This window comes from Triticum urartu, chromosome 6A, assembly GCF_056163025.1.
Source record: "Triticum urartu cultivar PI428250 chromosome 6A, HENAU_Tu73, whole genome shotgun sequence".
Taxonomy (NCBI): domain Eukaryota; kingdom Viridiplantae; phylum Streptophyta; class Magnoliopsida; order Poales; family Poaceae; genus Triticum; species Triticum urartu.
The window spans coordinates 248,991,840-249,136,018 of NC_141878.1; the positions used below are offsets into that span (position 1 = coordinate 248,991,840).

Here is a 144,179-nt window from a genome sequence, read left to right on the forward strand (position 1 = left end):
ATGTCTTTTCAGAAGAACTTCCAGGGATTCCCCCTGCTAGAGCTGTCGAATTCATCATCGACTTGAAACCAGGACCACTCCTATAGCCAAACGACCCTACAAGATGTCGCCGCATGAACTCATTGAGCTTAAGGAGGAAATCGACAAATCTCTTAGCAAAGGTTTCATTCGCCCTAGTTGCTCTCCTTGGGGAGCACCTTATCTCTTTGTTAAGAATAAGGATGGGATGAACCGATTAGTCCAAGACTATCGTCCTATTAACCAATCTACCATTCAGAATAAATATCCTCTTCCTCGGATCAATGATCTTTATGATCAACTGGCTGGCTCATCAGTGTTCTCCAAACTCGACTTGAGGTTGGGTTACCACCAGATCCGTGTTCGTGAAGAGGATATCCCAAAGACCGCCTTCGTGACTCGGTATGGGTCATACGAGTACACCGTCATGTCATTCGGCTTAACAAATGCTCCCTCCACCTTCTCTCGTCTGATGAACTATATATTCATGGATTACCTCGACAAGTTCGTCATGGTTTATCTGGATGATATCCTTGTATTTTCCAAGAACAAGGAAGAACATGCTGAACATCTTCGTCTTGTGCTGGAAAAGCTTCGAGAGCATCAACTCTATGCTAAGTATTCCAAGTGTGAATTCTGGCTCCTTGAAGTAACCTATCTTGGGCATGTCATCTCCAAGGATGGTATTGCCATCAACCCTGAACGAGTTTAGTCTATTCTCGATTGGACTCCTCCGAAGAATGTCAAGCAAGTCAAAAGTTTTCTCGGTCTCGCCAGCTATTGTCGTCGATTCGTCGAGAACTTCTCCAAGATTGTCAGGCCTCTGACTAATCTGTTGCATAAGGGTGTCAAGTACCAATGGACAGACAAGTGTCAGGAAAGCTTCCAGGCACTCAAAGACAAGTTGACTTCTGCCCCAGTGCTTGCTCCACCTGATACTAAGAAGGACTTCGTCATTTACTGCGACGCTTCCCATCAAGGATTAGGCTGTGTCGTAATGCAAGAGCGCAGAGTGATTTCTTATGCCTCTCATCAACTACGCCCTCACGGAGAAATCTACCCAGTTCACGACCTCGAGCTTGCTGCTATCATTCATGCACTGAAGCAGTGGCGACATTACCTTCTCGGTAATCGTTGAGAGATCTTCACCGACCACGAAAGTCTGATGTATCTATTTACTCAGCCAGATCTGAACCTCCGTCAGCAGAGATGGATGGAGACTGTTGCAGACTTTGACGTGGGTATATCCTATACCCCAGGCAAGGCTAATGTAATGGCTGATGCCTTGAGCCGCAAGTCTTACTGCAACCACCTCCAGGTTCACAAAGTTCAGCCCTTGCTTGTAGAAGAATTTAGAAAACTGAACCTTCATATTGTCCCCCCTGGAGCACTCGCTCCCCCTCCCCCAGAGTTTCAAAAGATGAATCTCCGTGTTGTTACTAAGGGTTCTCTAAATACCCTGGCTGTCGTACCAGATCTCGTAGATGGTATAAAGACTATTCAAGGTTATGACTCTGAAGTCCAGAAGATTAAACGCCATCTAGCAGAAGGAAAGCCCTCATTCTTCACTATCGCCGATGATGGCGCCTTGTACTTCAAAGGCCGCCTAGTGGTACCATGTTCGAGGAAAAAACTGGATCAGACTAAAAAGGTTATGAAAGAAGCTCATGATACGCCTTTGTCTATTCATCCCGGTAGTACAAAGATGTACCAAGACATCCGTCAGAGATTCTGGTGGTCTAATATGAAGCAAGACATTGCTCGTTATGTTGCTGAGTGTGACATTTGCCGTCGTATCAAGGCAGAACATCAAAGGCCTGCTGGAACTCTGCAACCTATCTATATTCATGAATGGAAATGGGACCATGTTGAAATGGACTTCGTCACTGGGTTTCCCAAATCGCAGAAAGGTAATGATGCTATTCTTGTCGCCATTGACCAGCTTTCTAAAGTTGCACATTTTCTAGCGGTCAAAGAAACAATCACTGCTAGTCAGCTTGCAACTCTCTACATGTCCAGAATTGTTTCACTTCACGAAATTCCACTGGTTATCAGTTCGGACCGTGGCAGCTTATTCACTTCAAGATTTTGGGGAAGTTTCCAAGAAGCTATGGGAACTCATCTGTCATTCAGTACTGCGTTTCATCCTCAGTCTCAAGGTCAAGTTGAACGTGTCAACCAAGTTCTCGAGGACATGCTTCGAGCTTGTGTAATTTCCTTCGGCAAGAAATGGGAGGAATATCTTATGTATGCCAAGTTCTCTTATAATAATAGCTATCAAGCTAGTCTGAAGATGTCCCCCTTTGAAGTGTTATATGGACGAAAGTGTCGGACCCCTCTGAACTGGTCAGAAACTGGGGAACGTCCACTCTTCGGTCCGGATATTATCCAACAGGCCGAAGAACAAGTCCGCATTATTTGTGAGAATCTCAAGACTGCTCAGTCACGTCAAAAAAGTCAGTATGACCGTCATCACAAAGACATGGTCTATCAACCTGGCGAAAAGGCTTATCTTAGAGTTACACCAATGAAGGGTGCTCACCGCTTCGAGATCAAGGGCAAGCTAGCTCCTCGCTATATCGGTCCCTTCACTATTCTCGAAAGGCGTGGAAAAGTGGCATATCAACTGGAGCTTCTGTCGAACCTTTCTCAGGTTCACGATGTGTTTCATGTGTCACAGCTCCGCCGTTGCTTCAAGGACCCAATCCGAGCAGTGGATCATGAATTGCTCGAATTGCTACAGGACCTCTCCTATAAAGAGTATCCGGTCCGCATTCTTGACCAAGCTGAATGCCGCACAAGTGAGAAGGCGATCAAATTCCTCAAAGTCTAGTGGTCGCATCACTCTGAAGATGAAGCCGCTTGGGAGCGTGAGGACCGCCTGCGTGATGAATACCCCGCACTGTTTCCTTCTACCTCCTAAATCTCGGGACGAGATTTCTTGTAGTGGAGGAGTTTTGTAATGCCCGGGTAATTAAGCTACAGTAATCCCACGCTAACGGTGCCACGTCACCCCGGTTACTGTTGATAATATCGCGTTGGATCAAAACCGTTTCAAAATTCAAATTCAAATTAATGTCAGCAATAAATTTTTTTCAAAATCTAAAACAAAAATGTTCAGGAGGTGCCATATTTTGCATAAGTAAATATGGTGTAATAAACACATTTTTATAAAATGCCTAGATAATTTAAAATGATTTAAAATAGAAAAGAAAATAAATAAAAAGAAAAGAAATTACAAAATAGATAGAAACAAACAAACAAATAAAAAGAAACCCCCCACTGGGCCTCGACCCAGCCGGCCCAGTCGGCCACCCCACTAGGCCGGCCCAACCGGCCACTCCCCCCCCCCACTCCCCATAACACCCACTCCCTCCCGGTCCAACCCTATCCACTCCCCACTATCCCCCCAAAATATCTCCCCCCCCCCCCTCTCTCCCGATTGGATCGGGATCGAGAGGAGGAGACTACTCATCGCCGCCGAACGCCGTCGCTGCCAGACTTCACTCGCCGGAGCTGCCCCGCCGGCCTGCCTCCTCTACGCACGTCGTCCCCATCCCCTCCTCGAACCCCACTCCCCAAATCCCTGCATCCCGCAGTGAGCCCCGACTCCTCCTCTCCTCCTCTGTCGCACGCCGCACCCCGCGCTCCGCGCGCGCCTACGCCCCCGCACATCGCCGCGCCCTCACCCGGGCTCTGCCTCGCTTCGCCCGCGCCTCGTTCGACCTCGCATCGCGCCGCGCGCCCCACCTTTCCCTCGTGCGCCCCGCGCCCGAGCTCCGGACGGGCTCGCGTCCGCCGCGCTCGTTGCAGTGAGCCCCGCCTCGCCTGCTGCTGCCTACTGCCTCCCTCCGCTGTAGCCTCTCTGCTCCCACGGCTGCGGCCTCACCGCGCCCCGCCTTGTGTTGCTTTTGCTGCTTCTGCTACCGCGATTGCTGCTCGTCCGCGCCGCCCTGCCCGCGGGCTGTGCCGCCGCCGTACCGCTCCAGCCAGTCCGGCCCCGACGCCCTTTCCTCCTCCGGCGACCCCGCTCGCACGCCCGCAGCCTCGCCTCCGCCGTTCGCCTCTGCTCTACCCGCGCTGCTCCACCACCGCAACGCACCGCTGCTCCGTGGCCGCTCCGGTGGCTCGCTAGAGCCCCGCCTCCCCTGGCCCTGGCCGCCGGCGCCAGCGTGCCCCATGCGCGCCCAGCGCCCCTCGTCTCGCGCCCGTTCGGGCGCCCCACCCCATTGCTCGCCCGTAACCACTAAGCCCCCCCCCCCGGGTCGCTGACGAACGGGGCCCATCCCCTGGAACGATTAAAAAAAGGAATTAGGATTAAAAATAATAAAAATAATAAATAAATAAAATATTAATTAATTAAATAATTAACTTAATAATTCTATTTAAATTAACTAATTAAGATTAATTAACCTAATAACTAGTTAACCTAATTAACTACTATTAATTAGTCAAACTATCGCTGACAGGTGGGACCCACCTGTCAGGTTGACCAGGTCAACGGTCAACTGCTGACGTCATGCTGACGTCAGCGTGCACTGTTCTGGATAATGTTGAATTTAATTAATTAAATAAATCATAAAAATGATTTAAATCTTTTAAAATTAATATAAAATAAACCGTAGCTCGGATGGGAAAACTTTGTACATGAAAGTTGCTCAGAACGACGAGACGAATCCGGATAAGCAGCCCGTTCGTCCGCCACGCATCCCTAGCATAGCGAACGCGCAACTTTCCCCCTCCGATTCATCTGTCCAAAAACGTGAAACACCGGGGATCTTTTCCCGGTTGTTTCCCCCCTTCACCGGTACCACCTCATATCGTGTTAGGGCACCCCTAGCACCGCTACTTTTCATGTCACACATCGCTATGCATCTGTTTGCTTAATATTTATTGTTTCTTCCCCCTCTTCTTTCCAATAGACTACGAGACCGACGCCGCTGCTACCCAGTACGGCTACGGTGTTGACGACCCCTCTCTCTTGCCAGAGCAACCAGGCAAGCCCCCCCCCCCCTTGATCACCAGATATCTCCTATTCTTCTCTACTGCTTGCATTAGAGTAGTGTAGCATGTTACTGCTTTCCGTTAATCCTATTCTGTTGCATAGCCTGTCATTGTTGCTACAACTGTTGATACCTTACCTGCAATCCTACATGCTTAGTATAAGTTGCTAGTACTTCATTAGTGGCCCTACATTCTAGTCCGTTTGCCATGCTATACTATCGGGTCGTGATCACTCGGGAGGTGATCACGGGTATATACATACATATATACATACTATACAGGTGGTGACTAAAGTCAGGTCGGCTCATTGAGTACCCGCAAGTGATTCGATGTTGGGGGCTGAAGGGGCAGGTGGCTCCATCCTGGTAGAGGTGGGACTGGGTTCCCGAAGGCCCCCGACTGTTACTTTGAGGCAGAGCGACAGGGTAGGTTGAGACCACCTAGGAGAGAGGTGGGCCTGGCCCTGGTCGGCGTCCGCTGTTACTTCAAAATAACACGCTTAACGAGATCTTGGTATTTGATCTGAGTCTGGCCACTAGCCTATACGCACTAACCAACTACGCGGGAACAGTTATGGGCACTCGACGCCGTGGTATCAGCCGAAGCCTTCGTGACGTCAGCGACTGAGCGGCGCGCGCCGGGTTGGACCGCGTAACGCAACTTCCTTTGTAATGGAGGTTGCTAGGTCTGCTCTCCGGCCGCCCACGCAACATCCAGGTGTGCAATGGGCGATGGGCCCAGACCCCTGCGCGCATAGGATTTTGTGACGCCCCAAGACCGGAGCTTCAGATGCCTTCCCCGGGTTCCGAGTTTCGTCGTGTGATTTGTTTGGTTCATTGCATTCATCTTTGCATCATGTCATCATGCCATCATGTCATTTCTTTCCTTAACTCAACTAAATAAATGGCATGGATATTTGATCCATTTAAATCGAGGGAATTGACATGATGATTCTCTTTATAACATATCCTCCCGATATTCGGGAGCCATATTAAATATTCCATTTTCGGAATTCACCCATGAACACACTTGCATATAATCACATGCCTTTTCTCGCTTCAAGTTTGGTCCCCAAACTTTGCTCTTTATCCTTTCTCCATTTTCCGGAGCTCCAACAAAAATCCGAACATTTTTGGACCTTCCAAACCCTCACTTCATATTCAAACCATTTGATTTTAAATCAAATGAGTTTGAATTTAAAACTTTCAAAAATGCCCACTCCATTTTTCTTGGAACATGCGCATTTTTGCGAGTTTGGGAAATTTATTTCCGTGCCCAAACTCTTTCTCTACCCTTTTCTTTTCTTCCCTTTTCTTACTCTTTTTCTGCTGTTTTTGAATAGAGTACATAGAGGGAGAGCAGAGCCCAGCCTCTTAGGCCTGCCAGGCCTGCCCTTTTGCCTTAAGGCCCAGCTGACCCCTCCTCTCTACTGGGCCGGCCCCAAGGCCACCTCCCACATAACCCTAACCGCCAGGGACCGGGCTCCCTCGATGCCATCTCTGTCCCTGCTCGATCTCTCCCTCCTTCGTTCCCGCACGCCGCCATCCCTCTCCCTGGCCCGATCCCCATCTCCCCGTTCTTCCCCTCCCCCGGCGCCGCACGCTCGCACACTTTCAGCACCATGATCGCGCCCTGTTTCTTCCTCGTCATCGGCGAGCTACGTCGTCCCTGACCACAGCAAGGTTGTCGCACCAAGTCCCTGGATCCCCCGTCCGTCGCCCTTCTCCCCTCGCGCCGGTGACCCGGAGCGCCGCGTCTCCGGCCGCTCTCCTGTAGCCAGCGCCTCCACTGTCGCTGCCCCGCGTCCTCAAGCTCCAGCACCGCGCCTCTGCTCCGCCTCCTTCACCGACGCCTCAAGCCACTGCCGGCTTCACGCAACGCTGCCAGGAACGGGTTTGCCGTCCGCCCAACTCCAGCCTCTCCTGCTGCAGTCTCGCACGCAGTCCTCGTTGACCCCTTCAAGGCTTCGATCCCCTGCCCGACGCCAAGATCGTAGCTCCATGTCCTCGTCGACGCCAAGCTCTCTTTCGGGGACCTCCTCAAGACCAGGAACGTCGTGACCGACACCAGCAAGAACCACCTCGGCCTGCAGCCCCGCACCACGCCCAAAACTGCCTTGCTGCTGCCCACCCGAGGCCTCCTTGGTCTAGTTTTCAATTTGGTTTTGACCGGCAAGTTCGTCTTCATTGAACGTCCACACGACCGCAACCGGGGCCTCGTTCTGCTACGTTTTGGACACGCCGAGTTCCTCGAAGGCACCGATGCCTAGTATGTCTCAAGACCCGAATCGACAAGTACCACAACGTCCGGAGCCGTCAGATCTGTCAAGTTCGTCTACCCTCGTGTGTACCACTACCATCGCCCTGAAGACGTTGGAGTCATCAAGTACCTCTCCAAACGAACGTGAACGACTACCATCGCAAGAACGGGACCGGCAAGTCAGAAGACCCAAGTACCACGACACCGATGACATGAACATCTACGGAAACTCGTGCTACGATAAACTTGTACCACTACCGTTGTCGAGATCGCGAGAACCTCTACCGTCGACCCTAGAGCATGCGAGAACGACTACTTCCACTACGAACGTCCCGAGAACGTCTACTTCCCCTACACCGCATCGAACTCGAACCCCTCCGATAACGCACGCTTCGAAGGTTTAACCCCGAGACGACCACCCGGGAACGAATGCTTGTGATGTATGAGATGCTCGTGCTTGCTCCGTGCTCGAATTGTCGGTGCACGTTGCCCCTCTTTTGCCTTGTCACCGTCATCGACCCGTGGGAACCAGGTAACCGGGATCACCCCACCATCTTTTGCACGCTCCCGTCACATTTTCTTTTGCACCGACGTCTCAATGAGTTGTCGGAACCGGAACGTTGCCGTGGCACCATTTCATTATCGTCGTTGTGGCACCCCTTTCGTTTCCGCCACGATGACAAACGCTTCATAATGCTCTTATCAATATTTCTTTTCATAAAAATTGCATAAACTTGCATGTCATCCGCATCATGATAACAACTTCAAGAATGTTTAAATTGTTGTTGCATTACATTACTAATGCACATGAGGATTTACCAGAATGGTTGTTTGATATTTCGGGCCTCATTTAATATGCCTAACTGTGTAGTTTACTTTTTTTCACCTCTTGCCATGTTAACCAACATTTAATTTTGTTGAGTACCTAACCAGGAGTGAACTAAATAATTGATGTGGTGTTCCGTCAATATGCAACTCGTTGCATATTGAGCTCAACTTAATTTGTAGGATTGCTTGTGCACTTTGCCATGCCATGCCTATTTAAACCGGACATGCACCATACTTGGTTGTGCATCATGCCATGTTTATGTGATGGTTGTTTATTATGTTGTTTGCTTCTTTCCGGTGTTGCTTCTTCGGGTTAGTTCCGATAATGTCGCGTTTGTGAGGATCCGTTCGACTACGTCCATTTGTCTTCTTCATGGGCTCGTTCTTCTTCCTTGCAGGATCTCGGGAAAGATGACCATACCCTCGAAATCACTTCTATCTTTGCTTGCTAGTTGCTCGCTCTTTTGCTATGCTGTGATACCTACCACTTGCTATGCCATGCCTCCCATATTGCCATGTCAAGCCTCTAACCCACCTTGTCCTAGCAAACCATTGTTTGGCAATGTTACCACTTTGCTCAGCCCCTCTTATAGCGTTGCTAGTTGCAGGTGAAGATGGAGTTTGTTCCATGTTGGAACATGATTATTGGTGGGATATCACAATATCTCTTATTTAATTAATGCATCTATATACTTGGTAAAGGGTGGAAGGCTCGGCCTTATGCCTGGTGTTTTGTTCCACTCTTGCCGCCCTAGTTTCCGTCATACCGGTGTTATGTTCCTTGATTTTGCGTTCCTTACACGGTTGGGTTATAATGGGAACCCCTTGACAGTTCGCCTTGAATAAAACTCCTCCAGCAAGGCCCAACCTTGGTTTTACCATTTGCCACCTAGCCTTTTTTCCCTTGGGTTCTGCAGACTCAAGGGTCATCTTTATTTTAACCCCCCCCCCCCGGGCCAGTGCTTCTCTAAGTGTTGGTCCAACCTGAGCGATGTCCGGCGCCCCCTGGGCAACCAGGGTCTATGCCAACCCGACGTCTGGCTCATCCGGTGTGCCCTGAGAATGAGATATGTGCAGCTCCTATCGGGATTTGTCGGCACATCTGGGTGGCTTTGCTAGTCTTGTTTTAGCATTGTCGAAATGTCTTGTAACCGGGATTCCGAGTCTGGTCGGGTCTTCCTGGGAGAAGGAATATCCTTCGTTGACCGTGAGAGCTTGTGATGGGCTAAGTTGGGACACCCCTGCAAGGTTTTGAACTTTCGAAAGCCGTGCCCACAGTTATGGGCAGATGGGAATTTGTTAATGTCTGGTTGTAGAGAACTTGACACTTAACTTAATTAAAATGCATCAACCGCGTGTGTAGCCGTGATGGTCTCTTTCCGGCGGAGTCCAGGAAGTGAACACGGTTCTTGTGTTATGCTTGGACATAAGTAGTTTCAGGATCACTTCTTGATCACTTCTAGTTCACGACCATGCTTTGCTTCTCTTCTCGCTCTCATTTGCGTAAGTTAGCCACCATATATGCTAGTTCTTGCTGCAGCTCCACCTCACTACATTTTCCTATCCATAAGCTTAAATAGTCTTGATCTCGCGGGTGTGAGGTTGTTGAGTCCTCGTGGCTCACAGTTACTTCCAAAACCAGTTGCAGGTGCCGATGATGACCGTGCAGGTGACGCAACCGAGCTCAAGGAGGAGCTCGATGAAGATCGTGTTCGTTGTGTTGTTTCGTTTTCCAGTTGATCAGTAGTGGAGCCCAGTTGGGGCGGTCGGGGACCTAGCAATAGGGGTGGTCTTTCTTTTATTTGGTTCCATAGTCGGACCTTGATTGTATTCTGGATGATGTAATGTTATATTCATGTATTGTGTGAAGTGGCGATTGTAAGCCAACTCTTTATCTCTTTCTTATTCAGTACATGGGATGTGTAAAGATTACCCCTCTTGCGACATGCCTACAATGCGGTTATGCCTCTAAGTCATGCTCCGACACGTGGGAGATATAGCCGCATCGTGGGTGTTACAAGTTGGTAATCAGAGCCTTCCCCGACTTAGGAGCCCCCTGCTTGATCGAATCGCTGGCGTTGTTGTGTCTAGAACAAAATGTTTTGAGTCTTATAGGATTATATATATCGGAGAGTAGGATTCTTTTTACTCCCCAGTCCCTTCGTCGCTCTGGTGAGGCATCCTAACGTAGAGTTTTGACTCTTCTCTTCTCAAATTTCACTAAAAAAATTTAGGATCACGCGGGTATCTTGGAATCGTTCCGATGGTTTTGTGACGAGGACATTGTTCTTGGTGCCTCCTGACATTTAGGAGTTGTGGCAGTGTCCCGGGGAGTTGATCTCCGAGGTGTTGTCGTCACAATTTTATCGTTGCAGTTCTGGAATACCTGAGTTTCGCCGACATCGAAAATCTCCTTTATGAAGTTGTTGGTGAGATAACCTCGATGCCACCCAGTACTGGGGCGGGAGTTCGGGAGTATTGCCATAACTCGTATAACGGATGCTTTTCGAAGGTTGAGATAAATGATTTCCGAAGGTTTCTTGGTTATGTGTTGAAGGATGGATACAGCTGGATGTAGGATTTGCTAGTTTTGGGTGAGATATTATGCTTCCCCTGTATCCCCAACACCTGATTGCATAACAAGAAAGTTTCGGGAGTTTATAAGTGGGAATTCAAGTAGCTCTTAGGATATCTTTCCGACAGGTGTATGATATGATATTGGGGTTCGAGGTCTAGTGGTCCGCCTATCCACGGTTGGTTTTACAGTGGTCTCGTTGCGTCTTAAAGCGTCCTTGGCTATGCTGACTCGGGGACGCTTCGTATGTCATGTGCACTGCCTTATACATGATGGTGTTGTATGATCGAGCCCGTGTGGGCCCTACCATGAAAACTTCGGATGAAATCTCTATCATATGTTTGTTCCGGCTTTATTCTGCAAGCCAATCCTTTGTTTTGTTTTTAGTTGTGGTATTCGAGTTGCTTCGAAGTCAAATGTTGATTCCATACTTTTCCTAAGCGGTGTTCTCATATTTCTATGTGAATGCTAATCCTTCTTGATCATTGAGTTTGTCATCTCAATTTCTTCTCAACCGGCGTGTTTTCTCTTCAAGTGGATCCGATCATTTTCAACATCCGCAAAGATCAACTCAAAGTTTGCTCAATGTTATTTGTCCCATCCGTTCCCAAGTTGTCTTTGTTTTACCCACCCTCCATCCCTTTGTTTCTTTAAGGACTCATATTTCTTCATCAAGTATCTATTTTACTAATGCAAAACCTCTCCATTCTTTCCCTTCAATCTTCTTATCCGGTCATTCTCACAAAGATACTAATGGAGCCTCTCGTTCACCATTCTTCATTCTTTTCTTCTCTGGTGGTTCCAACTCGAGCCTTTCAAGGTTGATCGTATTCTTTTCCTCGCTTCAAATGCTTTCTCATGCCGGTGCACCTCATAATCATTCACTTCTCGCTATTCATTTGTTCGGGAGTGCTGAAGACATCTTAGAAGACTCGTCTTTTCATTCAAGATCCGTTCAACCTATTTTGAGGTTGTTATCTCATTCAAACCATTTAATTCTACCGGCGCAATCTCTCTTTCAAATCTTTCAATGATGTTTCTTTTGAGTGGGCCCTAACCCACAGGTCTTTTCCCAGGATCTTACCTGACTCTTCTAATTTTTCCTGGTGTTATTCTCAAATTCATTTCAAAGTTTAACGTAAGAATGAATTATCATCACTCATATGTCTTTCTCCAAGATCTTTCAAATTTTTTTCATCATTGGTTCAACCTTTCAATTCGTCATCCCGGAGTATCTCAACTAGTCATGGTTGTGGTGCTCATCGTCATTCTCAGATTTTGAAGACCGAAGAAGAGTTCTTCCTCCAAAATTTGTCAATTCTCTCGAAGATTCGTGGTTCTAGCTTAATGGCTTCCTCTCATAATTGTTTTCGATTGTGAGAATTCTTTTCACCCATCCGGAGTAATTCAGAGTATTTTCAGTTTGTTTTCAGGAGCCCATCATCTTAGAATTATTCATTCCAACTTTCAGCTCTCATTATCCAAATCTTACCGGTGCATCATTCAAGTGATTTGTAATCAGCTCGTGATATCTTTGTTCTCATGTATCTAAATTCTGTCAAGTATCTTCATTCGTTCACTAATTCTTTCCATTGTTTCTTTATCTTTTCTGCGTTCATTTTCAATTCTTACGGTGGTTTGCTCACGATTCTCTTCCATGGTTATCATATTTATTTATTCGTTCTTTCAAATCCTACCGGTGGTTTGTTGAAGACCTTCCCAAGTTTGCGCTACATCTATCTTAATCCTTGCAACGAGAATAAGTAGTATGCAAAAATTCGTTGTTTGTCATCAATTTAAATTGGTGAAGGATACGCATAACATAATTCTTATTCTTGTTTCATCCAAGTGATTAATTCCTTATTCCAGAGGTTCATCAAATTCTCGGTTTCAATTGTTTCATCTTTTTATTTTCCCGGAGTTCCAAGCTCTCTCAAGTATCTCGTCGCGAAGCTCCATCTAAATCATCGCAAGACTTTAGCTTGCGTTTTCAACTTCTCTTTACTTTTGTTTGATCATCCTTTTGTTACCGGAGTTGGTCATGGAGGCTACATGGTGGTTCGTCAAGGATCCTTTTTCACTCTTCAATTGTTCTTCAAGATATCTCTCGAAGCTATGATCCGTCAAGCTGTACTTCAAGTATTCTTCATCTTGCGTTCTGAAGTACAATTCGTTCTATCTTATCTTTTGAGGTGGTGTTATGTCATTGTTGATAATTTTCCTTCGTCTTTCATGATTCACAAGTTATCAAGAATGAGATATTTTAAATCCATCAATCTCGTCATTGGAGTTATCTTGGGTTATATTTCACCTAAAGCCTTCCCTAAGGATTGTTGCTATTTATGGTGCTCATAAATGACCCAAGTTCTTCTTTTATCCTCCCGGTGAAATAGTTTCTCGTCTCCTTGTTCTTATCAATCCAATCTTTTTCCGTGAGTGGCAGGTTGTCACCTCATAATTTTGAGATGTATTCCATAAGACCATATCAAGTTTATGCTTTTCGTTGTTGATAATCCAACAACTCCATTCCAGCATTTGTTGTAAGCATGCTATCTCAAGATCTTGTTCCCCTCCGTCCATTCCATTCCATTCTTTCATTTCTTCCGGAGGCTTTGTGATGTTGCTCTCTTCACCCATCATCCCATTTTTGTCAAGTTCATGTTCAATTCCTTCCATTTACAGCCGGAGTGCTGCCCAAATTATATCAATCTTATTCCTTCTCTACCTTGTTTTAACCGGAGTGTTGTGTCCTCTGCTCAAGTTCTTTTCAGCTTATCAAGTCTTGCATCTCGTTTCTATCGGAGTGCTTGCATGTGCTTCTTGTCCATTGCAACCCTTTTCTTATGTCTTTCAACCTACAACGTTCTAGTAATGTTCCTTGTTCCTCTTTTCTAACGGAGTGTTTTCAACCCTGTTCATCATCATTGTATTCTTTCTTTCAAGTTTTTCTACCTCTCAAGGTTCTTTGGTTTCACTCGTTTGTCAAAGAAGCAACTTAGTTTTACCTCTTATCTTCCTCTTCCTTTTCCCTCCGGTGCCATCCTAGATCTCGGGACGAGATCCTCTCATAGTGGTGGAGTGTTGTGACGCCCCAAGACCGGAGCTTCAGATGCCTTCCATGGGTTCCGAGTTTCGTCGTGTGATTTGTTTGGTTCATTGCATTCATCTTTGCATCATGTCATCATGCCATCATGTCATTTCTTTTCTTAACTCAACTAAATAAATGGCATGGATCTTTGATCCATTTAAATCAAGGGAATTGACATGATGATTCTCTTTATAACATATCCTCCCGATATTAGGGAGCTATATTAAATTTTCCATTTTCGGAATCACCCATGAACACACTTGCATATAATCACATGCCTTTTCTCGCTTCAAGTTTGGTCCCCAAACTTTGCTTTTTATCCTTTCTCCATTTTCCGGAGCTCCACCAAAAATCCGAACATTTTTGGACCTTCCTAACCCTCACTTCCCATTCAAACCATTTGATTTTAAATCAAATCAGTTTGAATTTAAAACTTTCAAAAATTCCCACTCCATTTTTCTTGGAACATGCGCATTTTTGCGAGTCCGGGAAATTTATTCCCATGCCCAAACTATTTCTCTACCCTTTTCTTTTCTTCCCTTTTCTTACACTTTTTCTGCTGTTTTTGAATAGAGTAGATAGAGGGAGAGCAGAGCCCAACATCTTAGGCGTGCCAGGCCTGCTGAGGGAGTCCTGGATTAGGGGGTGTTCGGGTAGCTGGACTATACTTTCAGCCGGACTCCTGGACTATGAAGATACAAGATTGAAGACTTCGTCCCGTGTCCGGATGGGACTTTCCTTGGCGTGGAAGGCAAGATTGGCGATGCGGATATTCAAGATCTCCTACCATTGTAACCGACCCTATGTAACCCTAACCCTATCCGGTGTCTATATAAACCAGAGGGTTGTAGTCCGTAGGCAATCAACTCCATACACAACAATCATACCATAGGCTAGCTCTTAGGGTTTAGCCTCCTTGATCTCGTGGTAGATCTACTCTTGTACTACCCATATCATCAATATTAATCAAGCAGGAGTAGGGTATTACCTCCATCGAGAGGGCCCGAACCTGGGTAAAACAAAGTGTCCCCTGTCTCCTGTTACCATCCGGCCTAGACGCACAGTTCGGGACCCCCTACCCGAGATCCGCCGGTTTTGACACCGACATTGGTGCTTTCATTGAGAATTCCTCTGTGTCATCGCCTTTAGGCCCGATGGCTCCTTTGATCATCAACAATGATGCAGTCCTGGGTGAGACTTTTCTCCCCGGACAGATCTTCGTCTTCGGCGGCTTTGCACTGCGGGCCAAATCGCTTGGCCACCTTGAGCAGATCGAAAGCTACGCCCCTGGCCATCAGGTCAGGTTTGGAAGCCTAAACTACACGGCTGCCGTCCACGGGGACTTGATCTTCGACGGATACGAGCCACGGCCAAGCGCGCCGCACTGTCTCGATGGGCATGATATAGCTCTGCCACCGAACAGCGCCTTGGAGGCCGCACACGCATCGGTTCTGACCATTGATTCGGAGCCTACTACACCGATCGAGGATCAGCGGTTAGACGCTGCCTCAGGGGCTGCGATCTCAGAGGCGATTGAGCCAAATTCCAGCCCCGCACACCGCATGGCCCATGACTTCCAGGAGCCGGATTCCTCTCCGAACTCCGAGCCCCCCGCGCCCCTACCAATCGAATCCGATTGGGCGCCGATAATGGAATTCACCGCCGTGGACCTCTTTCAGCACTCGCCCTTCGGCGACATCCTGAATTCTCTAAAGTCTCTCTCTTTATCAGGAGAGCCCTGGCCGAACTACGGTCAGCGAGGATGGGATACGGACGACGAAGAAATTCAAAGCCCACCCACCACCCACTTGGTAGCCACTGTCGACAATTTAAACGACGTGCTCAACTTCGACTCCGGAGACATCGACAGCATGGATGACGATGCAGGAGATACCGACGGACCAACGCCCATAGGGCATTGGACAACCACCTCATCTCACGATGTGTACATGGTGGATAGCCCTAAAGGAAATGACAATGAGGAAAAAGGGGATGGGACGGGAGATCGACCCCCCGAAAAGCAATCAAAGCGTCGGCGTAAACGCCGACCCAAGCCCCGCCTCAACGAAAACCCAGGCATAGAGCAGGACGAGCCGGTAGACGACGGGCAGGCCTTAGAGCAACCGTCCGAACAGGGAAACACGGATAGAGAAACCAAAAATCCCTCCTCCGGTGAAAACGGCATTCCAGACAACCTCACGCCGAATAAACCTAGGGAGCAGAAGAATCTCCACGAGAGGCTCATTGCAACTGCACGCAGCCTAAAGAAGCAGAAGCGGAAGCTAAAAACAGCGGAAGACGCACTCCGGATCAGATGGAGCAAAGTAATCAATACAACAGATAAGTACGGCGACAGTCACCGCACTAAAAGCTATCCGAAAAGAAAGCTACTGCCTGAATTTGACGAAGAGGCCCTAGAGCCCTCGCATTATAAAAATGAAAAAGCCACACGCTCGGATAGACGACCCCATAAAGCGACAAGCGGCGCTGCACCTAGATCGGCATGCGACCCATTTAAGGATCCGCATCATGGCCCGGTCAGGTCCATTTATGGGCCAAGAAAGCAAGCTCTCGTAAGCAGCGCTATGAAGCCATCATCAGAATCCGGCATACCCAAATACAGGGGCGCCGCACACCCCCTATGTTTCACCGATGAGGTCCTGGACTATGAATTCCCAGAGGGATTCAAACCCGTAAACATAGAGGCATATGATGGAACAACAGACCCTGGAGTCTGGATCAAGGACTATATCCTCCACATACACATGGCTAGAGGAGATGATCTCCATGCCATAAAATATCTACCCCTCAAGCTTAAAGGGCCAGCCCGGCATTGGCTTAAAAGCCTTCCCGAAAACACAATTGGAAGCTGGGAAGAGCTCGAGGATGCTTTCCGAGCAAACTTTCAAGGGACCTATGTCCGGCCTCCGGATGCAGACGATCTTAGTCACATAACTCAACAACCCGGAGAATTAGCTCGGCGGTTCTGGAATAGATTCCTCACTAAAAAGAATCAGATAGTCGACTGTCCGGACGCTGAAGCCTTAGCAGCTTTCAGGCATAATGTCCGAGACGAATGGCTCGCCAGACACCTCGGCCAAGAAAAGCCAAGAACAATGGCCGCACTAACAAGCCTCATGACCCGCTTTTGTGCAGGGGAGGATAGCTGGTTGGCAAGGTGCAGCCCCAGCAACCCAAATACATCCGAAATCAGGGATGGAAACGGAAAATCGCGACGCAACAAGGACCATCGCTGGACTAAGGACAAAAGTCCAAAGAGCACGGCAGTCAATGCCGGATTCAAAGGCTCATGACAAAATCAGGAAAAATCGCCCCCCCCCAGGACAACAGGGACGATCCATCCAACCTAAATAAAATCCTGGACAGGATATGTCAGATACACAGTACTCCCGGGAAGCCTGCTAACCATACCCACAAAGACTGTTGGGTTTTCAAACAATCCGGCAGACTCAACGCCGAACACAAGGGGCTCGACACACCAAGTGAAGGCGAGGACGAACCCCAAAAGCAGAGCACCAGGAAACAAAAGAACTTCCCACAAGAAGTAAAAACAATGAACTCGCTTCACATAACAAAACGTGCGGCGCTCGTAAAGGTACGCACCACATGGCCCAAAGGGTCCTGCCACTGGTTGTCAAAACCGATCATCTTCGATCAGCTAGATTATTCTAGGAATATCAAGAATGTAGGTTGGACTGCCTTGATACTCGATCCAATAATTGGCGGACTCAAGTTTTCAAATGTCCTTATGGACGGCGGCAGTGGACTAAACCTGATATATCAGGATACAATCCAGCACATGGGGATAAACCCAGCAAGAATCCGCCGCAGTAAACCTCCTTTCAAGGGGTAATACCTGGTCCGGACACCCATTGTACGGGTTTCCTCCGGCTCACGGTCACATTCGGCTCTGCCGATAACCTCCGCCGCAAAAAGCTGACCTTCCATATCGTCCCGTTCTCAAGTCACTATCAAGCACTATTGGGACGAGAAGCTTTCGCTCGCTTTAACGCAATACCGCATTATGCATCTCTTACGCTTAAGATGCCCGGTCCACGAGGCATCATCTCTTTGAAGGGGAAGCACTAAAGTGCGCCTCCCCAAGCGGAGGATTGTGCGGCCGCTTTGACAGCCCCACAGCAAAATGGCCTCACCGGCCAACAAACTTCAAAATAGGTCATTTAAAGACCACGAACGCGGATAGACGAGTTCGGCGCAAAATCATCATTGATGCAGGCCTAGAAGCCATATACCCCCGCACTAGGGGCTCCACGCATATACAATAAGAGACAATAAAGCTCAAACTTATATATCTTACTTTATACTTTGCTTATTTTAAAACTTTTTCGGCACGACCCGTTTTGAACTCAGTTCCTCTCTTTTACAGATGAACGTCGTGCGGCACCCGCGATACGGCACAACGGAGACACAGGCGCAGACGTGCAGTAGGGACCCGTCCTAAAGGATTCTTTTTAGATTAAGACCCTGCGTAAACCTTTTTTACTGTCTCTTGTTGCTACACATCCCCTGGTTTTTTTCTTTCTAATATAACCAAGGAGGAGGCTGGCGTCTTGGCATATGGCCACGTCAGAATTTTTGCACGCACCTGGACACTAGGGGCTTTTTTAATAAAGAGTGTTGTTTGGCCCGCACTCATAAAGACCGAACACCTTAGGGAGTGTTCGGCGTCGCGAGTTTTGGCATTATATGCATCAGCTCCGAATCATGTCTTTGGTCAAATGTTGGGTTGCCCAGCTCCTGAGTTCGGCTACCTTACGTTCCGCTCTATCGGCTAAGGTAGCACCAGGAGAACTATTGCGATTGTGCCCCCGGTTCGGCCAGGGCGAGCACCTCAGTAGAGAAAGCCGAAAACTGACTGTCATGATATAGCGTGAGACTGGTCAGCCACTCGATGACCGATCGGAATCTATCGGATTCCTCCGCTTTAACGAAGGGCCGCTTCTCGGTCAGGCACTTACGTGCCCCGAATTCGGACAAGCGCAGTTGCCACCAAGGAGCTACCTAAAGAGTCTCATTTTCAAACTCCTATGGCTAAATGAAAGTGTTAAAGCATTATAGTCCGGTTGCCTGGCCCGCTGCGCTATCACCTCCTTTGTAGGACCAAGACGATGGGTTAAGTGTGAAAATGCGTCTTCTGCGAGCACCCCCGCACTATGTGCGTGGGGGCTGAAGCCAACGACTGCCATATTTCAGATTCTATATATATATATATATATATATATATATATACATATATATATATCTTAAAACGGCCGCATAGAAGGTGTTAATAATACTTGGAGGCACAAGTATAAAAGAAGGCCACTACAATTTATCAAAATATTACTTTATAATTACATATGCTATCATAACATAGCATCTTTCGGGCACTGCGTCTCTATTACACGAGCGCCTTCAAGAACTTCCTGAAAATAGTGATCGGAAGGTACTCGGCTTTTGTCCGAATCTCGGGACGCAACAACGGTGGTCTCCATCTCTGCCCAGTATGTTTTAACACGGGCAAGAGCCATCCGTGCGCCCTTTATGCATGCTGACCTCTTCATTGCGTTTATACGCGGCACCGCGTCAAGGAATTGCTGCACCAAGCTGAAATAACTCTTCGGCTCCGGTCTCCCAGGCCATATATGACCCATGACGTACTTCATGGCGAGTCCGAACAATCTATTCAACTCGGCCCATTGAGCCAGGCGATCGTCCACTGATAGTGGACGCTCTGGATTGTGGAACTGTGACCAGAAAAGCCTTTCCACTTTGCGATCTTCCAGATCTCGAAAGTGTTCGGTCGCATCAGCAGCACTTGCTGCCAAATCTAGATAGGTGTCCTCCACACTCCACATCCAGTCCAACGGAGCAAACTTCGGATCACAAACCTTCCTCCGCAGCATAAAGGGCTTTCCAGCCGCAATCTGTTCGGCCTGACGCAGCTCCTCTTTCGCAGCTCTCATCGTAGAGCGAGCGTCCTTGGCATCGGCAACGGCCTTCTCTAAGTCCGTCTGTCTCGCCCGGTCTTCTTTCTCAAGAAGTTGGCAACGGTCTGCAGCACTCTTTAACTTCTCGGCCATCTCGGCCATCTCTTCTCTGCTTCGGCAGTGAGCAGCCTGTTTGGCTCTCAGCTCTTCAAGGGCCTTCTTGGCAGCCGCATCGCTTTTTCTGGCTTGCTCCTTTGCTCGGGCAAGTTCTGCCCTAAGATTCTCCACGGCGGCCGTACCATCTGCGTCAAGCACACACATTGTAAGACACTGGCATGAAGCTCCTCTTACCTGATGCCACCCGAAGAATTACATACCTTGAGCCTCATCAAGCCGCTTGTTGACAAGTGCGATGTCGGCATCTGCCATGTCCAGTTGTCGCTTTAGTTCGGCAACATCATCAGTTCGGCTTGATTCGAACACCTCGCCACCTACATTCAAAGGCGACATCTTAGACCTGGGATTATGATCCTTTGTGTGCCATCATTTCTTGACAACGCGCAGAGTCTCAGGGGCTACTATCTACACATGGCGCATCTTACTTATGCGCAACTGACAAAAGTGTACATTATCTAATGTACCTCAAAACCCGTCAGTAAACTTTTGACGGCCTCATGCAATCCGCTTTCTGCGGATGAAATCCTTCCAATCACCGTGCTCATCAATGCATAGTGCTCTTCTGAGATAGAAGCTCGCCCTAGCAGAATCTTCAGCTCCTCCGGCCGAGTGCCAGACGATGCCGGACTTGTCCTATGGCCTCTTTCGAAGGCCGGACGCGGAGAGCCTTGGGGGGCCACATAGTTATCTTTCGCCCCTGCCGGATTCGGAGAAACCCTCCGCGACGACACCTCAGGGTCGCCCGCCTCGCTAGGCGGTACGGCAGGGGGAGGCGTCCCGCTCTCCATCATCTCCGGAAGAAGATCCCCCAAAGACGAGCTTTGCTGAGAATGGCTGAGGTCCGAGCTACAAGGTAAAATTTCGGTTAATCTTCTCAGATGTAAAATCAAGGATTTCTCTCATCCCTCAAAAGGAAAATCTTCTCTCCACTTACGGCTCGCTGGAGGGTTGATCCCCTTGAGGGCGTAGTCCGGCCAAGGAACTCCCTGGCGTCGGACCCTCTGGCGAGGATTTTCTCCCCCGTTTTGAGGCCATGGTTCCCGGGTCGTCAGAGGCGGCTCTCTTCTTCCCCTTAGGAGAGGAATTGTCGGTTCCTCCCTTCGGAGCAGCCTCCTTCGAGGAGGCCGTAACTTCCTTGTCCTCCCCCTCCAAAGGCATTATCTCCAGCATCCTGACTAGCACAGGATCAGGCCTGGTTTCAGGAAGGGGAGCCGAACACCTGATCAGCTTCGCCTTCGCTATCCACTCCTGTTTAAAAGGACGGCTCTTTAGGGGCAAGTTTATGACAATTATACGGATAGAAGGCCCGGGCACAAGGTTGCTTACTTGAGTATCCGGGCGATTGCAGCTTAGGTCTGCGTCCTCGGTTGAATCCGGACATATCTCTTGTGATCCGAAGAACAGTCTATACATCTCTGCGGGCGTTGCGCCCATAAAATTCTGGAGAACTCGCGGTCCCTCTGGATTAAACTCCCACAGGCGAAGGGGGCGACGTTTGCCGGGCAATATTCGGCGAATCAGCATGACCTGCGTCACCTTGACGAAACTGAGGTCTCCTTCCAAGAGATCCTTAATTCAGCCCTGTAACAGGGGCACGTCTTTGGGCAAACCCCAATCTAATCCTTTGTTGACCCATGACGCTAGCCGTGATGGGGAACCCGAGCGAAAGGCAGGAGGCGCCGCCCACTTGGCGCTCCTGGGAGCGGTGATATAGAACCATTCTCGTTGTCACAAGCCAAGCTCTTCTTGAAAGGAGCCCTCGGGCCATGGAGCATCATCATTCTTACTGATGACAGCACCTCCGCACTCTGCGTGCCGTCCCTCGATCATCTTCGGCTCCACTCCAAAAGTCTTGAGCCATAAACCAAAGTGAGGAGTAACGCGGAGGAACGCTTCGCACACAACGATGAATGAGGAAATGTGGAGGACGGAATCCGGAGCTAAGTCATGAAATTCCAGCCCGTAATAGAACAGCAGCCCCCTCATGAAGGGATCCATCGGGAAGCCTAACCCCCGAAGGAAGTGAGACATGAACACTACGCTCTCACCGGGCTGGGGATTGGGAATAGCCTGCCCTTGAGCAGGCAACCTATGCGGAATTTCGGCAGTCAAGAACTTAGCATCTCTCAGTTTTAGCACATCCTCCTCCGTGACGGAGGAGGGCATCCATCGGCCTTGAAGGTCGGAACCGGACATTGTCGAAGGTCCGAAGTGCCTGGAATCTGAAGCCTAGGGTGTTGGAACTCGAGGCGATGGGCGAACTCGTTTGAGACTGAAAAAGGGAGTAAGGCCTTGGTCTCTTTATAAAGAGGTTGAATACCAGGAGCCCTCCCCGTAACCGTTTGGGACTCGCCTTTAATCGAGAAAACATGCTAACGGGCACGATTGGGTTACCCACGTCCGTATTGATGAGAATCCCGTAAAGGGGGGCACACGATCTCTGCTTTGACAAGACGTGCCAAGGAAACTGCCTCGCTAACATGCTGAGGTGGAAAAGTAAAAACGATTCGAGTAAAGGACTTGGCCGTAGTGTGATAGCGCACTGCGGGATACGTCAGCAGATTTGATTTGTGTCAATATTATTCTCTCTATGGCAATATGTGGAAACTTATTTTTGCAGAACCGGACACTACTCTTGGTGTTTACAAATCTTCTATGAAGGACTTGGAGGAGGAACCCGCCTTGCAATGCCGAAGACAATTTGCGCGCCGGACTCGTCGTCATTGAAGCCTGGTTCAGGGGCTACTGAGGGAGTCCTGGATTAGGGGGTGTTCGGGTAGCCGGACTATACCTTCAGCCGGACTCCTGGACTATGAAGATACAAGATTGAAGACTTCGTCCCGTGTCCGGATGGGACTTTCCTTGGCATGGAAGGCAAGATTGGCGATGCGGATATTCAAGATCTCCTACCATTGTAACCGACCCTGTGTAACCCTAACCCTATCTGCTGTCTATATAAACCGGAGGGTTGTAGTCCGTAGGCAATCAACTCCATACACAACAATCATACCATAGGCTAGCTCTTAGGGTTTAGCCTCCTTGATCTCGTGGTAGATCTACTCTTGTACTACCCATATCATCAATATTAATCAAGCAGGAGTAGGGTATTACCTCCATCGAGAGGGCCCGAACCTGGGTAAAACAAAGTGTCCCCTATCTCCTGTTACCATCCAGCCTAGACGCACAGTTCGGGACCCCCTACCCGAGATCCGCCGGTTTTGACACCGACACCTGCCCTTTTGCCTTAAGGCCCAGCTGACCCCTCCTCTCTATTGGGCCGGCCCCAAGGCCACCTCCCCCGTAACCCTAGCCGCCAGGGAGCAGGCTCCCTCGATGACATCTCTCTCCCTGCTCGATCTCTCCCTCCTTCGTTCCCGCACGCCACCATCCCTCTCCCTGGCCCAATCCCCATCTCCCCGTTCTTCCCCTCCTGCAGCGCCGCACGCTCGCACACTTTCAGCACCATGACCGCGCCCTGTTTCTTCCTCATCATCGGCGAGCCACGCTGTCCCTGACCACAGCAAGGTTGCCGTGCCAAGTCCCTGGATCCCCCGTCCGTCGCCCTTCTCCCCTCGCGCCGGCGACCTGGAGCGCCGCGTCTCTGGCCGCTCTCCTGCAGCCAGCGCCTCCATCGTCGCTGCCCCACGTCCTCAAGCTCCAGCACTGCGCCTCTGCTCCGCCTCCTTCATCGACGCCTCAAGCCACCGCGGGCTTCCAGCATCGCTGCCAAGAATGGGTTTGCCGTCCGCCCAACTCCGGCCTCTCCTGCAGCAGTCTTGCACGCAGTCCTTGTTGACCTTCGAGGCTTCGATCCCCTGCCCGACGCCAAGATCGCAGCTCCATGACCCCGTGGACGCCAAGCTCTGTTTCGAGGACCTCCTCAAGACCAGGAATGCCGTGACCGAGACCGGCAAGTACCACCTCGGCCTGCAGCCCCGCACCACGCCCTAAACTGCCTTGCTGCTGCCCACCCGAGGCCTCCTTGGTCTGGTTTTCAATTTGGTTTTGACCGGCAAGTTCGTCTTCACTGAACATCCACACGACCGCAACCGGGGCCTCGTTCTGCTACGTTTTGGACACGTCGAGTTCCTCGAAGGCACAGATGCCTAGTATGTCTCAAGACCCGGATCGACAAGTACCACGACGTCCGGAGCCCTCGGATCCGTCAAGTTCGTCTACCCTCGTGTGTACCACTACCATCGCCCTGAAGACGTTGGAGTCATCAAGTACCTCTCCAAACGAACGTGAACGACTACCATCGCAAGAACGGGACCGGCAAGTCCGAAGACCCAAGTACCACAACACCGATGACATGAACATCTACGGAAACTCGTGCTACGATAAACTTGTACCACTGCCGTCGTCGAGATCGCGAGAACCTCTACCGTCGACCCTAGAGCATGCGAGAACGACTACTTCCACTGCGAACGTCCCGAGAACGTCTACTTCCCCTACACCACATCGAACTCGAACCCCCCCCCCCCGATAACGCACGCTTTGAAGGTATAGCCCCGAGGCGACCGCCTGGGAAAGAATGCTTGTGATGTGTGAGATGCTCGTGCTTGCTCCGTGCTCGAATTGTCAGTGCACGTTCCCTCTTTTGCCTTGTCACCGTCGTCGACCCGTGGGAACCCGGTAACCGGGATCACCCCACCATCTTTTGCACGCTCCTGTCACATTTTATTTTGCACCGACGTCTCAATGAGTTGTCGGAACCGGAACGTTGCTGTGGCACCGTTTCGTTATCGTCGCCGTGGCACCCCTTTCGTTTCCGCCACGATGACAAATGCTTCATAATGCTCTTATCAATATTTCTTTTCATAAAAATTGCATAAACTTGCATGTCATCCGCATCATGATAACAACTTCAAGAACATTTAAATTGTTGTTGCATTACATTACTAATGCACATGAGGATTTACCGGAATGGTTGTTTGATATTTCCGGCCTCATTTAATATGCCTAACTGTGTAGTTTACTTTTGTTTCACCTCTTGCCATGTTAACCAACATTTAATTTTGTTGAGTACCTAACCAGGAGTGAACTAAATAATTGATGTGGTGTTCCGTCAATATGCAACTCGTTGCATATTGAGCTCCACTTAATTTGTAGGATTGCTTGTGCACTTTGCCATGCCATGCCTATTTAAACCGGACATGCACCATACTTGGTTGTGCATCATGCCATGTTTATGTGATGGTTGTTTATTATGTTGTTTGCTTCTTTCCGGTGTTGCTTCTTCGGGTTAGTTCCGATAACGTCGCGTTTGTGAGGATCCGTTCGACTACGTCCATTTGTCTTCTTCATGGCCTCGTTCTTCTTCCTTGCAGGATCTCAGGCAAGATGACCATACCCTCGAAATCACTTCTATCTTTGCTTGCTAGTTGCTCGCTCTTTTGCTATGTTGTGATACCTACCACTTGCTATGTCATGCCTCCCATATTGCCATGTCAAGCCTCTAACCCACCTTGTCCTAGCAAACCATTGTTTGGCTATGTTACCACTTTGCTCAGCCCCTCTTATAGCGTTGCTAGTTGCAGGTGAAGATGGAGTTTGTTCCATGTTGGAACATGATTATTGGTGGGATATCACAGTATCTCTTATTTAATTAATGCATCTATATACTTGGTAAAGGGTGGAAGGCTCGGCCTTATGCCTGGTGTTTTGTTCCACTCTTGTCGCCCTAGTTTCCGTCATACCGGTGTTATGTTCCTTGATTTTGCGTTCCTTACGCGGTTGGGTTATAATGGGAACCCCTTGACAGTTCGCCTTGAATAAAACTCCTCCAGCAAGGCCCAACCTTGGTTTACCATTTGCCACCTAGCCTTTTTTCCCTTGGGTTCTGCAGACTCAAGGGTCATCTTTATTTTCACCCCCCCCCCGGGCCAGTGCTTCTCTAAGTGTTGGTCCAACCTGAGCGATGTCCAGCACCCCCTGGACAACCAGGGTCTATGCCAACCTGACGTCTGGATCATCCGGTGTGCCCTGAGAACGAGATATGTGCAGCTCCTATCGGGATTTGTCGGCACATCTGGGTGGCTTTGCTGGTCTTGTTTTACCATTGTCGAAATGTCTTGTAACCGGGATTCCGAGTCTGGTCGGGTCTTCCTGGGAGAAGGAATATCCTTCGTTGACCATGAGAGCTTATGATGGGCTAAGTTGGGACACCCCTGCAGGGTTTTGAACTTTCGAAAGCCGTGCCCGCGGTTATGGGCAGATGGGAATTTGTTAATGTCCAGTTGTAGAGAACTTGACACTTAACTTAATTAAAATGCATCAACCGCGTGTGTGGCCGTGATGGTCTCTTTCCGGCGGAGTCCGGGAAGTGAACTTGGTTCTTGTGTTATGCTTGGACGTAAGTAGTTTCAGGATCACTTCTAGTTCACGACCGTGCTTTGCTTCTCTTCTCGCTCTCATTTGCGTAAGTTAGCCACCATATATGCTAGTGCTTGCTGCAGCTCCACCTCACTACATGTTCCTATCCATAAGCTTAAATAGTCTTGATCTCGCGGGTGTGAGATTGTTGAGTCCTCGTGGCTCACAGTTACTTCCAAAACCAGTTGCAAGTGCCGATGATGACCGTGCAGGTGACGCAACCGAGCTCAAGGAGGAGCTCGATGAAGATCGTGTTTGTTGTGCTGTTTCGTTTTCTAGTTGATCAGTAGTGGAGCCCAGTTGGGGCGGTCGGGGACCTAGCAATAGGGGTGGTCTTTCTTTTATTTGGTTCCGTAGTCGGACCTTGATTGTATTCTGGATGATGTAATGTTATATTCATGTATTGTGTGAAGTGGCGATTGTAAGCCAACTCTTTATCTCTTTCTTATTCAGTACATGGGATGTGTAAAGATTACCCCTCTTGCGACATGCCTACAATGCGGTTATGCCTCTAAGTCGTGCTCCGACACGTGGGAGATATAGCCGCATCGTGGGTGTTACAGATTTCGACCAGCGTGCTGACCTCTCTGTTGTGCCTAGGTAGGGCTGCGACGTGTTCATCTTCCGAGGCCGGGCATGACCCAGAAAAGTGTGTCCGGACAAAGGGGGTCGAGCATGTTGGGAAATGTGGTGCACCCCTGCAGGGAAGTTAATCTATTCAAATAGCCGTGATCTTTGGTAACAGGACGACTTGGAGTTCTACCTTGACCTTTTGACAACTAGAACCGGATACTTAATAAAACTCACCCTTCCAAGTGCCAGATACAACTCGGTGATTGCTCTGTAACAGGGCGACGAGGGGAGGATCGTCGGGTAGGATTATGCTACACGATGCTACTTGGTGGACTTACCTTCTACTCTCTTCTACATGCTGCAAGATGGAGGTAGCAAGAAGCGTAGTCTTCGATAGGACTTGCTATCCCCCTCTTATTCTGGCATTCTGCAGTTTAGTCCACATATGATACCCTTATTCCATTAGATACCGATGCATACATATGTAGTGTAGCTCCTTGCTTGCGAGTACTTTGGATGAGTACTCACGGTTGCTTTGTTCCCCCTTTTCCCCCTTCCTATACCCGATTGCTGCGACCAGACAATGGAGTCCAGGAGCCAGATGCCACCGTTGACGATGACTCCTACTACACTGGAGGTGCCTACTACTACGTGCAGCCCGCTGACGACGACCAGGAGTAGTTTAGGAGCATCCCAGGCAGGAGGCCTGCGCCTCTTTCGACCTGTATCCCAGTTTGTGCTAGCCTTCTTAAGGAAAACTTGTTTACTTATGTCTGTACTCAGATATTGTTGCTTCCGCTGACTCGTCTATGATCGAGCTCTTGTATTCGAGCCCTCGAGGCCCCTGGCTTGTAATATGATGCTTGTATGACTTATTTTATTTGTAGAGTTGTGTTGTGATATCTTCTCGTGAGTCCCTGATCTTGATCGTACACGTTTGCGTGTATGATTAGTGTACGGTCAAATCGGGGGCGTCACACCATCTAGCTAATAACTATGGACCCGAAGGTCTGTGGTAAACTACTCACACATCATCGGAGAGGCTATGGTGTTGATGTAGAAGCCCTCCGTGATCGATTCCCCCTCCGACGGAGCTCCGGAAAAGGCCCCAAGATGGGATCTCTTGGGTACAGAAGGTTGCGGCGGTGGAAATAGGGTTTCGTGGTGCTCCTGGATGTTTTCGGGTATATGGATATATATAGGAGGAAGAAGTAGGTTAGTGGAGCTGCGAGGGGCCCATGAGGGTGGGGGTGCGCCCAGGGGGGCAGGCGTGCCTCCCTGCCTCGTGGCCTCCTTGCTCCTTTCTTGACGTCTACTCCAACTCCCCTGGATCACGTTTGTTCCAAAAATAACTCTCCCGAAGGTTTCATTCCGTTTGGATTCCGTTTGATATTCCTTTTCTGCGAAACACTGAAATAGGCAAAAAAACAGCAATTTGCACTGGGCCTTGAGTTAGTAGGTTAGTCCCAAAAATAATATAAAAGTGTATAATAAAGCCCATTAAACATCCAAAACAGATAATATAATAGCATGGAACAATAAAAAATTATAGATACATTGCAGATGTATCATTAGCCCATCATTAGTTACCTAACATACAATTACTTTGTAAGGATACAATAAATATGCCTGAAGATTCCTCAAAAAGAAGTACACACAAATTTTAACTCATGAAAATATAACCAAAATAATAAAATCAACAACTGGTAAAAACTGAACCTGATGAGTGATGTACACCACTGGTTTTTAGCCAAAGCCCCAAGAAAGCATTCCTAAAGAAGATACAAATCTTGAGCAACGACTTATCAATTTCCCATGAACAGAACACTAAAGATAGTATCATTATACCTGGAATACGTGGGATCATGTATGAGCATAGTGTGTGATACGTCCATTTTGCATCATGCTTTTATATCGATATTTATTGCATTATGGGCTGTTATTACACATTATGTCACAATACTTATGCCTATTCTCTCTTATTTTACAAGGTTTACATGAAGAGGGAGAATGCTGGCAGCTGGGATTCTGGGCTGGAAAAGGAGCAAATATTAGAGACCTATTCTGCACAGCTCCAAAAGTCCTGAAACTTCACAAGTTATTTCCATAATATATAAAAAATACCGAGCAAAGAAAGTTCCAGAGGGGGGCCACACCCTGGCCACGAGGGTGGGGGCGCGCCCTACCCCCCTGGGCGCGCCCCCTGCCTCATGGGCCCCCTAGTGGCCCTCTGATGCCCATCTTCTGCTATATGAGATCTTTCGTCCGAGAAAAAATAATAAGCAAGCTTTCGGGAAGAAACTCCGCCGCCACGAGGCGGAACCTTGGCGGAACCAATCTAGGGCTCCGGCAGAGCTGTTCTATCGGGGAAACTTCCCTCCGGGAGGGGGAAATCATCGCCATCATCATCACCAACGATCCTCTCATTAGGAGGGGCTCAATCTCCGTCAACATCTTCACCAGCACCATCTCATCTCAAACCCTAGTTCATCTCTTGTATCCAATCTTTGTATCCAAACCTCAGATTGGTACCTGTGGGTTGCTAGTAGTGTTGATTACTCCTTGTAGTTGATGCTAGTTGGTTTACTTGGTGGAAGATCATATGTTCAGATCCATTATGCATATTTATACCCCTCTGATTATGAACATGAATATGCTTTGTGAGTAGTTACGTTTGTTCCTGAGGACATGGGAGAAGTCTTGCTATTAGTAGTCATGTGAATTTGGTATTCGTTTGATAGTTTGATGAGATGTATGTTGTCATCCCTCTAGTGGTGTCATGTGAATGTCAACTACATGACACTTCACCATTGTTTGGGCCTATAGGGAGGCATTGGGAAGTAATAAGTAGATGATGGGTTGCTAGAGTGACAGAAGCTTAAACCCTAGTTTATGCGTTGCTTCGTAAGGGGTTGATTTGGATCCATATGTTTGTGCTATGGTTAGGTTTACCTTAATACTTCTGTTGTAGTTGTGGATGCTTGCAATGGGGGTTAATCATAAGTGGGATGCTTGTACAATTAAGGACAGTACCCAAGCACCGGTCCACCCACATATCAAATTATCAAAGTACCGAACGCGAATCATATGAGCGTGATGAAAACTAGCTTGGCGATAATTCCCATGTGTCCTCGCGAGCGCTTTCCTTCATATAAGAGTTTGTCCAGGTTTGTCCTTTGCTACAAAAAGGATTGGGCCATCTTGCTGCACCTTATTTACTTTTATTACTTGCTACTTGTTACAAATTACCTTATCAGAAAACTATCTGTTACCGATAATTTCAGTGCTTGCAGAGAATACCTTACTGAAAATCATTTCCTTCTGCTCCTCGTTGGGTTCGACACTCTTACTTATCGAAAAGCTACGATAGATCCCCTATACTTGTGGGTCATCAAGACTCTTTTCTGGCGCCGTTGCCGGGGAGTGAAGCGCCTTTGGTAGGTGGAATTTGGTAAGGAAAAATTTATATAGTGTGCTGAAATTTACTGTCACTTGTTACTATGGAACATAATCCTTTGAGGGGTTTGTTCGGGGTATCTTCACCTCATCCGGAACCACAATTAGCTACCCCTCAACCTACTGAACCTACTGAAAATGTTTACTTTGAAATTCCTTCGGGCATGATAGAGAAACTGCTAGCTAATCCTTTTGCAGGAGATGGAACATTGCATCCCGATTTACACTTAATATATGTGGATGAAGTTTATGGATTATTTAAGCTTGCAGGTATGCCCGAGGATGTTATCAAGAAGAAGGTTTTCCCTTTATCTTTGAAGGGAGATGCATTAACATGATATAGGCTATGTGATGATATGGGATCATGGGACTATAAGCGATTGAAATTGGAATTTCACCAGAAGTTCTATCCTATGCATCTTGTTCATCATGATCGTAATTATATATATAATTTTTGGCCTCGCGAAGGATAAAGCATCGCTCAAGCTTGGGGGAGGCTTAAGTCAATGTTATATTCATGCCCCAATCATGAGCTCTCAAGAGAAATGATTATTCAAAAAAATTCTGCTCGGCTTTCTCTCAGTAATCGCTCCATGCTCGATACTTCTTGTACTGTATCTTTTATGATGAAGACTATTGAATTCAAATGGGATTTATTAGAAAGAATTAAACGCAACTCTGAAGATTGGGATCTCGACAAAGGTAAGGAGTCAGGTATAACACCTAAGTTTGATTGTGTTAAATCTTTTATGGATACCAATGCATTTCGTGAATTTAGCACTAAATATGGACTTGACTCTGAGATAGTAGCTTCCTTTTGTGAATCCTTTGCTACTCATGTTGATCTCCCTAAGGAGAAGTGGTTTAAATATAATCCTCCCATTGAAGTAAAAAGTAGTTGCACCTATTAAAGTTGAAGAAAAGACTATCACTTATAATGATCCTGTTGTTCCTACTTCTTATGTTGAGAAACCACCTTTCCCTGTTAGAATAAAGGATCATGCTAAAGTTTCAAATGTAGTCAACAAAAGTAATATTAGGACACACAAACCCCCTGAGCAAGTTAAAGTTGAACCTAATATTGCTATGGTTAAAGATCTCTTGGCCGATAATATTGATGGGCATGTTATTTACTTCTGTGATGAGACGGCTAGAATTGCTAGATCTGATACTAAAAATAAACATAGGCATGTTGTAGGCATGCCTTTTATTTCTGTTAAAATAGGAGATCATTGTTATCATGGCTTATGTGATATGGGTGCTAGTGCAACTGCAACACCTCATTCCTTATACAAAGAAATTATGCATGATATTGCACCTGTTGAGATAGAAGAAATTGATGTTACAATTAATCTTGCTAAAAAAGATACTATTTCACCAATTGGGATTGTTAGAGATGTTGAAGTCTTGTGTGGGAAGGTTAAATATCCTGCTGATTTTCTTGTTCTTGGTTCCCCACAAGATAGCTTTTGTCCCATTATATTTGGTAGACCCTTCTTGAATATTGTTAATGCTAAGATAGACTGCAATGAGGATATTGTTTCTGTTTGTTTAGGGGATATGTCTCATGAGTTTAATTTTGCTAAATTTCGTAGACAACCCCATGATAAAGAATTGCCTAGTAAAGATGAAATTATTGGTCTTGCTTCTATTGTCGTGCCTCCTACTGATCCTTTAGAACAATATTTGCTAGACCATGAAAATGATATGTTCATGAATGAAAGAAGGGAAATAGATGAAGTATTCTTTAAACATGGACCTATTCTGAAACACAACTTGCCTATTGAAATCCTAGGGGATCCTCCTCCACCCAAGGGTGATCCCATGTTTGAGCTTAAACCATTACCTGATACTCTTAAATATGCTTATCTTGGTGAAAAGAAGATATATCCTGTTATTATTAGTTCTAACCTTTCAGAGAAGGAGGAAGAAAAATTATTGAAAACTCTGAAGAAGCACTGTGCTGCTATTGGATATACTCTTGATGATCTTAAGGGCATTAGTCCCACTCTATGTCAACACAAAATAAATTTGGAGAAAGACGCCAAACCAGTTATTGATCACCAACGATGGCTGAATCCTAAGATGAAAGAAGTGGTAAGAAAGGAAATATTAAAGCTCCTTGAGGCAGGTATAATTTATCCCGTTGCTGATAGTCAGTGGGTAAGTCCTGTCCATTGTGTCCCTAAGAAGGGAGGTATTACTGTCGTTCCTAATGATAAAGATGAATTGATTCCATAAAGAATTGTTACAGGTTATAGGATGGTAATTTATTTTCGCAAATTAAATAAAGCTACTAAAAAAGATCATTACCCTTTGCCTTTCATTGATCAAATGCTACAAAGATTATCCAAACATACACATTTTTGCTTTCTAGATGGTTACTCTAGCTTCTCTCAAATACCTGTGTCAGCTGATGATCAAGCAAAGACCACTTTTACTTGCCCTTTCGGTACTTTTGCTTATAGATGTATGCCTTTTGGTTTATGTAATGCACCTGCTACCTTTCAAAGATGCATGATGGCTATATTCCCTGACTTTTGTGAAAAGATTTGTGAGGTTTTCATGGACGATTTCTCCGTTTATGGATCCTCTTCTGATGATTGCTTGAGCAACCTTGATCGAGTTTTGCAGAGATGTGAAGAAACTAATCTTGTCTTGAACTGGGAGAAGTGCCATTTTATGGTTAATGAAGGTATTGTCTTGGGGCATAAAATTTCTGAAAGAGGTATTGAAGTTGATAAAGCTAAAGTTGATGCTATTGAAAAGATGTTGTGTCCCAAGGACATCAAAGGTATAAGAAGTTTCCTTGGTCATGCCGGTTTTTATAGGAGGTTCATTAAGGACTTCTCAAAAATTTCTTGGCCTCTGACTAACCTATTACAAAAAGATATTCCTTTTGTCTTTGATGATGACTGTGTAGAAGCATTCGAAGTACTTAAGAAAGCTTTGATTTCTACACCTATTGTTTAGCCACCTGATTGGAATTTACCCTTTGAAATTATGTGTGATGCTAGTGATTATGCTGTAGGGGCTGTTCTAGGACAAAGAGTTGATAAGAAGCTGAATGTTATCCAATATGCTAGTAAAACTCTAGACAGTGCCCAGAGAAATTATGCTACTACTGAAAAAGAATTTTTAGCAGTTGTATTTGCTTATGATAAGTTCAGACCTTATATTGTTGATTCTAAAGTAACTATTCACACTGGTCATGCTGCTATTAAATATCTTATGGAAAAGAAAGATGCTAAACCTAGACTTCTTAGATGGGTTCTCCTACTACAAGAATTTGATTTGCATATCATTGATAGAAAGGGAGCTGAGAACCCCATTGCAAACAACTTGTCTAGGTTAGAGAATGTTCTTGATGACCCACTACCTATTGATGATAGCTTTCCTGATGAGCAATTAAATGTCATAAATGCTTCTCGAACTGCTCCATGGTATGCTAATTATGCTAATTATATTGTTGCTAAATTCATACCACCTAGTTTCACATACCAGCAAAAGAAAAAGTTTTTCTATGATTTGAGACATTACTTTTGGGATGACCCATATCTTTATAAAGGAGTAGATGGTGTTATTAGACGTTGTGTACATGAGCATGAACAGGAACAGATCCTACGCAAGTGTCACTCCGAAGCCTATGGAGGGCACCACGCTGGAGATAGAATTGCGCATAAGGTATTGCAATCCGGTTTTTATTGGCCTACTCTCTTCAAGGATGCCCGTAAGTTTGTCTTGTCTTGTGATGAATGTCAAAGAATCGATAATATTAGTAGACGTCAAGAAATGCCTATGAATTATTCACTTGTTATTGAACCATTTGATGTTTGGGGCTTTGATTATATGGGACCTTTTCCTTCCTCTAATGGGTATACACATATTTTAGTTGCTGTTGATTACATTACTAAGTGGGTAGAAGCTATTCCAACTAGTAGTGCTGATCATAACACCTCGATTAAGATGCTTAAAGAAGTTATTTTTCTGAGGTTTGGAGTCCCTAGATATTTAATGACTGATGGTGGTTCACATTTTATTCATGGTGCCTTTCGTAAAATGCTTGTTAAGTATGATGTTAATCATAGAATTGCATCTCCTTATTACCCGCAGTCTAGTGGTCAAGTAGAATTGAGTAACAGAGAGCTCAAATTAATTTTGCAAAAGATTGTTAATAGATCTAGAAATAATTGGTCCAAGAAACTTGATGATGCATTATGGCCATATAGAATTGCATATAAAAACACTATGGGTATGTCTCCATATAAAATGGTTTATGGAAAAGCATGTCACTTACGTCTCGAACTAGAACATAAGGCATATTGGGCCATTAAAGAGCTCAATTATGATTTCAAACTTGCCGGTGAGAAGAGGTTATTTGACATTAGCTCACTTGATGAATGGAGAACCCAAGCCTATGAAAATGCCAAATTGTTTAAAGAAAAAGTTAAAAGATGGCATGACAAAAGGATACAAAAGCGTGAGTTTAATATAGGTGATTATGTGTTGCTATACAACTCTCGTTTAAGATTTTTTGCAGGCAAACTTCTCTCTAAATGGGAAGGTCCTTACGTTGTCGAGGAGGTTTATCGTTCCAGTGCTATAAAAATCAACAACTTCGAAGGCACAAATCCGAAGGTGGTGAACGGTCAAAGAATCAAACATTATATCTCAGGTAATCCCATAAATGTTGAAACTAATATTATTGAAACCGTAACCCCGGAGGAATACATAAGGGACACTTTCCGGAACATTTCAGACTCCGAAAAGGAATAGGTACGTGGTACGGTAAGTAAACCGACTCCTAAATAGTTCTAATGGCAATTTTTCTCCGTTTTGGAATATTTAAGAAAATAGGAAAATAAGAAGCAGACCGGAAAGGACATGAGGCTTCCACGAGGGTGGAGGGCGCGCCCTACCCCCTGGGTGTGCCCCCTGCCTCGTGGGCACCTCGTGTGCTCTCCTGACTCCGTTTTCTTGCACGATACTTCTTTTGGTCGGTAAAAAATCACTATATAACCTCCCGAAGGTTTTGACCACCGTATCACGCAAAAATCTCTTGTTCTTGTTTCGAGCTGTTTTCTGCCAGGGTTGTCAAGGCCAAGCATCATGTCGTCTCCCTCCTCCTCCAACAATGAGGGCAACGATGCTTGGCTAATGAAGATAGAGCTGAAGAGAGAACAACCCGGAGAGATCAACAAGGATGATGAGATCAAGAAGGCCATGGGGGATCAAGTTCCAGAAGTAGCAGAAGAAGACATCCTTCCACCTCACCACAATCTCTTTACCCCAACGGAGATTGAGGCTTTCAAGATGATTGAGTTAGCCCGTATTCAAAACAAGTATCTCACAAGTGAAAATATTCTGTTGAAGGAGCATATCATCGCACTCAAGGGCATTATACACAAATTGGAGGATCTCTTACACTCGATGTGCGACTACCCATCATCACCAACACCTTCTTCACCAACAAAGAAGAACTGAGCATCGGGTATGGGCACTCCCCTTGGCATCTGCCAAGCTTGGGGGAGTGCCCCGGTATCATATCACCATCACTTTTATCTTTAGCGTTTTTCTTAGTTCGATCCTTTTGATAATATCTTGATCTAGTAGAGTGAAGTTTTAGTATGATCTAGTTGTGAGTTTTGCTTTATGATCTTCCTAAGTAATCGAGTCCGTGAGCTATATATAATAAAGATTAGTGTTGAGTCAAGGGCTTGATTATTTTGCTATGATCTTGAGGGAATAAAATAAAAGAGAAAGAATAAAAAGAAATAAAGAGATCATATGGATCTTATGGAGAGTAATGACTTCACATATAAGAGTATGATGAATAAAAGTTGTTAAGAGTTGACAAACATAGTTTTGGTCATTGTTGCAATTAATAGGAAGTAATAAAGAAAGAGAGGTTCACATATAAATATACTATCTTGGACATCCTTTATGATTGTGAGCACTCATTAAAGTATGACATGCTAAAGAGTTGGCGTTGGACAAGGAAGACAACGTAATGGGTTATGTTTTCTTTCATCTGAGACAAATTATATTGTCATGGATCATCCAACATGTTGATCTTGCCTTTCCCTCTCATGCTAGCCAATTTCTTTGCACCAAGTAGAGATACTACTTGTGCTTCCAAATATCCCTAAACCCGTTTTTGCCATGAGAGTCCACCATACCTACCTATGGATTGAGTAAGATCCTTCAAATAAGTTGTTATCGGTGCATGCAATAAAAATTGCTCTCTAAATATGTATGACTTATTAATGTGGAGAAAATAAGCTTTATACGATCTTGTGATGTGGACGAAATAAAAGTGATGGGCTGCATAATAAAGGTCCATATCACAAGTGGCAATATAAAGTGACGTTCTTTTGCATTAGGATTTTGTGCATCCAACCATAAAAGCGCATGACAACCTCTGCTTCCCTCTGGGAAGGGCCTATTTTTTACTTTTATCTTCTACCTTACATAAGAGTCATGGTGATCTTCACCTTTCCTTTTTACATTTTATCCTTTGGCAAGCACAATGTGTTGGAAAGATCCAGATACATATAGCTAATTGGATGTGAGTCTACATGAGCTATTATTGTTGACATTACCCTTGAGGTAAAACGTTGGGAGGCAAAGCTATAAGCCCCTATCTTTCTCTGTGTCCGATTAAAACTCCATACCCATAAATATTGCGTGGGTGTTAGCAATTGTGAAAGACTAAATGATAGTTGAGTATGTGGACTTGCTGAAAAGCTCTTATATTGACTCTTTCCTATGTTATGATAAATTGCAATTGCCTCAATGACTGAGATTAGAGTTTGTTAGTTTTCAATGAAGTTTATGATTCATACTTGAAATTGTGATTGAATTGTTACTTTAGCATAAGAGATCATATGACAATATATATATATGTTGCTGCTTTAAGAATGATCATAATGCCCTCATGTTCGTATTTTATTTTTATCGACACCTCTATCTCTAAACATGTGGACATATTTTTCGATTTCGGCTTTCTCTTGAGGACAAGCGAGGTCTAAGCTTGGGGGAGTTGATACGTCCATTTTGTATCATGCTTTTATATCGATGTTTATTGCATTATGGGCTGTTATTACACATTATGTCACAATACTTATGCCTATTCTCTCTTATTTTACAAGGTTTACATAAAGAGGGAGAATGCCGGCAGTTGGGATTCTGGGCTGGAAAAGGAGCAAATATTAGAGACCTATTCTGCATAGCTCCAAAAGTCCTGAAACTTCACAAGTTATTTCCATAATATATAAAAAATATTGAGCGAAGAAAGTTCCAGAGGGGGCCACACCCTGGCCACGAGGATGGGGGCGCGCCCCCCTGCCTCATGGGCCCCCTGGTGGCCCTTCGATGCCCATCTTCTACTATGAGGTCTTTTGTCCGAGAAAAAATAATAAGCAAGCTTTCGGGAAGAAACTCCGCCGCCACGAGGTGGAACCTGGGCGGAACCAATCTAGGGCTCCGGCAGAGCTGTTCTACCGGGGAAACTTCCCTCTGGGAGGGGGAAATCATCGCCATTGTCATCACCAACGATCCTCTCATCGGGAGGGGGTCAATCTCCATCAACATCTTCACCAGCACCATCTCATCTCAAACCCTAGTTCATCTCTTGTATCCAAACCTCAGATTGGTACCTGTGGGTTGCTAGTAGTGTTGATTACTCCTTGTAGTTGATGCTAGTTGGTTTACTTGGTGGAAGATCATATGTTCGGATCCATTATGCATATTTATACCCCTCTGATTATGAACATGAATATGCTTTGTGAGTAGTTACGTTTGTTCCTGAGGACATGGGAGAAGTCTTGCTATTAGTAGTCATGTGAATTTGGTATCCGTTCGATATTTTGATGAGATGTATGTTGTCATCCCTCTAGTGGTGTCATGTGAACGTCGACTACATGACACTTCACCATTGTTTGGGCCTAGAGGGAGGCATTGGGAAGTAATAAGTAGATGATGGGTTGCTAGAGTGACAGAATCTTAAACCCTAGTTTATGTGTTGCTTCGTAAGGGGCTGATTTGGATCCATATGTTTCATGCTATGGTTAGGTTTACCTTAATACTTATGTTGTATTTGCGGATTCTTGCAATGGGGGTTAATCATAAGTGGGATGCTTGTCCAAGTAAGGACAGTACCCAAGCACCGGTCCACCCACATATCAAATTAACAAAGTACCGAACGCGAATCATATGAGCGTGATGAAAACTAGCTTGATGATAATTCCCATGTGTCCTCGCGAGCGCTTTCCTTCATATAAGAGTTTGTACAGGCTTGTCCTTTGCTACAAAACGGATTGGGCCATCTTGCTGCACCTTATTTACTTTTATTACTTGCTACTCATTACAAATTACCTTATCACAAAACTATCTGTTACCGATAATTTCAGTGCTTGTAGAGAATACCTTACTGAAAACTGCTTATCATTTCCTTCTGCTCCTCGTTGGGTTCGACACTCTTACTTATCGAAAAGCTACGGTAGATCCCCTATACTTGTGGGTCGTCAATGTGCTGCAGGGATCATCAAACAAATAGAATATTAGAAATATGAAACATAGCTATTGCTATCTGAACTTCCAATCATAAAAATCATGCATATATGTAGACAAAGAAGACGAAGGCCTTGTTGGGGTTGCAAAAAAGACTAACAAGTTACAGATTCTTATGATCAACGGAGTCATGAGCACCAACTGCTGCTGTCCTCACCCCCCCCCCCCCCGCTGAGGACCTGTAACGCCCCGAGTCCGATGCGCCGGGTGTCTTCCAGTCATTTGTTGTCTTTGCCATGTCATCATGTGCATTGTATCTTCATGTTTTTCAAAACTTGCATTCGTTCGGGTCTCCCAGCTCTGTCCATTGTCCGTTCCGAGCTCTTTCGCACTCACACGCGCCCGCGGCACGTACGAAACTTTATTTTATAAGTGGCATAAAAATGTTCTCGTAATGAGGTGAAAGTTGGCGTGCGGTCTTGTTATAGTGTAGGTAGACCGCCTGCCAAATTTCGTCGCATTCGAAGTCCGTTTGATAGCCCAATCGTCATCCGTAGCGACACCGTTGCCCGTTAAATCATCGGATGTTTTCGGCCTCCGAAAACTGTTGTCGGGCTGCCTTCTCTTCTCTCCTCTCAGCCCAAGGCCTTCTTTTCACAGCCCACTAGCCCCACCCAGGCCCAACTACCCTTCTCCTCCGCCCGGAGCTGTCCGATCATCATCGGAGGGTCCGAAAACCCTCCAAAACCCTCAAACCCTAGCCCCTACCCTATTTAAACACCTCTCCATGCCAAATCTGGCCTTCTTCCACCTTCCTCCTCAAATTCCATGCCTGCCCACTCCCCCGCCGCCACTTGTCGCCGTCCTAGTCGCCGCGCCGCCACCGAAAACCACCTGAGCCGCCGCTCCCCTCCAATCCTGCACTACCACGTCACCCTTGCCTTCCCCACTTTGTCGCGGCCCTCGGAGCCCATCTGTGGCCCGCCCCGGGCCGATCTAGGCGCGGACGGAGCCCGTGCGCGCCGCTGCCCGTCGCCCCACTCCTCCCGAGCTCCCTTGCTCGAACCTGCCTCGCCCTCGCTGGACTGGCCACCGAGACCCCGCCGCCTCGACGACCCCACGGGTCACTCCGACCTCATCGTCGGCGAGCAACCCAGGCCGGCCCTACCTCCTTCTCTCTCCTCGTCCTCCTCATTTTCTCTCTCTCTCTCTCTCTCTCCCTCTCTCAGATCCCATGCTCACCGCTATAGGGTTTAAACTTTCGAGAGTCGTGTCCGCGGTTATGTGGCAGATGGGAATTTGTTAATATCCGGTTGGAGTGAACTTGAAGTAAACTCAATTTAAAATACACCAACCACGTGTGTAACCATGACTGTCTCCTTTCTGGGAAGTTCGAGAGGAGAACACGGTTGGGTTATGTTTGAACGTAAGTAGTTCAGGACCACTTATTGATCATTACTAGTTCACGACAGTTGCGTAGTTTCTCATCTTACTCTTGTAATCGTAAGTTAGCCACCATACAATGCTTAGCCGCTTGCTGCAACCTCACCACTTATCCTTTCCATATCCATTAAGTTTTGCTAGTTTTGATACCCATGGTAATGGGATTGCTGAATCCTCGTGGCTCATAGATTACTACAACAAGAGTTGCAGGTACAGGTAATGCGATGATCTGACCTGAGAGCGATGCTTGATTGCTTTTGGAGTTCTTCTTCTTCGATCAAGGGATAGGTTCCGGGTCGGGGGAGCCTGGGCTAGCAGGGTGGATGTCGTTCTTCTTTTTTGTTTGATTTCATCCGTAGTCGGATCCTGCACTTCTATATGATGGTTGCTATGTATTGATGTATTGTTGTATGAATGTTGTAACTAGTGGCAAGTGTAAGCCTTTATCTTGTATTCTCATCTATTCAGTACATGGTATGTTGCAATGATATCCACCTTGCTATGCGCTCGAAATGCGGTTGTGCCCCAATCATGAGTTCATCATGTGATTGGGATAGAATCGCATCTTGGGCGCTATAGGACCGGTCTGCTTCACGGCCACACGAGCCGCCTCCTGTTGAGCGACGACAAGGAGGAAGAGGCGAAGGGCAGGTAGGGGTTGAGAGTTTGTGGAGGAAGAAACTGAGAGAATGAGAGATGGGGAGAGGGATCTCACGGCCTCCAACTTGAGCTCCCCGCCTTCAGCACCTCCTTCTCGTCAGTGGTCCAACCTCGGAGCCATGTTTCGCGATCCCCTTTTGTCTCCGACCTCTCACCTTTACAACAGATCCATCCCACCACTCCTCGTCCTCCCTTGTCTGACCATCGAGGTCATCCTCGAGAGCTAGCCGCGTAAGCGCGGTCGAGCGGATCTTGAGGGTGGGTGTCACGGTCAAGGAGGGCCTAGGGTTGCGACGCCATAGCAAGGGCGGGGGGAGATGGGGGCGACGGGAAGGGGTCGCTGGAGGAGAAGGGTGTGCGGAGACGACATAGGGAAGCGAAGGGGATTGGAGCAGGGTAGGATGGAGGACGATGAATGCGGCGGCTGCGAGGGTCGACCAAATCCACATCGTCCACGATCGTTGCGGTCAATAATATTTCCACAGAAGACACACGCGACGCACACGTGATAGACACCGGGAAGCTGGGCCCGTGAGGGAAGGAGGCTCACAAGTCATCCGCTGTAGCACGAAAGTGTGACGTCTAGGGAAACTAACCACGGGATTTTTGACAGCGCGGTGAAAAGACGCCAGCGAGGCAGATCGTGCGAGGGAAATCAGCCGCGCGACGCGATGCCTCGAGGTGAGCGGGTAGTGCAACGTCATTTATATGTTCCATTTTTTCACAGAAGACACACGCGACTCACACACGGGACAGACACCGGCAAGCTAGGCCCATGAGGGAAGGAGGCCCACCCGTCATCTGCTGTAGCACGAAAGTGTAATGTGTATAGAAACTAACCACGGGATTTTTGACAACGCGGTGAAAAGACGCCAGCAAGGCAGATCGTGTGAGTGAGATCGGCCGCGCGACGCGATGCCTCCAGGTGAGCGGGTAGTGTAGCATCATTTATATGTTCCACTAGATGACCCGGTTGAAGGAAATATGCCCTAGAGGCAATAATAAAGTTATTATTTATTTCGTTATATCACGATGAATGTTTATTATTCATGCTAGAATTGTATTAACCGGAAACATAATACATGTGTGAATACATAGACAAACAGAGTGTCACTAGTATGCCTCTACTTAACTAGCTCGTTAATCAAAGATGGTTATATTTCCTAACCATGAACAAAGAGTTGTTATTTGATTAATGGGATCACATCATTAGGTGAATGATTTGATTGACATGACCCATTCCATTAGCTTAGCACCCGATCGTTTAGTATGTTGCTATTGCTTTCTTCATGACTTATACATGTTCCTATGACTATGAGATTATGCAACTCCCGTTTGCCGGAGGAACACTTTGTGTGCTACCAAACGTCACAACGTAAATGGGTGATTATAAAGGTGCTCTACAGGTGTCTCCAAAGGTACATGTTAGGTTGGCGTATTTCGAGATTAGGATTTGTCACTCCGATTGTCGGAGAGGTATCTCTGGGCCCTCTCGGTAATGCACATCACATAAAGCCTTGCAAGCATTGCAACTAATGAGTTAGTTGCGAGATGATGTATTATGGAACGAGTAAAGAGACTTGCCGGTAATGAGATTGAACTAGGTATTGAGATACCGACGATCGAATCTCGGGCAAGTAACATACCGATGACAAAGGGAACAACGTATGTTGTTATGCGGTCTGACCGATAAAGATCTTCGTAGAATATGTAGGAGCCAATATGAGCATCCAGGTTCCGCTATTGGTTATTGACCGGAGACGTGTCTCGGTCATGTCTACATTGTTCTCGAACCCGTAGGGTCCGCACGCTTAAGGTTTCGATGACATTTATATTATGAGTTTATGAGTTTTGATGTACCGAAGTTAGTTCGGAGTCTCGGATGTGATCACGGACATGACGAGGAGTCTCGAAATGGTCGAGACATAAAGATTGATATATTGGACGGCTATATTCGGACACCGGAAGTGTTCCGGGTGATTTCGGAGAAAATCGGAGAGCCGGAGGGTTACCGGACCCCCCCCCTCCGGGAGAAGTAATGGGCCATATGGGCCTTAGTGGAGAGAGAGAGGGGCAGCCAAAGGTGGGCCGCGCGCCTCCTCCCCCCTGGTCCGAATTGGACTAGGAGAGGGGGGCGGCGCCCCCCTTTCCCTCTCCCTCCCCACTTCTTTCCCCCTCCTAGTAGGAGTTAGGAGGAGGACTCCTCCTTGGCGCGCCTATAGGGCCGGCCGGCCTCCTCCCCTTGCTCCTTTATATACGGGGGCAGGGGGCACCCCTAGACACATAAGTTGATCCACGTGATCATATTCTTAGCCGTGTGCGGTGCCCCCTTCCACCATAAGTCCTCGATAATATTGTAGCGGTGCTTAGGCGAAGCCCTGCGACGTTAGTGCATCAAGATCGTCACCACGCTGTCGTGCTGACGGAACTCTTCCCCGACACTTTGCTGGATCGGAGTCCGGGGATCGTCATCGAGCTGAACGTGTGCTAGAACTCGGAGGTGCCGTAGTTTCGGTGCTTGATCGGTCGGGTCGTGGAGACGTTCGACTACATCAACCAAACGCTTCCGTTGTCGATCTACAAGGGTACGTAGATCACACTCTCCCCTCTCGTTGCTATGCATCACCATGATCTTGCGTGTGCGTAGGAATTTTTTTAAAATTACTACGTTCCCCAACACCGGTTGCGCCAATGGCGCAAGAAGCCAGTTAGAATAGATGTTAGTAGTGAGTAAGTAGGGAGATGTATATGGAACCATAATGCAATGTGTATTGTAGAATGACTTAAATTGGTTTACAGATAGTAGAATGACTTAGATGGCACATTGCTCCCTGACACAGATAGCAAGAACAAACCAAGTATTCAAGCAAAGACCCAATTTCTACATATATGTTTATTATTTGAGAAAGTTCACAGCACATGATTACACAATTACTAATATAAATTAGCAATTTTCCTAAATCTCAACACAATACTACTTTGTACAGTTGAAGTTTTCCCATACATTGTATACATGGGCAAAACAATTTACTCAACATCGTATATTTGGGCGAAATTGTTCCAAAATACAAAAAATCCATACATAATTGCCAATTATATTAGTGGAAAAACAGAGGCAAACATTGCTCATTGCTCGGCTACCAAATTATTTGTCCCCGTGAAAAAATAGATGGCGAAGGGAGCAACTGGGTATGATAAAGCTATGAAGTACGGAGTATAAACCAAGTACAAAATACTATTTTGCTACTTTACCAGTTAAACTCTGCAAGTGTTTATACTCTATACTAGTAACCTAGAATAAACTAAACCACAATTAGAGTTATGATTCAATACCACACTCACCAGGGTGAAACTTTCATACTCAAATCTGTAAACTTCTTAAGTATCTATCTTTTGTTATCTATCGATTATTCCACAATTGAATAATATAAATACAAGACCCATTCTTCCTGAAGAATCTGAACTACCAATGACAATGGAGAGTGTTTACCGCAAAAAAAAGACAATGGAGAGTGTTACAAAACTACAGATAACTAATAAACAGTCTGGTAACGTAAAAACTGCCAGTATCTTGTCTCCAAATACCAATAAAGGAGCATAGTTCAACTTAATACGCCCACAGATTATACAATTGACCAATGAAACAAATAGTGAACTTGTTATATGTGAACAACTCCAGCATAGACCATGCGACGCCCCAATCCCCACCCACGACGGCCAGCCAATCGCCTTGTGCGTAAGGAACCAGCCAACCAGCAACTGGCGCAGTTCGCCCCACTTGGTGACGCGGACGCGAGCGCACGACGCGCACTGAACGGTGGCTCTACAAATGAGTGGTCCCATCGGTCATGCACTGCAACAACCAGCATGCGTGTGAAAAAAAAAACGAATGGCTGTACAGCCAACAGACAATTAAACCTATGAGCAGTAACTCAATCAAACGGCCCTAGATCAAAATGCGAGCAGGAGACCTTCTATAGCCGGGTTGCCCTCTGCACTATTCATAGCGACGTGGAGCCATCGGTTGTGCCTAGCAACCCCTTCATCCTATATTTTTGTTATTGTTGTATGATAGCTCTGCCTGACTGAACCTACATTCACGTTTTTAAAGATTATTATTCATGTATGATAGCTCTGCCTGACTGGTTTGTCCTCTCCTACTCTACAAGGGGCATGAACAATCTAAAAGAAAACATAAGCTTATAGTGAGGGAACTATTTCAGATCATACAAACAACATGAAATTTTACCAAATTACTCACCAGCGAGAAGGTCGCCACTTCATGTTGTTTAACAGCGCCTGTAAGTCACGAAGTTAACCTGCAAAACAGACAATACCAATGGCAACATCACTTCCCGAACCAAATGACAGAGCAAGTGGTGCGGGTGGTAATCTACAGGAAGTTGCGCGCAAAAAAGAAATTGCGAACAAAGAAAATAAGAAGAGACACTGCTGAGTCTGAGCAGGTGGTGAACACTGATGCGGCAGCTCTGAAGACCGTTGTCCGTGGGCACTATACCTCTGTCGAAGTTCTTGCAGTGTAACTGAATATTGCAAGCCCAGCCACACACATAAAATAAAACTATATTGGCACTGACGATGAAGGCTCACACCAGGGTAATAAGATGTTGTTGGCAATTTGGCATACAATCTGAGAACGGACACATAACAATCTTTTTTACCAGAGTGGTTTCGACAGTAACTATATTTATCTCAAGGTCCCAGCTCGCTCGTATAGGACGAGGACGACACAGACAATGGAGATCGAAGCAATGCAATCGCATGGATTATCTTCGACAAGTTCTATGCACCAAGGTAGAAATATCAATGGCAATACCATCAACCAAAGACAACACCAGATACATAACCAATCAGTACCAACACCTAATCTGTAGTCTGTACTCCGAAGTGTATGGATATATCAATCAAAAGCCATTCCTCATAGTGTGTTGTTATAAGTTCTACCAGAATTGAAAAGGGTAGATTCATGGTGAGCCTTATGTCATTTGCGCCCCAAAAGGGCCACCTTGGCAATCAAGAACCACAAGTGGTAGCATCAAAGGGGCTAAAAAAATTGGGCCAGGGCATGACTGCAAAGTTAGAAATGAGTGATAACAAGTTCCGTGTGCGGATATTTCATTAGCCGAGAATATTCAAAGCCACTTTTTTAAGAGATTATGCTCTGCCTGATCTCCACAGGCACATGCGAGCCCTAAACAAAGAACAGTACCATCTAAAATTCCATACCACCATGAGTATTGAGTAGTGTATCCAAACCAAATCCATCTAATGACACATGGCCTTTCACTGATGGAGATCTGTGAAATCCACTCATGTCTCGCACCAGCTTTACGCCCAAATCTTAGATGTTTTTCCAGAAATAGGAAAAGGGGATCGAGCAGGTTGCAGTGGCGGAGAGAAAAAGAAACAAGAAAAATTGGGGGAAAGTGATCAAGGTCGAACCTTTGAGCTCGAGAGAATGGGCGGCGATCTCGAGAATGCCGGACACCTCCTTGCCAGCCTCGGCAGGCCACGGCGGAGAAGAGAACGGTGGCCGAGCGTCCCCCGTCGCTGACCTTGGAGCAGAACCACACCGGGGCTGAGTCCTCTCCCGCCGCGCGACCGTGGAGAAGGAGGGAGCCGACCTCCTTCGCTCCACGCACTGAAGACGGCTCAGATCAGGAACCACCGCTGCGGCCGGCGGCGTGCGGGGCTGAGGCGGAAGCGGGTGGAGGCGCGCCGCTGTCAGGTACGGATGGAAGAGGGATGTGGGAGGAGGGGGAGGGGGGAGGCGACTGAGGTGGGAGAATGAGGAGGAGGCGGCGGCTAGGGTTGAGGACGCGGGCTCGGTTCCCTTTTTTCTTTCGCTGTCTTTGGCTGCCCGCCTTCGCCGCACTATTGATCTTTATATGTTCAACGTCTTCATCGTACTATTCATAGCGACGCGGAAGGCGACATGGATGGCTTGGTTCTGCCTAGCACATCTCTTGACCTTCATCGGCTGGCCGAGGAGGGATACAGGGATGCACGAGCCATCCCGGATATACTTGATACGACGTCTTTCACGTTAGTATCACTCCAAGTACTAGGTAAAGAAAGATAAAGATGTGCTCTAATATTCCTCAAAAAAAAAGAGAGATGTGCTCTAATACCTTCTCTTCCTCCCCGCCCCCACCCCAACCCACCCACCCTCAGCTGCACTACTAATCACGTCACAAGATCCCCTTTTCCTCTCTCCCACCACCACCGAACGACGTCGTCCCCCGCGCGCGCTACTTCACGCGGGACTTGGGCTCGCGAGGCCGCCGGAATCCCGCGGGCGAGGCTCTCCTCTCCCCGCCGCGTCCCCAGGTATGCCTACTCCCCTCCCTCCACTCCCGTCTCGTCCTGCCGAATGCGACCGCTGTTTGTTCCTTGCACGAAGGGGATCTGTTGATGCGTCTGTGCGGCATTCGGGGCATTCGTCGTTGTGAGTGGGTCGCGACTTGGTGGCGGAGCGGAGGGGGCTGCGGAGGGTACGTGAATGGTGGTAATGCTGCTCCCGGCGTTGACCTCGCTGCGTTGGTCAACGCCGCGAGAGTTTTAGGTGGAGTTGGATGGGAGAGAGATAGAGTTCGTCTGCCTTGGTTGGCTGATAGATTGTGCCACACCATTGTGAATGCGTGTGAGGCTGCGGACGCTCAATGGTCAAACGAGGTTGTGGTGTTTGATCAAGAAAGGGGGTTTAGACTGCGTGCTGAAAGAGACTGACACCCGAATATGGATTAGGCATTTCGCTGGTTATGGCCGAGCGTTGTGGTGGGCGAAGTGAATGTCGCCAATCTACTGACCCGTTTGGAAATTGGTGATTTTTTTGGGCTGTTGTATAAGTTTTTGTTTGACTTATTTGAAAAGAGCCATGCTTCCCTTCCCTATAACCTGCCATATTGATAGTATAGTACCTCATCCAGTACTAGACTAGTTACGTGGATTACTGGGTGGAGTTGGATTTCTTGCTTTTCAACTTTTGGTGGTAAACTGCACTGTGCTGGCTATTGAACCACACCAAACATGTTGCTGTCGGTCTGATTTGGTCACATATATATTTACATCTGGTTACTGTGACCTCCACAGCATGGATCTCCTAAAAACAAAAAAATGTCGCAAAACTACCACGGCAAACTCATATATCTATGTTGAGATCCCCCTGCCTGTTCTGAAAGTAGCACATGGAAGAACATGTAGATTTTTTTTTTTTTTGGGGGGGTGGGGGGGTGGAATTTTCTGGAAATCTGCTTGTCGAACAATCTGCTATTTGTTCTCCAGAGGTTACATGGCTTACTTCAAGGTACCTCATGGAGCCTCTCTTTGATGAAGAATTGATCTGTTTCCACATGCTGAACTGGATGTTTGCAATATCAATGGCTGACTTATTATCGAACCAGAGATTTAGCGTCCCTCTCTTTAATAAACTCGAATCGGATAGGAGGCCTTTCATCCATAGCATCCCACTCAAACACTTACATGTTGCTCTATACTTTTGCTTTTGCGGTTGATTCGGGGGACCACCTGCTGCTTCTTGCTCCTCCAAGATACCAAGTTTCCTCCAACAAAGACACAAAAGTGAGATGTTGACCTTCTATCCACCAAGGCAAGTAGCCCAATCAGCTTCGCGATAGCCCTCTACGTTCAAGTGCCCATTGGCATTGAACCATAGATCTCTTTGAGGACTATTTTAGATAGCACAAAATTTGGTGTGTTGCCGCTAAGTGCCTGCTTCTTGGATCATGCATGTAGCGACTGACTACACTCACTGCGTGGATAGGTCTCGTGTGACATATATAGATGAGAGACCTACAAGCTGGTCGTGGCTCTCTCTATCAATTGAATTCCCTAATATCCCTAAAAAACTGGATTTCTTGATTACACACATGATGATTTTGACCGGATTTCGAAGAAGAGGTGGTCGACAATGACTTTGCTGTGAATCACAGTCGCCGCAAGTGACCCGCTGTCGAAACGGCGTGGATCTGAATCTTTGGAATTGGATCCGGGCGTGGCGGGCGAAAGGTGCCGCAGCGGCACAAGCGAGCGCGGTGTACAGAAGCTCGAGCGTGTAGTGAGGCAAGATGTGAGAAATAACACTACGCGAGGAGCGTAAGGAAGCTCAAGGAAGGATTTGGAAGGTGACAGGGTAAAAACACACTTTCACCCCACCTTCCTATCTTAGGGGTATGAGCCCAGGCGGTGCAACCCTATCATGTGCCATGCATTGGCTCCCCCACTATCGCCAAGGAGGTGGTATGACGCCCCACGTCATGCGTAACCCCTCGAGTTTCGTGCTCAGGGCAGAAACACCACATTGATTACCACTCCTCCACTACTTAGTTTTTCGCGCCAAATCAACTGAAGGGGTGATCATGTGAATCTCTTGTTCCCAAGCAATTGTTTGACTGAAGACCAAAGGAGCGACGACTATTCGCTCCACTACTTAGTGGGCTCCACGCTCGTCGTGATGTGCCTCGGCTGGTCCAACCATAGTATGCCTTCACCAGGCTTTCGGCCGAGAACCGAGTTAATTGGGACTCTTATACTGCCAACAATGGGCTGCCTTTGTGGTCCAAACCACTCGCGAGAGTGAAGGGCTACTGTGGTGCACCTTCAATATGTCACTAGACGGATGTCAAACCACCCAGGCACCAAAGTACGGTGGCCTTGGTTCCGCCCTGAAAGGAGCAGGAGGATATTCCCCAGAGGGACACTAGCTGCCCTCGATTTACTCAGGAACCAAGTATTATTCGTTACCTCAAACTTGGTGATGAAGCTATGTACCTAGGGTAGGGTCATGGACCTGTTCTAACTGCCCTACCCAAGGATATCTCTAGAAGAAATCACCTTTCAATCGACTTGAAGGTGTTCCACTCGACAGACTTGAAGACGACCAAGAAGCAATCACTCGACCAAGATCCAACCACTCGACGGCCAGGAGACCTAAAATCACTCCGCACGCTAACAGTCGGTCATTAAATAGCTTTTATGGTCATCATAGCACTTTATTACCAGCGTTACCAGTAATGTCCCGTCTTAATGTACATTGAACCCTTTGTAACGTGGGCTGGACGGGGTCCTGGCGCACTCTATATAAGCCACCCCCTCCTCCGAGACAAGGGTTCGCATCTCTGTAACTCATACTCACATAATCCAGTCGACCGCCTCCGGGCTCCGAGACGTAGGGCTATTGCTTCCTCCGAGAAGGGCCCGAACTCGTAAACCTTGCGTGCTTACAACTTCTCCACAACTAAGATCTTGCCTCTCCATACTTATCCCCCTACATCACTGTCAGACTTAGAACCACGACAGTTGGCGCCCACAGTGGGGCCGGTGTTTTAGCGTTTGTTGGAGGAGTTGCGACCTTTTCCGACCCGAATCATCATGGTTTTCGGCAGAGTTTCGGTGGAGGGCCGCGAGATCCGTCTCGGCACGTTCACGTTCATCGTCGACGACTCTGCTTGGCTTCAGGAGGCTCCGCTCGACGTGGACGCACTCCCTGCTCGCGGGGCAACGCACTTTAGCGCGTGCGTCCGCGGCGTTCTCCTGCGGCAACCGTCGACCCCCTACTGGTCGGCTCCTGTGTTGTCCTCCCTCCCCGTGTCCCGCCGGCGCAAGCGCTCCGGATGGTCGAGACTTCAGCGGTGGGTGAGGCATGCGGTGGCACGTCAGTCGGCCACCCCCCAAGTCGCGGCGATCGAGCCCGACGAATCCCTCTACGGCCTGTTCGACCTGTCGACTGGCTCCGCAGAGACCGCATCCGAGTGCGACAGCAGCGATCCGGCGGCGGAGGTTCTGATGGTTGATGGACCGCCCAGTCCTCCCGGTTTTCCCCGCACCAACGGAGGCGCAGGTGGAGGCGACCCGTCGCGTCTTCATGAGGAGTATCTTCCCGAGCCTCTCATGTCGCTGCAGAGAGAAGAACTTCGCCGCCGGAACGTGGATGCACTGCACACTTCTATCGTTGGAGAAACCCCCGAGGCTCGCGCCTTGGAGGACGCGCCTGGCAAACTTGGTCGAGCGCACTCGACTAGAGAACCTCCAGCGAGCACTCGACGAGCGTGCGCGACAACGGGTTCCCGAATCCAGTCGACGTCAGCTCTTCCCGCCCCCGCAGGTATATCGAACTCCGATTTAGAATTTAGGAGCTGCGGCCCGTATAGCGGAGTCGATTCAGCCTTCCCAGTCGGAGGCTGGCAGAGGCTTGCTGCAGATCAGAGCGTTACTCCGGGCAGCAGGAGATCAAAACTCTGCTGTTTCTCAGTCGCGGAACAGGATTCACAGCAGATCCGTTGCCGCGGACACAGTCCAGTCGGCTCACAGCCCGAGATCGCCCCCGAGACGTGAGGGACGTGGAGATTGGCGTGACCAGTATGGTAACCAGGAGCAGTATGATCGCCGAGTCGATCGTGACGGTCGACGTCGAGTGCCCATGCCTCCCTCGAGGAGCGGGTCGTATGTGCCTCGCCAGCAGGATGACAGGCACCCTCATAGTGGTGGGCGAAGTATTCCAGTCGACCCAGAGGGCCAGGCTTTGACGCGAGATCCATTCTCGTCCAAGGTTTGGTCGACAGGAACAGGGCTTACCGAGAAGGTCACGACAGAGATGCACCTACCAGCAGCAGAGTACATGTTTCGGTTCCAGAGTGCTTTAGTAGAGCCATCAGGACCGCTGTGATTCCTCCCAACTTCAGGTTGGCGACTGGAGTCAGTAAGTTCACTAGCGAGTCCAAGCCCGATACTTGGCTTGAGGACTACCGAGTGGCTGTCCAGATTGGCGGCGGCAATGATGAAGTGGCAATGAAGCACCTGCCTCTCATGTTGGAGGGCTCGGCCAGAGCGTGGCTGAACCAATTAGCACCTAGCAGCATTTACACTTGGGAAGATCTCTCCCGAGTGTTTGTCACCACATTTGAAGGCATATGCAAGCGACCGGTAGGGCTAACGGAACTGCGGTCTTGCGTGCAGAAGCCAAATGAAACTTTGAGGGATTACATCCAGAGGTGGATCACGTTACACCACTCGGTGGAGAATGTGCCTGACCACTAAGCAGTTTGTGCCTTCAAGGAAGGCGTCAAGTACAGAGAACTGAATTTGAAATTCGGTCGAACCGGGGATATGTCCCTGAATCGGATGATGGAGATTGCCATCAAGTACGCTAATGGTGAAGATGAGGATCGACTCAGGAGTGGCAAGCTCAAGTCAGTCGCCCAAGAAACCGGAGGCAATTGCAATCGGAAACAGAAGCGGAAAGCCGATCCAGCGGCTCCCGGGGAGGCCTTGGTTTTAACCCAAGGAAAGTTTAAAGGGAAACCTAAAGGACCTTGGAACCCCAAAAAAGTTAAAGACCAGGACGGAAATGATGTGTTGGCCTTACCATGTCTCGTCCACACAAAGAAAGATGAAGAGGATAATTTCATTTACCCGAAACATACCACTCGACAGTGTCGACTCTTGATCCAGCAGTTCCAGGGCAAGCAGCCCAAAGGTAAGGAAAAGGAGCCGGACAAGGTCGAGGACAAAGAAGACAGTGACGACGGATACCCTCAGGTCAATTCCACTCTGATGATTTTTGCCGATGTTGAAAGCAAAAGTCGACTGAAAGTTATTACCCGAGAGGTGAATATGGTCGCTCCGGTGACACCTAGTTACCTGAAATGGTCTCAGACTGCCATAACATTCGACCAGTCGGACCACCCAACGCACATGGCCACCCCTGGGAGGCAAGCTTTGGTGGTCGACCTAGTTGTTGAAGGCATTCGACTGACCAAAGTCCTGATGGATGGTGGCAGTGGTTTGAACATATTGTATGCTGAGACGTTGAAAGGGATGGGCATTCCGATGTCCAGACTCAGTGCCAGCAACATGAGTTTCCATGGGGTCATTCCTGGGAAGAAAGCTGAATCACTTGGTCAGATTGCTCTTGATGTGGTTTTCGGTGATTCCAAGAATTACCGCAAAAAGAAGTTGACATTTGAAGTTGTAGACTTCTAGAGTGCCTACCACGCTATTTTGGGCAGGCCGGCTTATGCACGCTTCATGGCCCGACCGTGTTATGTGTATCTCAAATTGAAGATGCCTGGCCCCAAAGGTGTGATCACTATTACGGGCAATCGGAAGAAAGCGGAAGAATGTTTTTAGAAAGGTTCGAAGATCGCCGATGCTCAGATGACAGTGGTGGAGTTGCAGGAATACCAGAAGACTGCAGACCCGAGTGATTTGTTGCGAGCCAAGAAGCCCGCTACAGAGTCAGCTTTCCAGTCGACTGGCGATACGAAGACAGATCACATCCACCCGACCGACCCAAGCGCTACTCCAACTCATATCTCGACAACACTCGACTCCAAATAGAAAGAAGTGTTCATCCGTGAGAACTGGGACATTTTTGCATGGAAGCCCTCTGACATGCCGGGTGTTCCCAGGGAGCTGGCTGAGCACCGCCTAAGAGTCGACTCAAAAATAAAACCTGTCAAGGAACATCTCCGACGGTCCGCCGTCCAGAAGAGAAAGGTCATTGGCGAAGAGGTAGCTCGGCTTTTAGCGGCAGAGTTCATTCGAGAAATCTACCACTCCGAGTGGCTCGCCAATGTTGTCATGGTCCCCAAGAACAAGTCACTTCGCATGTGCATTGACTTTAAACATATCAATCGGACTTGCCCGAAAGATCATTTTCCTCTCCCCCGCATCGACCAGATAGTCGACTCGATTGCGGGATGTGAGCGACTGTCTTTTTTAGACGCCTATTCCGGGTACCATCAGATCCGTCTGTATGGGCCTGACGAGGTCAAAACAACTTTCATCACTCCATTCGGGTGCTTCTGTTATGTTATCATGCCATTCGGCCTCAAGAATGCCGGAGCCACATTCATGAGGATGATTCAGAAGTGTTTGCTCACCCAAATCAGTCGGAATGTGCAGGCGTACATGGATGATATTGTGGTCAAGTCACGGAAGGGTTCTGACCTGCTGACTGACCTTGCTGAAACCTTTGCCAACCTCAGAAGGTTTGATATCAAGCTTAATCCATCAAAATGCACATTCGGGGTTCCTGGCGATAAGTTTCTTGGTTTTCTCGTTCGAACAAGGAATCGACGCCAATCCAGAAAAAGTCGGTACTATACTCCGAATGAAAAGTCCTGTGCGAGTGCACGATGTTCAGAAGCTTACTGGTTGCTTGGCCGCCCTAAGTCGATTCATATCTCGTCTCGGTGAAAAGGCATTGCCTCTTTACCGATTGATGAAGAAGTCTGATAAGTTCGAGTGGACTCCTGAAGCTGACGCAGCATTCGCAGAGCTCAAAGCTCTGCTCTCCACCCAGCCGGTGCTTGCTGCCCAAATCAGCAAGGAGCCTTTGCTGCTTTACATTGCACCCACAGGACAAGTCGTCAGTACGGTACTTACGGTCGAGCGGGAAGAAGGGAAAACCTTCAAAGTTCAGCGCCTAGTGTATTATATTTCTGAAGTCTTGACCCCACCGAAGCAAAGATATCCTCATTATCATAAGCTCGTATATGGGATTTACATGACCACAAAGAAAGTTGCCCACTACTTCTCTGATCATTCCATTACAGTCGTCAGCGACGCTCCGTTGTCAGAGATCTTGCATAACAGGGACGCAACTGGTCGAGTGGCAAAATGGACGATTGAACTTCTTCCTCTAGATAACAAGTTTGAGGTAAAGAAAGCTATCAAGTCCCAGGCAATCGCGAATTTCGTCGCCGAGTGGATTGAACAGCAACTGCCGACTCAGGTTCACTCGGAGCATTGGACCATATTCTTTGACGGTTCCAAGATGCTAAATGGTTCCGAAGCCGGAGTGGTGTTGGTCTCCCCCAGAGAAGATAAACTCAGATATGTTCTTCAAATCCACTTTGATTTCTCTAACAACGAGGCGGAATACGAAGCACTTTTATATGGGTTGCGCATGGCCATTTCACTCGGCGTCCGTCGCCTCATGGTCTATGGCGACTCAGATTTGGTGGTCACTTAAGTGATGAAGGAATGGGACGTCAGAAGTCCAGTCATGACTGGTTATTGCAATGCAGTGAGAAAGCTGGAGAAGAAATTCGAGGGGTTAGAGCTTCATCACATACCCCGACTGAAAAATCAAGCAGCTGATGATCTGGCAAAAATAGGTTCCAAAAGAGAAGCCATTCCTAGCAATGTGTTTTTGGAACACATCCACACACCATCAGTCCAGGAGGATCCCTTCATTGAAGAGGCCCCGCAGCCAAAAAATGCCACGGATCTGACTGAAGTTGAAGTTCCAGCTGTGGTCGACCTGATTATGGAAGTCTTGGTTATCACTCCCGTCTGGACAGAACCGTACATCGCGTACATCCTAAGGAAAGAACTCCCAGAAGACGAAGAAGAGGCTCGACAGATCGTCCGTCGATTCAAGGCCTTTACAGTCATAAAGGGACAGTTATATAGAGAAAGCGCGACTGGGGTCGGCCAGAAGTGTATTACACCAGAAGAAGGTCAGATAATCCTTAACGATATCCACTCGGGACCTGTGGTCATCATGCGTCCTCTCAGACCATTGTGGCTAAAGCATATCGAGCGGGGTTCTACTAGCCAAGAGCCAATGAGATGGCCAAAGAGATAGTCGACAAATGTGAAGGATGTCAGTATTACTCCAATATGTCGCACAAGCCCGCGTTAGCCCTGAAAACCATTCCACTCGTCTGGCCCTTCGCTGTTTGGGGGCTGGACATGGTCGGACCACTGAGAACAGGCAGGAGCGGCTTCACTCATGTACTGTTAGCAGTCGACAAGTTCACCAAATGGATTGAAGCCAAGCCTATCAAGAATCTTGATGCTTGCACCGCTATCAGCTTCATCAGAGAGTTGATATTCAGATATGGAGTTCCACACAGCATCATCACGGACAATGGGTCAAACTTCGATTCCGACAAATTCAGGGCCTTTTGTGCCTCTCAGGGCACTCGGGTCGACTATGCTTCGGTCGCTCATCCCCAGTCGAATAGGCAAGCAGAAAGGGCAAACGGCCTAATTCTTAAAGGACTGAAACCTCGATTGATACGTGATCTCAAGCACGCAGCAGGTGCATGGGTCGACGAGCTTCCATCAGTCCTTTAGGGATTGAGGACAACCCCGAATCGATCGACCGGAAGAACCCCATTCTTTCTGGTCTACGGAGCCGAGGCAGTCTTACCGAGTGACCTGCTTCACAACGTTCCCCGAGTCGAGCTCTACTCTGAAGAAGAAGCAGAACAAGCCCGGCAGGACGCAGTCGACCTCCTAGAAGAAGAAAGAGAAATGGCCTTGATTCGATCGACCATCTATCAGCAAGACTTGCGTCGATTCCATGCCAGAAACGTGAAGAGCCGAGCCTTCCAAGGAGACTTAGTCCTCCGAGTGGATTAGCAGAAACCACACAAGCTCGCTCCTGCTTGGGAAGGCCCCTTCATAGTCACCAGAGTCCTCCACAATGGAGCATACCACCTCTACAATGTCAATCGCCAGATTGATGAGCCACGAGCCTGGAATGCGGAGCTACTCCGCCCCTTTTATACTTGAATTCTCACTCGAATGAGATGTAATAAGAAAAACTCCTGTAGTTTATTTATCAAAGACAAAAGCGTTATAATTTTCCCAATGATTATTATTGTTTTTCTTTGCGTAAGAAATCCCCCAGTGGGTGGCTTAGCTGCGGATCCGCTTCGCCTAAGCTTGTAAAAATAGTTTCCTACCGAGTGGCGAGTCAGCCTCCCACTCGGGGGCTTAGCTGCGAATCCGTTTCGCCTAAGTATTTAAAAAAAAAAATCCTACCGAGTGGAGAGCAATCCTCCCACTCGGGGGCTTAGCTGTAGTCCAGTACTCACCTAAGTCCTCTTACTTAGAGACTTAGCTGCAGTCCGGCACTCGCCTAAGTTTGAAAAAATCCTACCGAGTGGAGAGCAATTCTCTCACTCGGGGGCTTAGCTGCAGTCCAGTACTCGCTTAAGTTCTCTCAATGAAGACTTAGCTGCAGTCTGGCACTCGCATAAGTTTGAAAAATCCTACCTAGTGGAGAGCAATCCTCCCACTCGGGGGCTTAGCTGCAGTCCAGTACTCGCCTAAATTCTCACTTAGAGACTTAGCTGCAGTCCGGCACTCGCCTAAGTTTGAAAAAATCCTACCGAGTGGAGAGCAATCCTCCCACTCGGGGGCTTAGCTGCAGTCCAGTACTCGCCTAAGTTCTCTCACTGAAGACTTAGCTGCAGTCCGGCACTCGCATAAGTTTAAAAAAATCCTACCTAGTGGAGAGCAATCCTCCCACTTGGGGGCTTAGCTGCAGTCCAGTACTCGCCTAAATTCTCTCACTTAGAGACTTAGCTGCAGTCCGGCACTCGCCTAAGTTTGAAAAAATCCTACCGAGTGGAGAGCAATTCTCCCACTCGGGGGCTTAGCTGCAGTCGAGTACTCGCCTAAGTTCTCTCACTTAGAGACTTAGCTGCAGTCCGGCACTCGCCTAAGTTTGAAAAAATCCTACCGGGTGGAGAGCAATCCTCCCACTCGGGGGCTTAGCTGCAGTCCAGTACTCGCCTAAGTTCTCTCACTTAGAGACTTAGCTGCAGTCCGGCACTCGCCTAAGTTTGAAAAAATCCTACCTAGTGGAGAGCAATCCTCCCACTCGAGGGCTTAGCTGCAGTCCAGTACTCACCTAAGTTCTCTCACTTAGAGACTTAGCTGCAGTCCGGCACTCGCCTAAGTTTGAAAAAATCCTACCGAGTGGAGAGCAATCCTCCCACTCGGGGGCTTAGCTGCAGTCCAGTACTCGCCTAAGTTCTCTCACTTAGAGACTTAGCTGCAGTCCGGCACTCGCCTAAGTTTGAAAAAATCCTACCGAGTGGAGGGCAATCCTCCCACTCGGGGGCTTAGCTGCAGTCCAGAACTCGCCTAAGTACGAAACACATCCCAATTCTCGAGGACGACAAGGGTCAGGTCGACTGCCACCTTCTCTTGGGGAGCTTCGCCATAAATACAATGCGCGATTCATCCCGCTCTACAGAAACAAAGTGCGGGTCGACTGCCACCTTCTCCTGGAGAGCTTCGCCATAAATATAATGTGCGCTCCGTCCACTCTGCAGTAACGGGGTGTGGGTCGAGCGCCGTCTTCCCCTGGGGAGCTTAGCCACAAATACAAGACATGGGTCAACTGCTTCCCTCTCCTTCGGAGCTGCGCTGCGAATACAAAGGTTGTCTCGAATGAAGAATGGGTTCACTCAGCAGGAGATTCATAAAGATATTCAACGATAAACCAAGTTCAGGTAAATTCTAAAGGTTCCAGATCACAGATCGAAGAACTTGGGCATGCAGCCCGAAAAAGTTTAACGGTTACAAAAACCACTCGGCATTCCGAGGCAAATTTAAGGTGGGACATAAGAGTTTGTTCACTCTGCGGGAGGAGGGCTGGCAGGCTCGACGAACTCATCCAGGTCGACGCCGTCGGCTATCCGAGTGGCTGCAGCGATGGAAGTCTCCATAAAGGTTCGGAAGTCATGCTTCTGGGTGTTGGCGACCTTGATTGCTGCCAGTTTGTCCTGTCGCACCTCCTTGCAGTGGACACGAACCAAAGACAGCCACGTTAGCGCCACACCGAGCAGCAGACTTCTTCCACTCCTGCACTCGGTCGGAGATTTCATTTAGTCGAGTCATCAGGGACTCAATATCATTTTGGAGCACAGCCTCTGGCCAAAGTGCCTGGTCAATCCGCGACATGGCAACCTTCAGTCGAGCCAAGTAGTCCACGGCACTGTCGATGCGAGATTTCAGACGGAGCAGATTCATGGCAGTTTCATCTTTCACGGGAGAGTTGATTGGATCCAAACCTGGTTCGATCCGCCCAGTCTCCTCTTCAAAGTTCTGGCAAAACTCTGCATTCATGATCCAAGGATAAGTCAATTTTTGTACACTGAGTCGACACAAAAAAAAATCAGTCGGAACAGAATGTGCACCTTCAAGCTTGATGAACAACTTTTTGGCAAGACTTCTCAGATAGCTCTCCAGATCATCCCTCCTGCGAGCAATGCCTTCCATTTTCTCGCCCTGGACGAAATTCGCCTTCTTCCAGCGCGAGCACTCCTTGCTGGAGTCATTCAGAGCGGTCTTCAGCCTGGTATTCTTTTCTTCCAACTGGCCGACCGAAGCCAGCTTCTGTTCGGCCAGAGCGGTCTTGTCGTCAGCCTCCTTACGAGCAGCGGCCAAATCCCGATCCTTCTTCGCCAGAGCTTCTCTCAGTTTTTCCGCAAAGAAATGATGATTGATTCAGAAATAGTAGAAGGGTACTCAAGCCTAAAACTGACCAGTCGACAAACTCGTCTTACCTGCGGCGTCGTCTCTGACCTTTTGCAGCTCTGTCCTGGCCAGCTCCAAGTCAAGGTTCAGTTGAATCTGCTGCTTCTCCAAGTCAGCAAAGCGAGCCCCAAAAAAGGCAGAAAGAGAGAAAGTAGAACTTAGACTACAGTTGACTGCCAGTAGTCCACCGTAGTCTCGGGGAATACACCCAGTGGGTGCACTTTGCGTGCCCCCACCGGTTTTGATCCCACTCGACCGGCCCGCCGAAGTTGAGTCCAACTACCAGTTTGGTTTATATATTCGGCAAAATACAAAGACTACAGTCGACTGCCAGCAGTCCACCGTAGTCTCGGGGACTACACCCAGTGGGTGCACTCAGCATGCCCCCACTAGTCCAAAAAATTCAATCGACACACCTATTGGGTGTACAGATGAAAAGATTTTCGGAAAGAATCTTCAGATAGCATATCCTAACAGAACAAGCGGCGACCAACTAACCTGAACATTGCTCTGGAGAGCCGAGCTGGCATCATAGGTGGCTTGGCTGGTGTCCCGCACCGTCTTCATCTTCTCCATCATAATGCCCGCCTGGCGTATGGCTTCCCTAGCAGCATTCACCTCGTCCTCCGGGACATGATGGGTTGCAAAAAGTGAAGGCGGGTCGACAGGGGCCCGAGCAGTAGACGAAGAAGGCAAGGCACTCGACAGTGGCTCGGCGAAGGTAACAGAACCCCGATTGACGTCGCCAGTGTCCTGAACGACTGGCTCCGCCCTCGGCGTCGACTGTAGCGCCTCACTTACAGGAGCTCGCCTATTCTTCCTCGTCAAAGGCCTCTCGGACTCTTCATCATCATCAGGGAGGTCAATAATGTTGGGAGCTGTGCAAAGTTCAATTGCCAAAATCACGTCACCCAATGAGGCACATTGCAGTTGACTCGACCGAATAAAGATAGTATGGCAGAAATCGTATCCGGATTAGAAGTGACCGCATCCTCCATCACCTCATCATCATCCCTGTAAGCTGAGGTCCCGGAAGTGGCAGCGCTGACAATTCCAAAGTTCGTCCAGTTAAAACAAGAAAGACAAATAGCGCGGAGCGTCGAGTGAATACAAAGAGAGACACTCACGCGGAGGCAACGGGGATATCAATCTTGATCTTCGGCAACGCCTTCCGAGTCCTCGGCCCTGCAACTTTGGGGTGCTTTGGCGCCTTCTCAGTCGGGGTTGGTGAAGAGATCCGAGGACGCTTCAAAGACTGACCAGCCTGAGTAGTTGCCTTGTCGCGGGCACTCGGCCGTTCTTGGTCGAGCTTGGATCGCCTCTCCCTGCGAGGGGGCGACTCGACTTCTTCTCCATCACTTGAGTCGTCGCTTCCTCCATCCCCTTCACCATCGCAAGTCCACTCGCCACTGTCGCCGCCACTCGCCTCGCCTTCCAGTACTTGCTCTTGCTCCCCGTTGGGCATTGAATACATTTCAATAATGGCCTGAAAGGAAGCAGGGAGAACAAAGTCAGTCGACACAATATAGGCAGCTGCGCGAGTAAATTCAGATTACAAGGAAAAACTCAGAATCAGACCTGCTCTGGTGCATGAGACTGGTCGAAAGGGGGAACTCTCCTGGCTCCCCTGGGATTGTCCTTGTTCCCGGTAATGCCTGACAGCCACTTCTCCAGTGTGTCGTCGTCGACCTCCTTCGGGTGGATCCGAGTGGAGTCTTCAAGACCCGAATACATCCACATCGGATGGTCTCGAGCTTGAAGAGGCTGGATGCGCCGCTGAAGGAAGACCTCCAAGAGATCCATACCAGTGACCCCGTCACGAATAAGCTGGACCACTTGATCGACCAACAGCTTCACGTGCGCCTTCTCCTCCGGGAGCACCTTCAAGGGGGAGGGTTTCTCCACTCGGTCCATGGTAAAGGGAGGGAGGCCAGTCGATTGCCCTGGCGTCGACTGGTCTTTACAGTAAAACCAGGTGCCATCCGCGAACTGAGTCAGGGAGAATCATGGCCGGAAAGGAGCTTTTCCCTCTCGTCTGGATGCCAAGACCCCCACACATCTGGATCACTTGGGTCCTCTCATCACTCGGGTTAGCCTTTTTCACTGTCTGGGAGCGACAAGTGAAAATATGCTTGAAAAGCCCCCAGTGAGGCCGGCAACCCAGGAAATTCTCACACAAAGAAATGAAAGCGGCGACATAAACAATCGAGTTGGGGGTAAAATGGTGGAGTTGTGCCCCAAAGAAGTTCAGAAACCCTCGAAAGAAAGGGTGAGGATGCAAGGAAAATCCACGGTCGACGTGGGTGGCAAGAAGAACACGCTCACCCTCCCGAGGTTGCGGCTCAGATTCCTTCCCCGGAAGCCGCGCCGAGTCATAGGGGATCAGCCCCCCTTCGGCCAGGTCGTCGAGGTCTTCTTGGGTGATCCTCGAGTGGATCCAGTCGCCCTGGATCCAGCCCTTCGGCAGGCCGGTCCGCGAGGAAGATCCGCCCCGGCTGGCCGCCTTCCCCTTCGACCTCGCCGTCGCCTTCTTTGCCCGCTCCAGAGCCGCTGTCTTCTCCTTCCCCATTGTCGCCGGCGAGACGCGTACGGAGCGGTGATGCTGGGGCGAGAGCGAGCGCAGCGGAGGGGCGTGAAGAGGAGAAGAGGAAATGGGAACGCACTGTTCGGGAGACTCTGGTCCAAAGCCTTATATGAGGCCGCTTCCGAGTGGCTGACGGGTAGGCCCAGGTGACTCTGTCAAATCCCGTAACGATCGCGCGCGCGGTACGTGGCGAAAAAGGCGGCGCGGGGATTGAGGCGTCTCCGCTCTATCCCATCCGATTACTGCGGCCTTCCCCGTCCCGCGCGCTTCCCAAAATTCGGATCCCACGAAATCTGCGGGCAGCAAACAAACTTGTCAGACTAAAAGATCTCCTCCGCACCGTCACTCGGAGCCTTACAAGTAAAGAAACTCACTCAACGAAGAATTAAGAATGGATCAAGGCGACTGAAAAGGAAGTTGCTGTCATCACTCAGGTCCATTGATCCGGAGCAAGATATGCTCACGGCATGAAAAACGAGTCGGAGAGGTCCTCAACTCCTTCCCCACTCAAACCTCGATCCATTCGGGGGCTAATGATGAAGCTATGTACCTAGGGTAGGGTCATGGACCTGTCCTAACTGCCCTACCCAAGGACATCTCTAGAAGAAATCACTTTTCAATCGACTTGAAGGTGTTCCACTCGACAGACTCGAAGACACTCGACCAAGAAGCAATCACTCGACCAAGATCCAACCACTCGACGGCCAGGAGACCTAAAGTCACTCCGCACGCTAACGGTCGGTCATTAAATAGCTTTTATGGTCATCATAGCACTTTATTACCAGCATTACCAGTAACGCCCCGTCTTAATGTACATTGAACCCTTTGTAACGTGGGCTGGCCGGGGTCCTGGCGCACTCTATATAAGCCACCCCCCTCCTCCGAGACAAGGGTTCGCATCTCTGTAACTCATACTCACATAATCCAGTCGACCGCCTCCGGGCTCTGAGACGTAGGGCTATTACTTCCTCCGAGAAGGGCCCGAACTCGTAAACCTTGCGTGCTTACAACTTCTCCACAGCTAAGATCTTGCCTCTCCATACTTACCCCCCTACATCACTGTCAGACTTAGAACCACGACACTTGGTTCATGGCATGTCCTTAGCCGGGTCACGAGCCAGTTTCCATCCACTGGAGATAATTGGGTACCATCAAAACTTACCCGTTATTAGCTCATCTGTCACTACCAACCTCGTGGTGAATATTTCTCAACTCCTTGTCCTTTTTCTTCCATGAGTTTAACGAGTCGCTCGCAATCTAGATGCAAGCTCCAATATGTCGCACTCAGACTCAGACGGGAACCGCAAGGACAAACATGAATTTGCTCGTGAAGGACTTGAGAGCTACTGACGAGGATACGACACTCGGATATGGCCAGCAAGGCCGGAAGCCAGCCCAACAACCTTGACATGGGTCGACATGGTGACTCGAGCCCACCTTCTAGACGGGACGCCTCCATCAACTTGGGGGACAAGGCAACCATCCACCGCACCTAGTGAGCCATGGACGAGTGCGACCTCGACATGAGCCAACATGGTGACTCGGGCCTACCTTCTAGACGGGACGCCGACATCAACCTGAGGGACAAGGCAACCATCCACCACACCCAGTGAGCCATGGACGAGTGCGACCCAGCAGCACATACTGACTTGTAAATCGCCCCGAGCCATGTAACCCTAACTGAGCAAGGTACATAAGGTAGTTAGGGGCCTCTCGGTTGGGAGGATTCCAACTGGAACATTCTTCACATCATTGAGGTCCAGGGTTCCTCACCTAACCCTCCATCTCCCACCTTCGTCGCCTCTGGTGGCTCACCTTGTAGCCAAGAGCTCTTACCGAGATCCCTTTGATCTCCGGCAGTGTCGGAATCGGGGCTCCGGGGACCCAAGAGGTTCAAACTCTGGGGTGTACTCGTTCCTACTGCCCTACTCCTTCCTGCTTCTAACCACGGCGAGGCTGCGGCGAGAGCGAGCTAGCGGGGGCAGGCCGGAGACACAACAGTTACCCATGTTCGGGCCACCTTGCGGTATAAAACCCTACTCCTGCTTGGTTTGTGGATTGCTATGGTGGAGACAAGAGTACAATGCTGGAGAGCCAGAATGGTCGATCTTCTCTACAACGGCACCTTGCCTTCCTTTATACATGCCTTGGTCCTCTTCCCCGAAAACATTGGCGGGAAGGGTTGCCACACAACGACAATTTGAAGGGGGACAGGGGTGCAGTCTATCCTGACAAAAGGGGGGTCTTCGTCTGCAAAGCCACCACCCGTGAGGTCGTGACGCGCCGGTGGGTTCGGTGATGACCTCCGTCCTGGCGTGTCCGTCGTCTTGTTCTTCTTGCATCGATCAGGCAACCTTTGGGGTTTGCTTTGGGAATCGGTGGGCTGGCCTTGCCCCTTTAGCACCAAAGTGGAAATCCTCTTCATCTGTGCCTACTGGCACGGCTTCTGGCGTCGCTCGCCATTGTGCACGTCACCCACGTGAAGGCATGTGGCCGCGCAACAGGTTGAGCAGCTCTTGACCTGCTTGCCCCCGCGAGGGAGCCTCAGGAGACCGCCTCGCAAGGGGGCCTTGCGAGGGGTCTTGCTCGTAGCACTTGCTGGTGGGCCAGGGGTTGAATCCTTGTCGTGCGCCGCGCCTGGGTACCCCCAGTCCTCTGGGCCCATAGTAGCCCCCGGGCCCGCGGCATGCACGTCTTCGCCCTCTGGGAGGGGGGAGGGGGGCCGAAGCGGTGTGGGCCCTAACCGCCTGCGGGCCAGGCACGACGTGTGGCGCTCAATGGTGCGGGGGACGCCCCCACTCCTCCCACGATGCCTTGGCAACCGCCTAGGCTGACATAAAGCCTGCCCGCGCGCGGCGCGGAGCGGAGCCATCATTGCCTTCCTTGTTCTCGTCCGCCTTCTGAAGGCGAGAGGACGCGAACTGCCTCTCCGTCGAATGCTATATAAAGGCAAGGGGGAAGGACCTCTGCGACGATGGTGAGAGGGATAGGCCGCGCTCCCGCAGCTGCTGCAGCGCCCAAGGTGCCGCCATGGGGGCGCAGACGCTCTCCTGTGGCCGCCGACATTGGCCCCAGCGGGCGCGGGGGGCGAGGTGGTTGAGGCGGCGCGACCGCCATGCCTTCCCAGGTACGGAGCCATTCTGCCGATGTGGCCCGCGAGTTCATCGTGGGCATGCATCACCAACCTTGCACCTGGCTCCGGCTCCCAGACTCCTTCACGGAGGAAATGGCGGACCGCATGCTGCTGGGCTTGTGGGTGCAGCCGGACGGCTGCTGCAACAGCCCCTCCTGGGTGGCGACGGAGTTCACCCCCACGGGCTTCATGTTCTTGAAGCAGGGGGTGGAAGTCGTTCGCCATCGCACGCTGCCTGAAAAAGGGGCACGTCCCCCACTTCAAGTATGACTGGGCCGCCACGCTTTGCATGAAGATCTTCGGGGTCACCGACTCCCGCTTGAAGTGCTGCATGGAGAGCAAGGATAGCGACTACTCCGGCATAGGTGACAGCGACGCGTCCTTCTCCGTCGGGAGCGGGAGCAGCGACGGCTCCTGCCGCGTCAAGAGCGAGGATGAAGACTCCGATTAGGCGCGGACGGCGCCCGAGCCGGAGCCTCAAGGATGGTCGCGCCTCGTCTCAGGCTTCCCTCTTTATTTTGCCCTGTTTTGCACTTAGATCGACGTAGGCCCCACGGGGGGTGTGTAAGAACAATGGCTCTCTCACTTTAGGTTTAATGCTTTTGCGATTCGAATCCTGTGTTTCCCCCTAAAGCTTCCTCACGAGGCTTGCTCCTTTTTTTCTTGCTCGCCCAAATGCTCTACATTGTCAATACCCAGCCTCGGGCGGGCCTTAGCCGCGCTGGTATGTCAGGTCACGATGCCTGGAACAAGGCCAGGAGGTGAGGGGCGCCAGGAGCTAGTGAGGGCTCCAGAGACGCGACGCTATGGGAACCCTCCTTTTTCATGTGCAAGCGGCTCGCGTGAAAAAGAGGCGACAGGCTCCGCCAAGGTCGCGAGAAGAGGGAATTCTAGGGATGATAGTTGCACCTCATGAGGTGGTTAGACTTAGCTTTGCGAAGGGTAGTGCCGACGGAGCCACGACCCGTGAACGCGGCCGCTCGAGGTGCACTCCTCGAGGCTTTGTCTCCCTGGGGCTTTGCAAGTTGTCGCTTTTTGGTGCACGGGGTGCTGCTTGCGTGATCCTCGAACAATCGACACTTGAGGTGGCTGCATGTTGACAAATTTTGGGGTATGGGGAGCGACGCGCACTCGCCAACTCACTCATGGTTGTTCTGTGAGGAGACAAGGCACCAAGGACCTTGGTGAGGTGGCGTGTGCAGGGGCAGGCCCACAAGCCAGAGCTCGATCTCTTGGATTTATCTACGCTGCAGAGACGGACCCAAGCACAGACGCCGGGCCAGTAGCACCCGCTTGTGAGATGGTCAGGAGGGTAGTCGCGAGCGCGTGGCGCTCTCAAGGTGGCACCGCATAATTAAGATTCGTCACACAACCAGAAAGTGATGCTGCTACGGGGACGGACCCTAGCCAGCTTGAGGATGATCCAGCCCGTGGGGAGCCCTCAATTTGATCAACCAAAAAATCACCTGGCGACATGTCGCTGTAGGAGCGTCGAGCTGCTTGACGAAGTGTGCCACGGGGGTCCGTTGCTCAGAGGCCGGGAGGCTCCCAACGCCCAGGGGGCTCGCGAGGGCCAGAAGGCTCGCGAGGTTCTAACGTGAGCCGCGCCAGCCTTTAGAAGGTGGCGCTGGCGTTCATCAGACCGAAGGGCATGCGGGTGTAGTTGGTGGTGAGGCCCGTGCTCCGGCCAACGCGCGACGACCAGAAGAGGTCTTGAGAGCAAGCCCTGTTGAGGCTTGCAAGGTTGATGCATATGCGTGCCTTGCCGCCCTTCTCGGGGACGATGACCGGGTTGACGGGCCGCTCGAGGCGGCGCTCCCCACGGATGGCTCGAGCTTCCTGTAGCTTGGAGATTTTCCGGGCGATGAACTCTTGCTTCTCTAGCGCTTGGCGTCGTATTCCTTGCTTGGCGGGGCACGCGTTGGGGCACCCCGCTAGGTGGTGCTCGATCACCTCCCTCGGCACACCGGACTAGTCTGATGCCTTCCTGATGAAAACACCCGAGCCTGCCTGAAGGGAGGTGTCGAGTGCGCCTTCCTATTTGGGAGGGAAGCAGGCGCCGACTGTGAGGGCAGGGCCTGGGCCATTGCCGTCAGCCGATGCCTTGCGGCGGGCTTGAGAGAGCAGCTGCTTCTTCCTTGCGGGAGCGGCCTCAGGAGGCCCGACCGACGGCATCCTCGCCATCCAAGTGTGGCCGTGGCGGCCCTGTAGGCGTGCTTGAGGGAGCAGACCGCGTCCTTCTCGTCGCATGCGATGGCGATGACGTCGCTGCAGCCAGACATCTTGAGGACGTTGTAGCCGTGGTGGGTCGCCGCCATAAATTTGGCGAGTGCCGGATACCCCAGGATTGCGTTGTACGACAGACCAATGCGCCATGTCGAAGTCGATGAGCTCGGTGTGGTAGTTATGGCGGGTGTCGAAGGTCACTGGGAGGCGCACTTGCCCTAGAGGAATGATTGACCCATCGGTCACCCCGGAGAAGGGACGGGTCGGGGCCAACTGGTCGTAGGGCACTTGGAGCGTTTCAAAGGTCTCGATGGAGATCACATTGAGGTCGGCGTCTCCGTTGATGAGGGTCTTGGTGACCGTGACGTTGCCGATGATGGGGGTGCACAACATGGAGAGCGCGCCGGCAGCGGCCGTGCACCTGAGGTGGTCCTTGGAGTCGAAGGTGATGGCATACTGCGACCACTTGAGGGGCCGCGCGGTCTCAGGGCTCGGGAGTGCGGCGTTCACCTCGCGAGAGAACTGTTTGAAGACGTGGTTGGACGCGAGGGCCTAAGCTCCACCAAGGATGCAGACTACCGCGCGAGGCCCCCAGCCCCCTCGTCATGCTGGTTGATGTTACTTCTGGGTGGCGGCGATAGTGGCGAAAGGGTAGCATTGGCCTGAGGGTGCGCCTCACGAGGCTGATCGCGCCAGGCCTAGCGCTGGTTGCCGTCGCGGCTATCCCATTGGCCGCCGCTACGGCCTCCCCCACGGCCGGGGCCGCGATCATTGCGATCCCCACGACGGCCCAAGCGCTCGTCGCGGAGTGACTTGAGCTCCTGGCAGTCTTCAGTGTTGTGGGTGCGCACATTGTGGTAGACGCAGAACGGGCGGTTGTCCTTCTGGGCTCGTCGCAGTCGCGGCCGCGCTTCTGCTCAGGCCCCGTTGCTAACACGGCAGGCCCTTGCGCTTCACCTCCTTGCCCTTGGTCTTGTTGTCGTCGAGCGCGATGTCGGGGCCGTTGTGGATGAAGAGGCGACCTTCGGCCAGATCGTTGTTGATGGCGAGCTTCTTGCGCATCTTGACGTCCATGACGTCGGTGAAGAACGCCAGGATGATGACCTCATCAGAAGCGCGCGGAATCTTCTAGCGCACCTGGCTGAAGCGCTGGATATATTTGCGGAGGGTCTCGCCAGGGCGCTGCCGCACACGCCGCAGGTCGTTGGCGGTAAGGGGGCGGTCATGCGTGCCCTTGAAGTTAGCGATGAACTGGTCACAGAGCTCGCTCCATGAAGAGATCGACTCATCGGGCAGGTTCATGAGCCGGGGGCGCGTGCCGTCCTTGAGGGCCATGGGGAATTAGTTTGCCATGACCTTGTCGTCGCCGTTCGCAGCCTCGATACCCAACGCGTAGAGCTGGAGAAACTCCGTGGGGTCTGGGACGCCGTCGTAACGTGGGGGCAGCTCTGGCTTGAACTTAACGGGCAGACCACCCGGCGCAGCTCGTGGGTGAAAGCCCGGTAGCCCACGCTGTTTGATGGAACGCCGCGCACGAGGGCTGCGCGGTTCTGGCGCCCGGCCGCTGCGGCTTCTTGGACGATCCGGTCTTGGCGTTGACGCTGTTGCTCGAGGAACACATGCGCATTAGGTGGCGCATGGTGGACGATTTGGCAACTGTCCTCATTTCGGGCCGGCGGGGGCGCTCCGCAGGTGGCTTGCGTGGACGCGCGTCGCGTCGGGGTTCGGTGAGGTCGCTGCGCAGGGTAGGTGGCGGAGGCGCACTGTGGGCCACGTCCCCAGCGCGAGATGGCGGAGGGCGGAGCGAGTGAGAGGGCCCCGGCGGCGTTGACGAGCTCGGTGATGCGGCCAAGCCAGGCGTCTTAGCCGGCGTCGCCCGGGCGGTAACGTAGCAGCTCGCGCGCCATGAGCAGCATGGCCTGCGTGTTCGTCGGCCGTGGGAGGAAGAGGCCGTATCGATGCGGCCATCAGGTTGCACGGAGGGGTGCATGGAGGAGTCTTGCTGCTCGTGGGCAGCGGGGTCGGTGGCGGCAGCTGCTGCGGCTCCAGCAGGGTGTCGGCGGCTGTCGTGGCCCACAAGCGTCGTCTTGGCGATGCGCCTTGCCCGGCGCTCAGCGCGCTCGCGGCGAGCTTCAGCCATGAAGCTTGGTGAAGGAGGAGGCGAAACGAAGCGGGAGAACGGCGGCGCACCCCTACCTAGTGCACCAAATGTCGAAATCGGGGCTCCTGGGACCCAAGAGGTTCGGACTCTGGGGTGCACTCGTTCCTACCGCCCTACTCCTTCCTGCTTCTAACCACGGTGATGCTACGGCGAGAGGGAGCTAGCGGGGGCAGGCCGGAGACACAACAGTTACCCAGGTTCGGGCCACCTTGCGGTGTAAAACCCTACTCATGCTTGGTTTGTGGATTGCTATGGTGGAGGAGACAAGAGTACAAGGGTTGGAGAGCTAGAATGGTCGATCTCCTCTACAACGGCACTCTGCCTTCCTTTATACATGCCTTGGTCCTCTTCCCCGAAAACATTGCCTGGAAGGGTTGCCACACAACGGCAATTTGAAGGAGGACAAGGGCGCAGTCTATCCCGACAAAAGGGGGGTCTTCGTCTGCAAAGCCACCGCTCGTGACGCGCCGGTGGGCTCGGTGATGACCTCCGTCCTGGTGCGTCCGTCGTCTTGGTCTTTTTGCACCGATCAGGCAACCTTTGGGGATTGCTTTGGGAACCGGCGGGCCGGCCTTGCTTCCTTAGCACCAAAGGGGAAATCCTCTTCATCCGCGCCTGCTGGCACAACTTCTGGCGTCACTCGTCGTTGTGCGCGTCACCCACATGAAGGCACGCGGCCGCGCGACAGGCTGAGCAGCACTTGACCTGCTTGCCCCCACGAGGGGGCGTCGGGAGGCTGCCTCAGGAGACCGCCTCGCGTGGGGCCTCGTGAGGGGTCTTGCTCGTACCACTTGCTGGTGGGCCAGTGGTTGAACCCTTGGTGTGCGCCACGCTCTGGGCCGAAGGCAGGCGGCCCTGGATATCCCTAGTCCCACGGGCCCGACAGGTAGACACACAGTGCAATACATCTTAGCATCAGGAGTAGGGTTTTACCTCTCTATGGGGGGCCCAAACCTAGGTAGGTCGCTGTTTGTTCTGTGTAGCCATCCCTATTTGCCACTCATACGCCCCTTCGAACAAATTAGCTATCCATCCCAAAACATCGACAATGTCCTTTAACTTGGACCAACTTGTAGGTAGGTTCTTCAAAAGATGTGAGTAGCTAAAAGGAAATGAATTGTACCAAAGTTACCTCTTGCAGGAAACATGATACACTACGTTATCGCAAATAAAAAATTCTACCATGAACGCCCAAGAATATGCCGCGGTTGTAGGTAACGGGATTAGCAGTAGACGCGTAGTCACCTAGTGGAAGGAGAGCTGTTGAATCGTGTCTCCTCCTTGTGGATCCCTTGAGCGATCATACAAGCGTCGCAACAGCAACGCCTCCAAGGAGCCCATAAGTATGGTGTGCTTGCAACTCCGAACAACAGTTGAGGTGGAGGCTCTCTAGGGTAGCGGCCCCTAGCAGGATATGCCAACTCCCAAACATACGTAAAGATCATATCAAATGAACCTACACAATGTTGTGTACTTGGAATCCATTGCTAGGTTAATTCTTAACCTCAAGTAGCACAACCATGCATTTTTGGATCTGATCACTCGATGACCCTAGAGATCTCTCTCTCACCGAAGAGAGGGGCAAATCCCATATCGACCGGCCATGGCTCGAAGTATGCTTCATGATAAACAAGAAAGCAAACTTTATAACTAATCAGTTATAAAGTAGTGTTTGGCAACTCCTAAGCAAGTCACTACACATCTCAAGTACATATGACCGTCTCACATCTAAGGACATAACATACACATTGTAAGAGGTAATTAACATTCACGCTATGTCTCAAGTTGGGTTTATCCAACCCCACATAACATTTCACATTGTTGGTCCGACATCTCCATGTCCATGAAGTGTGAAACATGGTCATCAACCAATACATGTGCTAGTCGAATATTCATGTGTTCTCAAATTAAGTCCCACTAGGGACTACTTTAGAATAACCATTCAAGTATAGAGTTTCACAAACAAGTCACATACTTGCCAATCAACACAAATGATATTATTCAAGGAACGTTTAATAATTCATGGATTCAATGAAATATGATCATTGCTATGATTGCCTCTAGGGTATATTTCTAACACCTCTTTCCGATGAAGTTGAAAAGTAAAAAGGACCTCCCGATCGATAGTTGGAAATGAGAGATAAGTTGGCAAAGAACCTTGTCTGCGCACCTACACATTCGCAACAAGGCTATATGTGGATCTTGGTAAGGTCAGTGGAACAAAATCAAGGATTAAGTGGACCAAGATATCGAAAAGATTGGTAAATATCCACAATGAACTCGATGTAATGCAATTTGATCACAAATGTAAGAATGATTGGCTTATCGAAGACTAAGCTCTTGTTACACAAACACAAAAAAATACGCTAGCTTGATTTCATGATACGGCAAAGATTTACAAACTTGCATGCTTGATGTATCTCTATATTATATATACCTGGCACAAATATCTCTTTTGCTCTTAATCTTTTTGCTTATAAGCTTTGTATTTTATTGTTTTAACTTTACTTGCATTTGTCACTTCCTTTGAGACTTGACCAAAAATGCAAGACAAACTATCGCAAGATATTAAGTATCTCTTTTGGTTATATATCACAAGATGTATCTCTATATTAGGTATACCTGGCACATATATCTCTTTTGCTCTTCCTCTTTTTGCTTATTTAAGTTCTGTATCTTTATTGTTTGAACTTTACTTCCTTTTGCCACTTCTTTTGAGACTTGACCAAAAATGCAAGACAAACTATCACAAGATATTGCACGGATTAACTATGAGGCACCAAATAGTGTGCAAGATGTCACTACGATGCTCAAGGCCACGAGGCCCAGCAATACTCAAATAGCTAGTCTCGATGGGCTCAAATTTGTCGTGAAGGGGTCGAATGACTTTTAAAGGTAATGTCAAGGGAAGAGTAAGCTTATGTTGGAATGGATACCTCAAGTCAGCACCCTTGACAAAATCAAAATGACCTGCCTCGCTTCACGTGAAGTTGTCAAAAGAGGATGAAATGGTCACCGTTGTATGTGGTGTAAGTTGATGTGGTAGGGGTACCCAATGGGTAAATGTGAATTAGGAGGCTTGGAGCTTTCCTATCCCTCCCGCCTTTGGTTGGGAGGCCTGGAGCTCCCTCTCCGTCCTGCCTTTGCTTCATCTGGGTGAGTCACTACTCCTCAGAGAAGTAGACCTTGCTGCTGGATAGGATCGGCTGCTCCAACTTGGTTTACGACTCACAATGATCATAAGCAGTCTTGAGCTGGCTTGTCACCTATTCAATTGAGAGCTTCGTTGTATCGAGTATAGTCTCGATTGACGGCGCAATCTACACATACCTCCAAGGGATGACACACAAAAACTTCTCGACAACCCTATGTTCATCGATGGGATTGCCATGGATGGTCAATGAACTAATGAAGCCCTCCATATAAAGAGAAAAATACATTGTATGCTAGAGGCGACGAATCGTAATCGCCGGGTTCGCGAACCCCTTCTCTAACTACGATTCGCGAATCGTAGATGTGTATCCCCCATCAAATCTGATTTGGTAGATGAAGCGAATCCTGAATCGTGAACCGAGCGAATTGCGAATCAGGTAACTGTGAGCTGAACAAGGGAGGTTGAGCTTGTATTGTTGTTGTGAGGTCTAAATATAGTACATAGACAAGTCGATTGCTAGCAATCGACCCATATATGCAAAAGGCATCTGCTAGTACATGTAATAGGCAAATTGACTACACTGTGTACCTGCATATACTGTCTTACTGACTAAGAAAGTTCTAGCTGACCTGTGCTAATGTGCCAATAAAACAAAAGGCACAAGGATTACAGCTAACACTAAGCGAAAACTAGGATCACTTATATCGTGGTAAATACTGCCCATACTGTATATACACTGCTAGCTAAATGCAGCAACTCTTGCTGCATAAGTAGGGTGTGTATAACCAATGAAGTTTAAATAATAGAAGCTGTGTTATTGGTATCTGCTCTTTCTTTTTTACTGGCCAAATACAAGAATCAACACTCTATCTCTTTTTAGCTTATGCACACTAAGAGTCAACACTCGTCTAATTCAATCTATTTGTTGTACCTTTTCGTTTGCAGACTGGTTGATCTGTATGATGACATTCGTAAAATGATACTGTATTTTAACATATATTTGAGATGGATGATCTGCCAGATGGTGAAGGGCAATCTGATATACACTCTACTGACGCAAATTGGCTGTCCTCACATGAAGAGCATAAGTTCCAATCCGTTTCCTTGGCTAAGCAGGACCACAATTCGGATTTGGCAGATTCTTCTCTTAACTGTATGAAAGGTGACCATTCATTTTGCGCTTCTCAGGAATTATGGTCTACTGGATCTCTATCGAGTCCAATACCCAATGGATTTTACTCAATTATACCGGTAAGTGGATCTTATTCGAGGTACCAATTTGTTAGCACTCTCTCTGTACTTCTTTATTTATTTTATATTATCATTCTGAACTTTGTAGGATAAGAAACTGAAGGAGTGTTTTGACGCCATTCCTTCTCCTGATGATCTATATTCCCTTGGAATAGAGGGCTTCAAGGCTGAGATAATTCTTGTGGACTTAGAGAAGGATAAAAAGCTATCTGCGATAAGGCAGCTATGTGTAGCTCTGGTAAAAGGATTGAGTTCTAACCCAGCCGCAATGATAAAAAAGCTTGCAGGTTTGGTAAGTTCTCTCTGAGATCCTTTATGCAATGGGGGACAATGATGCCATCTTCTTTTCTTCTTTAGAAAAACTGTTTGCTGCAATTTCTCTATGATCAATTGCTGTGTAAATAAATCACAAAAACTCTTCCTTGTTCTGCAACCATTTTAACTGACCTATTTATTCCTTGAAGTGTTTCGTGGATTCTAGTTGCTGCTTGATGTATAAAATAACTCATTTCTGAAGTATAGATTGTTTTTTCTTGTTTTTCCGAGCCTGTACAGATATGGATCTAATTACACATTTTAAAAGGCTGCCTTTAGTTACATTTCTTCCGGCCTGTACTGATGTGAAACTATTTACGTATTTCCGTGCGAGCATAACTTTTAATGATAATTGCAGGTTTGTGACTTCTATAAGCGACCAAATCCACAGCTCAGCCCTGCAAGAACTTCTTCTGAAGAAAATTTTCATTTCATGGAAAGCAAGGGAATTCAATTGTTGGGGCAGATAAGACATGGATCTTGTCGGCCCAGAGCAATTTTATTTAAAGTCCTTGCTGACTCTGTTGGTATAGATTCTAAGCTGTTGGTGGTAAGTTCTATTACCTTCTCGTTAGTGCGTCTGCACTTTGAAATAGGATTCTTCCCACTCGTGAAATTCCTGAACCCTACATTACTATGTTATTTAATATGTGCAGGGCATTTCAGATGAAGAATCTCATGAACACGATGACTCACCCAAACATATGTCTGTTGTTGTTATGCTGAAGTCCATGGAGTTTCTCGTTGATCTAATGCGTTTTCCAGGACAACTAATTCCATTCTCATCCAATGCTATAATCACATCCCATATATCTGCTGCTGGAGAGAGTGACTCTGCTGACTATGATTCTTGTGATTCTCCTCTTGAACCGAATAGTCCTTTGTGCTCTCAACGGTATGCTTGTGTATTCCCTTTTTGATATACCTGTTTCTGGTTCTGGTTATGTTTGGTCCCTTGCAGGGATCTTATTATTGCATTAGCAACATATGATAGTATGATACTGCTCTGTTTGACTTCAGCTTTGGGCATAGAAATACCTGTGCAAACTTAAAATCATTGTCTTGTTTGCCAGGAACAATCTATATTTCTAAACATCAATCTGTAGTCTTAGAACTATATAATTGTAGCCTTCTAGTGCCTTGATATTGTTCCTGATAAGCACTATTGCCAATTTATGTCACTTTTCAGGCAAGAGCAAGATGAAAACAATAGGTCATTTAAAGTTCCGTCCCTAAGAGACATCATGCACCGAACTTCAAACTCTATGGAGGGCAAATTGAGATGGTAAGCCTCAAATAAATATAACAATTTTCTTCCATCCTTCTACATTCTCTTTCATCCTTGCTCTGTTTTTTCAGTGTTCACGTTTCAGAATTACCTTTTTATTTTTCCATTTCATGGTTTACAAGTTCATCACATAGTGAACCAAATGTTGCCAATGCCTTATGTGGACGCCGTGGGAGGAAAGCTAATGAACATCAAAGAACTGCCAGTTCAAGGTTCTTAGTTTTACCCTTTTCTGTTTACACAGTAGCTATTGTCACCAATCTGGTAAATTTGTTCATTACATGGTTCAATCTGGTAAATTTGTTCATTACATGGTTCTTTTAGTCTGGCGTGAGATCTCTTTTGCCGTAGTAATCTTCTGCACTGTCAAAGTTCTGTATCTTACTATTTTCTACCTCTAATATGCATGATAGCTGCTCAGACTCGTTCACCATCAGAACTTAGTTCTACACATGATGGCGGAGGGTCACACTTCTGTAGAATGTTAGCAACTAAAGGCTATGGTTTGTGCGTGCAGAGATTAGCAGTTGTTTGTTACAGAGATAATCATGTTCTATCTATCTAGCACTTCTAAGGGCCTATCTGAACTTTAGAAATTCGAGAACGTAGGAATAGGAATATCACAGGATTGATAGGATCTTCAAAAACATGGGATTATCTGCAGTGATGAGTTTTTTTTTAATATTTCACTGTTTTGACTATAAACTTAGGAAAGATGAAAATGTTATAAATTATATGAAGAATTAGATCAAATTATCTAGATATTTATCTTCTTTTAATTTCCTTTTATTTATACCAGTTTTATGTTTTCCATTTCTGCTTATGATTACTGGTTTCGAAATTTATTTTCCTCATTATTTTTTGATTTTCCAAAGTTTATTGAATTTTTACTAAATTGTTCATATTTTTCCTTGATTATTAAGATTTAGACTTAGTTTATTGGCACTAAACTATGTTGTACTGAACTTTCCTTATAAATTCTGGGCGGTAAGTAGCCATGAAAGCAGGAAAAAAGATGGTTAGCCAAATAGAAAAAAATAGCAAAAGCTGGATTATCATAATCCATCTCAATGCCAAATGCAGCCTTACCATGGTGGTTTAGGAGTGCAGGTCACCTTGTCGCCGAAAAAGACGAGGTCTGAGCGACCTCCTAAAGCCCAAATATCTGGTAGAAGCAATATCCTAATGGCTCTCAAAAGACAAATATGCCCATGAATTTTGCCTTCAAAATTATCTTTTCAAGGGCACTTGTGTCTTTTTAGGGTGCGCTTGGAACTTTGGATACAAAGTAATTTTACAGTTTTTGAGGAATACCGTGGTTTCTAAAAAAAACCATGGTTTTAAATACTTTGAGGTGTTTGGATGAAAAAAATACTGTAGTTTAATAAATCATGGTATCTTACCTCTTTTTTCAAAACAGACCTCTTTTTTCAAAACAGAACCGAGAGAAAAGGGCAGCGCCTTCGACTCCTCGTCATTAACTGTAATGCAATTTATCTTCTCATTATTAGCCGTTTCAGGCTAGGTGCTTAACCTTTTTTTAATTTTGTTGGTCTCTCACAAGCCATCTTCTTCTCGACGCTGTCGCCAGGGATTCCTTCGTCTGTTGGTCACCATGCCGCAAGGGGTAGCATGTAGTTTGTTTTTCTGTAGACGACCCCATCGGTTGAGCCAGCGGTGCAAGTCACTCTCCGGCAATCTTGCATGCTTCTATTGAGTCGTTGACTGACGATAACTCTCCTCCGAGTAGCGGACGTCTAAAACAAAGCTCGCCCATGGAGTAGATTAATTTGTCGTTGGAGAACACTCAGTACGCACAGCAGGCTAAATGGTAGCTAGCCGATCGATTCTACTCCCTCCGTTACCAAATATAAGTCTTTCTACAAATTCCAATAAGTGACTACATACGGAGCAAAATGAGTAAATCTACACTCTAAAATATGTCTACATACATCCGATGGTTTTTGTTAAGAGGAGCAACTTGTCTTATATTGCAGAGCCCAAGGCGTAAATATACAATACAATGGACTTGGAGTACAAGGAAGGAAATCTAGGCTAATAGACACCTAGACCAATACATAATGTTGCAGTGTTGCAGTAATGGCTCTGACCCTTCTGAAGGCACCACCCCTACCCTATGTAACATGCCATGTGGGCAGTCAACACAAGTCAGAGTAACTCTTCATGGGTCCAAGCAAGCCACCCTGGCCAACAAAATTCCAAGCAAGGCTTCATGGTCAACTAGTCAAATGAAGATCCCCAAAAGTCAAAATGGGTAGTTTAGGGGTTCTCCCCTAATGGGCTACAACCCACCTCCAACCCCAACTAGTGGCATATGGGACCAAAGGAGGGAAAAGTACCTAGTAGCCTTGGTCATTTGTCAAGGACCCCTAGGCTATACAAGGCCCTCCATAGGCATGTAAATCACTCACTCAAGAAGGGGGTCACTCTCCCCTACTAGCTCTCTTAAGAGTTAGGAAGGCCGAGATCTGGAGTCCAAGGGACCAGGTGCGGACTAGTTGGGAGTCGTGGCGACACAAGTATTCCGTGCAGCGGGCACCACTCTTGACGACCCTTCCATAGGATGTTGGTCATGCTCCCATGAGGCGACAAAACCTATTTAAAAACATCATTGAGTCGAGTGTACGACGACCTTCACTATAAGGCCGCCGTACGCACCCCTGCCTACTCGTTCCCAACCACGCTGCTAACGATACCCTTAGTAGAAAGTTGATTCTTGAGCGTCCGCAAGTAGTCCTTAACACCCCCTCTCTCAAATGCAAAGCGTACACAAAGCATTTCATTTGAAAAAGTGTAAGACTAAGATAAATAGCGAAATCCCAAAATCCACGTTCATAGTAGCATGGAGTTTTTAGAAACATGTTGAGTCAAGCCAAAAAGGGATAGAAGAAGCATGTTGCAAAGATCATAGCAATAGAAACCGGTGGCGCAAGAAGCTCGGGGGCAAGAAAGGGGTGTAGATCAACAGCAATGCAAAAGGAGGCTACATAAGTCGTACAAAGACAACCACACCGAGAAAGGCCGCAAAAATTGTACAGAAAGGGCCAATGCTAGAAAAGAAGGCTGACATATAAATCTATGGTGGACACACATGGCATAAAAATAGTGTGTAGGGTTTTATAATTCCAATAATTATACTAGAACTCCAAATATGCATATGAGGTATATCTGAATCATTCCCTATAATTTGAGGAAGTCATGTCATCGTCCACTCTTTTTTATTTTTATTTTGAAAATCAATTTAAATATTCCTTCCTTAAAATCTAAATGTGCAAGCAAAAGATTATGAGATGCATATGCTTCTAGTAACACCCCAAATTCATTTTGGGGTGTTCGTTGCGCCATTGTGCGTTTCTTTAGGGGATTGGACTCCACCTCGACGTGTTCTTGGACGCCAGATTTGCAGATGACGAAGGGTAGTTGCGGGTGGCGAGGTTGACATAGAACATGACGTAGTCAGTGATCTTGAAGTGTATCGAGAGGGTGGTAGTTATGGCGGGTAGGGTTGAGAGGGAATTGGCGGAGGGTACCTAGGTGATCGACGGCACAATGGCGAGGGCCCGTGCACCGCGGAAGGGGAGCCGGGTGGGGAGATCACGGTGTCGTTGAGGCCAGCTACTTGAGATCCTGAAGGATCGGTAGCAACAAAGGTCGACGAGGAGCTAGGGCTGAGGGCCGTGGTAGTGTCAGCCATGGCGAAAGAGAGGGAAAGCTTCTCGGTCTGATTACCAAGAAGAATGTTGTATTACTCACATGATGATTACATACACTGTACATGACGCTATATATACTAGCCATGGAGCAATGACATGATAAGGTGTGTACAACACGCCTATCTATGTGTAGGCGTGGGCTTCGTGCGCGATGACGAACTATGCGCAGGAATCGATCGAGCCGGTAGAGCTGCGGACATGGAGGAGGATGACGTCGCCCAACATATTGATCCCTCCACTTTGAGACTTGGTGTAGTCTGACCCCTCAGGATAAAGCAATAACATGACACGGCATGGCATATCATGGCGTGAAACTGAGTTAACGCTACATGTAACTAACTCAGCACCATTATCCTCTCACTCTGATGGTGAGCTCCGCATGGCCCCAACCGCATCATACTGCCCTGCCTCTGACATATTAGTTGCTTAAAAATCAGCCTTTGTTGTGGTCAGCTTTTAGATGAAAAGCAGCAATCTGGAAATGGCTAATTTGAGTTAATTGTCCCATATTTATATCTCTTTGAGGGTTTTGTTTCTGCTTGCTTTATCTTCCCGTCCTATATTATTTATATCAATTCTTCTCTGCTATATATAGAATCTGTAACTGCTTTAAAGATTCAGAATGGATTTAGATTAAAATGTATTTATTTGTTCCTGTAGTCCAGACCATCCATTGTCCAGAGCACATGGGCGCTCAAACTTGGGTGACAGACAGTACGGAGATGGTGTAGCTGTATCAAGGTACCTCAGTAAGTTTCTATTTTATTAATTTGTTAAGTCTTAATCATCAAATAAGAAGATAGTTAAATAGCTCATTGCCATGATTTAAAGGAAATGCCTGAACAATGAAGGTAGCAACATTTTTTATTGTTCAAATAGGCCAAGTTATTTGAATATGATAAATAGAACCAAAGAATTCTCGAGTGTCATGTTTTTGTTTTATTTTATAGTTTCAAAACTCGGCAAACAGCTCCTTGAGCGTCACTTGTTGTTTTTAATTACATTGGCACCATATTTAAGAGGAAAATAATCCTTATTTTCCACCCATCTCTGTCGCCGGTATCGTTATCCTTGAGATCGTCGGTGGTCGCCACATCTCCTGCTACAACCCCGCCAGGTGTCATCAAGGGTGACGCCGAGCGCCTTCAGCGTACAGTAGTTCTGTTTGATCCATGCTTCCTCCCAAAGCTGGTTCTCACTGCTAACTGGGTGGATCTGACTTCTCTAATTGATTCTTTGTTTAACCTTTAAGATTGACTTTCAATCGGCATATTGCCTTGTATTTTTGGGTTTAATAGTGGGAATTGGTGCTGACTGGTTTCTTGGACTTCCTCCCTTCTTATTTTGAGAATAAGTTCCTGGATTTTTTTCAGCATGTTAAGGTTGTACGTGCAATCAAGTTGTACTTGGTTCATTGGGGTCGTGCTTTAGGGCATAAAAGATTATATATATGACAAATTTTATCTACAAGCAGTGGTAGTTACCACCACTTCAGTTTTGTATGTTGTATGTAGTATCTATCAAATCGGAGAGTATGTACGTGTAGTATGTAGTATATAAGAATGTTTAGGTAGTATATATACTACTTTTTAGGTAGTATGCATCGTATTTTGAGTATGCTCTTTTTTACGTACAAATGTATACGTATTTCACAAATATAATAAAAATCTTGGGTCAACTTACAATTTTTTCATGTAATTCAGTTTGAAATATCTTATATATAATATATGAACATATTTATAATGATAAAGTAGTATATATAATACCATATGGTAGTATATGACATATGTGGGGTAACTACCACTGGGTGGTAGGATGGATTTTCCCTATATATATATTCTATGCTTTGTTAATCTGTACTTAACTTTGGAAGCCAGCTCATATTTACAAGCTATTAGTGATTAACAATATTGCAGTTAACATTGTTGCTAATGCTGCAGTATTATCTTCTCTTTGGCCTAATTAATTGTGTCTTACTTGATGTTAGGTCAGATGGTGCATCAACGTCAAGTGCGCGGAGAGGACGTCCAAAAAGTATGAGTACATCCCCTGAAATTGGTGATGACTTTGCGAGGTTTGTAAAAAGGACTTCACTTGCTAAATAAGAAGATTTGCGCCAAGTTTAGTGATAACCTTGATATTTATATTTTCCTCAAATGATCAAATTGACTAAAATACTTGGTTAACTTCTAAATAGGCAGTATTATATTTTTTTCATTTTTGGACAACAATAAAATATGAGAAAAGGAAGCAAACTAGGTACATGATTACTCGGGTTCACTTTATTGATGGCCATGTCGTGTATAGTACACATTCTACCTTATGCTCCATTCCTGCCATTACTCTTTCCTACCTTGTGCGTGCAGTGAAGCTGTGTGGTTTGAATTTTCATGAATTACTCTCCTAGCGTCTTTTAGTTCCAACTAGGCATGTAACCACTTTATATTTCAAGTAATTATCTTGGTGTTGGTTACGTATTTTCTCTCAATAGTTTTCGGAGGCATTTCGTAGTCGGACCTTTCGCAGTTCGTACTGTGGCAGATAGTAGCCGCACAAATCTTTCTGACGAGCTCTCATTTGGTGCTGGACGGAGTTCGGGATTTTCACGCCTTGTTTGTGCTACAAGGCGACCATCCATGACTCAATTGACTGTTGCAGTTGGAAGCTTACATGGAAGTCCTGGGTTACCTCGGAAGTGAAATTCTTCTTCTGGGTTGCCACCATAAACTGTTGTTGGACCATCATTGCCTTGCTCACCAAAACCTACTGCACAACCCATCATGCATGTTAAGCGGCCAAATATTAGAGAGAATACATCACCTCCTTGTGGATTGGCTTCTCTAGGGTCATCTAGTGCGCAGTTCCCTCCTGGATCCATGCCCCTAGTTGTGTTCTCGTGTCGATTCAGCTGGTGAGTATATCTCGTTTGTTGTGTTACTCCCTCCGTTCCAGAATATATGGTGTATTGTTTCCGTGCAAGTCAACCATTTGAAAGTTTGACCAAGATTATAGAACAAAATAGAAACACCTGCAATACCTAATAGATAAAATATGAAACTACCTTTCATGATCGATCAAATGATATAAATTTCATATTGTGAATATTGATATATTTTTCTGAAAACTTGGTCAAACTTGTACTCGTTTGACTTTTGAAAAAACAAATACACCTTATAGAGGGACAGAGGGAGTACTTCCTTACTGAGCAAGGCACTTTTGCTTAGTTCTCTTGTCCTGGTGCTCACACCTACAATGGTGTTGCTTAGCGCAAGCATCGTCACCTTCTTGAGACGGCTCATGTGGATAATTGTCACTTCTCTTCCCTTCACTTTTGGGGTGAGGTTGCTTCCAGATCAACCTATCGTCCGAATTCAGACTTCCTTTGGTTTGCAGGGTGGCACTTCCCTTGAGTGTCTTTGTTGGTCGTTCTACTGACTACTTTGCACTTCGGTTGTTCGGTTGTGTTTGCTATTTCCTTTTGGCACCTCGTGAATGCAACAAACTGACTGTTGACTTTGTCATCTAGGTTACAGTGATGAGCACAAGGGCTCCCGGTGTTGGGATTCTATTGGTTGTCGGATGTAGATTTCTCGGGATGTGTCTTTCGATGAGTCCCATCCTTTATCTACGTCGATCCTCTCCTTTGGCCTCTGTGGAGGATATTTCCTTCTTGACTTTTCTTGAAACACCTATCACTCTAGTTTCCCCACAGTAGCCTAGTTTGGGGGTCGAAGGTCCATTCCCTGAGCTGGGGTCGGGGTCGATCGACCTAGATTGAGGGCCAGGAATGATGTGGGGTCAAGCTGGGCCAGTTGTTGGATCGCAACCACAATCGATGAATGTTTATCCTAAACAGTGTGCAAAGTTCACGTTGATTTACCAGGCAATCCACCGCATTGTACGCCGCTCCACTGGTTTCCTCAAGTCCGTTGTCCGCAACTCCGCCTTCGAGCCATCAAACTATATACTACGGTATACATCTCCCCCATCTTGCCATTGATGGATACGTCGTGAGCCAGCAAGGTCTCATTACGCAACTGCCCTACTACGTTTGGTTGTAGTTGCCGCCGCCGTTTGAGAATCTCCCACAACACCTGCTGATGTAGGGAAAAACCCTAGTTCATGATCTTTTCACACTTGGAGGTGAGGAAAGGATCAAATCAAGAGAAGAACACAAGATGAACATTCAGTTGACAAAGATCGAATCACTCATGTGCTAAATCCACATACACACGAGGGATACAAAGGTCCAAATCCAACACAAGAAGTTTAAGAGGAACTAGTTCATCCCAATCATTAGAGGAATTGAGGGCTTGATATCCAAGAGGATCTTCCCTAGAAGGGGTCTTGAATCCACTAGGGGATCTTCTCACATGGAGGCCTTGATCTCCATGGGAGAGGGTAGTGAATGAGCAAAGCTCTATCTCAAATCTGAGCTAATCCTTTGTTGACCCTAGTTTGTCCAAGTGAAGGGGTATCTCTATACCTACTAATAAAAGAAATTAGTATTCTTAGTCCGTTTTGCTATTTTATAGAAAACCCCCTAATGTTTTCTGACATTAAACCCGCAGTACATATCAAATGTTTTTTAAAATACTCATATTGTTAGAGTACGTAATGGGCCTAATGGCCTAGGCTGGCGATATAGCCCGTTAGTCCTAGGGTTAATTAGAGATAAGGGTCGCTTGCTTAGGGGTCAAGTAAGCCTTGCTTGGGACTCAAGTAAACCTCTCTATATAAAGAGAGGAGATGTATCAATCTAATCAAGCAAGAATTAAGAAGGAAATCCCTTCCATCTTGCCCGGCCGTGGGCAAAAGGCCCCCGGCCGGCCCTCTCGCGCCCTCCTTCTAGCAGCGCCATAACAATTTGAAAAGGGAGGAGAAGGTGGGGAAAGCTAGATCCACCTGCAACACTTCGAATCCATGGATCAAAATCAACAAAACAACATCATAACCAACAAATCACAAAAGTTTTGGTGGGGCTATTTTTGTGGGGATTTTCGAAATTGGGCAAAAACACACAAAATTGGGGCTAGAAAATAGAGAGAAGTACTCTTAAGGTGTGAATCAACCTTGCTCTGATATCAAGATGATGTAGGGCAAAACCCTAGTTCATGATGTTTTCACACTTGGAGGCGGGGAAAGAGGCAAATCAAGAGAAGAACACAAGATGAACACTCAATTGACAAAGATCCAATCACACATGTGCTAAATCCATATACACACAAAGAGGGATACAAAGGTCCAAATCCAACACAAGAAGGTAAAGAGGAACTAGTTCACCCCAATCCTTAGAGGAATTGAGGGCTTGATATCCAAGAGGATCTTCCCTAGAAGGGGTCTTGATCCACTAGGGGATCTTCTTACATGGAGGCCTTGATCTCCATGGGAGAGGGTAGTGGATGAGCAAAGCTCTATCTCAAATCTGAGCTAATCCTTTGCTGACCCTAGTTCGTCCAAGTGAAGGGGTATATATAGTCTAGGGAGAGAGAGGGGGATACATGGGTGTAAACCTGAGTGGCTGCGCACAGTCAGGCATCGGACGTCCGGTGGCTCGCGTGGATCCGAACGTCCGGAGGGCGTCGGACTTTCGACGGTTTGGCTCTGTTGGGTCGGTGTCGTATGTCCGGTGAGCATCGGTCGTCTGGAGGCTCGGTCGTCCGGAGGCTCGGTCGTCCGGTAGGCGTCAGATTTCTGGTGAGGGGCCTTCCAAGAACCACCACTCTCATATCGACCACCTTGGCTGCTGCTGCCACCACTGTACCCTCGGCCTCCATCTCTTCTGGGTGCAGTGCAGAAACGACTGATATGCCCTGTTTGACCACAATGATAGCACTCCCTGAAACCTTTGTCTTCAAGATCAACAAGGCCCGCCCCCATGCTATTCAACTTGACATCATTGGGCATGAGCTCAAGCTTGAACACCTGATCCACGTGGGGCACAACAATGGTGCCACTTGCAGGAGGTAACTCCTCGGCAGCTTTCACAGTCATGAGCTGCTCAAGTTTCTCTACAGCAGAAGTAAGTTCAGCCTCCATGATCGCCTCCCCTTTCTCCAATCAGCAGCACCAGAAGCAAAACAGCAGCAACTCTCAGTAGCAGCAGACACAGCAGCAGCACCTTGCCGCCTCCAGAACCACAGCCCCTACCGGACAGTCTGGTCGTACGAGAGTGCCTTCCAGATCGACGAGCAGACCACCGGATAGTCTGGTCCCAATCTGTTCTTCAATCAGCACACACGTAGCAGCAACCACCTCCACACGCAGCTCCTCTCCGCCTCCAGCACCACCTCTTCTCCTACCTGCGCAGCAGCACCAAGCTCAGCAGCAGCAGAATCAGCAACTGAGGCACCAGCAGCCAACTTCACCGCCCCTCTTCCAAAGCTCAGCCGCTTCTCCCGGTCCCACTCGCTCACCCAGCAGCAGCACCTCCGCCTCATGCGCGTGCGCAGCTCGCAGGCAGCCGCTTGTCTCCACCACGCAGCTCGCTGCCAATTTCCCCACCGGACCTCGCCGCCTCGAGGGCGACTCTACCGCCATCGCCTTCCTCCCTCAACCTCGCTCTCCAATACCATTTAGTTGAGAGAGGAAAGCACCTGGTGGCTGCTCGATCTCGTGTGAAGTGGCGCCCATGATGAGACAACGTCTCCTCTTCTAGGTTAGTGAATGGGCTTGGGCCTTTTGGGCCAGACTGGAACATGGGCCCACATACGACATATTTACTTCTCCAATAGTAGTTTGTGTCTTGCGTGTAACTCACCTTTTTTCTTTGATGCATGTTTGGTCAAAATGAGAAATAAGAGATATTGGGAAAATAAATGTAATAGCATCGAGAAATAATCGCAATATCCACAATATTGTGATATGAATAAGAGATAATAGCTTGCTACTTGAGTGAAATTGCATTGGAGCACACAGCGACCACACCCACCGGATCTGCCCCATTCATTTGCCTCAGGATTCACACCATTATATTAGACAGTCTGTATTAGGAGATTATGAACCATGTATGTCACATAATATAGGCTTGTATTCGATATCCTTTTCGGACTGACGTTGTCAGTGAGCACAGACCTCAACCACCAGCGCCCAAAAACCTAATCAATGCACCCACGCCGCACCTTCTCTTCACAAAGCCATCTTCCCCTGGACGCCCATTCTCCCCTACCATCAACTGACACTGCTCATGTTCTTCTCTCCACTTTTCTGTTTCCTCTTTTCACTCCTGGTCTTCTCCTTCGGCGATGTGGGAAAAAAAGCTAGGAGGAACAAGGAAGACTATGTCGCCGACGGGGAGCAATGTTGAGGAAGAATGAGGTAGCCGTCCGAGCTTGCTGCGTCCCGTGCGGACACAGCCAATGACACGATGTCCGCCCTAGCCGCTGACACCAAGTCCCGCGACCAGCGAGAAATGCAATCGCCGTTCTAGCTTGTCGTGTCCTGCGTGACAGCGGCCAGCGACACCGCGTCTTCCCAGGTCGCCAGCACCATGGCCTTCGTTCCTGCTGCCAGCGGTACTACTCAATGGTCGCCGTCGAGCTCGGCATGGCACCGCGTCTTTCCAGGTCGCCGGCACCATGGCCTTCATTCCTGCAGCCACCAGATGCTTGTACGTCATCCACGTCTCGGTTGTCCCCGTTGACGTCGAGCTCGGCATGGACGTGCTCCGCCTCAGCAACCGTGCCTGCAGCCAGCGGTACTGCATCGAGGTCGTGGGCTTCATGCTTGTGGCCTGCGTCCTTGACCTGAGCTTTGCGCGTGGTCGACGTCCCTTGACCTGTTCCCACTTGATGGCCACGAACTTTTACTCCAACCCATCTCAGCCTGAGCTTCCTCGCATGGGACATGACAGAGTTGTGGGGCCGAAATAAATGTGATTCATTGTTCTTACTATGTTGTATATTTCTCGTATTGGTTGGAGGGAAAAGTAAACTGCATTAACTGTATTCATCCCAAGACAATAATGGACGTGCAGATTTCAGAGGGGTGCAGACCCGAGTGCTCCACGTCCCCTCCGCTGCTTGAGTCTATATTTTAAAAATTATGGCTCTTACTTTGAAGGAGGAGAGAGATTGTGAAAACTCTGAGTACAGGGTTTACCTATTATTAATTTTTGTTTGTTATATTATGCTTTTTAAAGTTCACGACAACCATACAAATGGAAAATATATTAAGAGTTCTTGTAAAAAAGGCCCGCCTTATTGTCTTTGCCCCGGGTGCCCAATATGTCAGGACTGGCACTGGCTCCCTGGTGATGTTTGACGGTGTTACACCGACTTTGTCACCGACATGTGTATTCACATTTGTGGTCTTTGTCTTTGGGGCGTCCTCTGTAGCAAGATCCCTTGTCCGCTGTGCCATGTTGCCTATGTGGAGTCTTCACCACCGGTTCTTGTCCCGGGTGCTGATCCAGCAGCTGTGAGGCTTCCAATGTTGCTGATGATGCTACAGTTGCTGCCTATGATTAGAAGGTGTCTGACTACCAGGTGGCTCTACTCTTATCATGATGAGCTGACGCCTACACTATACTTAGTGGTTTGATGATGATGCATGGTCTGTGGCTGTCCTCTGTGCTGGTGTCGTGCCTCAGTTTTATTCTGATGTTGTGGGTTTCTCTACGGCCTTCAAGATGTTGCTCTACTCTTATCATGACGAGCTGACGCCTATACTATACTTAGTGGTTTGATGATGATGCATGGTCTGTGGCTGTCCTCTGTGCTGGTGTCTTGCCTCAGTTTTATTCTGAGGCTGTGGGTTTCTCTACGGTCTTCAAGATGTGGGTCACCTTTGTCAGCTTTATCAGCCCTTGGGTGATGCTTACATAGCGGGATAATACATGAAAAGTGTATGCAACTAATAAAAACATCTAAGGCAGAGAAGACCAGTTAGGAGAGGAAGAGGGAAAAAGAGGAGGAGAATGACATGGTTGGTGTGTAGATTCTTAGTCAGGCATGCAAAGCAACAGTTGGACCTATTTGAATGACTGATAAAAGTCTAGTTTTAGGTTGATATATTTGGTTCGTGCCCAAATCCACAATACCGTCTTTTGACCATGAGCAACAATTTGGTTCTCAATGGATGATTGCCAAATTTTAGGCACGCCTATGCTTCCTTTGTTCATGCTATGTCTAGTGTATTACCTTGCCAATATGACCACACCAAACCTTTGTTAGCCAACTTTTTAGTAGGGTTTGCTTGTGCTGTGTAGTTTTGAAGTTCCTGAACTTATTTGCACTCTTGCAAATTTAAGGATTTCTACGCAACTTCATCTTTTCAGATTTTTGATCTCTGGGTTGACATAGTATATTGTTTTGCTTGTCTTCAGGGCAGTTAAAGAAATGAGTGAAAGCATGAGGAAAAATCGCCATTCAAGGGTACATAATGATGGTAGTCCAGGACATTCAAATGATTCACAGAGAAAAGTATGCTTTTGTTCTTTTAATTGTTGACATATCTTTTACTAAAATTTCAGTGATCTCAGCACAATCTGCTTCTTTTCAAGAAAATGTTCTCTTTTTACTCAGTAAATACACTTGATAGTTTGTCGGAGTGGCTCTAAATTACTAAGTTTGGTGGTTGACAATTGCAATTGGTTCCTTGTTATATATAGGAGGAATCAGTAGGTGACCTCAACGATGATGAGGTGTCAGTAAGAGAACCAAATGTTCAGGAGGGTTCAAGAAGGCACATTATTACTCAGAAGGCATTGTCATTACCTTCATCACCGCATCGGTTAGGTAACCATGGTTCTAATCTTAGAGAGCCAGCTGACTTCCTTACAGCAGAAGATCTGATGTCCACTTGGAATAAAGCATTGCAATCTTCACCATTTCTGAACAAGCCATTATTGCCTTTTGAAGAATGGCATATTGGGTTCTCAGAGATTGCTGTTGGCACTCGTGTTGGAATAGGCAAGTACTATGTCTCAACCATCGGGCTATATTCGAGTAATTTTTATGAACTTGCTAGACAAACGGGATGTTTTGAATGTAATAGATGTTCTTGAAACTGAATTTCTCTAGAGACGTTTCTATTATTTAAAGCTAATGCTCATGTTTATCCTTTTAGGTTTTTTTGGGGAAGTTTTCCGTGGCATCTGGAATGGAACAGATGTAGCTATAAAAGTATTTCTGGAGCAAGATTTAACAATGGAGAACATGGAAGATTTCTGCAATGAGATCTCCATACTTAGGTTTTCATATAGCTTTGCTGCAATTTCTGTTATTCTAGCAGTTCTGTTCTCTTATTATTTCCTTTTTCTTATTTTCAGCCGTCTCCGACATCCCAATGGTATTTCCTGTACAATCACTATATAGCAGTTTCAATTTGTTTGTTTGCAGTTTTGGTTTCATTTTCTGTGCTGATCTTACTGGTCTGACTGTTTGAAAGTGTTATTTTCTATTCATGCAAGACCTGATGTAATTCAAGGTCTTCTGACAATGATTATGTTGTGCTGGACTGCAGTCATATTGTTCCTTGGTGCATGTATGAAGCCTCCTCACTTATCCCTAGTCACTGAATATATGGAAATGGGTTCCTTGTACTATTTGATTCACACAAGTGGCCAGAAAAGTAAGATCAGTTGGCGAAGGAGGCTAAAAATGCTCCGTGATATCTGTAGGTGAGCAGATACACTTGTTTATCGCTAGCATTTGATTTTCTGGAGTACCTGATACATCTCCTTTTAGTTGTGTAAAATCTTCATCTGATTATTTGTTTGTACAAGGGGTCTTATGTGTATGCACCGTTTGAAGATAGTTCATCGTGATCTAAAGAGTGCGAATTGCCTTGTTAACAAGCACTGGACAGTCAAGTTATGTGATTTTGGGCTCTCTCGGTTATTGTCGAATTCTGCAATGAGTGACAACTCATCTGCAGGCACTCCAGAGTGGATGGCTCCTGAGCTTATTCGTAACGAACCATTTACAGAAAAGTGTGATATCTTTAGCCTCGGAGTTATCATGTGGGAGCTTTGCACTCTGAGTAGGCCCTGGGCAGGAAAGCCGCCAGTTCAGGTAACCAACATACTTTGTACATCCCTTGCACCTCGTCACCAGATGTAAATCAACTCACACAAAGTGTTGTGTAATTTTAGGTTGTTTACTCTGTTGCGAACGAAGGGGCAAGATTGGAAATACCAGATGGACCTCTGGGTAGCTTGATAGCAGGTATATTTAAGTTTATTTATGAAAAAAGGCTTTTGCCCTGCTTTATTATATATAAAGCAACGATCAACAACAACCCGGTACAAACGCATGCCAGCACAACACACGCACACACCCAAGGCAGGATACATAGGCGCTGAGCGCAACAACACTACCCCTAGCACTACAAGAGCAACCGGGGGCTTCAACCGCGAACACGCCACCGCGAAGAGATGAAGCCGCATACGACGAACCGTGGGCTCCAAGGCGGTGCCTTCAGGAAGGTTACAACACCGGATTTTGCACTTGTAGTCGACCAACATTTGGCTACAGCAATTCTTCTTTATAAATGGACAAAAGCCATTTCCTTAAAAGCTATAGAAGAGACAGATTAAACCTCATAGGGCTCGTCCCATACTTCCAGCTCTAGAATATACTGGTAATTAGTATGTGCAGAAGCACATTAAATATGTATGAAGGGTACAATAAATGGCAGCCCAGTGCATGTAGCTCCCGCTTGCGCAGGGTACGGGCAAGGGTCCGACCACTTTGGGTCTATTGTACGCAGCCTTTCCCTACATTTCTGCAAGAGGCTGTTTCCAGGACTTGAACCCATGACCTCATGGTCACCTCATGGTCACAAGGCAGCAGCTTTACCACTGTGCCAAGACTCCGTATGAAGGGTACAATACAACTTAAAATTGGTAATCTTCTAAAAGCAAAAAATATGATATGGAGAAATAAAGGCATATACAAACAAAGATCTAGTACTCATACTTGAAACTACTACATGATACGTGCGAAGATCAAGAGAGGAGCAGCATTTGGAGAAAGCTACAGGCTGCAGGCGGCAGATTCTCTGTTGATGGGTCCCAGGTTCATCCATAGCCTTAAGATATATTGTGTATGTCACTTGCGAATCCCTGTATTTCAGATGCATGTCAGGCCCTCCTATGCTCTCTGAATCTCATGTACCTGTTCATTGTCCGACAACAGCCATAGACCTTCAGATCCTCATCGCGTGGCTGGAGTGTAGTCATAAAGCGGTACGCAGAGTCACTTAAGCCGTCGTCTGAGCAACGTCCGATCTCCATCTGCCGGCTATGATCAAATAACTGTAGCATGCGCACTTGCTGTACCTGTTCATGTCGCTGTCGGGCTGCTTTTACCTTCAGTGAACTTTTCCTCTTTATAAAGACCTCAGATCCCATCGGGAGAGGCATCAAATGTAAACTGGGTTGTAACCCTAGCCGCCACTGGAGTGGTTGGCCTACTTTCCTCTTCTTGTAAGAACCCTAGCGAGTTTCCTCTGAAATCAAGCAAGAATTCCTCTGAAATTCCATGTGTTTGTGTTCGTCAGTTAGTTAGATCTTAATAATTGGTAATCAGAGCATATGGTTCTCGGCGGCGTAGTGGATTTGGGGGAGTTTAGGAGCTTGCTCCGTTCCCAGATCCCGGTGGCGGCACGGCAACGGGTGGCACAGGCGGCGGTAGATTGCTCGAGTGTAGGCCTGGCTTGGGTAGTGGTTGCTTCAGAACTTCTCTGCAGCGGTAAAATCCCACCCACCCATCCTCTCCAGTGCACTGTTGGCGGTGGGCGCAGGCGGCGGTGTTCGGCGGTGGAAGAAACAGGAAGCGCAGGTCCGGTTGCCACTTGTGGTTGTAAAATCCCTCCCTCGCCCTCCCTGTTTGTGTTCTTTATTCTGTTCGGTGTGAAAGCTTCCTGCTTTCATAAACCCTGACAGAATCATGGCTCTCAACTCTAACTCCGCGGACACGGATCTCCTCGAGCTCAAGTCCCTCCAGTTAGATGTGCAAACACTCCAACAACAGCGAGCTGCAGATCGCCAAGAATTCATCGAGTTCACCCACTCGGTCAATCAAAATTTTGCTGTTTTGCAAAGCAGTTTTTCCAAAGTTTAGTCGAGTTTGGATGGTTTCTTCTCAAACCAACCGAATCTGGGCAAACGCCTACTGACTGAAGGCCCTCCAGGCACTCCTGAAAACCTACCAGTCCACAAAGATGCGGGGATTTCACCTGGACAAGGCAGCATCAACCGCACCTAAAGTCCATGGCCTGGTGACCACTGTAGTGCCTGATCCCACCACCAAGGAAAATCCAGCCGAGCTGGCTGCCAGACACCCATACAGTTGTGCATGGGTCATTTCTGATAGCCTCCTCACAGAATTTTGAAACCCACTTAGCATTTAGTGTTCTCGGACATAGAAGGGCATGTGTGCACCAAATACTGCTTCTTAATTGTAAATGACTTCTCATTTGCAATCTGAGAAGCTGCTATATACAAGGGGCATTGCTCATCTATGCAATGTGCTATCACCCTATCACTACAGTTTCTATGGTAGACAAAGTTTCTGTTTTGAGCAATGTGCAGGGTTAACTGGTACACATTTATGAAGCAAAGATGCTTCACAAATTGCTCCTCTGGATGAGCTCTGTCCTCATCAAACCATATCCTCTTCTTCATCTTCTTTGCTCTGCTTTTTCTACCATTGGGCAACACATATGCCAATGCCTCAGCACCATCATCATCTTCCACACCAAGGTCTTGTGGTTTCTTGTCCTCATCAGATGATGGAATCCAGTCCTCCTCAAACATGTGTTCTATACTCCCATGTGAATTGCTTGTTGGGCCTTTTCGTTGTCTCTTGGCCGTTTTCTTCTTTTGTACATCTTGCCCTAGCTCATCCTCTTGTTTCTCTTCCTCCAATTCCTCCTCCTCTTCCTCCTCTACATCCTCTTCTTCACCTTGTGGCACATACAACTCATCATCCACCTCTAAGTCACACATTTTGTCAACATCTGTGTCCCCTTCAAAATGAAGTTCTGGGTCATTCCTCTGTCTTCTTATCTCCACAAGCTTAGCTATGATATCACCATATTCTATCAGATCATCATCAACACTGTCCTCTTCATTGTCCATCACTGCAGCTTTCCTTTTCAAACAAGTCTCCTTCAGTCTTTCTTTCTTGTTCTTCCTAAACATTTAAATTTCCAGAGCCAACAACACTACCTCCTGCTAGATCCTGCGATCATGCCATTCCCCTGACCCCATATGCTAAAATCATCAACCAAAGAGCTAACAGACTTCCACACCACCAAAAAGATGCCCTGGAAGAATTATCAACAACATGATGCTGAGACACATCATCCAACACAGTTCCAGTCCTTATTCATCTCCTGCTATATTAGTCAAAAAGAAGGATGCGACTTGAAGACTTCGCAATGACTACAGGAAGCTGAATGCTATGACAATCAAGAATAAATATCCTATTCCTGTCATTGAAGATCTCCTAGATGAACTGCATGGGGCAAAATATTTTTCCAAAATAGATCTCAAGAGTGGGTATCACCAAATTAGAATGAAGCCTGAGGACATTGAGAAAACAGCTTTCTCCACTCACATGGGCCACTATGAGTATATTGTCACGCCCTTTGAGTTGACAAATGCACCTGCCACTTTCCAATCCCTCATGAACTATTTATTTGCCAAGTATCACAGAAAATTTGTGGTTGTGTTCTTTGATGTTATTCTGATTTTTAGTGAAACTTTGGAAGGGCATAAAGAGCACCTCAGAGAAGTATTCAGAGTGCTGAGAGAAAACCATCTCTCTGTAACTTAGCCAAGTGCACTTTTGGACAAACTAGTGTGGAATACCTTGGCCACATCATCACTGCTGAAGGTGTAGCAACAGACCCTGCTAAGATTGAGGCCGTCACTAACTGGCCTGCTCCTACCAACATCACTGAACAAAGGGGATTTTTAGGGCTTGCAGGCTACTACAGGAGGTTTATACAGGGTTATGGAGTTGTGGGCAGGCGTCTCTTTGATGCTCTAAAAAAGGGCAACTTTCACTGGTCTACCACTCAAGAACAAGCATTCCAGGACCTTAAATTTAGACTAACAGATGCCCCTGTCTTGGCCCTCCCTAACTTTTCCAAGCCTTTCATCTTGGAACCAGATGCTAGTGGCTATGGTTTAGGTGCTGTCCTCATGTAGGAAGGAAGGCCCATTGCTTATATGAGCAAATCTCTTGTCCCTAAAGCCCAGACCATGAGCACTTATGACAAGGAAACTATGGCAATTATGGAAGCTTTAAAAGAATGGAAACATTATTTTGCCAGCTCTTCCCTGATCATCAGAACAGATCAACAGAGTCTCAAATAAATCCATGAGCAGAAACTTACACAAGGCATCCAACACAAGTTACTGGTCAAACTCCTGGGCTACAACTACACAATTGAGTACAAGGGAAGAGAAAACAGAGCAGCTGATGCACTCTCTAGAGTGAGACACTGCTTGAGCTCTTTAGCTGCTAGTTCTATTGTTCCCTTGTGGATCACTGAAGTTGTCAAATCTTATTCCATGGACCCCAAGTACAAGGCCATCATTACTGAGCTGGCACTTGATCCCCATGCTCATCCTAATTACACATTCCAACATGGCATCCTCAGATTTAAGAACGAAATTGTGATTGGCAACAACACTTCCCTCAGACAGGATTTAATCTAGACATTCCATAAGTCTGAACTTGGAGGACACTCTGGAGAAAGAGCAACTTACCAGAGAATACACTTGCTATGTCACTGGTCTGGCCTGCAACAAGATGTGATTGCATATGTTAAAGCATGCCCTGTTTGCCAGCTCAATAAATCTGAAAATACCACATATTCTGGCCTTTTACAGCCCTTGCCAATTCCTGACTTTGCCTGGTGCCACATAAGCATGGACTTTGTGGAAGGTCTGCCAATGTTTGAAAACAAAAACCTTATACTGGTGGTTGTTGACAGGTTCACTAAATATGCCCATTTCCTCTCTATGAAGCACCCTATCACTGTTCAATCTGTTGCCAGACGAGTAAATTGCAGGAAACCACCACTTTGAAGGCTAGGTTTGCAAAAAACACTACGTTACATTTCTTTTTGCAGAAAACACCACATCTTGTGTAATCTTTTTGCAAAAACCATTGATCGGCGGATCTTGCTCTGTAAAGTGAGATTATGACAGATGGGTCCCATTTTTCGCTAACATGGCATAACATTTTACCAAAGACAGCGCTAGACGGGTAAAAAAGCGAAAACACCCGCAAGTTTTTCCCCTGTGCTGCCCATGCCCTTGCCTTGTCCTGCCATCACAGTCAGCCGCCAGAGGAGAGAAGCCCCCCATCCCGCGCGCCGTCGCACGTAGCAGCCCGCCAGAGCTCCAACCCTCGACCTCGTCTGCCCTCTTCTCTCTCTCTCTCTCTCAACCGTCCTCCCAGTGCCGCCATCTCCCTCCTCCGGGCGAGGGTTGCCAGGGAGAAGACAAAGCCGGCGAACTGCATGCCGGCTGCTGCCTTCCTCGGCCTCAATGGCGTTGGTCACCACCATGCGCCAGCCGCCGCCGTGCTCACCTCCCAGCCCTGCAGCGCTCCCGCCTCTGCCTGGCCGCACCCACCGCAATGCCAGCCGCGTCACCGCCGCCCTGCTCCGCCGGCGCTCGCCGCCGCTCTGCCAGCCGCGCCGCTGCCGCCCTGCTCCGCCAGTGCCCGCTGCCGCCCTGCTCTGCCCGCCGCCGCCGCGCTCCGAGGAGGGAGATGGAGAGAGGAGGCTGCGCTCCGCGGCCACCGAGGATGGAGGAGAGAGGAAGATGCGGTGTCTCAGGCGAGGGAGTGGCTGCCCGGCCTCCTATGTGTCGGTGCCGGGCGGAGGATCTGGCGGGAGAGATGGGGATTGAAGGGAGTGGGCTAATTGCATGTTTTCTTTTTGATTCAGGGGTTTCTGTGTAAAAACTAATGGCTAGTTTGTAAATTCAGAATAGAAGTGATCTGGCACGAAATGTTACGCCATGTAGGCAAAAAAGGGCCCCAACTGTCATAAGCGTGCTCAATGGAGCCAAATCCGCAGATCAGTGTTATTTGCAAAAAGATTACTGAAGACATGGTGTTTTCTGCAAAAAAACTGTATTGTAGTGTTTTTCGCAAACCTAACCTTCAAACTGGTTGTTTTCTGCAATTTACTCGTTGCCAGACAGTTTTCAGACCACATATTCAAACTCCATGGCCTCCCCAGTGTTATTGTAACTGACAGGGACAATTTTCACCAGTAACCCGTGGCAGAAACTTTTCAAATCACTGGGCATCAAGCTTCACATGAGTACTTCATACCACCCCCAGTCTGATGGGCAGACAGAAAGGGTTAACCAATGCTTGGAAAATTACCTCGGTGCATGGCTTTCCAACAGCCTACTAAGTGGCACTCCTGGCTGGCACTAGCTGAATGGCGGTACAACACCACTTTCCACACCTCTCTGAAAATGACTCCTTTTCAGGCTCTATATGGTTTCCCACCCCCCATGGTTGCTGAATCCAGTCTGCCTGATTTTCTGTGTGAGGACTCACCTGACTTGCTGCTCAACAAGGACCTAGCTCACCAAGTGATCAAGCAAAATTTGCAGAAAGCACAAGAAAGAATGAAACACTTCGTTTACAAAAAGAGAATAGAAAGGATCTTCCAGGAAGGTGATATGGTGTATCTCAAGATCCAACCATACAGACATACCTCTCTCAGTATCCATAGACATTTGAAACTACACTCCCAAGTACTATGGACCTTTCAGAATTCTCAAAAGAATGGGTAATCATGCTTATCAGTTCTGCCTGAAGGGTGCAAGCTTCATAACACATTCCATGTGAGTCAGCTCAAGCAACACATTGGTACACATGTCATTCCCACCCCCACCCGCCATTGGGAACAAGGGCAGATACAACTCCAACCTGAAGCTATCCTGGACAGAAAATTAATTCCTCGTCCTGAAGGTGATATCTCTATTCCTGTGGTCAGATGGTTGGTGAAATGGCTCAATTTACCTGTAGAAGAAGCTAGCTGGGAGGATTCTGCATTTATCCAGAAAATCTTCCCAGATTTCCAGCCTTCAGAACAAGTCTGATCTTCACAGGGGGGGGGGGGGGGGGGGGGGGGGGTATTGTCAGGCCCTCTGCTCTCTGAATCTCCTGTACCTGTTCATCGTCCGACAACAGCCGTAGACCGTCATATCCTCATCGCGTGGCTGGAGTGTAGTCCGAAGCGGTACACAGTTACTTAAACCGTCATCTGAGCATCGTCCGATCTCCATCCGTGGGCTATGATCAAATCACTGTAGCACACGCACTTACTGTACGTGTTCATGTCGCTGTCAGACTGCTTTTACCTTCAGTAAACTTTTCCTCTTTATAAAGACCTCAGATCCCATCGGGAGAGGCATCGAATGTAAACTGGGTTGTAACCCTAGCCGCCACTGGAGTGGTTGGCCTACTTTCCTCATCTTGTAAGAACCCTAGCGAGTTTCCTCTGAAATCAAGCAAGAATTCCTCTGAAATTCCATGTGTTTGTTTTTGTCAGTTAGTTAGAGCCTGACAATACATAGGATCCAACTGTTCCAGTTGCTCCCAACCGTGAACCGTCGGATTGAAATTCCAGTGGCTGTTATTGGTCCATATTGGTGCACTACGTAGGATTGTAGATATAGTTATACTTGTCCCGCGGTGGAATCCTAGTTAAACAAAATAGTTGCTGTGCTATTATTCAAATGGTATGTGTTGGCAACCTGCATACATCTATTTCCAAATCTGCTTATTTTTGAAATATATCCAAACATACAAAATTCAGTGATACCTAAGCTCCGGTCAAGAACTTGATGTTGACCGTGTGAAACATGTTGCAATTTTGTTCGGTAGATTGCTGGACAGAACCGGAGAAGCGACCAAGCTGCCAGGAGATCCTGACCCGTTTGCTTGATTGCGAGTACACCTTATGTTGAGCTATTTTAGCGCTAGTATGTATAGCGGCTAGAGGCAACACATTGGTTCGGTTTATACATCATTTCTTTTCCCCTCTTTCACCATTTTGACATCTTTGAGATGTAAATTATCAAACTGCAGTATAATAATAAGAACTTCTCATAGCATCCTGAATATTACACCATTGTCCTGGATTAAGCAATTTCCATTATAGTCGTGTATTTCTTTGTTCATGTGATGGAAATGCTTATGGGATGTACCATTTGTCTAATATAAGTTTGACATAGCTATTATGTATTGTTACAGTTTAAATTTATTTGGGTGGGGAACTGGGAGAACTAGATGATACCCCGCGCGCTGCAGCGGGACTTATGCTTCTCAATTGATGCAAAGTGAATTGAAATATCATGTGATAATTGAAGTGCTTGCTGACACCATATGCCTTCTAAATTAATTGAAGAAATTTGAAGATCATATTGCTCTTGAATTTTTGTTAGTGAAAAACCATGAAGAACAAAATCATACCCTTAGTTGCGCCATTCCATTGCACAATAGTACAATATGTGCACAAAGATCCATTACAATGGATTATTACCCGACAACCCAGAGTATACAGTATTCTTTGCGAGAATGGGTTCTTCCTGCTTAATCTGCAACAGAAAAAGGCAGCTATTGAAAATTTGAAATCTGACTGAATATGAAAAGAATGAACCGATGGAGGATAGCAAGATTTAATTATACATGTCAGATTAGAACGCTGCAAGCTAGATTCAAATTAACAATGGAAAGGAGAGCTCATTACTACAGGACCATATTTTTCAGAATTTAGAATAACAAAATTGTAATTCTTATACCACTAATTTTTCCATAATAATCGAATAAGAGTAAAACAACAAATACATGTAAAGTTGAGACTTCTATAAAAGATCCTAGGAATATTGATTTGATATAGTTAAACCGAACATGTTATGGCCGGTTTAGCTAGGCCCACTGGGCAATCTTAGCCCACAAGTTATCTTAGGTTAATTCTTATACAAGTTATCTTAGGTTAATTCTTCTGCAAGTTATCTAGGTTATAAATATAGGTTGTAAGACTCTTTTTGGAATTAAGCAATAAGAAGATTATCTCTATTGCCCGGCTCCCAGAGGAGCCGGAACCCTAGCCGCCCCCTGCCTCTTGCGCTGCCGCCGCCATCCTCCTCTCCCGCAACGGCGCCCAGCCGCCGGCGCGGCCGCTCATCGCCACGCCCAGCCCCCTCCTTCCCCTACTGCCTACGGCCAAGACCGGGCAGAACCCTAGCTCCTAACACCTTGGTATCAGGTACCCGAGTTTCGACCATGTCTTCACCGCCTCCAAACCCGCCACCACCGCAGCCGCCGCTGCCCAACGCCTTCCCTACCGCCGCTGCCACCAATTCCACCAACATCGCCGCTGCCTCGCCGGGCACCACGGCCTCCCTATCGGCGCCAATCTCCCCCGCACCCGGCATCACGTCGGGCCAGGGCCAGCCACAAACCCCCCTCCAGCAACCACCGCCGTCGCCTCCCCCAGCGCCGCCGCAGTTCACACCGGAGGCCATGGCCGGCGTGCTCAACGACCTGGTCGTCGCGGTCCAGGGCATCCGTCTCTACTTGGCGGGCCCGTACGGGCCGCCTCCACCGCTTCATCCGGCCGCGTCCGCGAGCCAGCAGGCGCTGCCATGGTACTCAGTACCGGCGGCCACCACCGGCGGCTACCCGGCGCATTCCCCACCGGCGGCTTCGACGCCGCCTTGGCCGTAGTGGCCGACGCCGTTCGCAGCGCCAACCGCGCCGCCCGCCACCACCCAGGGACCGCAGTGGCCGACCCGGGCCCCGCCGCCCGCGCCGTCCCTCACCGCGCCATTCCTCCCGGCGGCAACGGTGCAGGTTCCACCACCGCCCCCGCCCAACCCTAGCCTGGGCCGGTCCTCGCCGAGCGGCCTTCCGATCCAGGAGGTCCGTTTCCCTTCGTCACCGTCGCCCAGTGCACGCCCTCGCCCGCCTTCGCCGGCGTGCAGTACCCTCCGTACAACTACTCGCCATCGGCTTACGCGTCCTCCCCGACACCCCCTCTCCGCCGGGGCACCCTGCCCTTCTCACAAGCTTCCACGTTGCACCTCGGCGACACCGACGAGACCGACGCCGACATGGACGACATCATTGCGGCAGGCTCAGTCGCGGCCGCCGCGTTCCCCGGGTTCGCTACCTAGGACGACACAGTGGACCTCAACGACGTCATGGACGGCGAGCTCGAGTACGGCGAGGAGGAGCTGGAGGAGCACGAGGAGGAGGAGGAGCCGACGACTGTTCCGGCAAGGAGGCGCAAGAAGAAGGGGGCGGCCAGGACCGGCGAGCCGCGCATCAAGTGGACGTCCAAGGAACAGGAATGCCTCGCAGAAGCGTGGAAAGTCGTCTGCCTCGACCCGACCACTGGCACGCACCAGAGCATCGAGACGTAATGGGAGCGCATCAAGGCCGAGTTCGACGAGTGCAAGCTCGTCGACCCCTACTTTAAAGGCGTCTACATGCAGCACGGGTCGAAGGCAATGGCGAACCATTGGGGGCTCATCTAGGCGGCGTGCAACAAATTGCATGGGATAGTCGAGGAGATCGCGGCTCGTCTGGAGAGCGGCGCCAACGTTGAGGATCAGGTATGGCATGCCGGTCTCCCGCTTCTCTTCGCCATGTGCGCCTGCCAACTGTTTGTTCCTCGGTGCAGCTGCTGCGCATGTTCGCCTTGTATCACCTGGGCAGCAACGACCAAGATTTCAAGTACCTCCACGTCTACAAGCGGATCGACAACTGCGAGAAGTGGGCGAAAGTCCGGCGCACCCTCGACAAGGCCAAGGAGACCTACAACCCGGATGCGCCGACGGCGGGCGCGTCAGAAGGGCGGCCGAACGACAACAAAGTGGCCAAGAAGGGAAAACACGCTGATGCAGCGACCGCGTGAGTGCAGGAGTCCATCGAACACTGCCTCGCCGACGCACAGGCCCGGGCCGCCCTGCGTGAAGAGAAGACCAAGGCGCGATGGTCGGCGTTGATGACGAACAGCGCCGTCAAGCTCGAGCTGCTCTGGACCAACGTCGTCGCGAAGAAGAGGAACACCGACTTGGCTTTTCTGATGGGCGGGGCGGACATGCTCCAGAGCAACGACAAATAGCTCAAGGCGTGGTACATGGCGGAGCGCGGCCTAATCCTGAACCAGCTGACGACGACGGCGCCGCCAACTTTCGCGCCCACGCCGACGCCAAGCCCGAGTGTTGATGCCTCCACGACACCCAGCAGCACCGAACCCGCGCCGACGCCGCCCAGCACAGAAGTAGCTCTGACACTGCCTAGCCCGCGCACGCCGACTACACCGACACCGGAGGCCGACCCCGCCGAGTGATGCGTTGCGCACGCGTCCAGACTTGTGGCGCTCTTTTTTTTGTACGCCGGACTATTTATCCGATCGCTGAACTGTGTCCTATGATCGCCGGACTTGTGGCGTCTTTTGAGTGGGAACGACCAAGTTCGAAATTGCCGCGTCCTGGGGCCGGCGCCTGGGGGTGTGACTGCGAGCTAGGTCGCCCCTAGGGGCCAATCTAGCGCCGGTTCGCTCCCAAGCCGCTCTTTTTAGGCGTCCTGGGGGGAGGGGGGGGGGGGGGGGGACGGCTGGAGATGCTCTTACCCTATCAATTGTATGTTGGAGGCGCCTGGGAAGCCGGCAGCCGGACCCAGAAGACCTCGTCGTTGTGAGGAACACCTCCACGCCGCTTACCCTATCATTTGTATGTTGGGGATCAATTCAGTGATAAAATCCACAAACAAAATCGTTAGTCACAAAACACCCATTCAGGTTGACCACACCTAAATACGCTGCCTCTGTCCATGCATCATAAGTTCATAACAGGTCTGCTATTATAATTTGGGTGAAGATGCTCTTACCCTATCAATTGTATGTTGGAGGCGCCTGGGAAGCCGGCAGCCGGACCCAGAAGACCTCGTCGTTGTGAGGAACACCTCCACGCCGCTTACCCTATCATTTGTATGTTGGGGATCAATTCAGTGATAAAATCCACAAACAAAATCGTTAGTCACAAAACACCCATTCAGGTTGACCACACCTAAATACGCTGCCTCTGTCCATGCATCATAAGTTCATAACAGGTCTGCTATTATAATTTGGGTGAAGGGCACGACAACAGTGGGTTCATGATAGCTTAGTGATTGCGGCATGGCTAACATGCGGAAGGTAGAGACAGGCAGACAACGGGAAGAGGAAGGAAGAGGGTGAAGAAAAGAGCAGTCGGCCAAATGCAAATTCTGAGTGGTAGATCAAGGACGAAATGGTAGATCCACGAAAATCAATGACCTGCGGCAACATGCACGGGACGGCAAAAGGAGGTGAGAGCGGAGGCCGGGTGCGCGGCAAGGCAGCCGGCAGTGTGCTCGGGGGAGTAATAATTTATTTTAGAGGAAATCGCTAGACGATGGACTCTTCAGTTACACAGACGATATAATAGAAAGCGGCGCTTGCTTCAGTAACCATGCAAGGGCTACTCTAAGCGTGTAGCAGGAGAGAGAGGAAATGCAAGAATTCCAAAGGTTTGGGAGTGGATATAAATTGGACACGGGAGAGAGAAAATAAATAAGGAGAGGACGGAATCACCGGTGAAACCAGCGAGTTCTCTACCTTTCCCATTTTTACTCCACATGGGCCACGCGGGAAGGTAAACAGGCAAGCAAATGGGCAAAGTGTGGGCTGGATGATTACGTGTGTGGTTTGTCTAAAAAAAGGTCTGTAGTTAGCCCGTGGTGGGACCTCCTACTTGTAACTGAACGCTAATGTGTCAGTAGTGGGTCCCTTCTATAAGCCTGTACCAAATACTGATGTGGCTTGGCTGGTGATGTGGATAGCTTGCAGGTTTAGATAAATAGAATAATGGAGATAAATCTCTTAGATATATAGGATTTGGCAGTTGTTGAGTATAATGTTTATTTAGAAAACATAGTATAGCGTATGATTCATTCCACCTTATCTTGTACTTCAAAATGATCATGTACTCCTATATATATACTAACGAGGCTCAAGCAAATAAAAAACGATTCCATCAATCCTTCTCTATTTCTTCTAACATGGTATTAGTCTAACCGATCTAATCCTAGCCGTCTCCCGCCGTGATATGGCCTCAAATGCCGCTGCTAAAAATATTATTAGCAAGTTGAACCAGAGAAATACTGAAAAATATATAGTTCCTGCCAGACGCTATGAGAAAAAGAGACAAGCTACTAATGTACATTGCAGCAAGGCACATATTTTCGTTGGACATATTCCAGTTCAACTTGATGCGGCCGTTGACAGACAATCGACGCCGCTATAATTTTTGTCCGACGTTTCACGGTACAAATTCAACAACTCCAAATATCAGGAAAAAGGAACAGCAGGCTTACGACCATATAGAAGGAAACCAGCTTGAACTACACGTACACCCTTCAGTTGAGGAAGTGTGTGGGCGATTCGACCAGAATCAGCAGAAAATTAGACGATAGCCCGTCCAATCAACTCGCCAGGAATACAAACCCTAGATCGGTTGTCAACTCGTAGCCGCTGAAGCCATACAGGCGTTTTTCGGTTTTCTATTTCCCAAGACCAAACTAACCGAAACCCATAGCAGCCGAAGCCATACATGCGTTTTCCGTTTTTCTATTTCCCAAGACCAAACTAACCGATACAAGGGCAGCACCCAGGCCTTAATATGGCCAAGCAGATACGACTTGGCCTAGACTCCTAAACAAAAACGTCAGCTAAGCTGACTACCCAGACACGGCGCAACATAATACTAGTCCAACTCTCTCCTATCTCAAATATAATCACTAATTAACTAATTTAACTTGATGCGACCGTGGACAGACAATCGACACCGCTATAAGTTTTTTCTGATGTTTCACAATATAAATTCAACAACTCCAAATATCAGGAAAAAAGAATAGCAAGCTTACGACCATATAGAAGCAAACCAGCTTGAACTACACGCACACCCTTCAGTTGAGGAAGTGCGTGGGCAATTCGACCAGAATCAGCAGAAAATTAGACGATAGCCCGTCCAATCAACTCGCCAGGAATACAAACCCTAGATCGGTTGTCAACTCGTAGCCGTCGAAGCCGTTTTCTGTTTTTCTACTATTTCCCAAGACCAAACTGACCGATGCAAGGGCAGTGCCCAGGCCTTAATATGGCCAACCAGATACGACTTGGCCTAGGCTCCTAAACAAAAACGTCAGCTAAGCTGACTAACCAGACACGGCGCAACATAGTACTAGTCCAACTCTCTCTCCTATCTCAAATATAATCACTAATTAACAGTATGTACGACCGCCTCCACACGGCGTTGGTCGCTCGGGCGCCAGCGCTGACGCCGTCGTCCAGACGTCATTATACATCGGTCGCCGTCGCCGGCTTCAGCTTGGACCCCACTATCACCCTGTCTCCACCGGGTGACGTCCACGACTTCACGTGCGATCAGATTGATCACACAGTCATGCCGTGATCCGTCCCGCCCACGCCGTGCGATCGATAGGACCCGTCGGTTGCGCGCGTCTTTGCAGGTTCTGTGAAGATTGTTCCAAGTTCAACGTGCCCCTCTATCGATCGAGTATCGGGTTACCGCTGCGTCGCCCCATCGGACCGCAGCGCCGCCCCATGGTTCTTCCTGCGACTACATTGACCCGTGCGCTGTCGCTGCATCACCTCTTTGGGCTGTAGTGCCATGGCCCGCGGTCTATCACTGCCTCGGTAACGTTTGTTTCAGGTTGTCTCTGTGGTTGCACCAACCCTCGCGCTGCCACTATGTCGCCTCATCGGGGCGTAGCGAGCCTAGCACGTGGCCCCTGCCGCCTGTGGCTCTCCCCGCGGCTGCATCGACCTGCCTGCCGCCGCTGCATTGCTCCTTCGGGCCGTAGCGCCGCGGCCCACTGTCCCAGCCGCCGCCCCGAGGTCTTCTCGCTGTCGCTCCGACCCGCATGCTGCAGTTGCGTTGCCCCTTTGGGTCGTAGCGCCGCCACCTGTGGTCCACACCGCCATACCCGCGCGTAGACTTCACGTAGTATGAGCCACACCACCTTCCTTGGCGCGGGAACGCCATCGTCCACGCCAGTCTTTGTCATGCTATCGGGTTCTTCACCTACTTTGAGTACTGCCGCCGCGCTACTTACCTAGCCGTCGCCGTCAGGCCGCCGCCGCCGCTCTTCTTCGACCGCCGCCGCTACCCCCGTAGCCGCCACCACCCGTCCAGCCCCTTCATCTTCGTCCAGCACCAGCTCGTCGCCAGTGTCGCCGTCATCTTCCCCGATCACTTTGTCTATTCTGACCACCGTTGGTGACATCAGCCCCACGCCGATTGGCGCCACAACCATCGTCGAGTCTCCTTCTCCGCTAGCTCCTCTGACTGCTCTACATGGCGTTCAGCTCGTGCAAGTCCCTCGTCTACGCATGCCCGGTGCTGGCAACACCGATGAGTGCCTTCGTCCACGGCGTGTCCCTGGGCCTGGCAAGCCTGGTGCGGCGATTCGTCAACTTTGTCTTCGTCTGTCTACGCATGCTTAGTGCTGGCAACACCGATGTGTGCCTTCGTCCACGATGTGTCCCCGAGGCTTAGCAAACCCGGCGCGACGCCTCGTCAACACGTCTTCTTCTCGGCGCATCACTACTTCGCCACCACTGCGCCCATGGCTAACTCGGTGCCTCCTTGCGCCCGCAGCTTCACGGGGATTTTCTCGACACCGGCAACCCTGACTCAACATCAACCACGACATATTTCGCACGGCTACCTCGACCACGACTACATCACCCTACGTTCTCGGCTACCTTGACAAACAGCACAAAGGGCTACCGTCTTGCTTGAGCAACCTCGTCGGTTTCTACTCCAACCACGACTTTTGCGATGCATCAGTCGTTATGACGCTCGCCGGGGGGGGGGGGGGGGATGTCTTCAGTCTCACCTTCTGCATCACTACCATTGTGACTGCAGTGGATGTTGACTATAATGTTTATTTAGGAAACATAATACTCCACCCGTCCAAAAAAACTTGTCCCTCAAATGGATCTATGTAGCAGCAAGTTAGTGCTAGATACATCTATTTGAGAAACAAGTTTGGGACAAACTTTTCCGGACGGAGGGAGTATAACGTAGGATTTATTTCACCTTGCCTTATAGTCCAAGATGATTATGTACTCATATATATATACCCACGAGGCTCAAACAATAAACAACTATTTCACCAAGCCTTCTTTATTTTCTCTAACAACAGCAACTGCCGAAATGTTGCGAGGTTATGTTTGTTTCCGTAAAGAACATTCAGATAAGATGCGGATGTGCAGCTACTTGGCTCGCTTGGCCGTTGGGGCATTAGACACATGCTGTCTGTCTATGCTGATGGTGTGGTGCAGGGGATCACGATCTCTTTTCATCCGTTTCGATCTCATTCGTTTTTTAGGTGTTCCCAATCTCCGTACTTTTTTTTTTCGAGAATCCCCCGATCTCTGTACTGAGTCCGTCTTACTACTTCATCGCTATTTCATCGCTATGGGCCACGTCTAAGGGCATGTACAATGGTTGATAAGACAGTCTTATCTTAAGTCTTGCATGTAATTTAGAGATGACAAAAATGTATGTCTACAATGGGTTATATCTTAGTTTTATTTTTAATAACTAGCAATTCCTTAAAACATGGTGTGACAAATTGTGCTAAGAGATCCATCTCTTGTCTTATCTTAAATAAGAGAAGACAAGCCTTTTCTTACGAGTTCTCTCTCCTTCACCTCATCATTTATCCTACGTGGCACTCTTAAGATAGCACCATTGTACATGCCCTAAGCCCAAATTAGCGCTTCCTTAGGCGGGTAGGAGACCTGCGTCTTGGGTGCGACTAGTCAGCGCCTTTGGCGCCGTGCGCCGGCTAATCAGCGCTCAACACGCGACTGGGCCGGCCCAAAACAGGCCACCGCTCGGTCGCCTCGCTATGCTCATATGGATCGGTCGTTTGTTATAAAAAAGAGATCGATCGTTCGGGAGCCTTCCAAGGGTCATCTAGGATGGGTTGAGAGCGCGCCACCGCCGTCTTGTCGCGCTCTGGGCGCTCTCACTTTTTTTGCACGTGTTTTTGGCTTTTAGATTATTATTTTCTTGTTTTTTTTGTTTTCTGGTTTTTCTTAGGTTTTTGATTTTTTTATTCTTTTGCGTGAAAATACATGGAACAGATTTGCTTTCGTGAGAGGCACGGTCGTGCCTATCATAACACGGTCATGCCTCTTGAAACTAAATGTATTTTTTTCTTCTGCGAGAGGCATGATTTATTTTTAGTGGAAGCACGAATTTGCTTCCGCCGGAGGTACAATCGTGCCTATTTCAGAAAGGAAAAAAAGGTGCTATTTTTTCGTTCACATTTTTCGTCAAAACCTATCAACATGGGATCTAGTTTTGAAGATCTTGACGCGCGGAATCCACCGGTGAAAATGTTTCGAGATTTGGACACACTGTTTAAAATATAAACCATTTTAAATATACGGATCTACGAAAAACAAAAAACTCCAAGTGCGCCACATGTCGCAACCTGAGAAGGTGGAAGTGACCTTTGCAAATAGTGCTCCTCAATTACCGATTTCGGTCATTGTCTGTCGCTAAAAGAAAAATGATTAATGATTGTTGTGCTCCTTTTCCTTTTCGCTAAGTAGTTTAATTTCGAAAATTCATGTACCATAAAAAGGAATCATGTTTTTTTCTCTCAAAAATTCACAAAAAAAATCGTGAATTCAAAAATGTTCATGGATTCTGAAATAAGGCTCAGGAATTTGAAAGAAAGTCCATCTAATTTGGAAAAGCTTCAATGAATTTCTAAAAATTCATTGAACTTGAAAAAAGTTCATCGATTTTGAAAAAAAATCATTGATTTTGATAACAGTTAATCAAATTTTGGAAAAAGTTCATGGATTTTAGAAAAATTATCAAAATAAAAATGTTCATGGATTTTGAAAAAATTCAGCAAATTTGAAAAAAATTCATCGAATTTGAAAAAGTTTGTGAATTGAATAAAATAATCACCAATTTGGAGAAAAAATTCATCGATTTGAAGAAAATGTTCATGAATTTGAAAAGAAAAGTAAAAGCAGGAAGAACAAAAAAGGAAAAAAGAAAAACAGAAGATAGGAAAAGGGAAAAGGTGAGAAGAAAGAAGATAAGAAGGAAAAGGAGGTTAGTTATTATACGAGGCAAGGTGGCGTGGTGGTTACAGGCGCTGGAGTTCGCCTGTTCGAATCATCGTGGGCGCCCAATTTTTGCGTTTCAAGAAAACAGAAAAAAGAGGGAGATGGGCCGGCTCTGCGGGAGATGGTGTGTGCGCGCCTGTTTGCAAAGTGTATATTAACTGGCGCTGAAGTGATTGTCTCAAAAAAAAAATAGCACTGAAGTGATCGTCTCAAAAAAAAAAAACTGGCACTGAAGTGCCAAATAGGGAGCCTCCACTATGTCCGAAATCACTAATTAAGGAGTACTCGTTGCAAAGAACACTCCACTTTTTCAGGTCGCGACAAGTGACTTAAATGTAGCATGTCACTTGTCGCAACCTGGAAGTTTTTCTTTTTTTCATAGATCCGTTTATTCAAAACGTTTTATCTTTTAAACCGTGTGTCCAAACCTCGAACCGTTTTCATTATTGGATTCCTCGCGTCGAGATTTTCAAAACTAGATCCCATGTTAATAGGTTTTGACGAACTTTAAAAAAAATGGACAAAAAAAACCGAAACCGGGAGCACGGTTTTTTTTCCCTTTCCAAAAGAGGCACGCCCGTGCCTCTCGCGAAAATCACGCTCGTGCCTTTCGTGGAAGCAAAACCGTGACTCTCGTGGAAGGAAAGAAAAACAGAAAACACGTTTTTTTCCGTTTCTGAGAGGCACGACTGTGACTCTCGCGAAAGCAAAACCGTAACTCTCGCGAAAGAAAAAAAACAAAAAACACGTATTTTTTTCCTTTACTGAGAGGCACGGCCGTGACTCTCGCGAAAGCATAACCATGCCTCTCGTGGAAGCAAAACCGTGACTCTCGTGAAAGAAAAAAAAAAACAGAAAACACGTTTTGTTTTTCCCTTTTTCGAGAGGCACGGCCGTGACTCTCGCGAAAGCACAACCGTGCCTCTCGCGGAAGCAAAACCGTGACTCTCGCGAAAGAAAAAAAACAAAAAACGTGTTTTTTCCCGTTTCCGAAAGGCACGGTCATAACTCTCGCTAAAGCACAACTGTGCCTCTCGCGGAAAAAACCGTTACTTTCGTGAAAGAAAAAAAAGGAAATGCGTTTTTTTCGCGTAAATTTTTTTTTTCAAAATTTTTTTTTTGATCGAAAAGCTAAGGAAGACCGGGAGAAAATCAAAACGTCGGAAAAAACCGTTTAGAAAGCCGAAAACGTGTGCGGAAAAATAAAAAAAGATAAAATTCGAAGGAAGCGTCCAGAGTGCGACACGTGGCGAATGACTGAGAGCGCGCCAAGTGCCGTTGATCGTTGCGAGGCTCCTGAAGGAGCGCTCATTAACTAGTTGCTCTCCACTATGCCTCGCTTGACGTGAGACTATGACGCCTTGCTTCGGGCAGTTGCCAGATTGAGCTGCCCAGCGGACCACATACCTTCAAAGCATTTTTTCTTCACATTTTTGCATTTGTTTTTTGTTTGTTGTTTTACTTTTACTTGTATTTCGACATATTCTGAACGAGAATTCTAACTTCCGAACGACAGGAGTTTCGCAATAGATCTAAACGTGTCGGTCACACTATGATCGTAGATTTTCCTCCTGCTTTTTTGAACATTTTTTCACTTGGAGAGTCTCGATCGCTATTTTTCCTCCGAATTTTTTGGGTCTGATACAATGGCTATTTTTCCTCCGGAATTTTTTGGGTCTGATACATTGGTATCTACTCAGCCGTCTGCGACGTACATCAGGTAGGATCTTTATCGAGGTGGAGGAAAGAGAATAGCCAGAATTAGGCTCTGCAGAATTAAAGACCGTCTAATCCCTTCAAAATCACCACTTAACGACGGCATTTCTCCCGTTGTATAAGGGGAGCAATAGGAATCAGATTACTGATACAATGCATCCCATTAGACTAGTAGTACACTGTTGGTGTTGGAAGTATTTCGTAGAGGCAATAATATTGTATTATTATATTTCTATTTTCACAATTAAGAGTTTATATTTCATGCTATAACTGATATGATTCTGAAATATGCAATTCAGTGGAAAACTCATATGCATGTGTGAAATGTTAAACAGTATAATATAGGTTTCCAGTCTTGCCTCTAAGACCGGCTACATCTGCTAGAAACCAGAGCCTAAGCTATGAACCGATCTATGAGCGGACAAGCTCGACTGCTTTCCTGACTTGACTCGATAACTGCTTTCGCTCCCCCAATCCCAGAGCAGCATGGTTACATCGTTCTGCGGGCAAGCTTCAACTTCAAAGTCACCTGTTGGTGATCATGTTTTCTGGATCTTAGGATATCGTTAAGTGTAATGATAGTCCTGAAATAACATTGAGAGTATAACGTTAGAAGAAAGATCATATTGAATCGATCAAATCTTGTTTGTTATACTTTGTGATAATACCATCTGAAATCAATTGTTATAACGCGGAGTGTTAGCTTGTGTTTTAGTTCCTCAGACCATGAGAGTATCGTAGTCACTTCCTACGGTATGGTGGACTTTGGGGTTGCTCAAACGTCATCCGTAACTAGGTGATCATAACGACAACTTACGGGTTCATTGGAAAGTTTCACAAGGGACCGGATAGTTCGAGAGTGAGATTTGCTCCTCCGACGACGGAGAGATATTCTTAGGGCCCTCTTGGTGTGACGGCTACATAGGTGACTATGTCACGGGGATGCCGGAATACTTCAGCGAGAAAGAAGAACAAAACCGGCACCGAGATCAACGGCATGGTGAGCATGTGTATGACTCATGACGATACCGATGCATCCCGGGTTTTGTAAAGTATCGCAAAGCAAAGGGAATATCACATAATAACCAAAGGTTCACTCGAATTTCATTCGTGTAATCATAGGTGATAGAGGCAAAGGTGTCCTATCTTTCGATGAGATGGTAGCTATCGTTTTGGTGGAACTCGACTTTGAAAATCCGACTACGAATGCGTGAAGAGGTCGTGGCTTAGTAGTCGCTAAACCAACTCCGAGAGGTTGTTGACCATGCGGGAACACGATCAACTTGACCGTGAGGGTCTATTTCCTGCAGGGAAATGAAGAACAAGCAAGAAACTGAGATTACAATCTGGATATTGCGTATATAAGAGGAAAGTTTTATTAATCAAAGTGGGGTTTCGAAACGTCTTGGCCTGGTCGTTGGACACAAACAAAGTACGTGCGTTGCACAATGGCGAACTTTAATGATGTAGGATGGAACTCTAATGGTCGATCTTTTCACACTTGGAGGGGGGAAAAGAGAGCAAATCAAAGAGGAACACAAGAAGAACTCTCAAATAGACAAGATCCAATCACACAGGCTAAATCCACATACATATAAGGAGATACAAAGATCTAAAGCCAACACAAGAGGATACAAAGGGTAACTAGTTCATCCTAATCCTTGAATGAGAGAGGTTTTGAATCCTAGGGGGATCTTCCCATTAAGGGGTCTTGAATCCACTTAGGGGATCTTCTCACACGAAGGTCTTGAACTCCATGGGAGTGGTAAGTGGATGAGCAAAGCTCGATCTGAATGAGCTCTAACCTTTGCTAACCCTAACTAGGAGGAGGTATGGGTCCTTATATAGTAGTCCACAAGGTAGGGGGGAGGAGAGGGGTACATGGGCCTCTGGCCCGGTTAGGCACGCGCAGGTGCTAGATGTCCGGGGCTTCGGGATGGGCCAGATTGTCGGCGTCCTGAGAACGAGGGTCCTCAGAGTTGCCTGCCTGCGGCCCATGGCGTGGCTCCTCTAGCGGCCCTGTACGGCCGTGTACGGCCCATCTTCACCAGCAAACACTCAAGACCCTCGCGAGGGGCCAACCCTCGCGAGGCGGACGGCACTAGACCTCCTTGGGGGCGGCCTCACTAGGCTGGCTCGCGAGGGGTAGAGAGATCAAGGCGAGGGGCACCTCGCGAGGTTCCTGTGACGCAAGCCATGACGACCAAGGCCAGGCGGGCACCAGGCGGGCGCCAGCGCACGCAGTGTCCTTATTTCCTCTTTGGTCCTAAAGGGGCAGGCGCAGGAGAGGAGTCCCAAAGCATCAGGCAAAGGTTTCCATATTGGTGCTACAAGACCAAGACCAGCAGGGCGGCAGGACGGAGGTCACCGTGGAGCCCAGGACGGCGTCACCATCAGAGCCTTTGGCAGGCGAAGACTACCTTTTGTCAGGATAACTTGTACTAGTTGTCACCCTTCAAATTTGGCCGTTGTTGGATCCCTTCCCACCTACATTTGGAAAGAGGATCAGAGCCTCTATAAATAGGACTAGCCACCACAGTAGGAACTGAACTGATCTGGGATCGGATCCATTCCATCCTCAACCACACAAGCTCATCGAGCCCAAGACCACCTCTTCTCAGGAGGCTGTTCTTCCCTTGTACTTGTTCATCCTCAGCCCAAGAGGCAATCCACCGCACCACATTGGAGTAGGATATTACACCACACCGGTGGCCCGAACCAGTATAAACCCTGTGTCCTTTGTTCGTCGAGTTCGATGTGCCGAGCCTTGGGATGGGGAGTGGATGAGCTAGGGAAGGGAGAGATCTTTGTGCGCACCCAACCTAGAGGGTTTTGCCGAAACCCGAAATCCAACATTTGGCGCGCCAGGTAGGGGTGCGCTGAAGCTTTCCTTCCGTCGATCCACGTTCCGTGACTCCACCACGTCCATGTCAGACGCTCGCCGAGAGCCGTGCCGCTCTGGCCGCTCGCGTCGCCCGTTGGCGGACCTCCCCGCCGTTCTCCATCACATGTTGCCAACGCCGCTATCGGCCCGGCAACAAACGAGCAGCAAGCATCATCACTGCACCCCTCCGTGCGGCGGGACGGCTGCACCGCCACCGCGTCGCTGACTCCGGCCGGCTCATCGTCTCACGCTCGTTGAGCGCCCATCGATGCGCAGGCCGCATTGCTCATGGTGCGCGAGCTCCTGCGTTACCGCCCGGTCGACGACCTTTACGAGGACTGGCTGGACCACATCGCCGAGCTCGTCAGCGCCGCTAGGGGCTCTCCTGCACCATCCCTCTCGCTGCCTTGCCCGCCTCCGGCCACGGGAGACGTAGCTCACGGGGCACCTCCGCCGCCCCTGCATCAAGATGGCGCCCTCGGTCCGAGACGCGTGGCACATGGAGCACCCCCGCCTCCTCCGTACCAAGAAGGCGTCCTCTCCCCGAGACGCACGGTCCCGCGGCGCGATCCGCCATGCCGCGTGCCCACGCATGAAGAACGAAGCTGCCAAGAAGTTCCCCGACCGCAGGAAAATGCTCCTGCACTCCCCGCACCACCATGTCAAGACCGTGCACCGCCTGAAGTGGCGGTGCGTGGGTACCAAGACTAGGCTCCTCCACCACGACGGGATCCGGTGACCACAACAGGCTACCGAGCCTTCACTCCCGAGCTGTGCACCGTCGTTTGGCCAAGCAAGTTCAAGCCGGATCTGCCTCCGCGCTACGACGACACCCCCGACCCCGCGGAGTTCCTACAGCTCTATGAGTTGAGCATCGAGGTGGCCAACGGCGACGAAAAAGTCATGGCGAACTGGTTTCCCATGGCTCTCAAGGATGGCGCTCGCCCGTGGCTCCTGAACCTGCCCGCGGGATCAATGCCCTCTTGGGGTGAGATGCGCGACCGCTTCATCGCCAACTTCCAAGGCACTCGCGACCGCCCTCTGGCCGCGGGTGACCTGCGCCGCATCAAGCAACAGCCGGGAGAGACCCTGCAAAAATACATCCAGCGCTTTAACAATGTTCGCCTCAAGATCCCCGTGACGGACGAGGCCATCATCTCAGCTTTTTCCGATGGCGTCCGTGACGTCAAGATGAAGGAGGAGCTCACCATCCACGAGGAGCTGTGCACGGCTCTGGAGATGTTCAACATGGCGGCCAAGTGTGCAAGAGCTGAGGAAGGGCGTCTCTCCCTCCTCGAGCTCCCTGCTGCCGACCCAAAAGAGAAGAAATCCAAGGTCAAGGGCGTAAAGCACAAGGGAGTAGCCGTGCTCGCGGCAGAGCCGGACACGAAGCGCGACCGGGACCATCCCGAGTCATCCAAAAGCAGCCATCCGTTCTGCGCCTTCCACAACGTACACAACCACAACACCAACGATTGTCAAGTGCTCAGGGCCATCCGAGATGGACGCTTCGGTCGACGCCCCGAGCGCAATGACCGGGACTATGGCCGAGGAGGACGACGAAGTGGAGGACGCTGGGGCGACCGCGGCCCCCGCCAGGAGTGGCGCGACCGGCCTCGTGAGGACCACTGGCAGGAGCAGCCTCGTGAGGGCGCCTGACGCGACTAGCCTCGCGAGGACCATCCTCAGGGCAATCCTGGCCTCCCTCCACTGCGGCCAGCACCAAGAAGGAATGACGACCATCATCATGACGAGGGGGCTGGGGGCTTCTAGGAGCCACGCGCTATCGCCTGCATCTTGGGCGGTGCTCAGGCCCCAGCTTCCCAGCGCATCTTCAAGCAGTTTGCTTGTGAGGTGAACGCGGCCCTCCCCAGGCTCGAGGCCACGCGCCCGCTCAGGTGGTCCAAGTACGCCATCCCCTTCAGCTCGGCGGACCAGCTCAAATGCGCGGCGACCGCCGGCGTCCTCCCGATGCTCTGTTCACCCGTTATCAACAATGTCCAAGTCACCAAGACCCTCATCGATGGCGGCGCGGGGCTCAGTGTCCTGTCCGTTGAGACGTTCGACAGCCTTCAAGTGTCCTACGATCAGCTAAAACCTACCAAGCTTTTCTCAGGAGTGACTGACGGCTCCACCACCCCTATAGGGCAGGTCCGCCTCCCTGTCACCTTCGGCAAACGCGACAACTACCGCACCGAGCTCATCGACTTCGACGTCGCTCACATCCGCCTGCCATACAATGCCATCCTTGGGTACCCAGCATTAGCCAAGTTTATGGCAGTGACCTACCGTGGCTACAACGTCCTCAAGATGCCAGGAAGCGGCGGAATTATCACAGTCCCCTGTGAAGAAAGAGATGCGGTGTGCTCCCTGGAGCGCACCTTCCAAGCCGCAGCAATCGAAGACCCCGACAGCGAGGGCGTCCAGTACCCTCCTGAGGCCGTCCCCAAGAAGAAGAAGCAACTACTCCGCACAGGGCCTCAGGAGAGCGGCGTCTTCAGCGGCGCCGCCTCAGGATCGGCGCCCACACCTGGGACGCCTCCCTCCCTCGCATAGGAAGGCGCGCCCAGCGCCCTCCTCGGGCGAGGCTCGGGGGCTCTCTTCTGGAGGGCCTCAGACCTAGGCAACATCACGAGGGAGGCGCCCGGGCACCACGTGGAGGCGTGCTTCGCTGCACGCTTCCCTCAAGAGAGCGCTGAGCGAGAAGCTCCTGGTGCTCAGGAGTTCATCATTAAGGCTATCCAGGAGCTTCAAGAAGCAAGGACCATGTGCGGCGACCGCCGCCCACCACCCGACACAGCTCCCCATCCTGGCGAGGATGGCGGGCTGCGCGTCTGCATCGACATTCCAAGGCTCAACAGGGCCGCATCTCAGGAGCGCTTCTGGCCTTCGCGCGTTGGACGGTGCGAGGGTCCACCTCACAGCTATGTTCGCATGCCATTTGTCTTGCCGAACACGGTTGTCGCCTACCAGCGTCATCTCCGGAGCATCTTGGCGGCTCAGGAGGCCAGACATCACGCAGTCCGGGCGGAGATGGCGATTGTCCTCAAGGAACCACCCGAGCCCCCAAAGCCTGGGCTCAGGGTTCTGGCGGCTCGTGAGGAGCGACCCTCCAGCGCGCATAATCAGCTACTCCAACACTCCTTCAACAATGGAACTAGGTGACATTTTCTGGTTTATTCAGCTGGGAGCGCCCCTCGGGCTGCATCATTCCCAGGTCGCATGGGCTTGCCCCTGCGGCATGTATCTTCCTGTATCTTTAGCTTACTATACTGGGCAGGCCGCTCGGGTCCGTCCCAGTGGCATGTGTTGTTCTCGCATTTATCTAAGCTAGCTGGTTCCCATGCATGAGTTATTTATAGTCATCACTTGCTTGATTGTCACTCGCCGCGGCCGCCCGCGTCGCCGATCGTCCCCTTGCTCATCCCGCACGGGGGCTACTCATGCTGGCACGACGCTTGTGCTCGGGTCCGTCCCTGCAATGCTGACAAATCTGAGCGGTCGAGCTCTGGCTCGCGGCACGCCCGCGCACGTCACCTCACCAGGCCCTCAGTGCCTTGATCTTCTCGTGGAAGGCCAGTGGCAGGCCGGCAAGCGTGGTTGCAATTTGTACCCCTCTTCGCGCTAACCTACAGGAACCTCCCGAGGGCACCAGCAGGCGGTACCGCGGGCTCCCTCTTTTCCCATGCAATTCGCTTGCACATTAAGGTGGGGGGGGGTTTCCTGAGCATCGCGACTCAGAAGCTCTTACTGGCTCTCCAGCCCTCACCCCCTGGCCTTGACCATGGCATCGCGACCTGGCATACCAGCGGCGGTTGAGCTCGCTCCAGAGTCGGGACCCGAGGACGTAGAGCACACGGAAGAGCGTGGGAAAGAGGGGAGGCTCGCACGGGCCTAACCTGGATACGTTATGGCTGTCGACGCACGAGTCTGGTGCTGCACAAGGAATCAACTCTGGACTGCCAAGATAAGTTTCACACCCGGGTCGGCCAAGCGCTACGGCATAAGATTCCCACCTGTTGCAACCTTGTTACGGCGCCGCCGCCTCCCTTTCCTACCTTTAGGTAGCTGCTTGCACGCTAAAGGGGACCTCTTGAGAATTGCGCCTCAGGAGCTCTTACTAGACCTCGGGCTGCTCACCTCCTGACCTTGACCACGACATCGTGACCTGGCATACCAGCGACGACTGCAGCCTGCCTGGGGACCAGGACCTGTCGGCATAGAGCACCAAGCTACCGCGAAGTTGGAAAGGGGAGACCGAGCCGAAGCAGGACATGTATTCGTAAATCTTCATAATAAGGATGATATCAACAAAAGGCATTACAAACCCTTTACACGCCCCCACGGGGTTCGTCTCAATTCCTTGTAGGGAACAAAAGAAGAAGGTTTCTAGGAGCCCTATCTACACGCGCCAAGCCGCTGGCGTCATCATCAACAGTGGGCCACGGGAGGCCGGCGCCAACCCCATCCAGATCAGCGACAACGACGACCGGACGCTGCGGCCGAGCTCGGGGCATGGTGAGAGCTCGGGGGCACGAAGCTGCCGTCGCTCGTCTCCGAAGTCTCATAGGTCTCGGGAGAATCGCTGGACCCCCAAGCGTCCCCACTGCCGTTGGAGGAACCACCGGCGAGGCCAGCGGCAGGCCTGGCCCCTGCTGCTACGCCATCCCGACGACCCCCTCCAGGGCAGCACTCCAGGCGACGGCCTTCCTCGTCGAAGACCTTGAAGAGCATCGTGGAGGCGCCGTCGTATTCGAAGTGGATGGCGAGGGCGCCCTCCGTGCGGCAAACTCGGCGACCTCACCCCAGCCGCGGGTCATGAAGATCTTGCCCGGGGAGACGACCTCGACCTCCGCCCCTGTCGTCGGGGCATCACACTCGGCATGTTGCAGCCATAATTTGAGGGGAACCCTCGGCGGAACTTCGGCGGAGAAGAACCGCGGGAAGCGAATCCAAGTGCACGGAGGCATCGCCGCCCACATCACGAGTTCGCGCGAGGAGCCCTCGGCGTGGGTTCCTGGGGCGACGGCGCACGCCACCACAGTGCGGCGACCGCGGCCGCGACGTGGACGGCTGATACGTCTCCAACGTATCTATAATTTTTGATTGTTCCATGCTATTATATTATCTGTTTTGGATGTTAATGGGCTTATTTATACACTTTTATATTATTTTTGGGACTAACCTACTAACCCAAGGCCCAGTGCAAATTGCTGTTTTTTTGCTTATTTCAGTGTTTCGCAGAAAAAGAATATCAAACGGAATCAAACGGAATGAAACCTTCGGGAGAGTTATTTTTGGAACAAACGTGATCTAGGGGACTTGGAGTATACGTCAAGAAAGAAACGAGGAGGCCACGAGGCAGGGAGGCGCACCTGCCCCCTGGGCGCGCCCCCACCCTCGTGGGCCCCTCGCAGCTCCACCGACCTACTTCTTCCTCCTATATATATATCCATACACCCCGAAAACATCCAGGAGCACCACGAAACCCTATTTCCACCGCCGCAACCTTCTGAAGCCAAGAGATCCCGTCTTGGGGCCTTTTCCGGAGCTCCACCGGAGGGGGAATCGATCACGGAGGGCTTCTACATCAACACCATAGCCTCTCTGATGATGTGTGAGTAGTTTACCATAGACCTTCGGGTCCATAGTTATTAGCTAGATGGCTTCTTCTCTCTATTTGGATCTCAATACAATGTTCTCCTCGATCTTCTTGGAGATCTATTTGATGTAACTCTTTTTGCGGTGTGTTTGTCGAGATCCGATGAATTGTGGGTTCATGATCAAGTTTATCTATGAACAATATTTGATTCTTCTATGAAATCTTTTAAGTATGATTGGTTATCTTTGCAAGTCTCTTTGAATTATCAGTTTGGTTTGGCCTACTAGATTGATCTTTCTTGCAATGGGAGAAGTGCTTAGCTTTGGGTTCAATCTTGCGGTGTCTTTTCCCAGTGACAGCAGGGTAGCAAGGCACGTATTGTATTGTTGCCACCGAGGATAAAAAGATGGGGTTTATATCATATTGCTTGAGTTTATCCCTCTACATCATGTCATCTTGCCTAATGCGTTACTCTGTTCTTATGAACTTAATAATCTAGATGCATGCTTGATAGCGGTCGATGTGTGGAGTAATAGTAGTAGATGCAGAATCGTTTCGGTCTACTTGTCGCGGACGTGATGCCTATATACATGATCATGCCTAGATATTCTCATAATTATGCACTTTTCTATCAATTTCTCTACAGTAATTTGTTCACCCATCGTAATACTTATGCTATCTTGAGAGACGCCACTAGTGAAACCTACGGCCCCGGGTCTATCATTTATCATATAAGTTTCCAATCTATTTTATTTCACAATCTTCATTTTCCTATCTATATTATAAAAATACCAAAAATATTTATCTTATTATTATTATCTCTATCAGATCTCACTCTCGTAAGTGACCGTGAAGGGATTGACAACCCCTTTATCGCGTTGGTTGCGAGGTTCTTATTTGTTTGTGTAGGTACGAGGGACTTGCGTGTAGTATCCTACTGGATTGATAACTTGGTTCTCAAAAACCGAGGGAAATACTTACGCTACTTTGCTGCATCACCCTTTCCTCTTCAAGGGAAAACCAACGCAGTGCTCAAGAGGTAGCAAGAAGGATTTCTGGCGCCGTTGCCGGGGAGATCTACGCACAAGTCAAGACATACCAAGTACCCATCACAAACTCTTATCCCTCACATTACATTATTTGCCATTTGCCTCTCGTTTTCCTCTGCCCCACTTCACCCTTGCCGTTTTATTCGTCCTCTTTTTTCATTTGCCTTTTTGTGTTTGCCTCTTATTGCCACTATGTCTGAAATTGGGGAGGTTATCGTTGATAAGGATAGTGGTAATAACATGGAAAAATTTGATGCTTTTGTTGATCCTCCTGAAGAACCTACTATTTTACACACTAAAAAGTTTCGGATTGGTAGTGGTAATATTATTGGAAAATGAGTCGTTCAAGATTTCTTTACTTGTGCCGGTACTTTACCTATTATGGGAGGGTCTATTCTCCATAGAACTAGTAGTTTTGCGGATGCTATATCTTTGCTCATAGTTGAACTTGAAAGACAATTTATTCATATGCACCCTTGCATCCAAAGGATTTTTCTAGAATTTTCTAATATTGAGCACTCTTCTGTTAAGCGAGCAACTACTATCTTCTTAGCTCATGAGTTTAGATTTATAATGAAAGAAGCCAATGAAATTTTTGCGCATTATATGGTGGACGCCGGCCGTCCTCCCATAGAAGCAATCCTTTTTATCAAGAAGACATAATGCACTTACGATCCTTGGATCATGTTGCTTTTAATGAAAACCTTAGAAAAAGAAGGTTGCTACCGATGTTCTTGTTGACAGTATTTGAACTTAATGATAATTTTGCCATCCAAAATAATGGGTTGGGTTTTCCCCTTGAACAAAGGCTCATGACTTTTTGCCAAAAGAATGCTTATAATGATGAATTGGTTGTGCAATATGAGGGGCCAAAGGAGGAACCAATACCTCCCGAGCTTGTTCTTGGGGACTTTTGTCCCATTAAATCTAGCTCTTTTGATTACTTTTTCTTGCCACAAAGAAAGCTTGCTGCTGAACGTAGGGAGTATGAGATGAGTTTTCGCGATCTACCTTATCATTATCATGGTAATACCTAGATCTATTCTTGCTTTTATGCCTAGCTAGGGGCGTTAAACGATAGCGCTTGTTGGGAGGCAACCCAATTTTATTTTTGTTTCTTGATTTTTGGTTCTATTTAGTAATAAATAATTCATCTAGCCTCTATTTAGGTGTGGTTTTATGCTTTTAATTAGTGTTTGTGCCAAGTAGAACCTTTGGGAAGACTTGGGGGTAGTTTTTGCGATCTTGCTGTAAAAAACAGAAACTTTAGCGCTCACGAGATTTGCTGCCATTTTTTTACTAGAGAGGGCGATTAGGTTGATTATTTTTGCATATGATTAATAGATAAATTCCTCACATCCAACAATTTATTTCAGAATTTGTGGGGTTACATAAGTATTCGAAACCTACATATTACTACAGACTGTTCTGTTTTTGACAGATTCTGTTTTTCGTGTGTTGTTTGCTTATTTTAATGCATCTATGGCTAGTATCGGAGGTTATGAACCATAGAGAAGTTGGAATATAGTAGGTTTAACACCAATATAAATAAAGAATGAGTTCATTACAATACCTTATGTGGTGGTTTGTTTTCTTATACTAATGGAGCTCATGAGATTTTCTGTTGAGTTTTGTGTTGTGAAGTTTTCAAGTTTTGGGTAAAGATTTGATGGATTATGGAATAAGGAGTGGCAAGAGCCTAAGCTTGGGGATGCCCCGGAAGGCATCCCCTCTTTCATCTTCTTCCATTGGTAACTTTACTTGAGGCTATATTTTTATTCACCACATGATATGTGTTTTGATTGGAGCGTCTTGTATGATTTGAGTCTTTGCTTTTTAGTTTACCACAATCATCCTTGCTGTACACACCTTTTGGGAGAGACACACATGAATTGGAATTTATTAGAATACTCTATGTGCTTCACTTATATCTTTTGAGGTAGATAATTTTGCTCTAGTGCTTCACTTATATCTTTTAGAGCATGATGGTGGTTTTATTTTATAGAAATTATTGATCTCTCATGGTTCACTTATATCATTTTGAGAGTCCTTTAGAACAGCATGGTATTTTGCTTTGGTTATGAAATTAGTCCTAATATGATAGGCATCCAAGATGGGTCTAATAAAAACTATCATAAAAAGTGCATTGAATACTATGAGAAGTTTGATACTTGATAATTGTTTGGAGATATGAGGATGGTGATATTAGAGTGTGCTAGTTGAGTAGTTGTGAATTTGAGAAATACTTGTGTTGAAGATTGCAAGTCCCGTAGCATGCACGTATGGTAACCGTTGTGTAACAAATTTGAAACATGAGGTGTTATGTGATTGTCTTCCTTATGAGTGGCAGTCGGGGACGAGCGATGGTCTTTTCCTACCAATCTATCCCCCTAGGAGCATGCGTGTAATGCTTGGTTTTTAATGACTTGTAGATTTTTGCAATAAGTATGTGAGTTCTTTATGACTAATGTTGAGTCCATGGATTGTACGCACTCTCACCTTTCCATCATTGCTAGCCTCTTCGGTACCGTGCATTGCCCTTTCTCACCTTGAGAGTTAGTGCAAACTTCGCCGGTGCATCCAAACCCCGTGATATGATACACTCTATCACACATAAACCTCCATATATCTTCCTCAAAACAGCCACCATACCTACCTATTGTGGCATTTCCATAGCCATTCCGAGATATATTGCCATGCAACTTTCCACCGTTTCATTCATGACACTCTTCATCGTTGTCATATTTCCTTGCATGATTATGTAGTTGACATCGTATTTGTGGCAAAGCCACCATGCATAATTTATCATACATGCCACTCTTGATTCATTGCCCTTCCCGGTACACCATCGGAGGCATTCATATAGAGTCATATTTTGTTCTAGTATCGAGTTGTAATCATTGAGTTGTAAATAAATAGAAATGTGATGATCATCATTAATAGAGCATTGTCCCAAATAAAAAAAGAGAAAGGCCAAATAAAAAAATTAAAAAAGAGCCCCCCAAAAAAGGAAGAAATAAAAAGGGACAATGCTACTATCCTCTTTTTCCACACTTGTGCTTCAAAGTAGCACCATGATCTTTATGATAGAGAGTCTCTTGTTTTGTCACTTTCATATACTAGTGGGAATTTTTCATTATAGAACTTGGCTTGTATAATCTAACAATGGGCTTCCTCAAATGCCCTAGGTCTTCATGAGCAAGCAAGTTGGATGCACGCCCACTTAGTTTCTTTTGTTGAGCTTTCATACATTTATAGCTCTAGTGTATCCATTGCATGGCAATCCTACTCCTTGCATTGACATCGATTGATGGGCATCTCCCTAGCCCGTTGATTAGGCTCGTCGATGTGAGACTTTCTCCTTTTTTGTATTCTTCACATAACCCCCATCATTATATTCTATTCCACCCATAGTTCTATATCCATGGCTCACACTCATGTATTGCGTGAAAGTTGAAAAAAGTTTGAGTTTACTAAAGTATGAAACAATTGCTTGGCTTGTCATCGGGGTTGTGCATGATGAGAGCATTCTTGTGTGACGAAAATGGAGCATGACCAAACAATATGATTTTGTAGGGATGAACTTTCTTTTTCCATGTTAGTTTGAGAAGACATGCTTGCTTAGTTAGTATGCTTGAAGTATTATTATTTTTATGTCAATATTAAATTTTTGTCTTGAATCTTTCAGATCTGAACATTCATTCCACAATGAAGAAAATTACATTGAGAATTATGCTAGGTAGCATTCCACATCACAAATTCTGTTTTTATCATTTACCTACTCGAGGATGAGCAAGAATTAAGCTTGGGGATGCTTGATATGTCTCCAACGTATCTATAATTTTTGATTGTCCCATGCTATTATATTATCTATTTTTGATGTTAATGGGCTTATTTATACACTTTTATATTATTTTTGGGACTAACCTACTAACCCAAGGCCCAGTGCAAATTGCTGTTTTTTTGCCTATTTCAGTGTTTCGCAGAAAAGGAATATCAAACAGAATGAAACCTCCGGGAGAGTTATTTTTGGAACAAACATGATCCAGGGGACTAGGAGTATACGTCAGGAAAGAAATGAGGCGGCCACAAGGCACGGAGGCGCGCTTGCCCCCTGGGCGCGCCCCCACCCTCGTGGGCCCCTTGCAGCTCCACCGACCTACTTGTTCCTCCTATATATATCCATACACCCCGAAAACATCCAGGAGCACCACGAAACCCTATTTCCACCGCTGCAACCTTTTGTACCCAAGAGATCCCATCTTGGGGCCTTTTCCGGAGCTCTACCGGAGGGGGAATCGATCACGGAGGGCTTCTACATCAACACCATAGCCTCTCCGATGATGTGTGAGTAGTTTACCATAGACCTTTGGGTCCATAGTTATTAGCTAGATGGCTTCTTCTCTCTCTTTGGATCTCAATACAATGTTCTCCTCGATCTTCTCGGAGATCTATTTGATGTAACTCTTTTTGCGGTGTGTTTGTCGAGATTCAATGAATTGTGGGTTTATGATCAAGTTTATCTATGAACAATATTTGATTCTTCTCTGAAATCTTTTATGTATGTTTGGTTATCTTTGCAAGTCTCTTTGAATTATCAGTTTGGTTTGGCCTACTAGATTGATCTTTCTTGCAATGGGAGAAGTGCTTAGCTTTGGGATCAATCTTGCGGTGTCCTTTCCCAGTGACAGCAGGGGAAGCAAGGCACGTATTGTATTGTTGCCATCGAGGATAAAAAGACGGGGTTTATATCATATTGCTTGAGTTCACCCCTCTACATCATGTCATCTTGCCTAATACGTTACTCTGTTCTTAGGAACTTAATACTCTAGTTGCATGCTGGATAGCGGTCGATGTGTGGAGTAATAGTAGTAGATGCAGAATCGTTTCGGTCTACTTGTCGCGGACGTGATGCCTATATACATGATCATGCCTAGATATTCTCATAATTATGCACTTTTCTATCAATTGCTCGACAGTAATTTGTTCACCCACCGTAATACTTATGCTATCTTGAGAGAAGCCACTAGTGAAACGTATGGCCCCCGGGTCTATCTTTTATCATATAAGTTTCCCATCTATTTTATTTTGCAATCTTTATTTTCCTATCTATATTATATAAATACCAAAAATATTTATCTTATTATTATTATTATCTCTATCAGATCTCACTCTCGTAAGTGACCGTGAAGGGATTGACAACCCCTTTATCGCGTTGGTTGCAAGGTTCTTATTTGTTTGTGTAGGTACGAGGGACTTGCGTGTAGTCTCCTACTGGATTGATACCTTGGTTCTCAAAAACTGAGGGAAATACTTACGCTACTTTGCTGCATCACCCTTTCCTCTTCAAGGAAAAACCAACACAATGCTTAAGAGGTAGCAACGGTGCTGGTCGCCGCCTCTGCCTCCGGAGCCCCCGGCCTGGGCATACAAGGGCAGCGGATACCCCGGGGGAGGCAGCTCACACCAAGGCCTCGACACCTCCGGCCTCATGACTACATCGCGGCGGCGGGCCAGCCTCTTCTTCGGCGGAAGCAGCCCTGGCTCGTCACAAGGGCCTTTTCCCTTCTCCGCGGTTGAGAACCTCCGAATCGACGCTATGGGTGTCGCTGCGAGCGATGAAGCGAGGGAGAAGAAGTGAGCAGAGAAGGAAGAGATGGGCGACGGGGGCTCTGCCCCTCCTCATTTATAGCAGGAGAAGGCCAACCGGCGACCCCCATGATCATAGGTAATGATGGTTTTCTCTGCATGCATCAGGGACTCATCAAGACGGGTAGATGCCGAGGCAGCGTGGGGAAGCGGAGACGCCCATGTCCCATCAGTAACCACGCGTCAACTGAGGCCACTCGTTGTGGGGGCCCGCGACGCTCAGCACTTGCCCCTTGGCTTCGCCTCGAAGCCAAGTCCGAGCGCGCCTTGTGTTGGGTTTCGTAGTAATTTCAAAAAATTTCCTACGCACACGCAAGATCATGATGATGCATAGCAACGAGAGGGGAGAGTGTTGTCTACGTACCCTTGTAGACCGCAACGGAAGCGTTGACGCAACGTAGAGGAAGTAGTCGTACGTCTTCCGATCCGACCGATCCAAGCACCGTTACTCCGGCACCTCCGAGTTCTTGGCACACGTACAGCTCGATGATGCTCCCCGGGCTCCGATCCAGCAAAGCTTCAGGGATGAGTTTCGTCAGCACAACGGCGTGGTGACGATGATGATGTTCTACCGACGCAGGGCTTCGCCTAAGCACTACTACGATATGACCGAGGTGGAATATGGTGGAAGGGGGCACCGCACACGGCTAAGGAACGATCACGAAGATCAACTTGTGTGTTCTAGGGTGCCCCTGCCTCCGTATATAAAGGATCCAAGGGGGGGGTGCGGCCGGCCTAGAGGAGGCGCGCAGGAGGAGTCCTACTCCTACCGGGAGTAGGACTTCCCTCCCGTTCCTTGTCCAACTAGGAGAGGTGGAGGGAGAGAAGGAAAGGGGGGGGGGGCGCCGCCCCTCCCTCCTTGTCCAATTCGGACTAGGGGGAGAGGGGGCGCGCGGCCTGCCCTGGCAGCCCCTTCCTCTTCTCCACATTAGGCCCATAAGGCCCATTAACCCCCCGGGGGGTTCCGGTAACCCCCCGGTGCTCCGGTTTTATCCGAAACTTCCCTGGAACCCTTCCGGTGTCCGAATATAGTCATCCAATATATCAATCTTTATGTCTCGACCATTTCGAGACTCCTCGTCATGTCCGTGATCACATCCGGGACTTCGAACTAACTTCGGTACATCAAAATGCATAAACTCATAATAACTGTCATCGTAACGTTAAGCGTGCGGACCCTACGGTTCGAGAACAATGTAGACATGACTGAGACAAATCTCCGGTCAATAACCAATAGCGGGACCTGGATGCCCATATTGGTCCTACATATTCTACGAAGATCTTTATCGGTCAGACCGCATAACAACATACGTTGTTCCCTTTGTCATCAGTATGTTACTTGCCCGAGATTCGATCGTCGGTATCCAATATCTAGTTCAATCTCGTTACCGGCAAGTCTCTTTACTCGTTCCGTAATACATCATCTCACAACTAACTTATTAGTTGTAATGCTTGCAAGGCTTATGTGATGTGCATTACCGAGAGGGCCCAGAGATACCTCTCCGACAATCGGAGTGACAAAACCTAATCTCGAAATACGCCAACCCAACATGTACCTTTGGAGACACCTGTAGTACTCCTTTATAATCACCCAGTTACGTTGTGACGTTTGGTAGCACCCAAAGTGTTCCTCCGGTAAACGGGAGTTGCATAATCTCATAGTTATAGGAACATGTATAAGTCATGAAGAAAGCAATAGCAGCATACTAAACGATTGGGTGCTAAGCTAATGGAATGGGTCATGTCAATCAGATCATTCACTTAATGATGTGATCCCGTTAATCAAATAACAACTCCTTGTTTATGGTTAGGAAACATAACCATCTTTGATTAATGAGCTAGTCAAGTAGAGGCATACTAGTGACACTTTGTTTGTCTATGTATTCACACATGTATTATGTTTCCGGTTAATACAATTCTAGCATGAATAATAAACATTTATCATGATATAAGGAAATAAATAATAACTTTATTATTGCCTCTAGGAAATATTTCCTTCAGTCTCCCACTTGCACTAGAGTCAATAATCTAGATTACACAGTAATGATTCTAACACCCATGGAGCCTTGGTGCTGATCATGTTTTGCTCGTGGAAGAGGCTTAGTCAACGGGTCTGCTACATTCAGATCCGTATGTATCTTGCAAATCTCTATGTCTCCCACCTGGACTAGATCCCGAATGGAATTGAAGCATCTTTTGATGTGCTTGGTTCTCTTGTGAAATTTGGATTCCTTTGCCAAGGCAATTGCACCAGTATTATCACAAAAGATTTTCATTGGACCCGATGCACTAGGTATGACACCTAGATCGGATATGAACTCCTTCATCCAGACTCCTTCATTTGCTGCTTCCGAAGCAGCTATCTACTCCGCTTCACATGTAGATCTCGCTACAATGCTTTGTTTAGAACTGCACCAACTGACAGCTCCACCGTTTAATGTAAACATGTATCCGGTTTGCGATTTAGAATCGTCCGGATCAGTGTCAAAGCTTGCATCATCGTAACCTTTTACGATGAGCTCTTTGTCACCTCCATATACGAGAAACATATCCTTAGTCCTTTTCAGGTACTTCAGGATGTTCTTGACCGCTGTCTAGTGATCCACTCCTGGATTACTTTGGTACCTCCCTGCTAGACTTATAGCAAGGCACACATCAGGTCTGGTACACAACATTGCATACATGATAGAGCCTATGGCTGAAGCATAGGGAACATCTTTCATATTCTCTCTATCTTCTACAGTGGTCGGGCATTGAGTCTTACTCAACTTCACACCTTGTAACACAGGCAAGAACCCTTTCTTTGCTTGATCCATTTTGAACTTCTTCAAAACTTTGTCAAGGTATGTGCTTTGTGAAAGTCCAATTAAGCGTCTTGATCTATCTCTGTAGATCTTAATGCCTAATATGTAAGCAGCTTCACCGAGGTCTTTCATTGAAAAACTCTTATTCAAGTATCCCTTTATGCTATCCAGAAATTCTACATCATTTCCAATTAGTAATATGTCATCCACATATAATATCAGAAATGCTACAGAGCTCCCACTCACTTTCTTGTAAATACAGGCTTCTCCAAAAGTCTGTATAAAACCAAATGCTTTGATCACACTATCAAAACGTTTATTCCAACTCCGAGAGGCTTGCACCAGTCCATAAATGGATCGCTGGAGCTTGCACACTTTGTTAGCTCCCTTTGGATCGACAAAACCTTTTGGTTGCATCATATACAACTCTTCTTCCAGAAATCCATTCAGGAATGCAGTTTTGACATCCATCTGCCAAATTTCATAATCATAAAATGCGGCAATTGCTAACATGATTCGGACAGACTTAAGCATCGCTACGGGTGAGAAGGTCTCATCGTAGTCAATCCCTTGAACTTGCCAAAAACCTTTTGCGACAAGTCGAGCTTTGTAGACAGTAATATTACCGTCAGCGTCAGTCTTCTTCTTGAAGATCCATTTATTCTCAATTGCTTGCCGATCATCGGGCAAGTCAACCAAAGTCCATACTTTGTTCTCATACATGGATCCCATCTCAGATTTCATGGCTTCAAGCCACTTTGTGGAATCTGGGCTCACCATTGCTTCTTCATAGTTCGTAGGTTCATCATGATCTAGCAGCATGACTTCCAGAATGGGATTACCGTACCACTCTGGCGCGGATCTTACTCTGGTTGATCTACGAGGTTCAGTAGTATCTTGTTCTGAAGTTTCATGATCATTATCATTAGCTTCCTCACTAACTGGTGTAGGTGTCACAGAAACAGTTTTCTGTGATGTACTACTTTCCAATAAGGGAGCAGGTACAGTTACCTCGTCAAGTTCTACTTTCCTCCCACTCACTTATTTCGAGAGAAACTCCTTCTCCAGAAAGTTTCCGAATTTAGCAACAAAAGTCTTGCCTTCAGATCTGTGATAGAAGGTGTATCCAATAGTCTCGTTTGGATATCCTATGAAGACACATTTCTCCGATTTGGGTTCGAGCTTATCAGGTTGAAGCTTTTTCACATAAGCATTGCAGCCCCAAACTTTCAGAAACGACAACTTTGGTTTCTTGCCAAACCATAGTTCATAAGGCGTCGTCTCAACGGATTTTGATGGTGCCCTATTTAACGTGAATGCGGCCGTCTCTAGAGCGTATCCCCAAAACGATAGCGGTAAATCAGTAAGAGACATCATAGATCGCACCATATCCAGTAAAGTATGATTACGACGTTCGGACACACCATTATGCTGTGGTGTTCCGGGTGGCGCGAGTTGCGAAACTATTCCACAATTTTTCAAATGTACACCAAACTCGTAACTCAAATATTCTCCTCCACGATCAGATCGTAGAAACTTTATTTTCTTGTTACGATGATTTTCAACTTCACTCTGAAATTCCTTGAACTTTTCAAACGTTTCAGACTTATGTTTCATTAAGTAGATATACCCATATCTGCTTAAATCATCTGTGAAGGTGAGAAAATAACGATATCCGCCACGAGCCTCAATATTCATCGGACCACATACATCTGTATGTATGATTTCCAACAAATTTGTTGCTCTCTCCATAGTACCGGAGAACGGCGTTTTAGTCATCTTGCCCATGAGGCACGGTTCACAAGTACCAAGTGATTCATAATCAAGTGGTTCCAAAAGTCCATCAGTATGGAGTTTCTTCATGCGCTTTACACCGATATGACCTAAACGGCAGTGCCACAAATAAGTTGCACTATCATTATCAACTCTACATCTTTTGGCTTCAACATTTTGAATATGTGTATTACTACTATCGAGATTTAACAAGAATAGACCACTCTTCAAGGGTGCATGACCATAAAAGATATTACTCATATAAATAGAACAACCATTATTCTCCGATTTAAATGAATAACCGTCTCGCATCAAACATGATCCAGATATAATGTTCGTGCTCAACGCTGGCACCAAATAACAATTATTCAGGTCTAATATTAATCCCGAAGGTAGATGTAGAGGTAGCGTGCCGACTGCGATCACATCGACTTTGGAACCGTTTCCCACGCGCATCGTCACCTCGTCCTTAGCCAATCTTCGCTTAATCCGTAGTCCCTGTTTCGAGTTGCAAATATTAGCAACAGAACCAGTATCAAATACCCAGGTGCTACTGCGAGCATTAGTAAGGTACATATCAATAACATGTATATCACATATACCTTTGTTCACCTTGCCATCCTTCTTATCCGCCAAATACTTGGGGCAGTTCCGCTTCCAGTGACCAGTCTGCTTGCAATAGAAGCACTCAGTTTCAGGCTTAGGTCCAGGTTTGGGTTTCTTCTCTTGAGTAGCAACTTGCTTGCCGTTCTTTTTGAAGTTCCCCTTCTTCTTCCCTTTTCCCTTTTTCTTGAAACTAGTGGTCTTGTTGACCATCAACACTTGATGCTCCTTCTTGATTTCTACCTCCGCAACTTTCAGCATTGCGAAGAGCTCGGGAATAGTCTTATTCATCCCTTGCATATTATAGTTCATCACGAAGCTCTTGTAGCTTGGTGGCAGTGATTGGAGAATTCTGTCAATGACGCAGTCATCTGGAAGATTAACTCCCAACTGAATCAAGTGATTATTATACCCAGACATTTTGAGTATATGCTCACTGACAGAACTGTTCTCCTCCATCTTGCAGCTATAGAACTTATTGGAGACTTCGTATCTCTCAATCCGGGCATTTGCTTGAAATATTAACTTCAACTCCTGGAACATCTCATATGCTCCATGACGTTCAAAACGTCGTTGAAGTCCCGATTCTAAGCCGTAAAGCATGGCACACTGAACTATTGAGTAGTCATCAGCTTTGCTCTGCCAGACGTTCATAACATCCGGCGTTGCTCCTGCAGCAGGCCTGGCACCCAGCGGTGTTTCCAGGACGTAATTCTTCTGTGCAGCAATGAGGATAATCCTCAAGTTACGGACCCAGTCCGTGTAATTGCTACCATCATCTTTCAACTTTGCTTTCTCAAGGAACGCATTAAAATTCAATGGAACAACAGCACGAGCCATCTATCTACAATCAAACATAAACAAGCAAGATACTAATCAGGTACTAAGTTTCATGATAAATTTAAGTTCAGTTAATTTACTTAAAGAACTCCCACTTAGATAGACATCCCTCTAATCCTCTAAGTGATTACGTGATCCAAATCAACTAAACCATGTCCGATCATCACGTGAGATGGAGTAGTTTCATTGGTGAACATCTTTATGTTGATCATATCTACTATATGATTCACGCTCGACCTTTCGGTCTCCGTGTTCCGAGGCCATATCTGTCCTTTTGGCGCCAATTTGTCCTTTTGGCTGTCGGTTTGCGGATGGTATGCCGAAGTGAAGAGTAGCTTGATTCTGAGGTTGGCGCATAGTGTCTTCCAAAAGTAGCTAAGGAACTTGACGTCGCCGTTCGACACAATAGCCTTGGGCACTCCATGCAATCTCTTCCCTATAAAAGAGATTTGCAACATGTGAGGCATCGTCTATCTTGTTGCAAGGAATGAAATGTGGCATCTTAGAGAAACGGTCCACAACAACAACTACCAAATCTTTACCGTTTTGAGTTCGTGGCAAACCAAGCACAAAATCCATACTGATGTCTTCCCATGGGTGATATGGAATATGAAGTCACATATAGAGACCATGGGATTGAGTGGTAGACTTAGCTTTGCGACATGTAGAACATCGATTGGTGTAGCGTGAAACACCACGAAACATCTTGGGCTAAAGGTAGTTCTTGGAGAGCGTGGCAAATGTCTTGTCTCATCCGAAGTGTCCCATAAGTCCTCCATCGTGAGCCTCTTGCAGAAGCAACAAATGAAGAGAAGACTCGGGGATACAAAGCTTGTTAGAGCACATTAGATAATCATCCTTGATACAATATCTCTCCCAATATGTATGCATTAAGCATTTGGCATAAGGAATAGCAAATGAAGCATCATGTGCATACAAGGATTTAATGTGCTCAAATCCTATGACATTATGTAACATCCCAAAATTCTAAATTTTGGGATGTTATACTAAATAAATAATCATGATTGTTTGTTTGATTGTTGTGTGATTGATTGTGTGAAATTGAGTGGAAATTGAAATTTTTTGGAAGTTGAATGAGAGGGAATTAAAGGACTTGCCCAAACTTTCATTTTTTGCATTTGGGTTCCATGAATTCAATTTCAAATTCAAAATAAACCCTAGAGTTAAGGTGACATGACTTCTTCCAATAAAGAAATAAAAAGGGGTTTTGAAAAGAATTGAATTCCATTTGAAAATATTTCAAACTCAGAAACTTTATGCCACTCAGGGATTTTCATGAGAGAAGATAATAGGACTTCTTCAAAATATATGAAATAGAGTGGGGAGTAAATGAGGACCAGTTTGAAAATATGGGAAAGCTCTTTCAACTTTCTCCATAGGAAGCTATTCAATTTTTTTTCATTTGAATCCCTATTCAATTTTGAGTTTGAATCTTTTCAAAATCCTCTCATAAAAGAAATAAAAAGTGAAGGAACATGACCCTTAAAAATTCAGAGAAAGATTTGAAAAGTATTTGAAGAAATAAAACAAAAAATATTTCCAAAAGATTTGAAAATTAAATTCAAATCCAATTTGGAGATATTGCAAAAAAATATATTATTTGGCTTTGAAAATTAGTTCATGTTTTTCTATGGAAAATTCTAAGAATTTTGATATATATATATTATGACTATTACTTTTTCTGTTTATATTTTTATCTCTTTTCTTTTGTTTCTCTGTGTTTTTTAAAGGGCCATTTGCATTTCTATCCCTAACTCGAACCACCTATTCAGATTTGCCCCTAATTTTGAAGCCTGATCAAATTTGCCCCTTTGCCATTAGGTGTCCTTATAGAAATGTTCTTATGCGTCGTTATCGTCCAGTCAAAGGGCTTTCTCCGTCTAAAAAAATAGCAAAAAAATTCACAATTTTGTCGGATCAAAGATACTCAGGTGCGCAAGGTGCATGCAAATTTTCGTGCTATTTAGACATACCAGGAGGTCGTGGAAAAGAAAAACAATAAATATATACGCATGTGAATAGTAAATTCAAAAAATAGCAAGAAAATTCAAAAAAAAACATTTTTGGCATCCAAGATGCTTGGGTGGGCAAGGTGCGTGCAAAATTTTGTTATCAAATGACATGCGAGGAGCTCTAGCAATTTTTTTTCAAAATAGTGTATTTTTTCAAAGTTTTTTTCGAGCCAATTTTTTTCCCCCACGAGCTCCTACAATGTCCGAACACATCAAAATTTTGCACACACCTTGCGCACCCGAGCATCTTGGATGCAAAAAATCATATTTTTTGAATTTTCTTGCTATTTTTTGAATTTACTATTCACAGGCGTACAGATTTATTGTTTTCCTTTGCCACGAGCTCGTGGTATGTCTAAATAGCACGAAAATCCGCATCCACCTTGTGCACCTGAGTATCTTTGATCCAACAAAATTTCATATTTTTCTGATTTTTTGCTATATTTTTCAGATGGTCAAAGCCCTTTGACCGGACGGTGACGGTGCAGAAGGGCATTTCTATAAGGGCGCCTAACGACGGAGGGGAAAATTTGAGAAGGCTTCGATATTAGGGGCAAATCTGAGTATTGGGTTCAAGTTAGGGATAAAAATGTAAAAGGCCCTTTTTTAAAAGATGCAGGAGCGCCAGGCCAGGCGCCAACCAACCAGCCTAGCTGCGCTTCAGGCCCATTACCTCTTTCCCCGCGAAACCTCTTCATGTCGGCCAACTGCCCTCCCTCTCTCCTCTCGCGGTCGCTGCCAGGTGGGCCAGGCGCCATCTTCTTCCTCCCCACGACACTATAAATGCTGCACGCGCACGAGTTCTTCCCTACCCAATCCAAATCCTCGCGGGATTTGCTCAGATCTTTGCCCCTCTCGCAAGCCCGCCTCCCTATAAATAACGCCCTCGCTCCCCTCGTCTGTTTTTTCTCAAAATCATGGTCTATTGATCCCGTTCACCCTGGTTCGATCTCGCCGGAGTTCACCGCCACCCGAAGCTTTCACTGGATGATTCTCCAGCGACCGGATGTTCCCGAGCACCCACGTCCCTTTGTTTCTCTCTCCCCCGAAGTGCTGCATCCTCTGACCCCTTTTATCACATAGACCAGCATGGAGAAGTGCTTCCCGACGATACCCACATCTCGCCGGCACCGCCCGTACACCAACCACTCATTGTCGTCACCGCATGAGGCACCCAACGCCGCATACGCCACCATCGCCATCACCGAGACACATTGGACCCCGTCTTCCTCTTCCCCGTGGCCCGGAGACCCCACGAATCTCCATTCGGATCAAGCAGTGCCACCACGTCGACATCTTTGTCAACTCCGACGCCGACCACTGCCACTGTAAGCCGCCTGAACTTCCCCACTGTTAGATTGCGTTTAGATGGCTAGGATTAGACCGTTCTGTTTTTTTCCTAATCAAAATGATATGCATTAGTTATCGGTCGTCCACTGTTTTAACTCCATGGCAAACAGGTTTTAGCCAATAGTATTGCGCCACGTGTCTCAGGAGCTCGGTGTAAAAAAAAAGTTCCTACCGATTAGTCCTTGGATTTTACAGAACAGTCCTTGAATTTCAAAACTATCCAGCTTTTTAACAATAGCTCCAATTGAAGTGATTCTTTTTGCAAACTACTCCTTCTGAGACCATCTTTCAAGTAAGAAGTAAATTTCAAAATTAGGTCAAGTATATCTTATTCAAATTCAAATCTAGTTCAAACCTTCGCCCGATCGTAATTATTGAACCGGAGCTTCGTTTTTATGAAAACCAATGCCAAATTCTTCATCTAGATACCATCTATCGAGTGAACCTATCAAATTAAGTTGTTTTAGTTTTCAAATTTGAATTTGTTCAGATTCAAATCAAATCTCTCTTTGATAATGACTTCCAACTTATAACGTTGTTTTAATTAATTCCTTTTGCCATGTTGAAACCCTAGGCACAACCTATCATTGAGAACTATCATCACACTATTTTCACCTCATTAAGATCTGACCTTATTTTGTAGATTGATTTGGTTCTTTTTGAGTTTCATAAATCTTTTATTTAGTTTCTTTCTGAATCTTTGAGTGATTGCTTATGTATGATTATAATTGTTTATGATAGATTGATTGGAGTGCGACGAGTGGAATTATCAGGATTTTGAGTGCAACAATTCTTCAGCAATAAACACCAGGCAAGTTCACTTTGACCATGTTTTTCATACCTAGATTTTACTTGTCTGTAGTGTCACCTTTACAACAATTCCTCCAGTAGTGATATTGATTCTTGTAGTTGAGTAGAAGCATGAGGTAGGAATCCACCTCCCTGTTATCAAGCCTCGGACATTACTTACTTTAATGGTATGGTATAGTACATGGGGGTTGGTATGAGTGCTCGGGAGTGGTGTGAGAAGGAGGACTCTGCGTCAATGACGACAACTTCAGGATGGAAAATTTCAAGACCTGCATTCTTCATGGCCCGCATCTTCAAGACCTGAAGACTTCAAGGCTCGAGTAATGGATTCAATACACACTACTGGGTGGAGGATGGTTTGATGGGAACCTTGGAGCAACTAGTAGATGACCCGGGATGCATGGATAAGCGCCATGACATCTTGTGGAAAGCTTCACCTAGACACAAAGAGATGGAAGGATACTTCATGCCTGGAAGCTTACCTGTGCATCCACAAGTCATTACGGTCTCTAGCTTGGTTGATCATCGCAGTGACTCTGACTAGTTCATTGCTAGAAGATGTAGACGAAAGGTAGGTTTGGATGGGTATTGGCAGTTGTTAGGGAAAACCTTTGAAAGACCATGTTTCGGTCATCTTGTTCTCAAACACTTTGAAGGGCTAGAACATAAAAGAGGGATCGAATCTTGTGGGCAAAGTGCACAACACTCTGCAGAGTTAAAACCTAATCGATTAGCCATGTCCCCGGCTACGGACAATTTGAGCCTCTGGACTTGGATCTATCTCAGAACTCTCAACACCGGACTGATAATTAATCATGGGCAACTTATGATTATTTGGGATATGAGACATAGGTTAGCGAAACCATGTCATAGTAGATAACTCCATAGTGAAGGTTCCTTGATTACTCCTTTGTTGTACGGAAAATGAAACCAACTTTTACGCAAAAAAAACTCAAACACAGAGCCCAAAAAGCCATATTGCATATAGAATAGTTTTATCATCCGCTTTTCTTATTGTGATCTTACCGGTACATTCAATGTACTAACCTATACGGCTGCAATGTCTCGTGTTGCAGATATTGCTACGATGAGTAAGAGTATGGTATAGGGTTACGGTCTACGCTCCACTTGTTGTTGGCATTGATGGGATTTTGAAAGCACAAGTGCTCCCTAGGTGGTTTTGATAATTGATGACAACATATCTCTTGTTGGACTAACATTTCGATCTAGCATGTTTCAGATAAGTTCAACAATGGAGTGGCATGGACTAAAGGTTGTGGGAACTCCTTCAAGATGCTAAGGACAAAGGATTGGCTAAAGCTTAAAGCTCAAGACTCTTCATTTTATATTTTAGTGATCCAAGATTACATTGAGTCTTTAGGAAAAGCCAATACTATCAAGGAGGGATGAGGTGTTGCTTAATGAGCCTCTTGCTTCATGTGCTTAGTGATATGCTCCAAAACCCTCAACTACTTTCCCATATCCACATATGACCTAAACCCTAAGCCAAACTCGGTCCTACCGATTCTTCCTATCCGGCACCACCGAGTTTCACTTGTCATAAGCCACTGCCAAACCCTAGAAATTTGGTTCTACCGATATGGATCTCGGTCTCACCGAGATGGGCTTGCAAACTCTCTGTTACCTATTGCAATATTCTCGGTCCCACCGAGATATGCAATCGGTCCCACCGAGATTGCAATGTAAATTCAGTGTTTCCTCTTTGTAACTTTTCGGTCTAACCGAAAGAGCAAATCGGTCCCACCGAGTTTTCCTGACCAACTCTCTGGTTAGCTAATTACCAAATTCGGTCTCACCGAGTTTGTGTAATCGGTCTCACCGAGATTACGTTATGCCCAAACCCTAACCATATCGGTCCTACCGAGTTGCATGTCAGTCCCACCGAAAATCTCTAACGGCCACTAGGTTTACATTTTCGGTCCGACCGAGTTTGTTGATTCGGTCCCACCGAGATTGGAAAACTGTGTGTAACGGTTGGATTTTGTGTGGAGGCTATATATACCCCTCCACCTCCTCTTCACTCGTGGAGAGAGCCATCAGAACACATACACCATTCCAACTCATATGTTCTGAGAGAGAACCACCTACTCATGTGTTGAGACCAAGATATTCCATTCCTACCATATGAATCTTGATCTCTAGCCTTCCCAAGTTGCTTTCCACTCAAATCTTCTTTCCACCAAATCCAAATCCTATGAGAGAGAGTTGAGTGTTGGGGAGACTATCATTTGAAGCACAAGAGCAAGGAGTTCATTACCTACACACCATTTGTTACTTCTTGGAGAGTGGTGTCTCCTAGATTGGCTAGGTGTCACTTGGGAGCCTCCGACAAGATTGTGGAGTTGAACCAAGGAGTTTGTAAGGGCAAGGAGATCGCCTACTTCGTGAAGATCTACCGCTAGTGAGGCAAGTCCTGTGTGGGCGATGGCCATGGTGGGATAGACAAGGTTGCTTCTTCGTGGACCCTTTGTGGGTGGTTGCTTCTTCGTGGACCCTTCGTGGGTGGAGCCCTGTGTGGACTCACGCAACCATTACCCTTTGTGGGTGGAGCCCTGTGTGGACTCTCGCAACCGTTACCCTTTGTGGGTTGAAGTCTCCATCAACGTGGATGTAGGATAGCACCACCTATCCGAACCACGGGAAAAACATCCGTGTCTCAAATTGCGTTTGATCTCTCCAAACCCTTCCCTTTACATTCTTGCAAGTTGCATGCTTTACATTCCGCTGCTTATATACCCTTTGCATGCTTGCTTGATATGTATTGTGCGTGTTGAAATTGTGCCTAAACTCCACTTAAACCAAAAAGCTTAAAAATTGCAACTTTAGCATTAAGTGTCTAATCACCCCCCCTCTAGACACATCTACTTCTAGATCCTACAAGTGGTATCAGAGCATTGGTCTCTATTGCCTTGGTTTAATCACCATTGGAGGAAGATGGATGTGTCTACTCTAGGGAGTCTTAGACATAGAGTGCCTATTCTTGATGGAGAGTATTTTCATGAGTGGAAAAATGAGATGCTTGTAATCTTCAATCAATATCATTTGAACAAGTATATTGCTAGCCCTTGTGCACCTCATATTGATCCTTTGCATCCTACCCTAGATGAAGATATTGACATGATTCGCAATCTTAGAACTATTGAGCTCATCATTAGTGGATTGCCCAAAAACTTGATTGCTAGTTTGCCTACTCAAAGTTGTGCCTATACTATATGGAAATTTCTTGAGGAACGATTTCCCGATCATTCCTTGAAAACTTTGGATGAAATTTTCCATAAATCTATTGCCTTGAGTAAGATGAATTCTAGTGATCCTAGTTTTCGTAAATGTCTATTTGAACTTACCAATCTTAAGCATGCTAAAGGAGATGTTGGAATCATTAGTGATATCATATTCGAAGCTATAAGAATTCATAAAAGTGACCACTTTGATGATCATTTATCTAATGAATTACCCTATCTAGGAAATGATGAGTCACAAGATCATGATGAACATGGATACTATGATGATGATGATGATGATAGTGACTTCGATCTTGATGATGCAATGAGACACTTTGGTCTTATGGCAAATCTTCGGGGATATGAATCAGGAGGAAAGGAATGGGTTCTTGATAGTGGATGTACTGATCATATGACCGGAGATGAAGAGATGTTTCGTGAGCTTGCTGAAAATGACGGCCCTCGAAAATATGTCACCTTTGGTGATAATTCAAAGGGTAAAGTGGTTGGCCTTGGTAAGGTGGCCATCTCACATGATAGTTCCATTCAAAATGTCATGCTCGTTGAATCTCTTGGCTACAACTTACTTTCAGTATCTAGACTTGCTGATTTCGGTTTGAATGTCCTATTTACTGAGGTAGATTGCCAAGTATTTCGTCGAGACAATCATAAAATGGTCTTTACGGGTATGCGTAGAGGTGATCTTTACATTGTCGATTTCTCTAAAAAGGCACAACCTAAAACTTGCTTTGTTGCTAAATCCTCAAAAGGTTGGTTGTGGCATAGACGACTAGGTCACGTTGGCATGAGAAACCTTGACAAGCTTATTAAAGGAAATCATATCCTTGGAGTCAACGATGTCATATTTGATAAGGATTGACTTTGCAGTGCGTGTCAAGCAGGTAAACAGGTTGGAGGAAGACATCCCGTGAAGAACATCATGACCACAAGGAGGCCACTCGAGCTACTCCACATGGATCTTTTTGGTCCCAACGCCTACAAGAGTCTCGGTGGAAATTCCTTTGGTCTAGTTATAGTTGATGATTTTTCAAGATTTACGTGGGTGTTCTTTCTTAATGACAAGTCGCAGGTCCAGAAGATCTTCAGAAACTTCGCTAGGAAGGCCCAAAATCAGTTTGATGTGAAGATCAAGAAGGTTCGGAGTGACAACGGAACGGAGTTCAAGAACGCAAATGTGGACACCTTTCTTGACGAAGAAGGGATTTCACACGAGTTCTCGGCTACGTACACACCTCAAAAAATGGAGTTGTTGAGAGGAAGAACCGGACGCTCATCGAAATGGCAAGAACGATGCTTGATGAATACAAGACACCAAAGCACTTTTGGGCAGAAGCGGTTGAGACAGCTTGTCACGCAACAAATCGCTTATATCTTCACAAGCTACTCGGCAAGACGGCATACGAGCTTCTCACCGGTAACAAACCCCAAGTTGGATACTTTCGAGTATTCGGCTCAAAGTGCTACATTCTTGATAACCATCGTCGTTCAAAGTTTGCTCCTAAATCTCATGAAGGTTTTCTACTTGGTTATGGCTCAAACTCTCACACTTACCGTGTCCACAACAATTTCACCCGAAAGGTTGAAGAGACGGTAGATGTGAAGTTTGATGAATCTAATGGCTCGCAAGTAGAGCAATTGCCAATTGATGTAGGAGACAAAGACCCTTCAGAAGCAATTCAAGACTTGTCCATTGGCAAAATTCGTCCAACGGAGGTGAAGGAGAGTACTTCATCCGTCCAAGTGGAAGCTTCTACTTCACGACAAGGTGAACCAAGAATCGACACGGAAGCATCCACAAGTGGGACATACCAAGATGAAGAAAACGAGGAAGTACGTCAAGATGAACATCAACAACCTCCCTCTCCACCACGACAAGAGAACGATGACGTCAACAATGAAGAAGGCCAAGAAGAAGAACAAGATGAAGAAGATGTTCAACGAAGACCCAAGCAAAAGCTCTCATGAGTTCGAGCAAGAATTGCCAAAGATCATCCCGTCGAGCAAATCCTCAATGATATACAAACTGGGAGAATCACTCGCTCAAAAACTCGTTTAGCTAACTTTTGTGAAAACTATTCATTCATCTCTTCATTGAACCTATGAAGGTTGAAGAAGCATTGGAAGATCCGGATTGGATAAATGCTATGCATGAAGAGCTACATAATTTTGAGAGAAACCAAGTTTGGACATTGGTCGAGAAGCCCGACAACAACCACAACATCATTGGTACCAAATGGGTGTTTCGCAACAAGCAAGATGAAGATGGACAAGTGGTTCGCAACAAAGCACGTCTCGTCGCCCAAGGGTACACACAAGTCGAAGGTATGTACTATGGTGAGACGTATGCTCCCGTTGCTAGACTTGAGTCCATTCGCATCTTATTTGCCTATGCTAATCACCATAATATCACCTTGTACCAAATGGACATTAAAAGTGCTTTTCTAAATGGTGAAATAGAGGAGGAAGTTTATGTCAAACAACCTCCCGGCTTTATCAATCCTAAGAAACCAAATCATGTTTACAAACTTCACAAAGCTCTTTATGGTCTTAAACAAGCTCCTAGAGCATGGTATAAATGCTTGACCAAGTTCCTTACTACAAGTGGTTTTGAAATTGGTAAAATTGATTCTACTCTTTTTACTAAAAGGGTTAATGGAGAACTATTTGTATGCTAAATTTATGTTGATGATATCATATTTGGTTCAACTAACCCTCTCTTTAGTGAAAAGTTTGGAAAGCTAATGTCAGAGAAGTTTGAGATGTCTATGATGAGTGAACTCAAATTCTTTCTCGGGTTGCAAATCAAGCAAACTAAGGAAGGTACATTTGTCTCTCAAACAAAGTACACCAAGGACTTATTCAAGAAGTTCAATATGCAAGAATGCAAAGGTATGTCTACACCCATGCCTACTAGTGGACATAATGATTTAACCAAAGATGGTGAACCGGTTGATCAAAAGGTTTATCGCTCTATGATTGGTTCATTGTTCTACCTATGTGCTTCACGTCCCGATATTATGCTAAGTGTGTGCATGTGTGCACGATATCAAGCTGCTCCTAAAGATTGTCATCTTAAGGCTGTGAAAAGGATAGTGAGATATTTAATCCATACACCAAATTTTGGCATTTGGTATCCTAAGAGGTCTTCTTTTGATCTTGTTGGCTATTCTGACTCGGATTGTGCCGGAGATAAGGTTGATAGAAAGTCCACTTCGGGTACTTGTCAATTTCTTGGTAGATCTCTTGTGTCTTGGTCTTCCAAGAAACAAAACTCGGTATCCTTATCCACCGCCGAAGCGGAATACATTGCCGCTGGTTCATGTTGTGCTCAGTTACTTTGGATGACCCAAACTCTTAAAGATTATGGGATTTATGTGAAACATGTTCCACTGCTTTGTGACAATGAAAGTGCTATCAAAATTGGTCATAATCCTGTACAACATTCTCGAACTAAGCATATTGAAGTTCGTCATCATTTCATTCGAGATCATGTTGCTAAGGGTGACATCAATCTTAAGCATGTTCGCACCGACAAGCAATTAGCGGATATATTCACTAAACCACTTGATGAGAAAGTGTTTTGCAGGTTGAGAGGAGAATTGAACATCATTGATGCTTCGAACTTGGAGTAGAAACTCTATTGGACACATGCAAGACATGAGCTTATGACTAATCCATGATATATCTCTTATAATAACTATCTTGTCTTGGATATATTTGCACCTTGCATGTTGCCCAACCCATGTAGGTGCTTGGTTGAATCTAATTCCATGAGATTGCGACTCACTCACATCTTGAGCAATCTCTACAAGACCAAGACTCTACATAATAGTGGTTGAAGACAAGGAAGCACAAAACCATTCAAACATATCCTTTGACAAATTCTATGTTACGCTTCATGATTGTCATTTTTGGATACACAAGTGCTCTTCCTTGCAAGAACTAACCCATGTAGGTAGATGAACTCAAACTCCAAGTGGTGCTCCCAACTCTTGATGAGCTACATCAACCTTGAGCACCCACACAAGTTCAACTACATGAGCAAGAACCACACCACCACCCAAGGTATGTTATTCCATCTTAGAGAAGCTTTACTCTAAGACATGAGTCAAAGCAACTTAACAAGGTGAGAATACATCAAGATGCTTAAACGAAAAATGGTAACCCCATTTTGAGCTTAAAACGATGAGTATGACCTACGATCAAGTGTCCTCACTTGACTCCTAAGTCAATATACTCTAACATAGGTGACTATGTCACCGCCCAATTCTAGATGAAGTTCTCTTGTGTTCTTTTCTGAGTTATTGCATTTGTCCCTTGCATATTTGTTTCCTTCTTTTTCAAACAAAAAAAAACTTCATCTAGAAACTTTCACTCTTTTCTTTTTGATTTTTGTTCTGCATATTTCTGCATCAAATTCCTTGCAAATCTTTCAGCTAATTCATTGCAAATCTTTGTGAGATCTTACTTGACTAGTGAGCTGAGGTGACAAGTGTTTTTCTCTGTGATGAACTCGGTTTCACCGAATTGCCATTTTCGGTCCAATCGAATCCCTTCGGTACTACCGAAACATGCCACTCGGTGCCACCGATTTCGCAACAGGAAAAACAGTTTGTCATATATTCTATACTTCTTCTGATCCAGCTCCACTCAATGAATCTTGTCCTCTACAAGCATCACAGTTTTATTCCCTGCTTTGTACTGAATCTCAAGGACCAAACCTATTCGACGGATTCTAGGAAAAACCTTCTTGGAAATTGATGTCAAAGGGGGAGAGAGAGATCACATCAAAGCTTATCATCATGGAGAGAGAGATCACATCAAAAGCTTATCACCTACAAAGGAGAAAGTACTAAGGGGGAGAGAATACTCAAGGATCCCATATATTAAGGGGGAGAGAATACTCAAGGATCCCAGATGCTTGATGTTCAAGAGGAGAGATGCCACATGTCTTTTTGGGGGAAAGACATGTTCATATGAACTCATTTGAATTAAGTTCTATTCATATCTTTCAGCTCTGATTTTCTGTTTCCTATCTTCTCCCAATATCCCATGTACGATTCAGGGGGAGCAAGACACCTAAGGGAAAGAAATCAGTCAAATTCATTGCATATCTTTATTCTTGGGGACATGTTGAATTCAATGTGGTACCTTGTACTCACTCTCTACATGTCATCCCAGTCTTGGTATTCTTGTGGTTTCTTCTGTTTGCTCTGGCTAGTGGATGTACCTGTGTTATCTAACTTTGTTTGTGCAGGTTCATTTCATCCTAAGCCAACTCAAGACCACAAGGTAAGTATATGCATCAAAATCATGAGTATGAGGAGTTCTTGCTTATGTACATACTGTTTGCAAGAAGGACTCATGAGCATGAAGGTATTTTCCTTGATAATCTTTTGCTCTGATACATATGGCCAAGATACATGTAACACATTGCCTACTCTGTCATGGTTATGCTCTCACATGCCTCTATATTTCATATTTACATGATTGCATACATG

At 47.3% G+C, this 144,179-nt stretch overlaps 1 protein-coding gene and 1 long non-coding RNA gene across 17 annotated transcripts; one reads left to right on the top strand and one right to left on the bottom strand.

The window, feature by feature from the left end:
• Positions 1 to 44,288: 44,288 nt before the first annotated feature.
• Positions 44,289 to 46,985, bottom strand: LOC147964904 (uncharacterized). Its single transcript, XR_015608053.1, has 3 exons — positions 46,382 to 46,985; positions 45,180 to 45,237; positions 44,289 to 44,771 (listed from the first exon to the last, which is right to left on the bottom strand). It is a non-coding gene; the product is annotated as an uncharacterized LOC147964904 (long non-coding RNA).
• A 112-nt stretch (positions 46,986 to 47,097) lies between these two features.
• LOC125513339 (serine/threonine-protein kinase EDR1) lies at positions 47,098 to 98,509 on the top strand. 16 transcript variants are annotated; one of them, XM_087527752.1, is made up of 17 exons: positions 47,098 to 47,269; positions 73,452 to 73,757; positions 73,846 to 74,049; positions 74,431 to 74,622; positions 74,729 to 74,967; positions 75,262 to 75,357; positions 75,483 to 75,572; positions 79,755 to 79,843; positions 81,087 to 81,168; positions 88,420 to 88,516; positions 88,705 to 89,005; positions 89,163 to 89,384; positions 89,559 to 89,715; positions 89,821 to 90,109; positions 90,190 to 90,262; positions 91,044 to 91,142; positions 91,235 to 91,575. In XM_087527752.1, the coding sequence occupies exons 2-16, from the start codon at positions 73,512 to 73,514 to the stop codon at positions 91,124 to 91,126; spliced, it is 2,460 nt and encodes an 819-aa protein (XP_087383878.1). In that variant the 5' UTR covers positions 47,098 to 47,269; positions 73,452 to 73,511; the 3' UTR covers positions 91,127 to 91,142; positions 91,235 to 91,575. The 16 variants fall into 16 exon arrangements, with proteins under 16 accessions (XP_087383878.1, XP_087383875.1, XP_087383884.1 ...); XM_087527749.1 differs by lacking the exons at positions 91,044 to 91,142; positions 91,235 to 91,575 and adding an exon at positions 90,357 to 91,003 and having other exon boundaries at positions 75,432 to 75,572; positions 89,163 to 89,286; positions 89,365 to 89,384; XM_087527754.1 differs by lacking the exons at positions 91,044 to 91,142; positions 91,235 to 91,575 and adding an exon at positions 97,973 to 98,268 and having other exon boundaries at positions 47,099 to 47,269; positions 75,432 to 75,572; positions 89,163 to 89,286; positions 89,365 to 89,384.
• The last annotated feature ends 45,670 nt before the right edge of the window (positions 98,510 to 144,179 follow it).

Coding starts and splice junctions, on each gene's coding strand:
- LOC125513339 (XM_087527748.1), top strand. CDS start 73,512: ATGGATGATCTGCCAGATGGTGAAGGGCAATCTGATATACACTCTACT. Junction 73,758..73,845: donor GATTTTACTCAATTATACCG/GTAAGTGGATCT, acceptor TGAACTTTGTAG/GATAAGAAACTGAAGGAGTG. Junction 89,716..89,820: donor ATGCTCCGTGATATCTGTAG/GTGAGCAGATAC, acceptor TGTTTGTACAAG/GGGTCTTATGTGTATGCACC.